Source organism: Lampetra fluviatilis, chromosome 13 (genome assembly GCF_964198595.1).
Source record: "Lampetra fluviatilis chromosome 13, kcLamFluv1.1, whole genome shotgun sequence".
Taxonomy (NCBI): Eukaryota; Metazoa; Chordata; class Hyperoartia; order Petromyzontiformes; family Petromyzontidae; genus Lampetra; species Lampetra fluviatilis.
Window position 1 is genome coordinate 14,550,006 of NC_136287.1, and position 120,467 is coordinate 14,670,472.

The 120,467-nt window shown below is 53.8% G+C and overlaps 6 protein-coding genes across 7 annotated transcripts; 4 read left to right on the forward strand and 2 right to left on the reverse strand.

Moving 5' to 3' along the window:
* Window positions 1–2,962: 2,962 nt before the first annotated feature.
* Window positions 2,963–16,017, reverse strand: STOML2 (stomatin like 2). The gene is made up of 10 exons (XM_078862376.1): window positions 15,944–16,017; window positions 14,767–14,940; window positions 13,820–13,919; window positions 12,730–12,788; window positions 11,803–11,904; window positions 9,573–9,707; window positions 7,550–7,694; window positions 6,276–6,355; window positions 5,997–6,125; window positions 2,963–4,433 (listed from the first exon to the last, which is right to left on the reverse strand). Exons 1-10 carry the CDS (start codon window positions 15,977–15,979, stop codon window positions 4,293–4,295), a joined length of 1,101 nt encoding a protein of 366 aa, XP_078718502.1. The 5' UTR covers window positions 15,980–16,017; the 3' UTR covers window positions 2,963–4,292.
* A 1,549-nt stretch (window positions 16,018–17,566) lies between these two features.
* On the reverse strand, window positions 17,567–27,720 carry LOC144935618 (betaine--homocysteine S-methyltransferase 1-like). Its single transcript, XM_078862442.1, has 10 exons — window positions 27,679–27,720; window positions 27,531–27,633; window positions 26,873–26,990; window positions 26,143–26,339; window positions 23,841–23,959; window positions 23,265–23,456; window positions 22,567–22,714; window positions 21,739–21,921; window positions 20,570–20,798; window positions 17,567–17,759 (listed from the first exon to the last, which is right to left on the reverse strand). The coding sequence occupies exons 1-10, from the start codon at window positions 27,718–27,720 to the stop codon at window positions 17,567–17,569; spliced, it is 1,524 nt and encodes a 507-aa protein (XP_078718568.1).
* A 7,420-nt stretch (window positions 27,721–35,140) lies between these two features.
* On the forward strand, window positions 35,141–53,298 carry DMGDH (dimethylglycine dehydrogenase). The gene is given in 18 exon segments (XM_078861907.1): window positions 35,141–35,206; window positions 35,208–35,272; window positions 35,479–35,562; window positions 39,573–39,747; window positions 40,275–40,373; window positions 41,572–41,736; window positions 42,513–42,717; window positions 43,207–43,455; window positions 43,999–44,197; window positions 44,386–44,555; window positions 45,361–45,517; window positions 46,145–46,310; window positions 46,417–46,547; window positions 47,584–47,801; window positions 48,526–48,683; window positions 50,112–50,171; window positions 52,175–52,309; window positions 52,983–53,298. Coding segments are annotated over 18 exon segments (2,712 nt in total). The 3' UTR covers window positions 53,193–53,298.
* Window positions 53,299–56,107: 2,809 nt separating this feature from the next.
* Window positions 56,108–70,819, forward strand: SLC7A4 (solute carrier family 7 member 4). 2 transcript variants are annotated; one of them, XM_078862377.1, is made up of 7 exons: window positions 56,108–56,252; window positions 59,293–60,366; window positions 62,961–63,241; window positions 63,954–64,096; window positions 64,575–64,815; window positions 65,000–65,108; window positions 65,610–70,819. In XM_078862377.1, exons 2-7 carry the CDS (start codon window positions 59,385–59,387, stop codon window positions 65,822–65,824), a joined length of 1,971 nt encoding a protein of 656 aa, XP_078718503.1. In that variant the 5' UTR covers window positions 56,108–56,252; window positions 59,293–59,384; the 3' UTR covers window positions 65,825–70,819. The 2 variants fall into 2 exon arrangements, with proteins under 2 accessions (XP_078718503.1, XP_078718504.1); XM_078862378.1 differs by having other exon boundaries at window positions 56,108–56,234.
* An 8,167-nt stretch (window positions 70,820–78,986) lies between these two features.
* On the forward strand, window positions 78,987–101,387 carry LOC144935348 (sodium/hydrogen exchanger 2-like). Its single transcript, XM_078861908.1, has 13 exons — window positions 78,987–79,284; window positions 83,270–83,571; window positions 85,712–85,885; window positions 86,880–87,130; window positions 92,503–92,723; window positions 93,880–94,082; window positions 95,541–95,630; window positions 96,164–96,234; window positions 96,333–96,488; window positions 96,974–97,109; window positions 97,929–98,009; window positions 100,451–100,529; window positions 101,158–101,387. The coding sequence occupies exons 1-13, from the start codon at window positions 78,987–78,989 to the stop codon at window positions 101,385–101,387; spliced, it is 2,292 nt and encodes a 763-aa protein (XP_078718034.1).
* A 5,506-nt stretch (window positions 101,388–106,893) lies between these two features.
* LOC144935578 (RNA-binding protein, mRNA-processing factor 2a-like) lies at window positions 106,894–115,699 on the forward strand. Its single transcript, XM_078862382.1, has 7 exons — window positions 106,894–107,004; window positions 108,330–108,407; window positions 109,633–109,671; window positions 110,051–110,113; window positions 113,901–114,051; window positions 114,462–114,589; window positions 115,007–115,699. The coding sequence occupies exons 1-7, from the start codon at window positions 106,894–106,896 to the stop codon at window positions 115,028–115,030; spliced, it is 594 nt and encodes a 197-aa protein (XP_078718508.1). The 3' UTR covers window positions 115,031–115,699.
* The last annotated feature ends 4,768 nt before the right edge of the window (window positions 115,700–120,467 follow it).

Consider the following 120,467-nt stretch of genomic DNA (forward strand, 5'->3'; position numbering starts at 1 on the left):
GCGCTTCCCGGGATGAAGGGCACCGTCGTTCCTGCCAACCTGGCACCGCACGCCGGTTGTGGCACGTGGGTCACGCGGGGGCAGAATGAGCCCGACGGTCCGCGCGCCGACCGATCTCAGTTCTTTTGTTGTTCATATGTCAATCGGTCAAAGACATCGTCACGCCCCCAGCCCATTGTCGCCATAGCCTCGCGCGGGGCTCAGCGCCGCCGCAGTGAAGCAATCGGCTCGGATGTGGACCCAGAGCGTGACCCCCGACTACGCTGACATCGCCGCACACCGCCGTCGCCACGTGTGTGGGTGGGTGGGTGTGTGTGTGGGTATGTGGGTGTGTAGGTGTGGGTGTGTATGTGTGTGGGTGTGTGTGTGGATGTGTGTGTGTGTGGGTGTGTGTGTGGATGTGTGTGGGTGTGTGTGTGGGTGTGGGGGTGTGTGGGTGTGTGCATGCCTAAACAGTCTATGTTTACACATACTCCACCTTTAAAAACCTGCACTGAATCGAGTAAATATGGTTAAACTCCCACAACCCACGTGGCATGGGCAGGCCCTCATCCAGCAGTGGATTGAACAAGGGCTGTACGTGTGCAATGTACACAGTGGTTTGTGTACGAAATTTGAACTTTATCCAGAAACAGGATTTTATTCAAAACAGGACATCATAGGCATCCAACGGCCCACACGCTGGGTGTGTGAACACACCCAGTTCCTGGTCAAATGACATGCTGCAAATGTGGTTCAGAGAGTTCTTTTAGAGCCGGAGATCACAACACCCTCGAGATTGGAGCCCAGAGGTCCCTGGCCGGTCTCATATGCTGCCAGACACACATCCATTGGTTGAAGCGACAACCTTTGAGGAAATTCCATGAGGTTCCTAGAAATCCAAATATACAGCAGCAGCAGGCGTCAGGGTCGGGATCAAACCCACGCCCTCCTGCACACGAGGCACCGCGGCCGTTTGTAGAGAGAGAGAGAGACGGCATTGAGCGTCTCTCTCTCTCTGCATTGACCGTCTCTCTCTCTCTGCACTGACCGTCTCTCTCTCTCTGCACTGACCGTCTGGTCTGCATGTCAGGGGACACCTCCTGCACGGGATGCCCAATCTGTGCGGTGACTTGACGTCGTGGACGCGGTGGCCAAGCGGCTGGACGAGGCCCGTCCTGTCCGTCACGAGCGGCGGCAATCTCTCACGGGGACATGCCCAAGGTGGTGCTCGCCAGATTGGTTTCCCACAACTTGGGCGAACACTTCGCATCAGACTGTGCCCCGCTGACCAAATCCGTTATATGCTCGGTGCAGAGGGCGGCGATTTTGAATTGCAGGATTTTGCAATTGAAAGAAACGGTGGCTGCGTGTAGAGACGGAAATAAATCCGCAATCCAGTCGGCGAGCGTCGTCATCCATCACCAAGGTACCCGAAGCTGCTTTGCCGAGAACACAGCCAAGTGCCTTGTTCCCTGCAGCGAATTCTCCCGTGGCATATCACGTTCCCACCGGTCAATGAGCACTTGGCACTATAAAACACCTCCTTCAACAAAAACTTACAACCAACGGAAACCGCCACTAATGCTCAATGACTCACCCATCAGTCCACACAACACACACACTCGCACAGGCTGGTAATGCAACGTGTACCTTGCATGATTATGAAAGGGGCGTTTAATCAAATCAGACCACAGTTGAGCTAAGTTACAAATTAAGCAGACAACACACATTGCCGCATCTGTCCATCCGCGTAATAAGGAATTTTTTTTTTCTTAAACACAAAGCGTCAGCCACATCTTTCTGAGTAGATTTTTTTTCAGCAGCACTGATTCAATACAAGCAAGCTGTGGACCGGCTTTGAGCAGTGTCTCATCAGCAGTCAGGCTTGCATTAACGAATGCTGTGTAACGACCAGATGTTTATAGGCAAAGGCCCACTGACATATGGGCCCTAGTTTGACGTAAAACGAATTCATTCAGATAAAATATTTAGAATAATAATGGCCTACTCCATCCGATGAATTTAGCAATCTGTGCCATCAGGTTTCATGATCTTGTGCTCGGGTTGTGGGCAGTCGCTCTAGATCAACAATAAAGATTGTGCAGAGCACTGGAGTTACCAAGACAGCAACTGGCGATTTCCAGTAACCCAGAGATCAAATACTAACGAGCAAATATTTTCAGCCGTTGCGATTTACACCACGACCAACAGCCCCATAATTGTATTGTTTTAAATAACAGCCAGCGTCTGCAGGAGAACATCTGCGTGATGCAGTGCTCACCACCACTGTTAGCCATGAGTCAGTGCTGGGGAATGCCTCACTCCCACCAAGGCACTTTCCCCACAGCGACTCATCCCACCCACTTGTCCCACAGCGATTCATCCCACCCACTTGTCCCACAGCCACTCATCCCACCCACTTGTCCCACAGCCACTTATCCCACCCACTTGTCCCACAGAGACTCATCCCACCCACTTGTCCCACAGAGACTCATCCCACCCACTTGTCCCACAGCCACTCATTTGTCCCACAGCGACTCATCCCACCCACTTGTCCCACAGAGACTCATCCCACCCACTTGTCCCACAGAGACTCATCCCACCCACTTATACCACAGCAACTCATCCCACCCACTTGTACCACAGCGACTCATCTCACCCACTCGTCCCACAGCGACTCATCCCACCCACTTCAGAGGGATGCCGATGGCTCAAGTCGACCCCGAGGCTCGTGTCGAGCATTCTGCCCCAGCGCCATCTGCCCAGGGATCGTATTTACAGAGTCCGGTGATATTTGTGTTTTATCTTTCTTTTGGATATTTTAAAAAATGTGCATTACACTGCAGAATTGTATCAATGCGTGCATCTGCAAGATAGGGTGGTATCACTTTGGTCTTCCTATGTAGCGAGATGTACTGGCACTGCCTCGTGCAGTCTGTCATTCGTGTTCTTCAATGAAAATAAAATATTGCAAAAGTCATTCGTCCGTAACACAGTTTACTGCACCAACATACGCATAAACCTTACGTTTTGCAAGGCCAATACAAATACGAAAACATCTGGAAACATAAAATCGGAGAACAAAACAAAACACATTGGAAGAGTTAACAAAATAATCGACGTCACCACACCGGGTCCCTCTAGCACTTTCATTTCGACGCGGTGCAGAGCCATTCGGGAGTACAACTCGGCTCTCTAACTGGTGACATCCCAACAGCCATGCACCACTGTGCCCCCCCATAGCGCGCAACCCTCACCGGGAGATGTCTGGGTGGGAGAACAGTGGTCAGAAACGTGTAAAAACATTTATACTAAATCTAAGGGCGATTAGACACGCGTAGACTGTGATGTTTCACTTATAAATCTATATTATGATTATTCTGTGTTGTGTTTACATGCTTCAGTGTCTGTGCCAGATGAAAAAATTACGTTGAACCTTTGTCGCACCGTACGAAGCCAACCGTGCTAATCGGAGGCGCTAAATCACGTCCATTTATTTACGAAGTCAGCCCAGGTGCGTGTGGCCCATCCCACGTCCTATTTTCCCAACACGCTTGTGATGCCATGGAAACGCACAGGACTAAGTACCGCTCGAGCACAGCTCACAGCTGACATCAGTCTTGGCCCACTTAAGACTGGTCGTGAAAACAAGTCAAAAGACGTTCAATGCAGCGTTAACATTTGAACAGCAATGACAATGACTTGATTAGTATCAGAATACACCGATCCTTTATGTCTGTATGGAAACCATTTGGAATTAAGAGCCTACGCTTGCTTGTAGAGGACAAGACACGCAAGCTACCACTGGGAAAGGCACTTTCAAGGGCTGAATTGGTTTCAGGGCTGAATTGGTCCGTACCGCACTGTTAAGGACTCTTAAACACAAATGCAGATTAAGCAAGAACGTAGCTTTATTTAGTTAGAAATATTGAAACAATTACTCTTCAAGGGAATTACATTTTTTTAAATGAATCTATTCGGCTATTATCGTGTTCGACAGGGCCCACAGCGAGCCAGAAGGGTGATGGTCTCATTGTGAAGGAAGCAGTGGTAGCACACCAAGCGCTGCATGGTGGTTGCACAGATGTCTCTCGTTGCTCTAATTGACGCCTCTCAGAACAGGATTGGAGTGCTGCCACAAACAGTACGGGTCGGGTGACGCGTACGAAGCCTGCGCCGCTTCAGCATCACGATGAGCCGGTCCCGGTGTGCGGAGGTGGAGCGCCAGTCGGGTGCGTGGAGGCGCAGGGTGGAGGGGCGTTCGCACGCGCCGAGCGGAGGAAGGTGTGGATGCTGCCTTCCGGCAGGCTCTAGCTGCTGCCGCCGCCGCCGCTTCCGCTGCTGCCACCAGAGAAGGAATCCGACACGTCCGGTCGGCGCTCGCTCTTTTGCTTCCTGGGGTTCGTCTGGACCAGGCTGGAAGAGCCCAGGCTCTGATAGATCCCCATCGCCTGCACGCCGCACGGACATCGCTCGTCACGCAAAGCCGGGAAAATCTGCCACCGCCCGAGACTCAGGAGGCGCGCCCCCACCTCCCCCTCCCGCCCCGCAGCACGCGAGGCACCCGGTTCAACTGAACGAGACGATGCGTTTAGTTCGCCACCTATTATCAAAACCCTTTCACAAATTGCAGCTGTATGGATGCCACAAAGTACATGCAGATTGAATACCTGCAAAGTTTGAGTCATATAAAACTGCACTATTGATAACATGACGTGCATGACCGACTCTCCAATCTTGTAGACTTTGACGATTGTTAAAAAGAAAGAACACTCTACGAGGTCTGGAAAATGCATCTAATTCTACCAAATGGAGCAATGTTTAATCGACAAGTCCATAAATTGTTATGCCCCTAGCATCATAAACTGGTAGCGACTTATCAGTCAAGCTTTATTCCTGGATGATTGTAATATATTACCTGAAATTAAATGAGCAATCGGGTCATACTCATCTGATCCAGTGGTGGAAATTCCCTGTTCTCATGATGGAGGCCAGTCCCTCTAGGATATGCCCTTTTTTTACTTTCAAAAAGTCGAACTCATTTTGCTGACCGCACAGGGAGGGACCCGCTGCACAGGTCAACCGTCACAAACACTGGTGGCACGAAAACGCTTTCACACACGGACAATGTTTCTAGAATTAGTTTCGACCACTAAACCTGTTTCTAAATATTGTAACAAATGGCCTTCCCCCCCCACCACCCTAAATAAAACAAAAGCTAAGCAGAGACCTGGAATGCCATTCTGCGAGAGACAGAATGGGTGTGCGCGCTCCCACTGCCGCTGCTGCTGCTGGCACGGGCAGTGCGGCTGCAGGGCTGCGGCCCCACCGCACCTCCCATTCAGCTGCACGGCCTCTGTGCCCCCAGAGGCCCCGTGACCTCGGCCACAAACACATTGTGCCGATGTCCAGGGCAGCAGGGGAGGGGGCCGCTCCTCCTCCTCCGCTGCTGCCCTGATTACAATGAGAAAGGCCGGGCGGAGAGAGCCGCGGATGGGACGGGCCACGTGCTTTGTGTGCACAGCTTGCCAAGCAAAAGGCAGAAGCCCCCTTTGACGTAGGGAAGAAATAAAGCTCTCACTCCACAACTGTGAGGATTAAAGTCCCCTGCATATCTGCAGGCTTCGAGGATTTGGTTTATTTAATTTGCCTCTTGCAAATTACTGTGATTATCGAACATTATTTTATTTTAAGTAAACTATGTATGCACAATTACATGATTGTACCTGTGAACAGTTTGTTGGGTGTTGGAGGGCCTTAACGACACATTTATGCAGACCAATACTTGGCCAAACCCAACACAGCCGCTATGAATGTTGGCCGTGAGGACCTACATCATACGTTTATAAATCAGCAATTTGGCTGCCTCTCTGTAGGCATACGAATCGAACCCCACGTGTTTCGCATGCAGGGTCTTGCAATGAACGAAGGTGGAGTGTGAGACACGACGATGCACGTCGCACGGCAGACGCGCGTGCCGGCACGCAGCCCGAGCGCCAGCCCGGCGCGGCTACCTGCGCCACCATGCTGCTGACGTCCCCCGTGTTGGCTGGCAGCATGATGGTGTTGCTGTCCTTGGCCAGGTTGGAGAACGCCGCCACGTACTGCTCCGCCACGCTCAGCGACGCGGCCATGTTGCCGTTCTGCGGGAGAGAGAGGGAGGGGCTGAGCGAGCGAGCGACGGCAGCACGACGCGCGTGGCGGTCGTCACCGTGCGGCCCCCTCCTCCCGCCCGCCCGCCCGTGCGCCCCCCGGTGTAACACGAATCGCGAGCGACGGCGTTGGTGAGGTACCTGCTCCGTGAGGGCCTCGGCCAGCCGCGTGATGGCCTCCGCCTTTGCGATGGCTTTCTTCACCATTGCGGACGCTTGACCTGCGACACGATCATCCACCCACACGCACAACAATCATCTCCACGCGGAGAGCTGCCGGCTGACATCAATGTAAGCACGCGTCACTACGCGCGTCTTCTCTTGGCAAACGGCCACCATAGAAGAGAAAAAGTGGAAGATATTTTTAAATGCTTTGACTTTCACAGTATTATAAATATAAATCTTGCTTAATCCTTATCTCCCTATGAATTGGCACAATCTTTTTGTCCAGCCAAAGCTGGATAAAAAAGGATTGCTTGGTATTCAGGGTACTAATAAAGCTCCATAATTAATGCACATCCTCTCGCGAGATCTCCGAGCATGTGGCACACAAGCACAGATAAAAATAAAATTTCGACAATGCACAAGGTGAGAAGCGTTCATGCTGTTCGATATCATGATTACATTTTCACAGCGCCGCTGACAACTCGCCTCAATGGGCTTCACGCGAGCCCGCAGAGGTGCCGGCATCGTAGAGCTGACGCTTTCCTTACAAGCACCGTAAAGCCTGCAGTGCTGCCACTACTCCTTGCTTTTCACAGGCGAGAGCTATCTGTGCGTATGTATGTTGAACGTCTTTCGTGCTGTACGGAGCCAACCGTGCTTATCGGAGGTGTGGGGGAAGGACAAAATAAACTAAACACAAAAAGCAGTTCTAACGAAATGAGTTTTCAATCTAGATTTAAAAGTCCATAGCTCCAGTGGCTTCTTATCTGTGGGCTACACCCATTCAGCCCAACTTGTGATTTTCATTTCAATACCACTAAGAGCAACTGTGCTGACCTGAATATAAAACTCCCCCGTCTCCTTGACTGACGCAAACGCTTTGTGTGAACCCTTGCCACACTTGGTAATTCAGTTCCCCCACGCTCAGATGAGCATGGCGTGATGCTCACACGTACTGGTTGCCCAAGGCCAGTGGTGGAAATTCCACATTCACATGGCAGGAGCCATTCTGTTGTCGATAACACAACTGAAGACTTCTCATGAAGTGGTTCCCATTTGATTGACACCAAAGGAATGATGCCACTGGTAGGCAGTATGTTATCAGTTGTTTGACACTAGCCATTAACTTAAGAATTATAATTGCATAGGGTGGCAGCGTGTGGAACACAAACAGGTCCGGGATGGTGAGAGAGAATAGTTGTAAAGAAGCCAAGGGAAGTGGGCGGGGGGGTTGGGGCCTCCAAGCCGACCTTCTGCCTGGTTGATCTGCTCCGCCTTCTCCGCCTCCGAGGCGAGGATGCGGGAGCGCTTCTTGCCCTCGGCCACGTTGATGTCGGACTCGCGAACGCCCTCCGACTCCAGCACCACGGCTCGCTTGCGTCGCTCAGCCTCCACCTGCGATGCATGTCTGTTAAACTTCTTTCGCACCGTACGTAGCCAACCGTGCTAATGGCCTGGCTCCGTGACATTGAATCAGCCAATCAATGCACGCCGACGCATGGGAGGGGTTGAGAGCGGCGCTTAAAATCGTGCCGTCCAAAACCACAGCAGCCTCCTCTGACTCACAATCCAAGCACACAAGTTCTCCTCTCTTCTCACTCTACTCCCCTCCACACACTCTCTGCCCCAGTACCAAGGAATTTATCCAACGTTGAATCAGTGGCAAGTCACTCATTCTCTGCTGCCCCCGTAGTCTGGAACCCCATTCTCCCAGCCATCAAAGCTGTCGACCCCCTGCCCGTGTTCAAGTCAAGGCTCGTGGCCTTTTTCTCTTCTCTGCCTTTGACTTCCTGCTTCTCTCTATAAAATATACAGACTTTCCCTGTACAGCATCCTGAGATGTGGTCACATCTAAATGCAATATACATCCACATATTATTGTTTGAATGCAGCAGTATCATTATCAACAGCAATATCACCAGTAGCACCATCAGCTGCATAATTCGCAACAGCATAATTATTTAATTGCATTGTAAAGTGGATATCTGCATGCACTCATGTAACCCGAGCACTGCATTAGACTTTTAGAGCACGTGACTCACAATCAGAAGGTAAAGAGTTAAACTCAATGCAGGTAAGTTGTCCAGGGTGAATAAAACCAGTACCACTGTGAATAAGGCAACCGTTCCAACATGCAGGATGGGACAAATTGTGTACTATATGATCGGAATAGTGGCGAGAAATGTTTAGTCTCACAGCCCCTCTCGATCCTGCAGATAATAGGAATTGAGGGTAATAAGATCACAGGAAAGGGGAGTTTCTCATATGGGCAGGAAGACCCTTTTACTGGGTTATTTAGTGATCAATTTAGGGTTATAAAAATGTATTATTTATTGAGGGTTATAAAACAGACCCCAAGCACACAACAAACCCATTCTACGCCACGCGCGTGTTGATAATTGACACTCATAAACACAATAGTTATGAGCAACTGCGTCAAACCGTAACCATTCTCACCACAGAGTGCTGCTTGTCATGCGGGCCACGGTAACCGTATCCTGCCCTGCCCTCTGACTCTTTGTCCACTAATACGCAGCTACGTAATAACTTACAATACCCCAGAGCCATTCAGCCTTAACATTACCAGAGCTAATGGGGGCCATTTGCCGTGACCCTTCATGTCAAGTGATTGCAAGATCTCATTTTTTTCCACCACTGACTTATGATCCGTAAAACGTGCCATATTTTCACAGGAACGCATGCGGCATCATCCAAATGGAAGCGATGTCAAAATGCCTCTCTGCTTTGTCCTTGAGGTCCGGGTGACATTGCGTACAGAAAATGTCACGTGCGGTGTCCACGTGCCCGAGTCAAGATTGGACCTCGAGTAAGTCATCAAGGTGAAAGTGTCTTCCTGCCCCAACAGAGATGAATCAGCGTTCACCTCCGTTAGGAAACTGAACGCGTGGTCGAAATTCCACATTGCCACAGCATCTTACACTTCCTAGTCTTCATAAGCACATCTTGAATTACCCACAATAGATAACCTTAAGCGATATCCCACCGTGTGCCCCTTAATTAGCGAGTGAACAGTATCCCGGTTGGAGATTTACAAATGAATTTTTTATCACATTTTATTTTGGTAGCCTCTCCGGCTTGCCTCATATACCGGCAAACTCAAATCCAGCATCCAGGGGCCTACCTTGAAAACAATTTGTGTCCCTAAACATAATTATTGTAATATATGTGCTTGTTGCCAAATGCAATACTGCCCTTACTGTGTGCAAGGCGAGTTGTGTATAAGCTGGAGCGTGCGTATTTGCTGTAACATGCCTGCATCTGCATGGCTTCTTTAACGCGCGTTGGCAGCTCCATGTCCTTGATCTCGTAGCGGAGGCAACGGATGCCCCATACCTCGGCCGCCCCATTAATCACCTCCACAATGTTGGCGTTCAGAGACTCCCTCTCCTGTGCACGACACACGGCATCGCGATGTCATCCACATCGCAAAGCGCTGACGCATCAACATTCATAACACGTTCATCTGCAACCGTGCCCCTGGAGGTGGGGCATTGAGACCTGGTTTGTGAATCATGCATCATTAACAAAGACAATGGTTATGAAGAGCTTCACTACATTTTATATATATTGTATACAGTATTGTCCTAAACTCATCATGCACCAGGACTGTGGGAAAAAAATAAATGGAAAAAAATGTATCTTCTGAAATCTAATAATATAAGCAAGGGAACGGTCACGTGGGTAAGTGTGGAACGCAATGAAAGGCAGCACTGCCCTCTCATGGCAACAAGCGAGCACTGGGCGACGTGCAGCCGCTGACTCGTCTTGCCAGTAACCCGTAAGGTCCACGAGGGAGGCGTCGCCGCACAAACGACACGGGGAATTACTCGCTTGGATACGTCGTCATCACAAGCGCTGGGGCCACTCCTCTGGACGAGGTCTGTCCAAGCTACTCTAAACGTAATTTGTCCAAGCCAAACTTTATTCCAAGAAATGGATTTCATTTTGACGTGAATATTTGTTCACCGTTTTCGTTTCTTCTGCAACGCTGTTGTACTTGCTCCGACTGCTAATTGGTCGTCTCTGCTGTGATTTATATTCGCTTCATTATTGTACTTTTAATTTACTGCTTTTGTAATTTTGGTCACCAAGGTCAATGTTGCAAACGAGACCATCCGGTCCTCGCGACTTCTCACCTGGCTAAACAAAGCTAGGAACTAAGCACTCCAAATGATGTGGCTCACATGCATCAATAATATCGTCTTAGCCTGTGGGCACAGACCACATATCCCCTAGGTGGAAAAACTGTTGTAGAAAAAGTTTATATGGCCCATAAAAGTGATGTTGGTATCCTTTTCAGATGAGTGCTAAAAGAGCACTCAGCTATTTTTTTTCATTTGTTATAAATATTGCAAGCAAACATAAACTTGCATGTTGTTTTAAGCAGATACACACCATTAATTCATTTAATACAAGACATCACATTTTATATACAATTTAAGCCAAGGGCGTTTTTGTTCCACCTTAACTTGTCCCAGAGGTGACAGCCCAAAGAGGTCACTCAAGCCCGGCAGGGGAATTCCAGGCGAGTATTTGCAGGCATCTCTATGAAATCGAGATGGATTTGTATTTGCATGCATAGCTTTAGTTGAGATTACAATTTACAAATGTGTAGTGACGCACTCAGAGACACTAGGAGTAGGAGGCACTATTTATAAACAGCCTTCACAGTCCACACGAAGCAACTACAGCTCCCAGTCAGGACAGCTGCCAGACTGCCTGACTGACGACGCCGAGAAGGTGAAGACGCAGACGAAGACTCCAGCAGCACGACAAGGGCACCCCACTCCAGGCAACAGCCCCGAAACGTCGCTCGGGCTCCCCTTTTATCCTCCCGGCGTGGCCTCGCTCCGCCCCGGCCACGCCCCCTTTCTAGAACCTACTAGCGGGTTCCCAGGCTTACCTCACATGCCCCCTCTATCACCTTTCCCCTACATCCCTCTCTCTGGCTGATCACGTGACCTGCTGACAGGGCTGCTGCCACTGCAGATCCCCTTCTCTGCCAGCAACCCGCGCGATGCTACGTAGTGACCCATTTCATGTCACTAGAAATGTTTGACGATTCAACGGAACAAATGACTTCCACAAAAAGCTGACCACCCACCCGCCTCGCTCCATCACTCCATGGCCTTGTGACGGACCCAAAGGGGGCGCTTGTACTGGGTATGAATCTAGGTGAGGTCAGGGAGCCATGGGTATGAAGCAGGCAATAAGCTTTGTAGAATATAATCTCATGTATTTCATAAACACTTCACGTAAAGAAAGGTCACATAACAATGCAAAAATAAAAAATATACACATTTGTAAATTTGTCGTGGTTTGGTATTTCAGTCAACCTCTTTGAAGTGAGACGTCTGGGTTCAGCTTGGTCTACTGTGAACGCCACGGGCCCACTTTTAAAGCCACGGGGACACTCAGGTGCAGGTACAGCCCAAGCAGTTGCGGTGATGCTCGTCTCTATGGGCTCATGTTGTGCGAGTACCTTAAACACGCTGTCCAGCGCGATCTTGCCCAGCTCAGAGCGCATGGTGGTCTGTGCCAGCTGGGTCACGGCGTACTCGGGGTCCTCGACGCCGTAGCTCGCCTACCAAGTGACACGCACCACACACAGCCGCAGCTCGTCAACCGGCATCTCTGGACATTAACTCCGCAACCAATTCAAGCACATCGCACCGTGGAAAGGTGGGTCACGCATTGTGGAATACCTTAGCGCAGAGCGTGCACTCAAATCGAATTAATGTTATTTCAAATCCCAGTCAGGTTGTCGACTTTGCCACTTATCCATCTGGGGTCTATACAAATGAGCACCACTTTGTGGGTCAACAGTGGTTGACCCAAGGGAAAAAAGTGCCCTTGCCATATGAATGTGGAATTTCCATAGCTGGCTTCGGGTAGTAATGGAGATGTGCATGGCACCATACTTGCTTGAGCATAAACCAATAAAACTAAGTTTAGCGCATTAGAATTGTAATGCAGTTCTATAGAACATCACAGGGCATTGCAACACATGTTGAATACTGTTCAAATATCAGAAAACCAGTAAAATACTGTGACCAAAGTAACAGTACCAACAATATTTGAATGGATTTGTGCTGTGCAATAGTGATTAAATGTGCTGGGTCAGATGGTCTCAAACAACATAGGACCCAGGCATCCAATCGTGTGGAATTTCAATGACTATTATTGAGAGAACAATGTACAACAATATTCTCGGGATTATAAGACGCACATCATATTTTGGATGTTTGGCCCATTCCTTATTATTGCATTCGGCAATAACAACCCTGCCACCAGTAAACATTTTTTTAAACAACTATTTAAAAAATTCACTACTAAATATGATTTGGAATGACCTAATCAACACCCACAGTGGCGTACACAAACCCTGGATCTCGACTGAAGGGATTACCTTGAACGGGTCCATAATGCGGAGGTACAACACGCCATCCAGCTGTAGTGTGACATTATCTGCAAATAATACACATTTGGAACATTTAGATTCTTGCTTTTTAGTACAGGCAGCATGACTCCAAATGACCACACAACTCTAAGGGACTTCCTCTCACTGCTGGCACAACACAGACACACGCTCACCTCACTATTCTTTGGGTCTTTTGGTAAAGCCACGTAGATAGATCAAATAAAAAAAGAACAATATCACGACGTTTCGATTGCAACACAAGCAATCGTCATGAGGTGAGAAATATCGCCTCACTCTTTAGGCTATTGTCTTGGTAACTCTACAGTTTACCATGCACAACATTCATTGGTCACCACGAGAGTCCACAAGTAAATGTACAATTCTAGAGTGTATGGATTCCCTTGTGCACATGCATATACTTGCTTGTAAACAGTTTCCAATTCTGAAAATTCTAAAAAAGGAGCACGTTCCAAATTTGTTCTTCAAGAAGATCGAAATTGTCTTCATTTTTTAAAAAGGAAACAGAGGCAGCATTATTGTGGCAGGGCAAATTGAAAAACCTCACCAAGCCTCAATAATTTTCATTATGATCCTCCAAAAATACATTTGACCGATTAGTTTTTTCAACAATTTTTTAACGAGAATTTGATTTCATGGGAGAGGAATAAAAGTGTAGGCGTGAGCATTGAACCCGAACACATTCTACAGATGCACGAGGCTCCCAATTAAGGAAGGACAGCGAGTCGGAACGTAGCATTGCAGGCTTCGAGCACATTACAGGCTTCACAGCCACTTTGTCCTAACACGGGCACGCTTCAAAGAAATCGAGTGTAAGGAGCATTCAACCAGTAGATTGCAGCTGACAGCGACGCTTGCAGAAAGCCTGCCTGGACACATTTAAGTATGTCCCTAACTTTTCCTTGCAAAATGTCCTTAATCTTGTTTCTTGAAATGCAAGTTTGATTGTAAATTGTACTGTATTGATAGTGGGGCCACTGGGGGAGGGGCATTTCATCTGAGTTTCTTTTTGGAACACATCTTAGACAACGCAAACAGCACCTGAAATGTGAACACGCACCTAGGGTGATGGCAGACTGCTCAGGAATGTCGATGACTATTTCTTTCAAGCTCTGCACGTACTTTATTTTGTCGATTATTGGGATCAGAAGATTCAAACCCTGCAAAAGAGGAGACCCACCAAGGGCAACAGACACGGTTAGAATGTTAGTTTAACACGTAGTAGAGGCTTACGCGACCAATATCATCCGCAATATTTTTTTGGGTTAGATCGCGTAAATATATGTGTCATTAAACCCGCCACCACCCGACACAGCCAACTAGTAGTTTAATTACTGGCGAAACGTCGTACTCAGATTGTAAATGTTGTGGTTTGGCTCTCCAACACGCAGGCGTGCTGTACTAGTGACGAATTGGCCACGTTATGTTTACGTGACAACCCTTACTAGTTAGCTGTGTCGGGTGGTGGCGGGTTTCTCGACACATTTATATATTTACACAATCTGCTCATGTCAGTGTTACCGTTTGCGATAATGCTGAAATACATTCAGCATCGCAAGGACCTACCAGTATTTACCAAATCGATTGGACTACCTCAACCAATGAGAGGCTACCACAAATTGCTGGATTGTTCCGTTATGGATACATTCAAATGGAGTAATTTTTAGTACAGACGACACGCAACTTTAACCACGTATTCATAACTTCCCACATTATTTGCAATTTAAAATACTGCCTCATACAGCGATCTCGTTGTCTCAGTTATAATTTGTACAGCTAATCATTCCTTTTACGTCAGTGTTACTGGCATCACATTTTAATGGTACCGTGGTGGGGACGGGAGTAGGAAATTAGTAATTTTGTAATTACATAATAAACCACAACAACTATAACACGAGGGACATTCGACTGAATGTTCCTGATAAGCCACGCGGGGTGGGGGGGTGGGGGGGTGGGGGGGTGGGGGGGTGGGGGGGTGGGCAGAGAGGGTGATGAGCGCCAGCGCACCGGCCGGAGAATGCGGTTGAAGCGTCCCATGCGCTCGATGACCCACGCCTCCTGCTCGGGCACGAACAGCACGGCCGTGTTCATGGGCAGCGACGAGGCCCAACGCGGGGAGCCCGGCCCGGGGCCTGCGCCACACAGCAGCGGCCGTGGAGCCAGCGCCCCACGCACTGCATGCTGCACGCACACACACACAAACACACACACGCACACACACGCACACACACAAACACACACACACACACGTGGAGAGTGCAGAGGGGGCAAGCCTCATGAGTCGTGCGACCTATCATGACAAGTACTCTCATGTGCAGAGTGGGTGGGTCAGGGATTCCTCCCCCTCTTCATGTGCAGCAGACCAGAGGTCACGTGAAGGATGTCAAAAGGGTTGCGAAGCTCCACTGGAGATGGCTTCATGTGGAAGCATGACACCGATTGCGCAATCGAGAAGAAATGGGGGTAAAGACAAATACTGTATACATTCTTAAAGTGCATTTGACACGTCGTGAAGAATTGGTCCAACGATTCAAAGCTGGCAGTCGTGATGCATACATTGCTTGAACTCTGATGTGCCGAGCAGTGTGACTGTGAGGTGAGCGCTGTAGGCGTGAGGGGTGATTTCCGCGACTTGCATCAGCCGCGCCACGCAACCCTGCGGCTCCCGGGGACAGGCACCGCTCAGCCTCTGCATCGCGACCGCCAAACCCCCTCGTCGCCTCAGCCCCATACCGTCTCTCCCCTCATCCCTTTCTCACGACTCCTCTCGTATTCTCCCCCCCCCCCCCCCATTCAACCCTCTCCACGTCTCTCTCCGTCTTCATCGCTCCCTTCCTGTCCGCTCTCCCCCGTCCTTTCTCCCCTTCACCGACCCGGCTTCTCGTCTCCGCTCGTCGCCCCCAGACGTTGTGATATCGCAGCGCGGTCGGCACGAGCCCGGGCCCACGCGGCCTCCCGTTGGTCGCGGCGCGGGGCACGGGGTAGTCAAGAGGCGCCCGCTCGCTGTGGGTGTCTACACCAGAGGCGCGCGCGGCTCCATGCCGGCCCAAGGCGAGCGGGAGCGGGGGTCGGGGACTGGATTGGGGGATCCGGCCGAGAAGAATGCGGTGCCCATCACTCGGGAACGCTCGGACGCGCCCGCCACTACCCCACGCCTGCCCCACGTCGCCCCACGTCGTCTCACCTGCAGCGCCAGCAGTCGTGGTAACCTCAGCATCATCGTCGTCTTCACGGCTCGTGTCGCTGTGACAGGAACCACGTGGGACAGAACGGGAAGCCACGTGGGCGCCGGGTGGGAAGCAAAGCGCACGCCGCAACACGCGTCACACCAGGTGGAGGTGGAGGGCGGCCATCTTACCTAGGGTGGAGGGCGGCCATCTTACCTAGGGTGGAGGGCGGCCATCTTACCTAGGGTGAAGAGCGGCCATCTTACCTAGGGGGTCAACCCCGATCCGCAGCGTCGATGAGAATTCGGTATAGCAAACTGCTCTAATAATAACAAGCTAAAAAACGAGACGTAACAAAAATACACATTTAGCTACACAGCCCTCTGGGAGTGCATAGTTCCATGAGCACTATTTCGACATTCCGTCTCTGTGTGTTAGTGATCTCCCTCCTGACCCTTCCCCCCTCTCCATATGAACATTCATGTAAACTCCCTCGCACGCGGTTCCCACCTGGCCCGGGACGCCCACTCGGGCTGCTGCTGCTGCTGCTGTGCGTGGAGTTTCCCCTTCTGTGAGCCGCGCTTTGTACCGGGCTCGCGTTGAGTTGTAATACAAACTTTTTTAATTTTTAACATTGCTCCTACAGGACAGTATTCCGTTCATGTCAGATCGTCGGTGCTGTCGTTTGCGTTCAGGAACTTGGCCACCCCTCTCACCACCCCGCCCCTCACCACCACGCTTCGCTTTGCCCCGGTTACTTTGTCAAAATGAATAAAGTGTCATTCTAATTTAGATTTGAACTTTTTGTGACTGCAGGGATCCATACTCTTTGGTTCTTTCGGTAAAAGCACGTAGGTAGAAAATAAAATAAATTATTTTACACCTATGTGACTTTACCAAAAGAACCAAAGAGTAAAGTGTCATTCTTCATCATCATCATCACCATGGGTAAATAGCCCGTAGGTTTCCACTGCACGTGCCGTGATTTCTTTCCACTTTCCTCCGTCTTGTGAAAAATGTGCTCAAGTAGTTCGCGCATCTTTCTGGCACCATTCTCTAATGTCCTCGTCAAGCCAATCAATCCACACGGCGCAGAGAGATACTGATGCACGTCACGTCTACTTCAAGTGGACTCTTGCTGCAAAAGGGAGAACGTGCAGCTCGTTGGGTCTATGCCATTCTACAACGCGAGAGCAGACAGCACGCGGCGTGGTGCCATGCGTCCACGTGCCCGGTGCTCGACTCGGGTGTCGTGGCGGGCAACCCTCGCGGGGAGGACGCGGGGGGCGAGGGAACGAAATCGAACACTCACCACACCACGCGACAAGACAGCGCCATTATTGTCAGCGTCACATTCAGTTGCACTTCTTTAATGGATGCTAATTTACACGCGCTTTCTCACAGCGGCATCACGAGTCAACAAGTGCCGGTATTGTGAAGTGTTGTGCGAGATTTCGATTTAAAGCTTTCGTGACTGCAGGAATTAATCTTCTTGGTTCTTTCGGTAAAGTCACGTAGAAGGGAAATGTTATGTTTTATTTGTATTATTTTATTATTTCCCTTCTGCGTGACTTTACCGAAAGAACCAAGAAGATGTTGTGCGAGAATTGACGGTGGAGGGGCCGTGCCCCCTGCAGGCACTAGACGGCCTTGCTGCCCTTGCCCTCCTGCGAGGTGAACAGCGCCTTGAGCTGGCTCTCCGTGGTCGCGTCTGTCTGCTGCACCAGGTCCGCGTGGCCCTTGGTGATGCCCCAGCTGTCGGGGTGAGAGCAGGCGCAGGAGAAGGGACGACCCGTGGATGGCTCCAGCTTCTCCCAGTAGTCCTTGCGGGCCCTGCGATACGAAACAGCCGCGGGTCGTGAGTGAGCGGCAGCCCGGCTCGGTTCGACGAGAATCCGGCTGAGATCAACGTTTGGGGAACTCGGTCAGCTTTTGCTGGGGTTTAAAGGGTACTGGATATTTAATTGAACACACACACACATGCTTGTCTGTACATATAAAGCAATTGAAACACGAAATAACCACCAGTGTATGAATGTCCAATAATGGGAAACTGAAAAGTAACTTTCTAAGTACTCTTTGGTTCTTTCGGTAAAGTCACGTAGGTATAAAATAAAATAAATTAAATCACGACGTTTCGGGCGCAACACAAGCGTCCGTCATCAGGTGGGACAACCACAGCAAGAAACAATTGCTGAAGTGGGCCCTCAACCAAAGAGTATGGATCCCTGCAGTCACAAAAACTTCAACTCTAGATTTAACTTTCTAAGTACTTAATAAAACACAATAATCCGCCTGAAGCTGCAACAACCTAATCAGCCCAACCTCTCTTCTGGCCTGGCCTAAAAAGCGGTGCGAGACACTGCCAAGTGGATTCAGAGGCCCATGCGGTGATGTGCCACGTGGGGGAGGTGCTACACACACACGTGTGCCACGGCAGAATGCGCGGGACTTGAAGACTCGCGGGCACCGAGCAGCAACTAACAAAGGCCACCGTCTGAATGCACAGGCACCTCTCGGCAAAGAACACGGCATCAAAGCCATGTCGGTGTGGTCAATAACCAGATGTTGTGGCGGGTGAGAAGCGCCTGTGAGCTTCGTGTGTTGAGTTCGTTGTCCTTCACCCGCACCTCCGATTAGCACGGTTGGCTACGTACGGTGCGAATGAAGTTCAACACGTTAAGCCAATCTTAATTTTAGAACTTTCGTGACTGCAGGAATTATTATTTGTTTCTTTCGGTTAAGTCACGTCTAAAGATAAAATAATAAATTAAATTAAATAATAGAATACGACGTTTCGATTGCAACACAAGCAATCATCATCAGGTATAATGAAATAGCGACATAAAATCTAACCAGAAAACTATAGACAGACATATTAGCAGACAGATATCACCAAGATACATAGCGAGAGCAACACAGGTAACAGAGAGGGGTGATCGTCTCTGTGTGGTGGCCTTAAATAGACAGAGGGGGGGCGGAGGCAGAGAGAGGGAGGAGGGTTAGAGAAAAAATTAGCATATCAATGAGTGGTCAACAGACGTGGTGCTGCGAATGCGATGGCACGGCAAGCAAGCCTGATAATCAGGAGAAGGACACACTAAAATTAAATAACCTAGTAAAATATCGAAATGTAATGTAATACAACACAGAGGGTCGGTCAACACACAATTAACGCATAGCCTGGTTGATTACGTATTTCAAAGATTGCTAAGTTAGAATTTAAGTGTGAACAATCTAAAGAGAGGACACAGGCAGAGAAAACAAGTCGCCAGAGAGAGAGAAAAAAGATAAGCTTAAAAACTTCCCCGTAGAAGTGGTTCAATCTTAATTTTAGAACTTTCGTGACTGCAGGAATTATTATTTGTTTCTTTCGGTTAAGTCACGTCTAAAGATAAAATAATAAATTAAATTAAATACATTGTGTGTTGACCGACCCTCTGTGTTGTATTACATTACATTTCGATATTTTACTAGGTTATTTAATTTTAGTGTGTCCTTCTCCTGATTATCAGGCTTGCTTGCCGTGCCATCGCATTCGCAGCACCACGTCTGTTGACCACTCATTGATATGCTAATTTTTTCTCTAACCCTCCTCCCTCTCTCTGCCTCCGCCCCCCCTCTGTCTATTTAAGGCCACCACACAGAGACGATCACCCCTCTCTGTTACCTGTGTTGCTCTCGCTATGTATCTTGGTGATATCTGTCTGCTAATATGTCTGTCTATAGTTTTCTGGTTAGATTTTATGTCGCTATTTCATTATACCTGATGATGATTGCTTGTGTTGCAATCGAAACGTCGTATTCTATTATTTAATTTAATTTATTATTTTATCTTTAGACGTGACTTAACCGAAAGAAACAAATACTAATTCCTGCAGTCACGAAAGTTCTAAAATTAAGATTGAACCACTTCTACGGGGAAGTTTTAAGCTTATCTTTTTTCTCTCTCTCTGGCGACTTGTTTTCTCTGCCTGTGTCCTCTCTTTAGATTGTTCACACTTAAATTCTAACTTAGCAATCTTTGAAATACGTAATCAACCAGGCTATGCGTTAATTGTGTGTTGACCGACCCTCTGTGTTGTATTACATTACATTTCGATATTTTACTAGGTTATTTAATTTTAGTGTGTCCTCCTGATTATCAGGCTTGCTTGCCGTGCCATCGCATTCGCAGCACCACGTCTGTTGACCACTCATTGATATGCTAATTTTTTCTCTAACCCTCCTCCCTCTCTCTGCCTCCGCCCCCCCCCTCTGTCTATTTAAGGCCACGTTAAGCCACTTCGTTGAGCTATCGTTTGTGATAGGTCGCTTCTGAAAAAGAAGCCAATAGCATAGTGGGCCTTACCTGGTAAGATAAAAAAAAAATGAAAGTTTTATCTATACAAATATTTTGTAAGTGATTTGTTTATATTTCATTTACTCTGTACTCCTATCGTGTTTTGTATTGGTGATGTAATCTGACTACGTATTGATACTGGAGGAATCCGATGAGCTACAAAGCTCTTTTTTCACCGATGTCCAGCAGACGTTCTGACCCCGTGCCCCTCAACGGACGTCTGTGAAACAGGAGCTTCACAGCGCATCGGGATTCCTCCACGACAACCACGACAACATCGCGATCCAAGCGAGTCGCCTACCTAGCGCGGACCCAGGGCTTGGTGTGCATGCCGAGCCCGGCGCCCCAGCTGTCGTGCTTCTCAGACGCAGCGGGCAGCCTGCCACGCTCCACAGCCAGCTCCTCGGCTATGGCGCGCACGTGGTATGCTTCGAAGCCGCAGCAGCCCCCGATGTAGCGCACGCCCAGCGCGTACGCCTCGCGCGCGTACCTGTGCATCTCCCAGCGCGTGCATATCCGCGGCTCCAGCGCTGGAGGTTCAGGGGGGGGGGGGGCGACACGGCACGAGCGTCGAGAAATGCGCGTGTAGTGCCTTCTTAATAGGTGCCGCTCGCTAACAGCACTTGCCCCAACAGTTCTGTTCAGGCGACACGGGGGATGTTTGTCCATGCTCATGGTGATAAAACGCAGAAAGTTGGCACAGTTGGTGCGTTTGTCAGTCATCTCAGTCAGTCAACCCATGAGTCTGCTATGTGACCTCCTGCCAGCGGGCCTTCGACACTTCACGTGGCCTTAAAGTGCATTTAGCTTGGCACAAACACTGCTGTGACGCCAATGCCACTTAGCGGTGAACGGCGGTTGTTGTTGTTGTGGTGCTGAGTTGGGTTCGTGACCCTGTGCCCCCAGTCCAATGAACATCTGAAAAGCCCTTCACCTAAATGTGATGATTGCTGACTTTCATGTTTATCAGGAATGTGGAATTTCCACGTTTGGTTCAGGGCGCTCCCGATGGAGACATACCCTGCTGAGTGCTCACTTCAGCATGTGAAGAGACAAAGTAATCATTATAATATTGTGATATTATCAGCCTCCCTGACTCTCAAATGTTTGCACGTGGAAGGAAACCAGTTTACCTGGAGGAAACCCACACATACGAAGGGATAACTCTTAAAAGGCCGTGCAAGATGGATTCAAGAATCCATTTACCATACTGACATCTCGCGGCTAACAAATTCAGAAGGTTTTCAATTTGCACAAATATCCGTGCTTAACCGACCCTTTCCTGCAAATTTCAACAAGTTATTTGGCGATGCTGCGACTGCAGCGGCGCATAGGCGCAAATAACAACAACAACTCAACACATTCGTCAACTCGCGCTGAGTGTGCCGAGCAGCTGGTGGTGTTGTTGTGCGAGCGAGAGAGACAGAGAGAGTTTGCTGATGGCGGGCGCCCCACGAGTGTGTGGCACACCAAAGGGGAACTCGGGCAGGTCAATGAAGCCCTGCTTGTTGCAGTCGGGCGTTTGGAAGCCCAGCGGCTGCGTCATGAGGTGCGCCTTGAGCCCTGCCGCCTGCAGCGCCTCCTTCATCAGCTTCACGGTGCGCAGGGAGGTGCTGGGGTCGAAGTGGCAGTTCACGCCCACGATGTCGGCCCCTGCGGGGGGGGGGAGACGCGAGCGTGCGCCCGGTTTGTTAGTGGCGTCGCGTTCACACGCGTGGGGGGGGGGTTGAGGCAGGGGGTAATGCCTGTGTGTTTTTTTGTGTTGGTTACGTACGGTGCGAAAGAAGTTCTACATACTTATATATCTACGTGTTGCCGCGTGGCTCAGACGGCTCGCAACAACGAGCAGAGCGCTGGCGGATACATTGGCACCTGGGACCTGGGTGTGTCCCGTTCCCGTTAGCTTCGCCAGTGGGCCCTCCACACTTCTAGCGATGGTCTCAAAGTGGACCCGGGGACTGACGGTTGTTGTTGTCGTCTGACAGCAGGAATCTTCACCAAGCAACTACAATGAGGCTCATGGCCTTTCGAGCTTTTCACGATAATCATGCAACGTTGGACGAACGTCGCATGTTGACTGAGATGTGGTTTCAGATGATGCTGGGATTTCATCGCAGGCATGGTTTATCGTTGGTAATTATTGCTAAGCAACTAGAAAATTCAGAAAAGAATATGGTAGGATAGCCATGGAGATGTGACCATGCAGTGGAGGTTTTCATGGGTGAGAAATATATGCGCGTGAGCACGCACGCACGCACACACGCACGCACGCACACACGCACGCACACACGCACGCACCAGCCTTGACGAGCTGCACCGCGCACTGGCCAGCGGACACGCCGTGCAGGTCGCCCTCGGGCCCGATGCACATGGTGGCGGCCACGGGCATCCCCGTCTCCTTGAGCGTCTGCACGGCCCACACCGCCTCCTCCACGTGCTCAAAGTACTGCGCACTCGCACGGCGCGCGCGCGTGAGCACCGCCCGCGGCGGCTCCCCCCGGAGAGGCCGTGCCCAGCCCGCCGTTCGTGCCCAGCACGCCGCGGACTCAGCCAGGCCGCAGGAGGTGGCCATGCGGAACCGTTGCGGGTGTCGCTGTGTTCAGTTGTTGTCGTTCTGATAACGCGGTTTTCTTTTGGGTGCGTGGTATTTCACGGATGTAGAGCGGTCTGCAAATCCATAATAAATGTTGGGAGCCACTACTGTGGTGGGGACGATCATCTTCAGTGGCACAAGAAGATGACCGTCTTGTTCTGTGAGAATCGTGGCGCGAACCTCATTACACATCAGATTGATGTGCGGAGCAATGTTCATTTATAGTTCAATCTTTGACAGAAATGAGCCAATGTCACCTCACAAAAAAATCTACCAAATTGCTAATGAGAAATATTTGAATCATTTTGGCATGTCACACCACACAAAAAATTACTGTCGTGAATAGTAGTGAATAGTTTGTCCTTCCCATGCGAAGTCGTCAGAGACGCGTCGCATCGCCCACCTCGGCGATGAGGAAGTCGACCTGCTTGCGGACGAAGACTTCGAGCTGCTGCCGGAAGATGGCCTTGACGTGAGTCTCGCTCTTGTTGCTCAGGTAGGACGGCGTCTGGCTCACCCCGCCGGCCACCAGGGCCGCCGTGCCCGAGACGGCCTCCAGGGCGAGTTCGCACGCCGCCTCGTTCACCTTCGCGCTCTGAGAGGCCGACAGCGACAACTATCGCTCACTCGCTCGCGACGCTCATCTCCAGTGCCGTTGAGCCTCCGTGCTATTGAGGCTCAACCACCAGGGCCTATGGCCGATTTGTGAGCATTAAATCGCAAACAGCAGCTGAAACAAACTCAATGTCTGAGTGCACACTGCATGTTACACACGCTAAACCCCATGCAGATGCAACGTGTCAGTTATTTGACTGGACTCTGCTTACATTTAAAATTGCTGTGGTTGGGGAAAATAAACCTTGACAACGTTCGGCTCGTGTTTTTGTAACGTGTACGTTTAGACGGCATTGGAAGCGTACATGGTGACCTCAAAGGGTTTAAGGGCAAAGGGAGCAGAACCCGGCCACCCCGTACGCACGGAGATCTTCTTGGTCACGTAGTTGCCACGGTTCTCCAGCTTGTCCTCGCTGGCGTAGAACGTGAAGGTCTGCATCACGTCGGCGCCCGCTCGCAGGAACTCGTTGTGCAGCTGCCTCACTGCAACAGGCGAAGTGCAGCGTGTCATGGATGAGACGATCGTGGTCAGAGCAGAACTGCCTCTCCAGCTCCCTCTGCGAACCCTGAGACGCCCGAGTGAAGAGCCGCTGTGGCAACCGCGAAGGGTCTGCTCTGGATTTGACCGGCGTGTGAACCCGCCCGCCATATGAGTTTCATCCGAATTCTCTGGAGGCGACTTTGGGCCACGCAGCTGCAGCTGGGAAGTTCGTGGGATTTATTGGGATACGCAGGTCGCAGAATGATCGCGATCGCAATCGCAGATAATAATGACCATTTATTTTAGTTCTCAGAGCTGGAACATGTTGCCTGTGTAACAGACGAAATGTAGTGTAATGCTCTCTTGTGCACTCAATGGTGACCATCTACTCGCTCCACGTGAGAACCCCGTTACATCACATGCAGTGGCTGACACTTCAACCCAGGATCTAGGCGCTATTGGCTCTGTGCCAATTCCCCCCCCCCGTCCACCCCCCGCAGATGTCTCAGTCAGCGTAGAGACCAACTTCTATCATTAAAACTGTGCGGTCGACTGCAATACTGTCCAACACAATTATGATAGCGGCTCTCAATTAAAATCAATTCCTGCCTCCCGAACACAGACGCCAATTCCCGGGCTGACCCAGTTAAATATAGAGGGGTGGCGACCTTCATCGTGCGCTGACATTTCCACGATGAGACCCGAGTGCCACCAGGCCACCTGGAGGTGTCACCAGTGTTGGCCTGTGGAGGTATTTCGCAGCACAGCGACTCCACGGGAGTGAATAGGGTTGCCACCTGCACAGGTTTGGACAGGGACGTGTGCCCGAGGATTGACACTCGCTGTTCCGGATTAATTCAGCAAAACTGCGCACTTCTGATCGACCTCGGCTGGCCGAGGAATACGTGCGGGCTTTGGTCTACGTTGGAAAAGGTGGCGACCCCGACACGGAATCGATCGCCCGTGCGTCGTCACCTGCACTCTCGGCAGGCGCCTGTCAGCGGTGAACAGCTGAGGGCTGCGCGAGGGAGGGCGAGGGGGAGGGAGGGCGAGGGAGGGGGCGAGGGGGAGGGCGAGGAAGGGTGAGGGAAGTCGAGGGAGGGGAGGGCGAGGGAGGGGAGGGTGAGGAGGGGGAGGGCAAGGGAGGGGGCGAGGGGGAGGGCGAGGAAGGGTGAGGGAAGGCGAGGGAGGGGAGGGCGAGGGAGGGGAGGGTGAGGAGGGGGAGGGCGAGGGAGGGGGCGAGGGGGAGGGCGAGGAAGGGTGAGGGAAGGCGAGGGAGGGGAGGGCGAGGGAGGGGAGGGTGAGGAGGGGGAGGGCGAGGGAGGGGGCGAGGGGGAGGGCGAGGAAGGGTGAGGGAAGGCGAGGGAGGGGAGGGCGAGGGAGGGGAGGGTGAGGAGGGGGAGGGCGAGGGAGGGGGCGAGGGGGAGGGCGAGGAAGGGTGAGGGAAGGCGAGGGAGGGGAGGGCGAGGGAGGGGAGGGTGAGGAGGGGGAGGGCGAGGGAGGGGGCGAGGGGGAGGGCGAGGAAGGGTGAGGGAAGGCGAGGGAGGGCGAGGGAGGGGAGGGTGAGGAGGGGGAGGGCGAGGGAGGGGGCGAGGGGGAGGGCGAGGAAGGGTGAGGGAAGGCGAGGGAGGGGAGGGCGAGGGAGGGGAGGGTGAGGAGGGGGAGGGCGAGGGAGGGGGCGAGGGGGAGGGCGAGGAAGGGTGAGGGAAGGCGAGGGAGGGGAGGGCGAGGGAGGGGAGGGTGAGGAGGGGGAGGGCGAGGGAGGGGGCGAGGGGGAGGGCGAGGAAGGGTGAGGGAAGGCGAGGGAGGGGAGGGCGAGGGAGGTGAGGAGGGGGAGGGCGAGGGAGGGGGCGAGGGGGAGGGCGAGGAAGGGTGAGGGAAGGCGAGGGAGGGGAGGGCGAGGGAGGGGAGGGTGAGGAGGGGGAGGGCGAGGGAGGGGGCGAGGGGGAGGGCGAGGGAGGGGGCGAGGGGGAGGGCGAGGAAGGGTGAGGGAAGGCGAGGGAGGGGAGGGCGAGGGAGGGGAGGGCGAGGAGGAGGGCGAGGGAGGGGAGGGGGAGGGCGAGGGAGGGGAGGGCGAGGGAGGGGAGGGCGAGGCGGGTGAGAGACGGCGAGGGAGGGCGAGGGGGAGGGCTAGGGAGGGGAGGGGAGGGAGGGCGAGGGAGGGGGCGAGGAGGAGGGCGCGCACCGGCCTCGGGGTACTCGACGGTCGCCTCCGGCGTCCAGGGCCCGGCCTTCACGTAGCCCCTCTTCTCCAGCGCGAACACGAAGCCCCCATCACCGATCAGCACCTCCCCGGCATTCAGCCGCTCCAGGATGCCCTGTGGGGCGGCGGAGGGGAGGCCGGAGGCAGTGGAGTGGATGTGGATTTTGTGTAAATGCAAACTGCACAAGTTAAAGATGTTCACAATGTGCTGGCACCCGTGTCATTCATTGTTTGCCGCGTAGGTGTCGATGAACACACCCCGGGCAATGATAACAAACGAGATGGTTCCATCTCAAGGGATATTCCGAGTGAAATATGTAAAATAGAAACGCTAATGAATGCACGTGCACTGATTGTTGCGCTCACGATGCACGCATCGATTCATTTATTACAACGGCTGCTGTCATGCACGCAGGGTTCATTCACAAATGAGTCTCGTGAGGACAAGACAAGCGGGGAAGGACAACAAATTAAACGCAGAGAGCAAACCCGTGCAGTGTTTGCATCAAGGCTGTGTCAGTGTGTCTCTGATCACACTGCAAGCAACGGGGTGTTCACACATCTCTGTTGGCCACCCTGGAAATTCTACCTTCCCATGGCAGGATTATTGATGAGAACGGTTGACGCTCCACTCCAATATATATTATCTGACATGTCTATATAATGCGTTTATATATATACCGCACTGCAGCTGGCATATCAAATGCGATGCCTCTCATTCAATCGACCGCGCGAGAGCGCCGTGAGATGCGCGCCGTGAGAAGTGCTCTCCAGTGCAACGGGAGACCCCGAGAGCCCACGGGGCAATGGGCAGCTGCTCATGTTCGGCGCTGAGCCCGGTGCGCGCACGGAGGGAGGTCACGCGCGGCGCTTCAGAACGGCCCCACTGACCCCGTGGTGGTCAGCACTGGTGGCTACGTACGGTGCGACACGTGCTTCCATGCAACTCCCTCTTTTTAAAACGGTTAACTTCTGCTTCGAATTTGCCGGAAGCCAAATTGAAACCCCCTCAATCGCGCGCCAGAAATGTGTGGAACATCGATTGCGGCTGAAGGGCGATTGAATGAACGAATGAAGGAATTAATGAAGGAAGGAATGAAGGGCCGTCACGCCGCGGTGTGGCCGCCACAGCGTCGGTCGCTAGTCACCTGTCGCAAATTCATTCGCGAATTTAAAATGAAATGCATCGCGAGGTTAATTCCACGTGGGAAGAAACACCTACACGTGGTCTCCATCCGCTCGTGATTGTGATTGTCTGGCACGAGGCCGGACTCACATTCGCGAGGAAGTTCAAATCCCAGCCAAGGTGGGCTCAGCAGCCCATGGTCTGTCTGGGGTCGATACATTAAGAAACCTCAGTGCAGCAGCACCCGGATGCTCGTTCTTCTGCCTTGGAGTTTGGCCCTTGCCATCGGAATTGGCTTCGTCTTTCTCGAAGGTAAGGCTGCCCCCCTCGCACGCGCGTGGCACGCTCTGAGCATTCGGTCAACACTCGGGTGGACATTCACACAGCCCTACCTTCTTGGCGGGGGGTTTCGTCTTCCTCGACGAGGTGGACATGGCGCCTCTCCGCTGGATTCAGGGGGCAGCACGGGGGTCAGCACGCAGGCGGCGAGCAGGGGCTGCTGTGGGAAGGTGAACTCCTCGGCTTCGTCAACGCGGACTTAAATACGGAGCGCCGCCGTGGAAGGGGAGCAGCCTGCCCGAGAGGCGGAGCGGCGCGGTATCGTCGCCGGTGTTTGCCAGCAGGAGAACAAACAAACAGACACACACATAGCCAGACACACACACACACACAGACACACAGACACACACACAGACACACACACACAGACACACACACAGACACACACACACACACAGACACACACACAGACACACACACAGACACACACATAGCCAGACACACAGACACAGACACACACACAGACACAGACACACACACAGACACACACACAGACACACACACAGACAGAGACACACACACACACACAGACACACACACAGACACACACACACACAGACACACACACAGACACACACACAGACACACACACAGACACACACACACACAGACACACACACAGACACACACACAGACACACAAAGCAAAGTTTCGTTCTTCCGCGCGACCTTGAGATGAGCGGGTTGGTGGGAGCGGGTGGTGGTGGTGCAGGTGGTGCAGGTGGTGCAGGTGGTGCAGGTGGTGGTGGTGGTGCAGGTGGTGCAGGTGGTGCAGGTGGTGGTTGCTGCGCTGTCGGTCCCGAGCTGCGGGTGGTTGGTGTCGCCGTGATTGGAGATTCGCGGGGAGCGGCAGTGTCGCGGTTAGCGCGCTGAACTTCGGAATCGGAGTCGATATTTATCCTGGAGGAATCCGATGAGCTAGGAAGCTTTTTTTTCACAGATGTCCAGTAGGGGCGGGTCAGAAAGTTACAACAACAAACAATACAACAACAATACAACAACAACAACAATACAACAACAAACAATACAACAATACAACAACAACACGATAGGCGTGCAAAGTGTTTTTTTTTATTCCACAACCCATTGAGAGTGCATCATTCCAGCGGCATTGAGCCACCTCTGGACCGATTTCGACATCCAGTGTCACGTTTGTCTGAATCAATGCTGGTAAACTGCCAGATGCAATGAACAAGGTTCCCTCTCTGGAGGACGATGGGTCCCAGCTCGACGCAGACTTGTCCAGCGCACAAGCGATGAGCGCAGCGTAAGGAATCGAGGGGGGCACGCAACCCGCCCTGACCCCACCACACAGAGGACACTTTGTGTGCAAGGGTTGGTGGATCACGCAGAGATGAACACCACCCTTCATTTTCCATAATATGCTAAATTCCTCTGTTGATATGTAAATCCCTTTGTCAAGGCGCTCTCCTCCTCTAACCCAGCTTAAATATACGCTGCCAAGCTTGGTGGTGTTCATTCGGACGCTGTCTTTCCGACAGCCCTGTTCTTCACCTGAGGGCGGCTGCTTGCGTTGTGGCCGAAACGTCGTGAGAATTGTATTTTATTATGTTTTATTTTTATTATTTTATTATTTCCCTTCTACGTGACTTTACCGAAAGAACCAAGAAGATTAATCCCTGCAGTCACGAAAGCTTTAAATCGAAATGTGTGATTATGTGTGTCTGTTCAAATTGTTTAGCATGCAACGAACTTGAAATTTGCCATGTGGGTACTTTCCAGACTGTACACCATGCAAACATTATTAAAATACACTTTTGTTGGGGGGGGGGGGGAGCTCAATAATGCATTTATTTTGCACGGCAAGTGAGCTGTGACGTCAAATCTGTCACGTGACCCGCGCACGTGGAAGCGTAACGCATTGTCGTGTAGCGGGTAGCGCGCCGCGCTATGAATCCGGCGACCCGAGTTCCATTCCCGCTCACAGCCACCACCGGTGACGATTATTTTAACCGGTCCTGGGCTTCCCCTAGGTCGACTCAGCCTCAAACGAGTAACTGGTGTGGTGTGTGAACATCGCCATTGGGGAGACAAAGGCGGCCGGGCGTGGTGAATCTAAGTCCCGGGCGAAGCCGGGTAGTAAGGCTAGTTATTATATATGTACACCTTTAGATGATTGTCACATCGCCACCATCATTCTCACATCATAACCATCGCTTTCATTCTGTCATCATCATTCTCAAAGCATTTCATACGGCATTACAAACATGGTCGTAACATTATGAAATCATCATCATCAAGCATCACCTTTATCATCCCTAAACATCGTCGCCACGATTTCTTTCCGCCATCTCAGAACAACAACTTCATCATCACCCTCATCATTCAACTCGCGGCTGCTGCGGTGTTAAACAGCAATGTGTGTACGTTGAACTTCTTTCGCACCGTACGTAGCCAACCGTGCTAATGGGAAGTACGGTGGGAGGTCAACAACATTACCGGTGATGTTTTGTTTTATGTCACCATGAGTCGTCTGATTTTATTGTATTGCCACGTGTATTCCTGTGTTTGTGTGTACAACATAGACCCCCCCCCCCACCCTCGCAAGTCGATCAATGAATTTCAGCCTCGTCAGGAGCTTTCCGAGGGAGAGCGGCAGGGAGAGGAGGAGGGGGGGGAAGAGGGGGGGGGAAGAGGGGGGAGGAGGGGGGGAGACGAAGAGGGGGGAGGGGGGTGTGCCCCGCGCGCGTCGCGTCTGATTGGCGGCGCGCGCGCGGGGGTTGGAGCCCGAGACCGCTCAGAGGCATCCGCAGCGTCGTCGTCACCCTCGCCGCCACCACCACGACGACTTTACCGAACGACCCAAAGAATATAAATTCCTGCAGTCACGAGAGCTTAAAGTCAATGTTCACTCTGGACCAGTTTTGGCATTCAGCGTCTCATCATCAGCCGACTCAAGCTTGCTGGTGAACTGCAAGATGTTTATAGCCAAAACCTCATCATACACAACACATCGTAAGCGTCGTTGTGGAGACGATAAGCAACACAGCATTGAAGCAGATCATTCATCGATGTCTTCTGCATCGTCTTGCCATCGCTTTGCACGTGTGTGTGTGCGCACGTGTGTGTGCGCACGTGTGTGTGCACGTGTGTGTGCACACACAGGGGAGCGATAGTGTAGTGGTCAGAGCACTGCGCTATAAACCCGGTGACCCGAGTTCGATTCCCGCTCACGGCCTCCCCGGTTCAGATAATCGTCAACACCAGTGACGATTATCTGAACCGGTCCCGGGCCTCCCCTAGGTCGACTCAGCCTCAAATGAGTACCTGGTGCGGTGTGTAAACATTGCCACTAGAGAGACAAAGGCGGTCGGGCGTGGTGCTGGCCACCCACCCCCTCGTGTACCGTTCTGGCCTTTATAGGTGCTCGCTAACAGCACTTGCCCCTACAGTCTATTAAGGCTATACGGGGGATCTTTGTCTTTGTGTGTGCACGGGTGTGCGCGCACGTGTGTGTGCGCGCGCGTGTGTGTGTGTGCACGCGTATGTGTGTATGCACGTGTGTGTGTGCACGTGTGTGTGCACGTGTGTGTGTGTGTGCGAATTAAACATAAACCTGTAATTAATAAGCTTGTGCCGGAGGCCCCGGGGGGTCAGGCTTTTATGACGTCTCCTGGCCAAACCCCATTTGGCGGAGCCAGGAGATTGAATTTTCACTCTCGGGGCTCCTCCAGAAACAACGAAAACCCATTGCGGATGGCCACGTGGAATGTTCGAACGCTCACTGCGGAGGAGAGGCTGCCACTCCTCTGTCGGGAGCTGGACCGGTACCGCCTGGATCTCTGTGGCATTCAGGAGGTCCGGTGGACCGGTTCTGGCTCCTGCCACCATGAGGGGTGGACAGTCCTCTACTCGGGGCAGGAGACTGCCAAACAACAGGGTGTGGCTCTTCTTCTGAACAAAAGAATGAGGGGGGCGTGGGAGCGTGGCGGTGAGGTGTGGGAAGCTGTAAGCCCCAGGATACTTTGGGCTCGCCTTCCCATCAACCAGAGGCGAGGAGTGGTGGTCGTGGTTACTTATGCCCCCACCGAAGACGAACATCCGTGGAGGGATGCAGGCAAAGCCGATGAGTCAGACGCTTTCTATGACCTCCTGTCACAGGTGCTGGCTAAAGTGGCCACTCGGGACAGAGTCATCTTGTTGGGTGACTTCAATGCCCGAGTTGGTCATGATGCTGGCACCTGGTCTGGAGTGATTGGAAGGCATGGGCCAGATCAGCTCAATAACAACGGTAGGAGGCTGCTAGATTTTTGTGCAGCCCATGGGCTTGTAATTACCAACACGCTCTTCCGGCATCGGCGCATCCACACAACATCATGGATGCATGCCGGGTCCAAGCAAGAACATCTGCTGGACTACATAGTGACGGACCAGCGGATGCGAGCCCATGTCCTTGACACCAGGACCTACCGTGGAGCTGATCTGCCCTCTGACCATCGACTAGTCATCTGTAAGATGCGCCTGCCATTTTTTCCACTCCGGTGGTGGGTGTACACCCAGGACCCCATTCCAACCAAAAGTGGCCTGGTCTCAGCTAGCTGATGAAAGTTGCAAGCGAGAATTTCATCATTGCTTGCAGCTGGGGTTGGCATCGTCCCCCACTCCACCTGATGTCGAGGGTAAATGGGCGAGGTTTAAGACTGTGACTCATGCAGCTGCAATGGCTGCTTTGGGTACGCGGTCCAGACCTCCCCAGAAACCCTGGCTGACGGAGGAGGTGTTCAGGTTAATTGAGAAAAAGCGACAGGCCCACTCTCATCGCCTACAGCATCCCACGTCAGAGAATGAGGATGTTTACCGCAGCCTTCGCTCGGAGGTTCGGAGAGCCGTAAGGCGCTGTAAGGATGGGTGGTGGTCGCGGGTTGCTGAGGAGATGGAGTCTGCCTCAGTGGCCCGCGATCACAAACAACTATTTAACTCCATCAAAAAGTAACCTGCAGCGCCACACCTATTACCATCATTAGAGGAAAAAACGGTGATCCAATCTCCGACCCCCAGGAACAGGTTTGCAGATTTGCTGAGCATTTCTGTGAGGTCCTGGGGGAGGGAAAATCTCTCAGCCAGGAAAACATCATGGCACAAAGTGGGGATAAACCTGCCGAGGCTGCGGTGCCTCAAATATTGGAAGAGGTCACCCCCTGTGAGTGGTTGGCTGAGGTGCCAGCTGTTGAGGAAGTACTGAGGGCGATCCGGAGTCTGAGACCAGGGAAGGCACCGGGCAGAGATGATCTCCCAAGCGAAATGCTGAGGGAGGGTGGCGTTTGTGCACAGACTGCCCTATATGACATCATAACAACAGTCTGGACCACTGGACGGGTTCCGCAGGACTGGAAGGATGCCCTGGTGGTCCCCCTCTTTAAGAAGGGGGACCGTACCGACTGTAACAACTACAGGGGCATCTCACTCCTCAGTGTGCCGGGTAAGGTCCTGGCAAGGATTATTCAACATCGCCTTGCTAGGCACGCTGAGGAGAGGCTTGCGGAGCCCCAATGCGGTTTCAGGAAAGGGCGGTCCTGCACAGATGCCATATTTTCTGTCCGTCTGCTACAGCAGAGGTGTAGGGAATTCCAAAAAGACCTACATCTCTGCTTTATTGACCTGGTCAAGGCCTATGATACCATCAGTAGGACTGGGCTCTGGGTTGTTCTTCGTGCTTTCGGAGTCCCTGACCCTCTGCTCACGATCATTAAGGACCTTCATGATGGTGAGCGGGCCCGGGTAAAACTACGTGGCCGGGAGTCGGAGCCTTTCCCTGTACACCTTGGGGTGCGACAGGGATGTCCTCTGGCTCCCACATTATTTAACATCTATTTCGACTGCGTAGTTCGTGAAGCCTTCAATAGCTGTACCGGGGGAATTACCATTTGGTACAGATATAATGGGAGGCTGATCGACGCCCGGGTGCGATCAAGGGATGGCTCCCTATTGGTCAACCACGTTATGTATGCCGATGATTTGGTAATAGCTGCTCATTCAGAAGAGGAGTTGGAGACGCTGCTGCTGAGACTGGAGTGTGCCACTAAGAGGTGGGGCCTTACCATCAGCCCCACCAAAACTAAGCACCTGCCTGGGTATTTTGTACCATCGGGCACTCCACCCCCACAACTCCCAATCGGTGATGGGGCAGTTGTGGAGAGAGTGGAGAGTTTCCCATACCTGGGCAGTGTGCTTATGACCGGCTCCAGTTTATCAGCAGAGGTCTCACTCCGAATCAGTCGAGCGGCAATATCTTTTCATCGGTTGCGTAACGCTGTGTGGAAGCTACCTGGTCTGTCGCTCCGCACGAAGCTTCAGGTCTTCTCGGCCACGGTCATTCCCTCCCTTCTCTACGCTTGCGAAACGTGGACCCCCCTAGTGGAGCATCTTCGCCGGTTGGAAACATTTAGGCTGGCCTGCCTACGATCCATCCTGGGTTTAACCAGGCTGGATTGTGTGAGGAGCTCACAAGTCCTTGAAAGATCTGGGCAAAGTCCCATCAGTGAGCTCCTCCGGCAGGCAAGGCTGCGTTGGCTGGGTCATGTAGCCCGCATGCCCAGCCACCGCATGCCTAAACAGCTTTTGTTCGGCCGGATCGAGGGGGCTAAACGGGCGCGGCACGGGCTAGAGAAGAGATGGAGTGATGTGGTACAGGAGGATGTGGAGCTGAGTGGACTTGCCGATGACTGGTACCAGCGGTGTCAAGATCGGCCTCAGTGGAGGAGGCTCGTGAAGGACGCTACTGGGCAGTTGGAGGCAGTCGCCCTCCAACAACAACGGAGGGCGGAGGAGCGACGCTCACAACAACGAGCGGAGCGCCGGGTGGCTAAAGCACAGCAAGTTGGCACAGTAGGGGGCACAGGTGGTGCATCAGCCAGTCATCTCGGTCATCTCGGTCAGTCGACCCGTGGCACCTGGGTCTGCCCCGTGACCTCCTGCCAGCGGGCGTTCGACACTTCACGTGGCCTCAGGGTGCACATGGCCTGGCACAAGCGTCGTGGTGACGTCACCGCCACTTAGTGGCGAATGGCGGTTGTTGTTGTTGTTGTGTGTGCGCGCGTGTGTGTGTGTGCACGTGACACTGACGGTGTTTGATGCTTCGCGCTTCACGCGGGACGTGTTTAACAATCATCGGGCGCGCGCAGCGTAACACGACTTCATTGGAATGGTGAGTAAATTGGTAAACGCGGAAAGGCGTGGGTCGCGTGGTGGGTCGCGAGTGCTGAAGTTTGGGCAACCCCGCAGTCGCGTCTAAATCCCGGGATTCTCGAGGACAGGGGTTCGTCTTCGTCGGTGGCTTTCGGCGGAGCGTCTGTGTGGAGGTGTTCATTGCAATATAGCGCAACGATTTGTTTTAAACCGACACCATTGTCACAACGCCCGCCAGTATCATCGTCGTCGTCGTCATCCTCGCAAGCTAAAACGTACGCAAGCATGTTTAGATAGTTAGGACTCAACCACTGTCACTGGTTAATCATTGTCCCTCGCTCTCAACGTTTGCGATGCCACCGCGCTTGTGATGCGAGCAGGCGAGAGACGACAGCCACGCAACACGCGACGATCGTTGCCTCCACAGGCGACTCGGTGACTCGTCAACTTCACCTCCTCAGTCGACCCTCCTCCTCGCCCCCGTGGCCTCCTCTCTCCCAAGGTCATCCTCCTCCTCATCTGGCGTCTCTCCTCTCCTCTGGTGTCTCCTCGCCGTCTCCCCATCTCCGTGTCTCCCCCTGCCGTTCTCGGCTCTTCCAGGAACTCGCTGCTCTCGGTGGGGCCTCTTCTCCCCGGGTATCTTCTCCACCCGGGTCGACCGCACTCGCGTGAACTTCGAGCCGCCCCGCGCGCCTTTGTCTTCCTCAGAATGCTGCGGCGGCTGCTGCTGGGCGCGTCGGGGTCCGCACGGGTCCTTGGCTTGGCTCCAGTGCGGCAGACGCAGAGTTCCAGGTGCGTGCGTGTGTGTGTCACGCGCAGAGTTCCAGGTGCGTGCGTGTGCGTGTCACGCGCAGAGTTCCAGGTGCGTGCGTGTGTGTGTCACGCGCAGAGTTCCAGGTGCGTGCGTGTGCGTGTCACGCGCAGAGTTCCAGGTGCGTGCGTGTGTGTCACGCGCAGAGTTCCAGGTGCGTGCGTGTGCGTGTCACGCGCAGAGTTCCAGGTGCGTGCGTGTGTGTGTCACGCGCAGAGTTCCAGGTGCGTGCGTGTGCGTGTCACGCGCAGAGCTCCAGGTGCGTGCGTGTGCGTGTCACGCGCAGAGCTCCAGGTGCGTGCGTGTGCGTGTCACGCGCAGAGCTCCAGGTGCGTGCGTGTGTGTGTCACGCGCAGAGTTCCAGGTGCGTGCGTGTGCGTGTCACGCGCAGAGTTCCAGGTGCGTACGTGTGTGTGTCACGCGCAGAGTTCCAGGTGCGTGCGTGTGCGTGTCACGCGCAGAGCTCCAGGTGCGTGCGTGTGCGTGTCACGCGCAGAGTTCCAGGTGCGTGCGTGTGCGTGTCACGCGCAGAGTTCCAGGTGCGTGCGTGTGTGTGTCACGCGCAGAGCTCCAGGTGCGTGCGTGTGTGTGTCACGCGCAGAGTTCCAGGTGCGTGCGTGTGCGTGTCACGCGCAGAGTTCCAGGTGCGTGCGTGTGTGTGTCACGCGCAGAGCTCCAGGTGCGTGCGTGTGTGTGTCACGCGCAGAGTTCCAGGTGCGTGCGTGTGCGTGTCACGCGCAGAGTTCCAGGTGCGTGCGTGTGTGTGTCACGCGCAGAGTTCCAGGTGCGTGCGTGTGTGTGTCACGCGCAGAGTTCCAGGTGCGTGCGTGTGCGTGTCACGCGCAGAGTTCCAGGTGCGTGCGTGTGTGTGTCACGCGCAGAGTTCCAGGTGCGTGCGTGTGCGTGTCACGCGCAGAGTTCCAGGTGCGTGCGTGTGTGTGTCACGCGCAGAGTTCCAGGTGCGTGCGTGTGCGTGTCACGCGCAAAGTTCCAGGTGCGTGCGTGTGTGTGTCACGCGCAGAGTTCCAGGTGCGTGCGTGTGCGTGTCACGCGCAGAGCTCCAGGTGCGTGCGTGTGCGTGTCACGCGCAGAGCTCCAGGTGCGTGCGTGTGCGTGTCACGCGCAGAGCTCCAGGTGCGTGCGTGTGTGTGTCACGCGCAGAGTTCCAGGTGCGTGCGTGTGCGTGTCACGCGCAGAGTTCCAGGTGCGTACGTGTGTGTGTCACGCGCAGAGTTCCAGGTGCGTGCGTGTCACGCGCAGAGCTCCAGGTGCGTGCGTGTGCGTGTCACGCGCAGAGTTCCAGGTGCGTGCGTGTGCGTGTCACGCGCAGAGTTCCAGGTGCGTGCGTGTGTGTGTCACGCGCAGAGCTCCAGGTGCGTGCGTGTGTGTGTCACGCGCAGAGTTCCAGGTGCGTGCGTGTGCGTGTCACGCGCAGAGTTCCAGGTGCGTGCGTGTGTGTGTCACGCGCAGAGCTCCAGGTGCGTGCGTGTGTGTGTCACGCGCAGAGTTCCAGGTGCGTGCGTGTGCGTGTCACGCGCAGAGTTCCAGGTGCGTGCGTGTGTGTGTCACGCGCAGAGTTCCAGGTGCGTGCGTGTGTGTGTCACGCGCAGAGTTCCAGGTGCGTGCGTGTGCGTGTCACGCGCAGAGTTCCAGGTGCGTGCGTGTGCGTGTCACGTGCAGAGTTCCAGGTGCGTGCGTGTCACGCGCAGAGTTCCAGGTGCGTGCGTGTGCGTGTCACGTGCAGAGTTCCAGGTGCGTGCGTGTCACGCGCAGAGTTCCAGGTGCGTGCGTGTGTCACGTGCAGAGTTCCAGGTGCGTGCGTGTCACGTGCAGAGTTCCAGGTGCGTGCGTGTGCGTGTCACGCGCAGAGTTCCAGGTGCGTGCGTGTGCGTGTCACGTGCAGAGTTCCAGATGTGTGTGTGCGTAGGCAGCGGTTAGCGCACTGCGCTACGGATCCAGCAAATCCCCGAGTTCGATTACCACTCGCGGCCCAACATCGGTGACGCCGTTGGTCGTCTCGGCCTTAAACGAGGACCCGGTGCGGTGCGTAATCATCAGCGGTGGGGAGACAAAGGCGGCCGCCCGTGGTGCTGTCCACCCACCCACTCGCGCGCTGTGACGACCTGGCTAGGCGCTACTCTCTCACACCACTTGCCCCGGCAGTCCGGTAACGTGTGGCTCTTGTGAGAGGCGCCAGTCCCACCGTGGGAGCTCTGTGGGATGTCTCTGCAGTGTCAAACTCGCGCGCTCCATACAACTTCACGGGAGATTTTGCGCTCACCAATGTCACACCCTGAACTGCTTCTGCCCATGCCCGTAATCCACCACTGCGTTAATTTTAGCCCCTGTAGAAAAATATATAAATATTCCTATGGGACGGTGGTGACACGGCCCAGCGGGGTTCGGCCCTTGTTATTGCATAGGTTCGTGGTTCGAATCCAGCAGGCCACCCTGGTTAGTACTGCGGTGATATTAACCGTAAAATAGCACGCGCCGTCTGCTTCACTCGCACAGTGGACGTTAAATATCCCGTGACGTCATTAAAAAAGAGGAGGCCATTGTGTTGACAGCAACATTTGGAAATAACCTTCGAATTACTTAATCGGAATTACACAAGCAACACGATAGCCGTGCGCTGTAAGAACGATACGAATATCAAATGAACTACATTCGTACGAATGTATTCTCTTTAAAATGCATTCGTCATGGACGTTAATAAAGAAAATGGAAAAAGGTTGAAAGTATAAATAAATGAAAGCGTTCTAAGAAGCGTACGGAAGTGACACTAAAAACTGCGTTGACAAAACAGAGGAACAGGTGTATTTGGAGAGCAAACACAAGTGAGAGTCGTGGTTTTATAGAGGTTTGTAATTGGCGTTACTCGTAGAGACAGGGCATCAACGGCTCTGACTGCTGTCCACAGAGCCCCGCAGATTCAGAAAGACACAAAAGGCGCACGCTCTGTACACGTCTGCATTGAGGTCGCAGCACCGACACCCAATGGCAAAGGCCCCGCGGTGTTTATTTCTGGTGAATTTCACTTTGCCGTTGCGCCCGTGACGCTCCGCTGTTCTCTTCTACCCTGTTTGTTTTGTTGACACAAGTAAGGCCGCATTGTAAACTTTAAAGATAGCATCGTTAATCAGTAAACACTTAGCCAAATAAAAATATGGCTCTCGGTGACCCGTCACGGTGCAATGGCCTTGTGAGGACATCTCATGCGACTCATGTGCAGCCCGCGGCAGCAACAACACCGGCCGCAGTCCGCGTGCGTGTGAGGTCTCCGGTCTGATCCGGTCCCAACCACCGCACGGCAGTCTGGCCTGAAGCCACTGCAGCAATAACAATGTCCTGGTAGGACATTGCGCTCCGCAGACTGAAAATGACCACCGAGTTGAATTCGATGCCAACATTGGAACCGTTCCAGCGAAGCGGACGCACCGGGCCGGCAGCGACGCCGGGATTGCTCGGGCGAGGGGGGAACTCGCAAGCCTCTGCGGGACATTCACCCAATGGACATCGAGGCGTTGGAGAATATGCAACGTCTTGTTGTTCCACCTGTGACGTTGCAATCTAGCCGGCAGGGAGATTACAATGACGTGCTCTGCGTAAAGAGCCCTGTGTGAATATCAATTGTTTTTGCGCAATTGTCCCGAGCTGGTTGAAACTTTTCTGCTGCACCATCACTGTGTCGTTTGGCTCGGCCATCGAACAAAGACGGTCACTGCGTCGCGCGCTTTCAGATGCGCTTCTGCGGCCGTCTGGAACGCTCTTCCTTCTGATATATGGACGCCGCTGGAGCTACGCACTTTTATATCTTTATTGAAAACTAATTTCTTTAGAACTGCTTTTTATGTTTAGTTTGTTGTCCTTCCCACGCACCTCCGATGAGCACGGTTGGCTACGTACGGTGCGAAAGACGTTCAACACACGTCCAGCACCATCTCACACTCGTGCTGCCTGTCCTCTCACTCGTCCCGCCCGACCCCAGCGCGGCCTCCACTCCGCTGAGCAGCAGCAGCAGCGTGCAGGACAGCGCCGAGACGGTGGTGATCGGAGGCGGCTGCGTGGGAGTCAGCGTGGCCTACCACCTGGCGCGTGCCGGGGCCAGCGGCGTCGTTCTGCTGGAGAAGTCGGAGCTCACGGCCGGCTCCACGTGGCACGCGGTCGGTCAGGGCAGGCAGAGCCCCTTGCCTCGGCTACTCATCCCGAAGCCGGGAGTCGCCGCCTGTTTGGGATTGATCCCTTGTGCTAAGCTCCGAGTGGAGTGGTTAGTGCACTGTGCTACGAACCCGGCGCCCGAGTTCTATAACCTATAAACTAATCTTAGTTTTCATTTTACCAGGTACGGCCCACTTAGCAATGTAGCTCATTTTCAGAAGGGGCCTGACCACAAATGATAGCTCAACAAAGGGGCTTATCACGTAGAAATGTATAACAGCCGAATACTCTAGACGCATGTTTCTAAATGTGGAGGAAAACATCAGAGACGAATATCTGAACCGGTCATGAGCCTCCGCTAGGTCGACCTGGTGCAGTGTGTAAACATCGCCAAAGGCGGCCGGTCGTGGTGCTGGTCACCCCACCCTCTCGTGTGCTGTGCCAGCCATCATAGGTGCTCGCGAACAGCACTTGCCCCAACAGCCTGTTAAAGGCTAGCTTTGTCTGTTTTACGTGCCGATCTGTTATGTAGGCAGGACTGACGACGTACTTCCACCCTGGCATCAACCTGAAGAAGATCCACCACGACAGCATCAAGCTGTACGAGCAGCTCGAGAGGGACACGGGACAGGTGTGCACCCCCCCCCCCCCGAACCACACGGCCACGAGCGCGCATCGCACACGGTGCGACATCGTGCGGGGCAAAGCGGCGTGAGCCCCCTCTGTGCACGAGGCACGCGACGCCGAATCGATGCGGCGACGTGGAACTCGCCCTGACGCTCGGGATACGTGCATCGGAATTGAATCGGAATTGGAATCTTTATTTACCCTGGAGAAATCCGATGAGCTATGAAGCTCTTTGATTCACATTTGTCCAGAAGGGGTGGTTCAGAAATGTACAACAATAAAAAAACGATAGCAATGGAAAGTATAGGAAAGGGAAGCAAATCACTATAAATAAATAAACTAACGAAAACTAAACTATTTTTTACGACCCACTTAGCTATAAGTAAATTTTCAGAAGCGACCTGGCCACAAATGATAGCTCCACGAAGTGGCTTATCACGTGTAAGTTTATAGCCGCCGATAATTATTATTTAAGATTCGCATTTTTCGTGTAATTGTTTCACGTGACCACTGCAGCCACCAGAGGCGCTGCAGTCGGCGGAATGTTGAAACGGCGACTTGCGTCTTGGGTGGACCCGTGGCCCAGGTGGTGACGGTTGGTCGGCCTGCCGAGAGGGCTCGCCGCACACCGCCACCCTGGCCGTTAATACCACAACGCATTAGGACTACACACTTTAGTCTGTAAAATGTGTTTGTTGAGATCCAAAACACATATCTTTATGAAACTCAAACTAATCATGAGCGTCGTTGTGGAGAATATAAGTGACAAAATAAATAAGCAGACAATACGCCTCACTTACAAATCTGTCTCTCTACATAACAACACATCCCATCAGCCACACGGCCTTCTGGGAGGAATTTTTTTCCAGCAGCATTGCTTCAGTTCGAGCAAAACTCTGCACCAATCTCGACATCCAGTGCCTCATCAGCAGAGTGCCTCACCAGCAGAATTCTTCACCAGCATTGTCAGGCTCGCTTAAATCAATGCTGGTAAACTGCGCCGACGTTTATAGGCAAGGGCCTGCTCTGTTAGACACGGGTCTTCGTGCGACACATTCCTCTATAATGCGCAACGTCAAATAATTGTGGGCAGGTGACGGGTACGGCACACACGGCTGCCTGTCGCTGATCGGTGGCGATGCTCCTAGCGCAGAGCTCGTCTGTGACGGTGGCCTCAACCGCACCCCCGTCCGTGTCGGCAGGCGGTGGGGTTCCACCAGCCCGGCAGCATCCGCCTGGCCACCACTCCAGAACGGGTCGACGAGTTCCACTACCAGATGACGCGCGCGCGCTGGAACGTGACGCCACAGAGCCTCATCGGGCCCGACAAGATCCAGGAGCTCTTTCCCCTCCTCAACATGGACCAGGTGCTGCGCGCGGGGTGCCCCCGTCACGCGGTACCGTCACGTGGCACAAGGTGCCCACGTCACGTGGCACCGTCCCGTGGTCCTCTTCCTTGCGTGGCCCCCGGGCTCCACCGGGCGAACGGGTTCATTCTTCATCCGCAATGTCTCAGGCGAGGGGATTGACAATTTCACACGCCATTGGGTCCTGCGGTGTAACGTGCACTTTGTAAATGATAAAAAAAACTCAACACACTCGTCAATAACACTGCCTTAAGGGCAATATATATATAAAATCAGCGACGTTATGTGCAATTGCCCTTCTTTATAGCACACGTCATGCACGATAATGATGGTTGCAATGTTGAGGTTAGTAATGATATTTTGTCTGTGAAGCCTGGAATCGCCCAGGCATTAATCTGCCCGACTTATTTTCCTGTTGTTGTTGTTTAGAAGTTGCCAAATGAAACTGAACAATCGTTGTTGTGCACAATCTATTTTCCTATTGCTGGCATCGGCCCTCTCATGTGGGGCCTCTACCCTGCGAGTCCTCTTTCTCCACTCATTCCTGCCCTGGGCCATCATCTCCCCTAGGTTGACTCAGCCTCAAATGAGTACCTGGTGGGGTGTGTAAACACCACCACTAGGGAGACAAAGGCGGCCGGGCGTGGTACTGGCCACCCATCCCCTCGTGTGTTGTGCCGGCCTTCATAGGTGCTACTCACCAACAGCACTTTCCCCAACAGTCTGTTAAGGCTTTACGGGGGATCTTTGGGTTGTCTGTGTGCGTGTCGCCCCAGGTCCTGGCGGGGATCTACAACCCAGGCGACGGACACATTGACCCCTACTCCCTCACCATGGCGCTGGCTGCCGGCGCGAGGCAGCGCGGCGTCCGGATCTACCAGCCGGCGCCCGTCACCGGCCTCACGCCCACACCACAAGGCCACTGGGACGTGCACACGCCACACGGCACCATACGGGCTCGAAGGGTCATCAACTGCACAGGTGCCCACCGCCAACGCCGCCGCTGCTGCTGCTGACAGCTCGTAGGTACAGGAAGGCTGGCGCTGGCCTCTCAAGTAGAGGGCCCTGCAGCGTCGCTCATCAGTGGACCAACGCAGAAGAATGGACGAACTTGTCACGCGATTCATCCTATCTGGGAAAATCTGGACGTCTTTACGATGATTTTGAAGCTTGCGGCGATCACTTCTGGGTTGCACCTCTTACCCGTGAATGAATTCGGATAACAGGATAAATTTGTCATCAGCAAAAGCGAACGGCTGATCGGAGTTTTCCCAGATAAATTAAAGGTCATGGCTAGAAGGGAGGGTAAATGATTTTTGGATAAAAGGAGTTTCACTGTATTCATATTCTTAGGGGTTTTTTCGGTAAAGTCACATAGGTAAAATTCCGTGAGTCTCTCAGTCCCCTACGAACGCGCGTTTGTTTACTGAGCGATGTCGCGGTGAAGCGGAGCGGTTGTTGTCTTCTCAGGTTTCTGGGCCCGGGAGGTGGGGCGGCTGGTGGGCCTGGAGCACCCGCTGGTGCCGATCCACCACCAGTACGTGGTGACGGCGACCATCCCCGAGGTGGCCGCCCTCCCGCGGGAGCTGCCCGTCATCCGTGACCTCGAGGGCTCCTACTACCTGCGGCAGGAGCGCCAGGGGCTGCTCTTCGGCCCCTACGAGAGCGCCGAGCGCATGAAGATCCAGGAGGAGTGGCTCGAGAGTGGCGTGCCCAAAGGTGACCGATCGTGGCGAGTCGCGCGCGCCGACATTTACATCTCCGTGTCCGCACGGCGGCAAAAAAAAAACCTCACGAAGCAAAGGAGATCAAGCGGACTTTGACATTTTGTGAAAAAATAAATAAAACCTATTTTTATTTCACCAAGTAAAGGCCCACTGAGCTATATAGCTATTTTCAGAAGGGATCCATATTCTCTTTAACGCATGTTGATTGTAAATGTGGAGGTAAAAACCGGAGGACCCAGAGAAAAGTTTACACAACCACATGGAGAACATGCAAACTCCAAATGTACAGAGTCAGAATCGAACCCACGATCTCTCGCGGTTAACATCTCGGCACCGCGGCGCCATGAAGTAGCGGAAGAAGTAGCGGGTCGCGTACAGGCCCACGTGCCGTAGGCTTGCGCGTACAATATGGGCCTCCGTGCCAGGACGCGCCCCGTCTCGCCGCGGGCCACCTCCGGCACGCCACGTCGCGGCCGGAGTCACCCCGGCGAGTGCCGAATTCACGACCCCTCGCCCGGTCGTGCGCGCCCGGCAGACTTCGGCAAGGAGCTGTTCGAGTCGGACCTGGAGCGCATCATGCCGCACGTGGAGGCGGCCATGCAGCGGGTGCCCGTGCTGCAGAAGGCGGAGATCGTGAGCGTGGTGGCCGGGCCCATCACTTACACCCCCGACCTGCTGCCCATGCTGGGGCCCCACGTGGGCCTCGCCAACTACTGGGTCGCCGTGGGCTTCGGGTGAGCGGCTCGGCTTTGTCTCGGTTTGCGCGACAGAGCGCGTCTGTGTGTCTGTGCGTGCAAGGTCGTACTCGTGCACAACCTGGGAGAAATGCTGTTTGACGAACGTGCTCTCAATAGAAATGAATGACTGCTGCAGTGATCTGCGTTGCAGCTATGGGATCAACTACCGCGTCTGTGCGTTGCAGCTATGGGATCATCCACGCGGGAGGCGTTGGCAAGTACCTGAGCGACTGGATCATGAAGGGGCAGCCCCCCTTCGACCTCATCGAGCTGGACCCCAACCGCTTCGGGAAGTGGACCACGCCGGAGTACGCGCTCGCCAAGGCCAGGGAGTCGTACGGCGCCAATAACATCGGTGAGCGACGCTCGCGGCGTATCTCTCCAAAAATGTCACTGCCAAACTATTTTTCTTTACTTACCAGGCAAGGCCCACTGAGCTATTTCACTCTTTTCAGAAACGCACTGGCCACAAATGATAGGTCAATGAAGTGGCTTATCACGTGGAAATGTATAGCAGCCAAATACTCTAAATGGCATTTGGAATCTAAATGTGCTCGGAGAAAAATCCACGCCACCACGAGGAGAGAGAAAGAGACACGCAAACTCCAAATATAAAGCAGATGTCAGGGTTGGGATCGAACCCACGACCTCCTGTATACCAGGTGAGGTAGTTAACATCTCCTGGCCACCGCGGCGCCTGTGGCCCTCTGGTCGGCAGCGGTCATCCCCCGGACGACCCCTTTGGGGAGCTGAAGGAGCACACTGGTCGGACGGTGATTTGGCCTCCAGGTGTCCACACGTGGAGTGGTTTCACGTCGAAACAATACAAATCGAGCCTCTGCAGCACCCTCACGAGGTCATCCCAAGCTGCTTTGCCACCTGACACACAAATAATCTACGCGAGTAAAATAAGATCAATATTTGCTTGTCAACTACAAATTGATTTAAAGAAACCCACAATTCATAGGCTAGAGGCGGCTCTCTTGAGCTCCCTCTAGTGGCGGCACTTTCACTGGCAATGGCGCGAGCCAGCAACCTGTTTGTCTTTAAAGTAAAACATTTTTGTAAGAACGAGGAGAATGCGCAGGCTCGGGAGGCCGGAGTTGTCTCCTCCACACGTCAGCGATCGCCCCCCCCCCCCCGCCCCCCCCCGTGCTCAGTGGGCTACCCGAAGGAGGAGCGAGTCGCCGGGCGGCCCACCCAGCGGGTGAGCGGCGTCTACCACGCGCTGCTCCACAAGGGCGCCTCCATGGGCTTCCACGCCGGCTGGGAGCAGCCGCACTGGTTCGCGCCGCCCGGCCAGCGGGCCGAGTACAGGTAAGTTCAGACGGCGCAGGTGTGTGCTGCGAGTAGTCGTACAGGCGAGTCCTGTCAGGTGTATGTACGTTGAACTTCTTTCGCGCCGTACGTAGCTAACCGTACTAATGGGAGGTGCGGGAGGCCTTCATCCAGGAGAGGATCGATCTCTGCTTGGTAATTATGACAATTGCAATGGTGTGAGAGTGGTGAGTGCAACAGCTTCCTGGGTTCTATTCCCACCCTTTTTTGGATTGAAAACTCATTTCTTTAGAACTGCTTTTCGTGCGTTAGCTTGTTGTCCTTCCCCCACCCTTACGATGAGCACGGTTGGCTATATACGGTACGAAAGAAGTTCAACATACATACGTACATACATCTACCCTTGAACGTAGGTGGCGCATTGTATCCGAGGCACACTGAATTAAGGGAGACTGAGTCTTTGCATCACCACTCAGGGCCGCAAGCAGAAGCAGAGGCGAGCGTGGTTGGTGTTGGCCCTGGTGCAGTTGCACCGCCTGCACACTCAGTAGGTGCACGGCTGGGAGCCCGGCGCGATGCTCGTGCGAGTAGGCGACTTGCTCGGGTGGAGGCAGCGCACGGCGCAGGCGAGGTGACGCATTACCCCCCCCCCCCGTGGCTCCGCAGGCCGAGCTTCCGTCGCACAAACTGGTTCGAGGCGGTGGGCCGCGAATGTCGCCTCGTGATGGAGGCGGTGGGGGTCATCGACCTGACCCCGTTCGGGAAGTTCCTCCTCTCGGGGAAGGACGCCACTCGCCTCGCCGACCGACTCTTCGCCAACGCCTTGCCCAAAGTGAGCAGCAGCAGCAGCGTGGACACTGATGCGTGTGTCTGTGCGTGTGAGCGCTGCTGCGTGTGCGTGCGCGAGCACCGCTGAAAGTGCGTGTTGTTGGCACCAGGAGGGCCACACGAACATCAGTCACCTGGTGACTCCGGACGGCCGCGTGTACGGGGAGCTCACCCTCAACCACGTGGGCCCCCAGCAGATGCTGCTCGTCACAGGCTCCGGCTCCGAGCTGCACGACCTCCGGTAGCCGTGGGCCCTCGCGGACCCTCGCGGGCCCTCGCGGCCCTCGCGGCACCGCTGTCCCCGTGGCAGTGGTGCATCCTTTGAGCAGGGAGACGGCTGACTTCATTGTTTCGCCTTGAATGACGTATTGGAGTGGGGGGAACCTTCACCCGTTGCCTGTTTATCGAATTCCACTCAACGAGTTCACGTAATTAATGTATAATGTCCATAACAGCACAGCCATGCATTCTTAGGCCACGAGCAGGGTCTGCGTACGTGTGATTGGCTCTGCTGAATCGTGCGACTGCACGCACACAAATTTGTGGCGGGTGGTGAGAATGATCCAACGTAAGTCTGTCACCAAAGCCCAATGTATTTGTCTCGTCTCTTCGAGTTGATAATCAGGTCAGGCCACAGACTTGTTGACGGGCTCACGTAGTAGCGTGCGAGCACAGGTGGAGATCGGCCCGAATGACCCGGAGCACCGTGGCGGAGTGAGCTGTGAGCCCGACGGCGTTGGTCAGAAGGAGCCACATTACGTGAGGGGGCGGCCTTCCTGGGAAGTGCTACTTCAATCGAAATTACTTCAAGTGAACTCTAATTTCCCCGAGGCATTTCTGGAAAAAAATCCGTAAATAATTGTCACGGAGTGTACAAAAATGCAGCTGATTATGTATAAAACTTACCATAAACGGTTTAAGATCTTTGCTTATCGAGGCCTCCAGAGGTGAGCAGTGGTGGAGTTAGGCAGCTGAAAGGGCAAGACAAAATCTAAATCGACCCGTCCAGGGGTCGGCAACCTGCGGTGACTCTTTGAGGACTGCTGCATCGCGACGTCGTTTATTCAGGACCACCGTTTCGTATTGACATACATCGGGGCTCTTGATGAATATCGATTTTTTTTTTTTACCAAATTCGAAACGTCTCTTCTTGTTATTTTGGTCACCGACCCCTGGACTGGTCAATTCTCAGCTCAGCCGCCCTCATCACGCTCAAGCTGAGTCGGTACGGTCCAGATCGAGCGAGTGCGCGCCCTTCGTGTGCGTGCGCGCCGCAGCTGGATAGAGGAGCACGCGGCTGCGGGGGGCTTCGAGGTGAGCGTGCGGAACGCGACGGACGACATGGGCGTGCTGGGCGTGGCGGGGCCGCTGTCGCGCCGCGTGCTCGCGCGCCTCACCGACGCCGCCCTCGACGACGACGCCTTCCGCTTCTTGCGCTGCCGCGCCGTGCGCGTGGCGGGCCGCGCCGTCACCGCCGTGCGCATCTCCTACACCGGTGGGGCTTGCGCCCTCGCCCCACGCTCGCCCCACGCTCGACCCACGCACGCACGCGGGATTGTGTGGCCAATTTCACGTCCGCGTCGTCCGAGTACTTTGGAGATTCCAAACTAAAATTATTATCTTTTTATTTTACCAGGTGAAGCCTACTGAGCTGTGTCGGTCTTTTTGGAAATCGATAGCTCAACGAAGTGGCTTATTGCATGGAAATGTATTTCAGGCAAATACTTTCAATGCATGTTGATTCTAAATGTAGAGGGAAAACCCAGAGGACCCGGAGAAAAATCCACGCAACCACGGGGGGAGAGAGACACGTAAACTCCAATATACAGGCATAAAAGTTGGGATTGAACCCACGACCTCCTGTATACCTGGCGAGGTAGTTAACATCTCGCCACCGTGGCGCCAGGTCATCCACGTCTTCCCAAGACGCTGCACATCCCAATCGGGCAAGGTTGTGTATGCCTGTGATTCAGAACCTTCGAGGCAACGGTTGGTGGATCACATAAAGATTTGTAAAACTCCCAAATCTGCTGGGCTGCGAAATGGCCAGGAAATAGCTACTCTATGAATCTGGTAACCCGGGACCACAGCTAACATCTGTTAGGAGCGAGAGTTAAACCAGAGCACATCGATAGCTTCACGTGTGACATCGGCGTGCGTTGCGTTGTAAGTGAAGCGCTCCTGGTCGTGAACCGTGGCCTGTGCACGGCCACGCGCAGGCGAGCTCGGCTGGGAGCTGTACCACCAGCGCGAGGACACGGGCGCCCTCTACTCTGCGCTCATGGAGGCCGGCCGGGAGTTTGGCATCGGGGATTTCGGGGCGTACGCCATGAACTCTCTGCGCATGGAGAAAGCGTTCCGCGCCTGGGGAGCCGAGGTACCGCGAGCGCACACGGCACGCACGGCCACCTCTGACGCGCACGCCGTGCTCCGCGGCAGTGCCCCCCTTGGCAAGCCCCGCGGGCCACTGGTGACCCCCGTTGGCCTTTCGTGCGGCCCCTGAGATGCGGCCCCTGACAATACACAAATGTGAAAACAGCCCCATCGTGCTGCTGTCAAACCCCAGTGGTTTAAAATGTGTGGTCGATTAGACCGTGAATGAACTATCCCAGAAATGTTCCCCTGGAATTCTGTTGGACACATGTCGTCACGTGCCACCCACCCGGGGTTACCGATGTTGGGTTTATGATCTTGTATTGTGGGGCGGCACTGAGGGGGGGTCAAAGCACAGAGGAGAAACGTTAGCGTTTACTTTTCTAACGAACCTTGTAGGTGTCATCTGCACGGGTTCACTGCGTTGTCACAGTCGCTTCTGCCCCACAGAATAGTCTGGCAATCATTGCCTCTGTCCCACAGAAGCAATGATTGCTAGACTATCCTGGTCAAACCAGCACACGTGGTGACCCCACCCCCGCTGTGAACCCGTAGCAGTGACGTTTGAAGAAATTACTTTTTTTTACTCTGAGTTCATGAACAGTGGCAGAACTGTTTCTGTATTGTTCACCAAAAAACAGAAATCTTGCATTATTCCGCAGTAATGGGGTTGGAAGATATATAACAATGCACAAAGGTGTGCAGCATTGCGCGTTCAAAAGCTCTCACTATTATAGAGACCACCATCTCAAAAGAAGTGAACGCATGACCGTGTTGTTGTTTAGACCGCCAACTCTTGGAGTTGAGAAAATGTGGCCATGCCAACAGGCAGCGGTGGAACAAGAAGACAAATGTAGACGGGTTATGATCTCATTAGGCCTCATCCGTACAGTCTCTGGTCACATGCCTCTGGGAGCCTTTGATATGGACAGCAGCTAACTTTAGGTACTCTCTCTAAGATTTGAATAGTCCGAAATGGAAATGCAGGTTTATTGGTATTCCCCTCTGCACAATTTAATTCGATTGTGCTTTCTGTATTATGCCACGAGATGAAGAACAGATGAGGACATCTTAGAGCAACATGCCCCCCCCCCCAGTGTCAGAGGACCGCTGGAAGAAGACGTTTTGAAAATATTGCACCTGAAAAATCCTTCAAGTGTCATTTTTATTCTTGGTTCTTTCGGTAAAGTCACGTCATTATTATTGTTTAAAAATCAGAGGGCACACTTTCTCTCGCACTCTGACATAAGATCGTTCTTCGCATGACAGAAAAAACAATCATCATCAGAACTGGAATTTAGCCCAATTAAGTGCAGAAACTAAATTAATATGGTGGATTTTTTTGATTTGCAAGGGCTCTCTCGTGCTTGAAGTACTTAGTTTTTCACATGTCTTAACTATGCATTGCTACGTGTCTAATGTTGTCTTTCAGATGAACTGCGATACAAACCCATTTGAAGCAGGCCTTCAGCCCTTCATTAAAGTGAACAAGGTACAGCGAGAGGCGCCCAGTAATGATCGACCATTGCTATTTAAAACATTAGTCTAAGAATAGGTTTTACATAAGTATGTGTGGTTAATGCAGACTTGATGCCCTGCAAAAGGTCTCTATTTGGTGTTAGAACATCTTATCACCTGTTTAATTGCTGGAAAGAGTAAAACCTTGACTTAAAGCTTTCGTGACTGCAGGAATACATATTCTAAGGGTCTTTCGGTAAAGCCATGAAGATAGAAAAATAATTTTTCAATCACGACGTTTCGATCGCAACACAAGCAAAGCAATCGTCTTCAGGTGAGAAGAAGACGATTGCTTGTGTTGCGATCGAAACGTCGTGATATTTTTATTATTTTTCTATCTACGTGGCTTTACCGAAAGACCCATAGAATAGAATAAAACCCATTGTGATTTTCATCATTTTGGATATTGGCAAAAAGGTGGCAGAGATATCATGAGTCTAATTTTACGTTGAGCTCATATTCCAGGAGAATATTAGCCCTGTTGGAGTGTATGATGACTCACAGGAACTCGAGCTGCCCGGATATCGTGTCTTCCTGCTCGATGCGTGTTAATGGTATATCGGATGTTTGTTAATGTTAATGGTATTTAAATAGGCAAATCCATGCCAGTTTCTCGTTTTGTCGTTGTCCAGTCGTGTTGTTGATGCTTTGGTTTCCCTGTTTGTTATTTAAATCAAACTTGTGATTTAACCCAGGATACACCCTTGCGAATGAGACCATATTTGCACTGTCTTAACGGGTCGTGTCCATTTATTAGTGCAATAGGTTGCGACTACAGTACTCATGAACAGATGGCATTGGGTCAAAGGTGGAAACTCCGCATTTCCATGGCAAGCGCCAAGTCCTTCATTCAACCACCGTTGACCTTCCATGTCATAATCTTTGGTTCTTTCAGTAAAGTCACGTAGGTATACAATAAAATAAATCACTACCGAAAGAACCAAAGAGTATGGATTCCTGCAGTCACGAAAGCTTAAAATCTAGATTAAACTTCCATGTGATAGTAAACATCGTATCAGCCCTGGAGCGATGATGGACTATGTCGACCCCGGCGATGGATTTGAAGTTATAACTTTGCAATTGCGAGTCAAGTGCATTAGGCAGTGCCCTGCGCAGGCTGCGTGGAGAGCGGTGGCTGAGCTCCAGTGCCTGTGCTTTTGATCCTGTGAAGTGTGCCATGTGGGGGTAGTGGTGTCTGTCAAGGTGAACTATTGTGTTCTAGGAAATAAAATATATACATCAAGATTATGTCTCAGACAAATGTCAACCACACGATGCTTTGCTTTCTACTTTGTATCCAGATTTAATATACTGCTTTGCCCTAAGTATATTACATGCACATGTCAGTTTTTTGAAAATATATAAATGCATCCAAAAAATGTTTATACTGCCGTATGCCTTGCTGTTTACAAATTGTCATAATGCCCTATCACAACACTAGCCTTAAAATACTCTACCAAATACGATGTGTGTTCCCAATTAGGTCCAGTGGAATGCAAAGTTAGCACAGTACTATAATTATGAATTAAACATGATGCCATCTTAAAGCTTCCATATTTCTAGGATGCTCAATGCGGACACGTGGTGAGCTGGCAGCAGCTCCTTCAGTCAACCCGCCCACTTGCCATGGCCACTCCCACCCAAGGACTAGCGCCGCCCACACAGGCAGAGTCCTCCTGCCTGGCTCGACCTGACGGTCGCCCCATCAGCTGCTCTTAGGCCCTGCCTACTCCACTGCCAACTCCGCCCACTACTCAGTAGTCTCACCCTTTGCTCATATCAATAGTCAAGCACGAAGTGAGAAGAATTTAAACTGGGACAAAATCCACATGATTGCAAATGCTTCGGGACAACAGAACAGACTCTCTGAAAACGGTTCTGTCCCAGCTAAGCTCGTACACTTGGTGGCGTTATGCTATCAACTTTGATGAGTAATGTTTTCGTTATGCCTTCCTCTGTTGGCCATGTCCACCACAGGATGCGGATTTCATCGGCAAGGAAGCCCTGCAGAGGATCAAGAGGGAAGGGCTGACACGGCATCTGGTGTATCTCACCCTGGACACCGATGACGTCGATCCGGAGGGGAATGAGAGTGTGTGGTGCAATGGCAAGGTACATTTGGTGCACATCTCTTCACCAATCCACTGTTGAATGAAGGCCTCCCCACGCCTCTTGTTCATGAGGGTTGTTTGACCATACTTCACCACATAGATCAGCGTGGGTCGGTGAATGGTGTGAGCAAGAATAGTTCAGATTTCACCCACCACTGGTGTTAGTTGTAAACGGGAATCAAACTCAGTTTGCCGGGTTCGTGTTACAATGCGTAAAGCCGTAAACCACTGCGCCACCACTCCATCTCATTGTTGAGCTGTGTCCAGCAATTCATCCCAGTAGAATGCACTTGGGATTGCTGATCTCTTATCGTGATTCAAACCACTTCCCCACTGGCAAGGGGATTATTTTTGTTTTATCTCAAACTGATTTTACATTTATTTTCATTTCAGCCAATTTACAATTAAACGAGCCATTCCATGTGTGCCCACAGAATGTTCTCTTATCTGATGTGATAAGTCAGATGGTGAAGCCTTAAATAAATAACTAATAGATAAATAATTTAACACGTAAGTTGTGAGTACATCACTACATACATTTTTTATGTGAAACCCTCATTTGCGTGCGCACCACTCGGCGCTCGAGAAACGTTATTAATTCATGACGCACCAGCGCCTACGCGGACAGCAAACGCGGACAACGATGCGTTGGCGTTTCCTCTCGTCCCACGCAGGTCGTGGGCAACACAACGTCCGGGGCCTACAGCTACACGGCGGGGCACAGCGTGGCGTTTGCATACGTCCCTGTGGAGCTGAGCTTGGTGGGGCAGCACGTGGAGGTGGAGCTCCTGGGCAAGAACTATCCGGCCACGGTGGTCAAGGAGCCCCTGGTGCTCACCCAGCCCACTCGCCAGCGCATGCAGCCGCCTGCCAACGCAGCCTGACAGTGCCGCCCACGCCCGGGCAAAGACGTTTCCATCTGAAACTATTAGTGTCGAGAAATGTCTTCTCTTACAAATAACTTCTGTGAGCCTCTCAATCCATACTTGGTTACACATCAAGTATTTGATGTCAATATATTTTTGTATTATCTGAGCTGGAATAAGCTGATTGAATTAAGTAACAAAAAATACGGCTGATTTTGTCCTCGTTTTGTGCAGCACAGCTAAGTAATACCACAACTAGGCAGACTAGAGAACCTAAGTGAGTCATTGGTGGCTGAAAGCTGGGTTTGAATCCAAAATTTCAGCAATGCCAACTCAGTGCTGTGACCCAGGAGCCAAACGACCACACCTCTCACGTACCCCTGGGAACGCGATACGGACCGATTACTCGGCTAATATAACACGAAGACAACGTGAAAGTCATTGAGAACGAGAGATATGCCCTTGATGAGAAACACGTCAAAAAACTGCCACGAAGGTGCCTGTTGGGATGACTAACTGATGTCACAAAGATCCTCTCTGAGCCTGCTTCAACTCAAGCACACTCAGAGAGGGTCTTTGTCATATAATTTCTAGGTGAATTTGCAGTGCAGTTGAAACGACAGCTAAAATATTTAACCGATTTGGTGACGCTGCATCGGCAGTGTACTGCACAAGCACGATAAACAACGCGACACCTTCACCAATGACTCTGTGACCTTCAAAGGAAAACTATTAAATAGACGACATTTAACACACGGATGTATAAGAGACATATCAAGAAACTTGCGGATGTTTACGGAATGTTAACGTTTGCCATAACAAACCAAATGAAAGAGCATGTTTTGGAAGCTCAAATAAAATGTGAATCTTCAATAATGCATCACACATCCACACTGCTCCTCCTGTCCTGGCATTGCCACTGCGCGGGTTGGGGAGCATTTACATTTAAGACGTTTTATACCCCGGCTTACGTCGGGGATGCGTTCCTGCAAGGTGTGGCAACGAATATCGAAACGTCAATCAAAGCGACGTACAGGGGTGGTGGAGGTGGTGTTGGTGGAGGTGGTGGTGGTAGAGGTAGTGGTGGAGGCGACGCTGAAAGGCGACGGATAATGAGGAGCTGAGCAGTGTATTTTACGTCCGTACTTTCATCCAGTGCTAGTGAATATACTTCAAAGGAATCAGACTTTTTGTTTAATTGACTGGCTATATTTTTATCAATCAGTTCCACACGGCGAGTCACAGTCCTGCGTGATAAACTGACTTTTTCAAATTTGCTTTTGATCTCCGGACACAAGATGTCTGCTGTCTGTACCATGTATTCTTTTACAAACTTGCCTTCGGAGAAAGTGGTAATGAGTGGTAATGTTGGTGAGAAGAAGTTTTTAAAGAAAATTTAAATCGAAGTGAAGAAGGAAATTGAAAAGTTTGTATAATTAATGATTTTTCAAACTTTTATTGTTTTCTGTGCTTAAAACTCTTTTAAAAACTGTGGGGTCTAGAACGGACTCGTGAAATTCGGAGAGAACTCGGAGTTAGGTTTTGTTTGTTTTGTTGAATTACACAAAGTGCGCCATCTAATGGGGAAATGGGGGCATTACAGGAGGAAGGTAACATTTAATTTAATAATAATATTTGGACAAGTTCGGCGGGCCGGATTAAAAAGCCCAACGGGCCGTACTTAGCCCATGTCTGATGTAGAGACACACGCCAGGTAGATGTAGACACACACAGCGTGTAGTTTTAGAGACAGACACACACAGCGTGTGGACGGCGTGTGCGCTGTCCACCGCAGTTGCCGCTGCTGGGCAGCAGTCGGCGCTGTGTCACTACACAACCATCAAGACACTGGCATTGCGCAATGTGGATCTGGGTATAATAACACGGACAGCACAAGCAGTGTCAACCCTGCGGTGTGCAGCCGGAGAGGACCCTGTCGCGTCTGATTAAACACGTTCCTGCTGCGGAGGGAGCTGGTAGGAACGTTGGGTTGCTCGGTCAATGGCCAGGGTCAACGGCGGCGTGGTGTATTCCGCAAATATGCCCGACTGTGAGGGCGGGCACAAGCCGGCGTGAGTAGGTTAAACGTTGAGTTTTATAAGGGCACCACGGGGTGACCAGCCCCTCCCCACCCAGCCCCACCCAGCCTCACCCCTCCCACCCCCACCCAGTCCCTCCCTGCACGACGAACGGACGGACACAATAATCCCCTGTGGGCTGGTGGAGCAGTGGGTTTCAACCAGTACAAGTGGAACAGAAAGAGCGGCAGGGTGGCGTCGTGGTGACACTCGGCTCCCCCGAGAGAAGGGTTCCATTGTGCGGTTCTGTCCCTCTGGGCTCCCCGTCTCCTCCCTCCCGCCAGCTCCCTCGGCCTTGCCCAGAGACGTCCCAACGCTGAGATCTTGCGCGCGAGTTGTCGCCGCTGTGGATCGCACACAGACGAAGCGCCCCCTGCTGGAGGCACCGTGCAGCGTGCCTCTTGAGGCGTCCTCGCCCGTCTCGCACCGCCATTTGCTCGGCCACTCTCACTGCAGCGGTGCACGTGGCAGAGGCCGAGTCCTGCACCGGCCCGTTACGTCACAACACACATCTAAACACGCTCTGCATGACGTCACGTGTACGTTCGAACATGCACGTCGCACTGTGAATATCATCGGCATGACGTCACGTGTACGTTTGAACATGCACGACATCGCACTGAATATCATCGGCATGACGTCACGTGTGCGTTTGAACATATACGACGTCGCACTGTGAATATCATCGGCATGACGTCACGTATACGTTTGAACATGCACGACGTCGCACCGTGAATATCATCAGCATGACGTCGCGCACGTCCAGCGAAGACAACCCGCGTGACGTCACGCACCACAAGTGCAACACATTCTGTATGACGTCACGACATCAGTTTGAACACTTGGTGAGCTGGCTCGTCGGATGAGCGGTGACGTGCGGGGACGGTGGCCGCCCGTGCCGCGCCGCGTCGTTGTGAACGCGTTTTTAAAATCACGTGGCGAGGCGCGGGCAGTGAGGCGAGGATCTCCCGGTCCCTCCCTGGTGAACCCTGCGACAGCGGTGGGCAGTGTCCGTGTGTCACTGTGTGTGTCACTGTGTGTGTCAGTGTGTGTGTGTCACTGTGTGTGTCACTGTGTGTGTCACTGTGTGTGTCAGTGTGTCACTCTGTGTGTGTCAGTGTGTGTGTGTCACTGTGTGTGTCAGTGTGTGTGTCAGTGTGTCACTGTGTGTGTCACTCTGTGTGTGTCAGTGTGTGTGTGTCACTGTGTGTGTCACTGTGTGTGTCATTGCGTGTCAGTGTGTCACTGTGTGTGTCACTGTGTGTGTCACTGTGTGTGTCACTGTGTGTGTGTCAGTGTGTCACTGTGTGTGTCAGTGTGTCACTGTGTGTGTGTCACTGTGTGTGTCACTGTGTGTGTCACTGTGTGTGTGTCAGTGTGTCACTGTGTGTGTCACTGTGTGTGTAACTGTGTGTGTCACTGTGTCACTGTGTCACTGTGTGTGCCACAGTGTGTGTGTGTCAGTGTGTGTCAGTGTGACGATTATCTGAACCGGTCCCGGGCCTCCCCTAGGTCGACTGAGCCTCAAATGAGTACCTGGTGCGATGTGTAAACATCGCCACTAGGGAGACGAAGGCGGGCGTGGTGTTGGCCACCCACCCCCTCGTGTACCGTGCCGGCCTTCATAGGTGCTCGTTAACAGCACTTGCCACTAGTCTGCTAAGGCTATACGGGGGGTCTTTATCTTTGTCACAGTGTGTCACTGTGTGTGTCAGTGTGTCACTGTGTGTGTCAGTGTGTCACTGTGTCACTGTGTGTGTCACTGTGTGTGTCACTGTGTCACTGTGTGTGTCAGTGTGTCACTGTGTGTGTCAGTGTGTCACTGTGTGTGTCAGTGTGTCACTGTGTGTGTCAGTGTGTTTGCGGCGCTGTCGGTGTGTCAGTCTATGCGTGTGTCGATCTCAGTGTGTTTGACTTGTCAGAGTGTTTGTGTGTAACTCAGCGTGTCGCTGTCAGCGTGTCAGTCTGTGTGTGTGTCACTGTGTCACTGTGTGTGTCACTGTGTGTCAGTCTGTGTGTGTCACTGTGTGTCACTGTGTGTCACTGTGTCACTGTGTGTGTCACTGTGTGTCAGTATGTGTGTGTCACTGTGTGTCACTGTGTCACTGTGTGTGTCACTGTGTCACTGTGTGTGTCACTGTGTGTCACTGTGTGTGTCACTGTGTTTGTCACTGTGTCACTGTGTGTGTCACTGTGTGTCAGTCTGTGTGTGTCACTGTGTGTGTCACTGTGTGTCAGTCTGTGTGTGTCACTGTGTCACTGTGTGTGTCACTGTGTCAGTCTGTGTGTGTCACTGTGTGTGTCATTGTGTCACTGTGTGTGTCACTGTGTCACTGTGTGTGTCACTGTGTCGTTGGCTGTGTGCCACGACAATGTGTTGCTACATATCGCACGGTGTGCATGTTCCACTGAGTTTGCGTGTGTCTACTACCATCGTGTGTACGTGTCACTTTGTGCTCTGTGCCTAACCGTGGCTGTAACTCCTGGACTGTCATTGTAAATTCATCATCACGTGGTTGTGGTTTTAGTGCACCGATTATCTTGCGATCACATCATCAGTTTTGGGCATTGTGGTTGCACGTGCGGGTGTTGTGGTTGTGATTCTGATCATTGCGGTGCTCGTGTCTCTCAGGTGGTACAATAGTTGTTGGTTGTTGTTGTTGATATCCGCCTGCGGTGCTTGCTGATCGAGGCCATCGGCGGTGCACAGGAGGACGAAATCAAACTCTCGCCTCGCCTCGCCCCGGTGGGGCCACACGGCGAGGAGGCATTGGCTCTGGGTGGTCGGCACGAACTCCGTCTCGCTCACATCACAGGGGGGCACGGCAACACACGAGGCAGCAGCGCAGCGTGCAGTGGCCTAGACCGATATCACATTCGTGTGGGTGTGTCCAGCAGACATGCTGGAGCCGGGAGGGTCGTCATTTGTTTCTTCTGTCAGACGTTACAGACGTGGACACTGCAGCAAGAGAGAAAAACACGTCAGCGTGGAGGAGCGATGATGCAGATGGGAGCAGAGATGATGTTAAGAGAGATGGTAACGTGGACTAAACAGGGGGGCAGATGGGAGCAGGGATGATGTTAAGAGAGATGGTAACGTGGACTAAACGGGGGGACAGATGGGAGCAGGGATGAGAAGAGATCGTGCAGGGAGCCAGGGAGGGATGCAGGGAAGCGGGCTGGGGGGGAGAAGACCCGCCACGGCTCGCGCTCCTCCTCGTCCGCCTGCTGCTGCGATCGCGGCTCTTTAATGTTTAATGCGGCGGCAGTGATCGGTGATGCGGCGCGCAGAGACCCAGAGGCACACGCGCGCACACACGTGGGTCGTGGATGTGTGTGTGCGCGTTCTCGATTGGCCCGGTGCATGTGCCGTGTACAGTGTTTGTGAATAATCAGGCAAGGGGTCTGTTCATCCAGACTAATAATCAGAGCAATGTGCCTTCTGGACCATTTTGTGTAAACGTGCTGTACATTTATTGGTGGTAGCATTGCAAAGAAGGACTTGGATGTGAGTCTACGCTGAGAGTGTTATTGGCGTTTGTGTAAATTAGTGAAAGCTTGCACACGTCCTACTATACCAGTGTGTCGCGAATCAATACCAGTATACCAATCTGTCGCAAATCTAGATCCCGGTATACCGATGCTTTTAAAGGCAAATGTTCCCAACAGGGAGTCTGTGGCAGTCATCGAGGGAGTTGTAAAATGCCAATGGGTTTGTAGAAGTGAGCATTAGGGGTCCATAGCAAAGGGCAGTGCAGTCCTTTTGTTGAATAATCCCCCGCCCATCGAAGACGACACAAAAACAACACTATCCAATTGGAAGAGCCCTTATCAGGGAAGTTCAGAGGAGGCTGACATAATCAGTGTTTAGAACGCCTGGGCAAGGCATTTCACAGCTGCCTGTTGTCAACAGTGGCTGTCTAATGTATTGATCCCTACCACAGCAATCAAATCCCCCACTAGTTCAGGGCTGAAAGCGGTCGATGAGCACTTCCCCGTGCTCATTTGACCGGGAAATCATCTCGTGTTGTGTTCCCTAGGAATGCCTCTCGCTGGTGCCGCTGCGCTGCTGTAGGCGGTGAGATCTGTGAGCTGCCGTCCGTCGCGGTGCCGGGAGGAGCCGGAAGGAGCCATGAGCTCGCGATGGGCCCCGTGGGAGGGAGTGGTGCGCACGTGCCAGCGCATGGCGCGGACCAAGACCCTCGACGCCGACCTCATGGAGACGTCGCTCACGCGCTGCCTTTCCACGCTCGACCTCACGCTGCTCGGCCTCGGAGGCATGGTGGGCTCGGGCCTCTACGTGCTCACGGGCACCGTGGCCAAGTCGATGGCGGGCCCGGCGGTCATCATCTCGTTCCTGTTGGCCGGCCTGGCCTCCATGCTGGCGGCGCTGTGCTACGCGGAGTTCGGAGCGCGGGCGCCGCGGGCCGGTTCGGCGTACCTCTACACGTACATGACCATGGGCGAGGTGTGGGCCTTCATGATCGGCTGGAACGTCGTGCTTGAGTACATGATCGGCGGCGCCGCCGTGGCGCGCGCCTGGAGCGGCTACTTCGACGCCATCTTCGAGCACAAGATCCAGAACTTCACCCTCACCCACGTCGCCTCCTGGGACGTGCCGTTCCTCGCCCACTACCCCGACTTCCTCGCCTGCGGGATTTTGTTTATCGCGACAATTTTGGTTTCCTTTGGCACCAAAGTATCCTCTTGGATCAACCACCTGTTCGCCGTCATCAGCATGGGGGCCATCCTTTTCATCCTCGTGTTCGGCTTCACACTGGCCGATCCGCAGAACTACAGCAAAAAGGAGGGCGGCTTCGCTCCGTTCGGATTCTCGGGCATCATGACGGGGACGGCCACGTGCTTCTTTGCCTTTGTCGGCTTCGACGTGATCGCGTCATCGAGCGAGGAGGCTCGGGACCCATCTCGCTCCGTTCCGGTGGCCACGGCGCTGTCGCTGGTCCTCGCCACGCTGGCCTACACCCTGGTGGCCACGGTGCTCACGCTCATGGTGCCCTGGCACTCGCTGGTGCCCGAGTCGGCGCTGTCAGATGCCTTCTCCCGCCGGGGGCACCCGTGGGCCGGCTTCATTGTCTCCACCGGCTCCATATGCGGTGAGGCTGCTGGCAGCGCCCCTTCAGCACTGCATACCGAGCACGGCAAATCCTCAACCGCCAGAGCAGACGTTGGGATTGTAGCTAAGCCCGAGCAGCTGACCACTGTTGTTCCGTTGTTCATGGGGTAAAATGTCTTGACAGGCTTCAAATTACAGTGACAGGTCAACCCAGCGTATCATCCCTCTCGTGTTGATAAAATGAGTTTGTATTGGTGCAAAGTCATCAGTCATCCTACAGAGAACCTGGTCCCCATCATGAACGAGGTGGAATTTTAACCTTCGGTTCAGGGCTGCTAACAGAGATGAAACCTGCACCATTACCTGTTTAGGAGGAAGCATCTAACTTTACGTCGGCAGCTTGTAATGCTGTGGTGGGCTGTGTTGCTTCGCTTTAGATTCTCCCGGAGGGAATGAATGACTGGGCAGTCAGACGCGCAACAACACAGTACAGAAGAGAATGGTTTACCCTTTCTGGCAATAATGCGGGTGTTAAGATGTCCAAACACCAAATAGGCAGCCATTACCAGGCAGCCATTACCAAACAGCCATTACCAGGCAGCCATTACCAGGCAGCGTGCACACGGGGGAGGGAGAGAGCCCCGGGTGACAGGGGCAGCGAAGAAGGAGTGACCTCCCGTCCAGAGACGACCCATGGTGTCTTACTCGAGGCCTCCATTAGGTGCCATCCATTTAGTACGTACGCATGGAGCGGGGAGGTGGGGCGTTAACCCAAACGCGTTCGCTTGCGTATGGGGGGTCTACTGACAATGTACGTACGGATAGGAAACGGGGGGGGGGTGAAGCCTCGATAACAATTTGTCTACATCGGCCTTCAAATGAGCCACAGTTCAGTGTCTTCAGCTGTCAGACAACACGTCCTGCCGGGAGTGGTGGGACTGTGGGAGAGGCGTCACTCGTGTGCCACCGTGCCCCTGACTGCTGCTCTCACGCAGCTCAGCAACATCAGTGGCCAAGGCACGCAACTTAATTATTTAATGCAGCCGGCGGTGGACTGTCTGTTTGCTTAAACACGTTAATATTATTAATCCTTGATCGTTTCTGCGTGGATTAAATATCGGCCGTTCTTTAGGATTCGGGGTGGGGGGTGCGTCAAGCGAACGTACACAGGTGGGGCGGGGGGGTGTAAAAGGTACGCGTCCATACAGGGAGGGGGGGAGGGGTCAAATTTTGACATATTTTTGCGTACGTACTAAATGGATGGCCTCTTAATGCTCTAATCTCAAAGCAAACGAATGCAGCGCTTGCCCTTTAACACTGTTGTTGCCATTGCTACTCAGATCAACAATGGACTGTGTCGCTCATTTATTGGACAACTTGCAGCTGATTAAGGATAGCTAAAAAAAACTGACCTTCTCAACAAGGATTCAACAATGTCGTGATTGGAACTTGCCGACTAAAATAAGAAATTCAATCTTTAGCCAACCTTCCCGTGAGACCCCGGTGATGCCGCGTGTATATGTGTTAGCGGTGGTGGAGCAGTCAGCGCTGCACTGCGCTACTGCTGCGCTACGAACCCAGAGACCCGAGTTCGATTCCCGCTCACGGCCAACACCAGTGACGATTATCTGAACTGGTCCTGGGCCTCCCCTCGCCTCAAATGAGTACCTGATGAGGTGTGTAAACATCGCCACTCGGGAGACAAAGGCGGTCGGGCGTGGTGCTGGCCACCCACCTCCTCGTGTGCCGTGCAGACCTTCATAGGTGCTTGCTAACAGCACTTGCCCCAATAGTCTGTTACAGGCTATACGGGGGATCTTTGTCTTTATATATGCGATCGCGTCTGTTTGAACGTCCTAACGGGGCTGTGTTCCAGGATGCACGTGGACACGTGGTGTGTACAGTTACAAATCAGTTTGCATTCATAAAGCATCTATATGCAACCACATCTCGCATTTAATTATTCGGTGTGCCCGCTTGTTTAGAAGAATTTATGCAGGAATTTTCTGCAGGAAATGCCGTACACTTGCATTTTTGCATGTAAGCCATTTAACTGTGTCAGCTTGGTGGATTGGTTTCGAGTGCCCTCCTCCCTGCACTAAACGAAAGCTCCCTGCCTGGTCGGCTGGAAAATGTTCATTTGAAGCCTAATTTGCAGTTGTAATACAATGAATTTAACTTCATGTAGCATCATCATACAATCGTATCTCAAAACCCTTGCATTATATGCCGCATTTACATCACAAGGTGGGGGGCAAATGTACGTCCGTAGAACGTCTTTCGTGCCGTAAGTGGGGGGGAAGGACAGCAGGAAGAAGAAAGATACCTATCTCGTGAAGGACATTGGTTCCCAGTGTAAAATATACACTCTGCCCAACTCCCAGCTCTCTCCCCGGCCAGGAGTATCAACCCCGTGTCACCGTTTCATAGGAATGTGACATTTCTAGCACTTCCTTGGGGCCTCCAGCAGAGAAGGCCCGCCGCTCCCTTGCCCGTTTTAACAGGGCCGCTGTGACACCTTGACACCTCCGGTCGTTTGTTCAGTACGATACTCCATGGGCGTGAGGGCAACCTGTCCGCCTAACGTCCGTGATGGTCCGTGTCTCCCCCCCCCCCCCCCCCCCCCCCCCCCAGCGATGAACACCGTGCTGCTGAGCAGCCTCTTCTCGTTGCCGCGCATCATCTACGCGATGGCCGACGACGGGCTCTTCTTCTCCGTCTTCTCTCACCTGCACGCCGTCACCAAGGTTCCCGTCAACGCCATCGTGGTGTTCGGCACACTGACGGCCGTGCTGGCCACACTGTTCGACCTGGAGGCGCTCGTGCAGTTCCTGTCCATCGGCACGCTGCTGGCGTACACCTTTGTAGCGGCGAGCATCATCGTGCTGCGCTACCAGCCCGACCGCACCTTGCAGGTGTGTGCCGCCAGCGCCCGGCGCACGCCATGGGGGGCGGGGGCGGGGGAGCGGTGCTACCCCATGCACAAGCGATATCCTATTTCACTCTTGTTCTGCGCTATTATTCGGTACTTAGCGCCTGTGCGTCATTGGGAAAATGAGAGAGAAGTTATTGGGGCAGTTGGAGGGAATAATGGAAATGAGGTACAGCTGGGGCACAAGATAATTATTCCCAGATCAATTTCAAAATCACCCCACCGTCTTCAGGTGGTCTCACCCTCGTGTCTACGTCTTCATCTCACTTCACTCCCCTCTGCATGCTCTCTGTCTGTTACAGAGAACCACTTCCGTCTCCCAATCCCCTCCGTCGTACTCCGCTCAGAGGTTGCGCCTTTGCCCCCTGGTCTTTTGCACTGTCAATCCCATATCCTTGTTCAAGTCCAGGCTTCCTCTTCATGCTACATTTACACGTCTCAATTCTTTATTCCAAGGCACTGGATAAGAGCTGTGAGTAAGCAGCTGTGCAATGTGATGAAGACAGCTACTCACAGGCATAGGAGAGTGATGAGAGGTTGTGAGTTCAAATCCTTGTCAGAGGTCAATTCGACCCATCATCACCGCAGAGCCAGTGAACTGAGCACCGCTGTATGGGAAGTCAACGGTGGATGAGCTGCCCTGGGATAGAGAGCAGAGCAGGCAGTGACCGCACCCCACCTTGCCGCACCCGCAGAGCGAGTTCCTGGACATCTCGCCGGACAAGGAAGGCGAGCGGCGCGACACGGCCGGCTACGAGTCGTTCTCGGACAAGCTGCGTCTCGTGGGGAAGCAGCGGGGAGAAACAGACGCGCGGCAGGCCGGCTGCCTCAAGGCCAGGTACTCCGACGCCGCCGAACGACCACACTGCCCGCAACTGCACCTCCGCTGCATTGTTCTTTGTCATGGATTTTTGGGTTTAGCCACGTAATGATCTGGCAAGATTTGGTCGTAAGACCCTCTACCACCCAACACAGCCGAACAAATTGTCACGTGTAGAAGAAGCATTTATCACACCAATCGTAACTTCAGCTCACCAGTAAGTTGAAGAACGATTCTCACAACCAAATTTATCCATCAGATACGACGTTTTGTCGAACGACGCCGAGCATCTTCAGAACTAGATCGAGGGAGTCGGAATAAAATCTAGGAAGTCTAAATGATTCTAAATAGTTATTTAGGAATGTGTAAAATCCACCACTGGCTCAGGGCTATAAGCGGGAGATGACCACTGCCTCTCGATGCTCGCTCCAGCTGGAAATGACATTGGCTTTGACTGCGGTGATGCTGTAGTGACGGATGTATTCGCTGGCGCTAGGTTTGAGTGTCTTCTGCGGGTGCTGGCGCCGTGCGGCCCGGGCGAGGCGGTGGTGGTGTGCGTGGTGGCGCTGCTCGTGTGCGCCACCTCGCTCGCCTCCATGCTCGTGTTTGGCTCCTCGCACCTGCACCTGCCGACGTGGGCCTTCGCGCTCTTCCTCTCCATCTTCGGCCTGGGCTTCCTCGTCAGCGTGATGCTCATTGCCGCTCACGAGCAGAATCGCGGTCCCACTACCTTCTTGGTGGGTGCCTATCATGCGTGATTTCACGGCAGCAGAGCTCTCACTCCACTCGTGAACAAGCATGTTGTATATTCAGAGCGCTACGTCACAGGCACACGCCATCAACTGTCTTGTGGAGAACGACTCAGGCCCAGAGTCTTCCCCGCGTGATCTTATTGAGGCTCAACACCGTGTGGGACTGCAGGTTCCGTGTGTGCCATTCTTGCCGGCCCTGAGCATGCTCATCAACATCACCCTGATGCTGAAGCTCAACTACATGACGTGGGTGCGCTTCATGGTGTGGATCGTTGTCGGTGAGTTCCAGTGCCAGCCACCAGTGACGTTTGACATTTGAAATCTTGTGCCTTCGTGATGGCCTTGTGCTATAAGAATGGCGCGAATACCCAATGAACTAAAATATTTAATTATTATTAAATGCTTCATTTATTCCAGGCGATTATTGTCAGAATGTATTTATTGTTTGAATAATAATCAATTACCCTTATTCAAAGTTTATGCAAATGTTTCAATTAACTTAACAACTGGAAAAATGTTTAAAGCACAAACCAGAGAGCAAGTACAGCCAAGGTAGGACACTTGAGAATCTAAGCACAGGGGAATTCAGATGAGACGATACAAATGAGACCACAGAAATGAAACTCACAGTACAAGAGTGACAGACTGTACAAACGAGATCCAACAGACAGCATGAATGAGAGAGCCACATGACCCCCTTGTGTGTCGTGCCGACCTTCGTGGCTGCATGCTAACAGCATTTCCCCCTACATGTGGAATCTTCGTGTGTGTGTGTTCAGGTATGTTCATCTACCTGTCGTACGGGATGTGGCACAGCAAGGAGCGGCTGCGGGAGCCGGCTCCGCGCACGGTGACCGCGCGCTACGTCGTCATCCCCAGTGGCCGTCTCTCCGAGAGCCTGCAGCCCGTGCAGCCCCCGGGGGACAGACCCTGCAGCCTCAGCGACAGCGACAGCGACGCCGAGTTGGACGGCGTCTCCAACCGCCAGAGATAGGTGCCTGCAGGCCTCGGGGGCCAGGGCCTCCTGTAGGCCTCAGGGTCTGACTGGGACTCGGGGTCTCACTGGTCCTCGGGGACTTACTGGGACTCAGGGTCTCACTGGGACTCGAGGTCTAACTGGGCCTCGAGGTCTCACTGGGCCTCAGGGTCTCACTGGGACTCAGGGTCTCCCTGGGCCTCAGGGTCTCACTGGGACTCATTGTCTCACTGGGCCTCGGGGTCTTCCTGGGCCTCGGGGGGCCTCAAGATCTGGCTGGGCTCCACGCGAAGTGAAGTTGCCCCTGCTAAGGGCGCAGGGCTGCTTTGTGGAGAACGCTCGCTCGTTGCAGGCGACGTCTGGCTGCACTGAGCACGTGGACGCGTTCAGCGTTTGTCGGAATCCTTAACGAGAGGCGGGCGCCACACAGCATCGAAAGACACCCTCCGCAGTTAATTTAAAGGAAGACGCAATGCAAAAACCCCACATTGGTTGACATTTTATGATGTGAACAAAACATCCATTTATGGCAATGTCCAGTTTAAACGGAGTGAAGGGGTGGGGGGCATGGCTTGGGAAGGCCTTCATCTAGTAGTGAACAGCTACCGGATGACGATGGCGGGATAGTGCTACCTTTTCAGGTTTTAAATTCCCCTCCGTGCTGGGCCTCATAGGCTGGAGCTGCTCCCACCGCACAGCCCCGTGGCATGCCTGGGCTGGTGGCGCTCTCCTCTCCTCGTGTGTAACGATGACCACCCTAGAGGGCGCTGTGGCCCTCTGTCTGACGGTCACATGGCCCTGACTCGCAATTAAGCTCTCTTAAAATTGGAAGCTCCAGACGCCCTTAACGCCCATTAAGGCAGCCGAGGTTTGCACCTGCAAGGTAAAATATTTCCGTTTTGTTTTGCGTCTTTCTTTAAACGTGTAATGTGCAATCCCATGTTGAACTAAGTGCAGAGCAGTTTGGGTTCTCGTTCACCGTTGTTTGCGCCAAAGTCACTCAAGCTCAGAGGTATTCCAATGTTTAATTGAAAATTGTAAAATTGTTCCTTGGTGTACACAGAACACATATAACTTCTACTTCGCACAGTTGCCATGACAATTGCAAACCATTTTACTTTAAAATATATATTTATTTAAAGCCTTGTCAATCAAAGGTCAAAAGATTTGATGTTTTAAAATGAATGCGTTGGCTGTCGTTGCATGAGAATGGCTATTCCCTGAGACCAGCCAACCAAAACATCAACAGCCTTACCCCGCAAAGAGAAAATACTTCGTCTTGTTTATTATTATTTAGTCAACCTCTGTGGTCCTGAGTAGAGAAGCATTCATCTAATTTAACTGCTCAGTCCTTGTATACCTTGAACATTCCGCTCTCTAGGCTCTCTTACCATTCCTGCTGTGCGTGCTGGGCGTATACAAAGACAAAGCTCCCCTGTGTATCCCCTAACAGACCTGAGGAGCAAGTGCTGTTAGTGAGTAGCAGCACCGATGAAGACCAGCACAGCACACGCGGGGAGGGAGTGGGTGGCCAGCACCACGCCCAGAGACGCCTTCATCTCTCCAGTGGCGATGTTTACACACCGCACCAGATACTCACGCGAGCCCCAGGACCGGTTCGGATAATCGTCACCAGTGTTGGTGGCCCTGAGCAGGCATGGAACTGGGTTCACCACCGCTCGGACGTACACACACACACACACAGCCAGGTCCAGTTGTTGAGCTTAGCCACAGGTCTTACTGCACATTCGCCTTGGCCACTGCCTACAACCCATGAGTCGTGAGTTGTAGCCCTGGCCACCCTCTGCCCACAGGTGGTTGGATTGCTAAGCACAGTATGTGTGCATGTACAGCCCTTTTGTCATTCCACTGCTGGATGAGGACCTCCCACCGCCAAGTGGGTTGTGAGGATCATTTGACCATACTTCACCATATTTGTCAGCGCGTATTTGTGACGGACGGGGACCGTAGACGTGTGAGTATAGAAGTACAATACAGTAAAATATAACAAGTGATTTTCTGCACTGACCTCTGCTGGTCACATAACTAAGTCAATAAAAAACCTGTCACTACAACGTTGGAACCCATCCAAGAAGTAACCAGGCTCAACCAAGCTTAGCTTCTGAGATCTGATGAGATATTTGGCAATTGAAAAACTACACTTGCATAACACATTCCAGTGAACACACATTTTTCTCAAAGCGATTGTGTTGGTGTTAGCTTAGTTACATCAGTGCAGGTTTCAGGTTCACAAGCCCGTGGCAACTTCTAAACCGCAGCACGCTCGGAGGAGCAGCAGCTGGGAATGCAGAGCCCCCAGTGCCACCCTCAGTGACGGGGAAACACGGAGACCGTGGAGAGAACTTCGACTCTTCCTCCTGGCTGTGGCCAGAGGTCACTGCATTTCGCTGGACACTGGAGGTGACTGCGCACAGCTTGTTGTGTTTAGTTTGTCGTCCTTCCCCCCGCACCTCCAATCAGCACGGTTGGCTACGTACGGTGCGAAAGACGTCCGACATATACGTACATTCATCGAACTTAATCATTCGCTTTCTCGCAAACCGTGAGCCGACTGTGACATGTTGTGCCATCACGGTACGGACACGTCACTCAGCGTCCGTTGAGTTGTAAGGTGTTGGGGTTGCACCGACAAAGCGCGTTGTGGGAGGCGCTACTTTGTTGTGTAGGTTCCATTCACTTTTTGCACAGCGCCGCGCCCGCTCGGGATGCATCGGCCCTTCTCGGCACAATTCCATAAGTAGCCGTGCGCATTATATCTTTTGATACTATTGACGCACTGCACGTTCTGGTGTGTGACCAGTATGTTACAGCTGCTATCCAGGTAAAAATGCCCTTCATGATGCTCGGTTTTTTTAGCGGAATGCAATCCCATTTCCTCTTTGGGATTACGTACAGCAGTCATCGCATCCTCCTGGCAGACTCGTGTCTCTTTGCAGACCAGGTGTCAAGCCCCCTTGTGCCGCACAAAGATACCTGCTACTGGGGGTGCCCTTTCAAATGTGTTCAGATGCGATGCGAAGCACTCATGAGATGGACCGGTATGCAGGAGGGCGCGATATCATTATTACTTACTGCGCGTTGTGACTTTTATTTGTCGTAAGTTCTAGTTTTGTTGTTTTGCACGTACAGGTTACGAGATATAAGAGTATCTCAGCAGGAGTAGCTTGTGTTTAGTGGGAAATTGTGCAATGTTCTGTTTCCTCGTTTGTACATCATTATTATGCAGTCCACCACACTCAAACCTTTTATTTTCCCCCGGGCGTATTTAAGATGAGAAGCTCTCATGTCGATGGAAATCCATATAACTTGGTGGCAATGCATGCAGGCCGAGGCAAACTACTATAAAACACCTGTTGATTGGGACAGCAGAGCTGCTGACCATGGCACGAAGCCTCAGTACCACACAAACCCAGTAGAGGGTAGACACGCAGCATTGACACCACGACTCGCGCGATGGCGAATGCAACTGCATTGTTGAACACACCACAGAGTAGCAGCAGCAGCAGCAGCCCTTACTACAAACATCTCTGTGAATAATCACAGCAGTGAGATTGTAGTGTTAACGTGTGCTGATGATCCTTACCCAGTGTAAAGTAGTATAAAATAACCTGCCTTGAAACGTTATAAAGGCCACGTTTTCAGCAATGTGACAGGCTTGGTTTAGCCACGCCCTGCACACACAGGCCCCACGCTGGGCTTCCATGGCTTCGCGGTTGTCCCGCGATGCTGCGTGACATGAACCCTGCAGATCGATTATTAAAAACGCATTCCCGTGACTCGCTGCAATCGCTAAACCGCGTTGCTGTTGCCCTGCACAAGCACCCACTGTGATTGGCTTCATTTGTATTGACGCGTTCACAGGTTGCATTCCTACTTGTTCTCAAATGTACAGAATTCCATATTTGCAGCGGGAACGTGGATTGTGTCGGACAACGCTCCCCTCCGTGGGCGGTGCACCCACCACGGGCCTTAACGTGACCGAGAGATCCATCGGGATGCGATGGCTTATTGCGCCACGCGAGGCCGTGCCTGGTTGACGGCTGTGTAAGCCACGTGCTCTTCAAGTCCGCAACCACATTGCGACCAAAACCTCTCCCGTGATCGAACCGCAACCAAAGGCCCACGGAGGCGTGCGTCGCGTGCCGCACTGTGCTGATGACACGTGTGGGAGTAGCTTCATTGTGTCCAGTGACGTCTGTGCTTGGTGTTGACAGTGGAGAGTAGACGTTGTGTTTCACCCTCACTTCGGAATCCGCCTGCCCCAGTGACCGTGCCCCTCGCACCTCCTTCACGATGAGCGAACGTGGCATCTGGTGATGAGTTACTAACGTGGACCGCCTGTCGCGGGACGTGCCTGTTGACTGATGTGAACCGTGGCGGTGTGGACAGCGACGACTGGATGACGGGGACTGTGACGCCGAGGCGTGAATTGTGCGCTGCGGGGGAACGAGTGTGAAGAGTGCGCGCGTTGTGAGGCTACTGGTGGTGGTTGTGTCGGTCGACACGATGCCGACCGAGCTGGAGGAGGAAGGCTCTGCCACTGTCTGCGTCTGGATCAGTGGCGGATCGAAGGGGGGGAGGAGGCGATTGGGGTGATAGCCCCCCCCCACCCCAAAATCTAAAAAGAAATTGGTATTGCAGGTACACTGATATATTCCATAGAAATTACGTTCAATGGTTTGTGTTGTTATTATCATTGACGTGTGGCCATATTTTAAAAGCTTGACATTTCGGAACCGCGCCCCTACCATGGGAAGTTGCTCACTCCGCCTCTGGTCTACACGTGGCTGGTGAGTGCAGTGGGCCGGGAGAGTGACTGGTGCTTACTTTTATGTTATTTAATGGTTGTCGGTGGTGTTGTGTTACATTAACTTATTTCAAAGTGATTTGAAATCTTGTATATTTTTTTAAAAACTGGAGTAATTTACATTTTACAAAGGTTATGAATTATTATTGTCCTTGTAAAGTATGTAATAAATGTGTACCGAAGCATCTCTGATTCTTCCTGCTACTACTCACACTCTTTTTGAAATGTGATTCACTTGTGAATGTTTGCACGTGTGTGTGTGTGAGTATAAAGTCACACGTGCCATGACCTGTCCAGTCGGACACCAGCACGCAGCACTGAGACACCACGGTTCGGATAGCAGCTCTGCCGGGAAGGGTACAAGGCGACATTTCAACTAAACCTTTTTTTGTATTTTACCATGTACGGCCCACTGAGCTATGTAGCTCTTTTTCAGAAGCAACCTGGCCACATGATAGCCCAACGAAGTGGCTTATCGTGTGGAAATGTATAGCAGCCAAATACTCTAAATGCGTGATGTTGATTCTAAATGTGGAGGGAAACACCGGGAGACCCAGAAAACAAAAAACCTTTGGTCAATGTGACTGGTTTCCTCTCGGGCAGTTTCCTAACAGCAATACGACTTTAAACTATAGATTAGTTCATATTGGGGCATCTTCACAAATAGTTATGATGCCCCACTCACCCTCTGTCACAGACGTAATGAGATACGGACTGAGCTACTACATTCACCCATTCAGCTTTCGTTGGAACGCGTCAATAACAAACCCAGCTCGTGAAGAGAGAACCCCAATAAGAGCGGCCTCTTTAAGTGGCTGTCATTAAATCTGCCCCGTAATGTGTGGGGCTACCTCTGTCACAATGGCTTCTAAATGATGGTTTGCAGTGATAAGCCTGTTTAGCAGTGCCTTTTAAAGGGCCGTGTGTTTGTGCTGTTTGGTTAGGCCTTGTCTGATGGCCTTCTTTGTGTCAATGTCCTCTTCCTCGTTCCCTGCAGGCTTGGGCTTGCCAACAGTGGACACAAGCACTCCCTGTGCCACGGAGCCGCATGGACATCCACTCGCACATGAATACAAACACAAAGCCACATGCATAGAGCAGCTACTCAGTGTACTCAGTGTACACACGGTTGGCTATGTACGGTGCTAAAGATATTCAACGTACATGGTGTGAACATTTGCATGTGTGGTTACTTTAGAATTTGTTGAAACCTCTACCTAAATGAATGACACTGGGTCACATCTAGTTTTGTTTTCTATTGTTAATACCATCATTTAACATAACTAGTATAACTTAACGTGTATAAATTAACATTCACTGTTAACTGTTACACTGAACCGATGTTAGTAATTATCACAGCTGTCTACGAAATGGCAAGCTGGGTAAGTCATCCAATGAAGGGAGCCTTCCCGATGTCCAGGAGAGATGCCGCTGTGCCGGCTTGCTGTTGTGATAGAGAGGTGCCACCTGTCTGGGATTGACCTGGCAGTAGTGGTCGCTCGGTGGTAGGAATGTATTTGTACTGAGATCTGTTAGCACTGTCTTGGAACTGAATTGCAATACGCTGCACAGTTTTTAAAGAGCTGGGCTGACTGAGAAGTATGTCCGGGCTTGGAGTGTGGCAAGAGCCCATTCAGGCAAAATGTATCTTTGTCGAGGTTTAACTGGGTCAGACAAGTACAGACTAACAAGAGTACAGAGTTCAAACAAAATATGACATATACCTCAGTTATGGAAAATATGACAGCTGCACAAATATTGGCGCTGGCAACATTTTAAAAAGAGGTACAGCTTAGCATCAAGGAGGGAGTCACAGAGATGAGTCTGAGAGGTTTGGCCAGAAAGGCCGCGGGGTTTGTCCAGGGCCTACCCCAGAGGACTTTGAGCCATGGCCTGTTCTGAATTTATTCTTAAAATAACGAGAGTATTAATGTTTGATTCTGCGATTTTAGTTTTGCTTTTAGTGAAGAGGCGATACAATCTAATGAGAGAGTTGTGTGTGTGTCGGGGGGGGGGGATAAGATTTGAGTCTTAGTTACGTAACAAAGTAAAGTTGTGTTATTGACAACGAACTATACCGTCCGGGTTGGTGCACACAACGACAATGAGCGGCATTCTGCAGCCTCTGCTCACATTCTTGAGCTCTGTTGTCCCAGAGCTCCCATCTGTCCGGGTATGACACTGACAGTCCAGGAATTGGCAGCTGTGTTCGGGTATTGTGTTGAAGTTTATCACAGTTGACCTCAGTTTTGAAAGGCCTAGGCTGACTTGAGAACTCGGTCTCTATATGAATGTACAGTATGTTGAACGTCTTTCGCACCGTACGTAGCCAACCATTCGGAGATTTGGGTTTGGTCTGTAGAAAAGGTAGCCAGCCAAGCCTTCCCATACCTCTCATCGCCTCTCCCCCTCAAACCACAGCTGAACCACCTCATAAAGCTCCATTAGAAGAGGAGTGAACAGAAACAATGATGCGTTGAAAATATGATGAGGCGTGTGGTCGAGAAAGAGAGAAAGAAAATCGCTCTCAGTGGAGAAGATGGAACGCCTCATTTGAAGCAAAGGGTTCAAAACTCTGCGGCATCCACAGGGCGACCTCCCTCCAGATGTTACGCAGTGGAAGTCTCAAGCTGCTGGAGTTTCTAAAACATTCGACCAACAGCTTCGCCCAGCTGGCCTGTCCAACATCCCCCAGCAGCAGCAGCCTCGTGAACCAAGTGGCTGCGTGGCTGGTTGTGTTTGTGTGTTTGGTTTTGGATGCGCTCGCTCGGCCCTCTGGCGACGCTCGCTTGCCGAGTGTCGCTGACTGGGTGCCCACGTGACCGCACGCACACCTTGTGGGCAGGTAAACAGACCGCATTGCAGCCTTAGGAAGCAATTAAACAACAGATTATACACTCTGCTACCATTCTAAGCAAGCAATATTTGATATCCCATTTGACATGTTTTTTTTTTTATCGGGGCGATCTCCTCTGTGCCCTCAAGACCCCCGATAATCGAGATCGCCTGGGCATTCCTTGCCAGGGTCAACTCAGCCCAGCATCCCTTCTGCGGTCGGTGACATCAGCGACGCCATCCGAGGCTTCGTCGCCGAGTGGGAAATCGCCAGAGGTTGTTCCACGGATAGACTGGTTCCTGCCAGGGTAACATGGAATTTCCACCGCTGACTCAGGCCCATTAATGAAGGCGGGCACCAGCAAGCCCTCTGTTGAGCTTGACCCTTTTCGACAACCACCAGTTGCCACGTGTCTGGAGTGGCTTCAGTCATGATCCATGTCAACATTTGCTCTGCCATCATTTGTAGATGTTGCATGGGAAGTGTCGTGACTCCACGGCCCGTCTTCATACCCCAAGAGCTGGGTCACGGCACGCGCATGTAGCGGTGTGTTTGGCTGACAGCCGACTTCCGTGTGTGACTCATACAGGCGCTGTGGCCGTGGTGTTTTCACCGCATGAGGACGATGCGACGTGCATAGATTTTGCCGAGCAGCGTGCCCGGGTTGTGCCAGATGGTCTCGGTATCGGGTTCTTCGTGACTTGGGCTCACGCGGATTGGGTTGTAAGACCCCAATGTGAATCGCGTAGCGTTTGAACTTCTCTGCAAAAAAAGCTAGAGGAACCCGAGATTGCGTCACCGTCTCCTGTGAGGCCGCTGGGATTTACTTTGGCACGGTAGCAGCGTCGGGCACAACCTCGTGCACAAATGCCAGGCACCGCCCATCAATCAGCGCATTAATTCAGATGATGCACTCCGTGGTCCCACCGCACAACACAAACCCTACTCCCGCACAGCTACTCGGCAGTCGCGAGGTGCTGACGCTGCGGCGCTCCGGGCTCTCGTGGCGGTAGCGCATTCGCCGCTTGCTGTAGATGTTCACGGTTCGAGTCCAGCGGCCGACCCGGTTAATACTGCGGTGGGTGCAATCATTGTAATAATACTACGTGGCTGTTCGCTGCACAGTGGACGTTAAATACCCCCTGAGGAGGCCATTTTGTGCTGGCGTCGTATTGCGTAACCTTTCAAAGTTGCCACGTTAAAAAATTTCCTGCAAATGACTCAATTGAAACTATACATAGCAATCACCACCCACGACTGACAGATTGATGCCCCAGGTCACGCTTGCAAATGATACTCGCCCTGGTCTCTTGAGTTCTCAACTGGTGAAACAATAAACTCAACACGCTATCTGCACCCCCATGACTCCCATCACCCACCTACACCTATACCCGCCATTCGCCACTAAGTGACAGTGACGTCACCACGGCCCCTGTGCCAGGCCAGGTGCACTTTGAGGCCACGTGAAGTGTCGAAGGTTCGCTGCTGGCAGTTGGTCTCGGGACAAACCCAGCAGGTGCCATTGGCTGGTTGATTGAGATGACCGGTAGATGCACACCAGCTGTACCCCCTACTGTGCCAGGCTAGGTGCATGAAGTCACGGGACAGACCCAGCAGGTGCCATAGGTCGGCTGACTGAGATGACCGGTAGATGTACCACCAGCTGTACCCCTACCGTGCCAGGCTAGGTGCATGAGGTCACGGGACAGACCCAGCAGGTGCCATGGGTCGGCTGACTGAGATGACCCGTAGATGCACCACCACCTGTACCCCCTACCGTGCCAGGCTAGGTGCATGAGGTCACGGGACAGACCCAGCAGGTGCCATGGGTCGGCTGACTGAGATGACCGGTAAATGCACCACCAGCTGTACCCCTACCGTGCCAGGCTAGGTGCATGAGGTCACCGGACAGACCCAGCAGGTGCCATGGGTCGTCTGACTGAGATGACCGGTAGATGCACCACCAGCTGTACCCCGACCGTGCCAGGCTAGGTGCATGAGGTCACGGGACAGACCCAGCAGGTGCCATGGGTCGGCTGACTGAGATGACCGGTAGATGCACCACCAGCTGTACCCCGACCGTGCCAGGCTAGGTGCATGAGGTCACGGGACAGACCCAGCAGGTGCCATGGGTCGGCTGACTGAGATGACCGGTAGATGCACCACCAGCTGTACCCCTACCGTGCCAGGCTAGGTGCATGAGGTCACGGGACAGACCCAGCAGGTGCCATGGGTCGGCTGACTGAGATGACCGGAAGATGCACCACCAGCTGTACCCCGACCGTGCCAGGCTAGGTGCATGAGGTCACGGGACAGACCCAGCAGGTGCCATGGGTCGGCTGACTGAGATGACCGGTAGATGCATCACCAGCTGTACCCCTACCGTGCCAGGCTAGGTGCATGAGGTCACGGGACAGACCCAGCAGGTGCCATGGGTCGGCTGACTGAGATGACCGGTAGATGCACCACCAGCTGTACCCCGACCGTGCCAGGCTAGGTGCATGAGGTCACGGGACAGACCCAGCAGGTGCCATGGGTCGGCTGACTGAGATGACCGGTAGATGCACCACCAGCTGTACCCCGACCGTGCCAGGCTAGGTGCATGAGGTCACGGGACAGACCCAGCAGGTGCCATGGGTCGGCTGACTGAGATGACCGGTAGATGCACCACCAGCTGTACCCCTACCGTGCCAGGCTAGGTGCATGAGGTCACGGGACAGACCCAGCAGGTGCCATGGGTCGGCTGACTGAGATGACCGGAAGATGCACCACCAGCTGTACCCCGACCGTGCCAGGCTAGGTGCATGAGGTCACGGGACAGACCCAGCAGGTGCCATGGGTCGGCTGACTGAGATGACCGGTAGATGCACCACCAGCTGTACCCCTACCGTGCCAGGCTAGGTGCATGAGGTCACGGGACAGACCCAGCAGGTGCCATGGGTCGGCTGACTGAGATGACCGGTAGATGCACCACCAGCTGTACCCCGACCGTGCCAGGCTAGGTGCATGAGGTCACGGGACAGACCCAGCAGGTGCCATGGGTCGGCTGACTGAGATGACCGGAAGATGCACCACCAGCTGTACCCCGACCGTGCCAGGCTAGGTGCATGAGGTCACGGGACAGACCCAGCAGGTGCCATGGGTCGGCTGACTGAGATGACCGGTAGATGCACCACCAGCTGTACCCCTACCGTGCCAGGCTAGGTGCATGAGGTCACGGGACAGACCCAGCAGGTGCCATGGGTCGGCTGACTGAGATGACCGGTAGATGCACCACCAGCTGTACCCCGACCGTGCCAACTTGCTGCACTTTAGCCGCCCGGTGCTCCGCTCACACACACATTCGCACCACCCTCCCGAGTCATCGTCCCGTGCCCGTCTGCTCGTCACCGAGGCGGTGGTGCTGCTGTGCCAGCCGCTGATGGGGGAGCGAGAGACTCTTGGGGCTCCGTGGATGTGGGGCTCGCTGTGTCCCCCCCCACCGCACGGGGGTCACCCGATCGCAGGCGCCCTTTTGTTGGCGTCCGACTCCCCGAGCGCACGATCCGGTTACCGCTGCGGGTTCTCTTTGTGCTGCGAAAATCTCCGCTCGGTTTTTAAATTCCCCACCCACGGCTCTTCGACCCAAGCGAGTGCCGCATTCCGCCGTGTGCGCACAATGCTTGGGTCGGTATTTACAAAAACACTGTAAGTCGCGGGTCTCTTGCATAACGAGTTGGTTGTGACACGTGGGTGTACTTCGCGTGAGTGGTGACTTGTGAGCGAGACGCTCTCACGAGGACTGCATCGGCCCCGATTCATGCCCTCGCCGGCATTCGGATGAACGACGCCGCTCACAGCTCCTTCGGAAATGTCAAATTATAAAGATCCGCGGCCGTGCAACCCACGGGCCGTAGAGTAACCCCGCAGAGACGCGCGTATACTCATAGAGACGCGTACAGACGCACAGAGACCCCAGTAAGATACATAGAAGCCCATCGAGATGAGTTAAAGACAAGCCGCAGTCCTGCAGTGCGATGCGTGTGTGTTGAACTTCTTTCGCACCGTACGTAGCCAACCGCAGCGAATCGGAGGTGCGATTGTGGACCCTACAGTCAACCACTGTAGCCTTCGTTCCATCTACGGGGGGGGGGGGGGAGCGACACGGCACCAACTCTGCCTGCTGGAGCCGTCGCAGGCCGGGGCACTGAGCGCCTGAGCGTGCCACTGGCCATCGTAGGCAGGGACAGAATGTCACCCTCACGCGTCCCTCGCCTCCTACCTATCGCGCCCTCCACTACTGAGGCGTGACTCGATGCGTGCGAGCCCGTGCCACCGCGAGGCCCTTTTTATGTGTGTGTGAGAGAGAGAGGAGCGGTGGCACAGTGGTTAGCGCACTGCGCTACGAACCCGGCCATCCGAGTTCAATTCTCGCTCACGATTAAATTCAGTGGCGAATATCCGAAGCGGTCCTGGGCCACCCCTAGGTTGACTCGGCATTATATGAGCAGGTGCCTTGCGCGGTGTTTAAACATCAGCACCGGGGAGACAAAGGAGGCTGACCCGTGTTGTGTGGCCACCACCTATAGGCGCTCGCGAACAGCACTTGCCCCAGCACCTTGCGCAAGCTATACTGGAGATCTTTGCCTTCGTACTGTTGTGTTTCTGCGTTTGTGCGCGAGTGTGTGTGTGTGCGGGTGTGTGTGTGCGAGTGTGTGTGTGTGCGAGTGTGTGTGCGTGTGCGGGTGTGTGTGTGCGAGTGTGTGTGTGTGTGTGCGAGTGTGTGTGTGCGCGAGTGTGTGTGTGTGTGCGGGTGTGTGTGTGCGAGTGTGCGGATGTGTGCGGGTGTGTGTGTGTGCGAGTGTGTGTGTGTAATCCTGACTGACTGTACGTGTGTGAGTGTCGCCACCCAGTGCGTCTGTGTGACTGCCTGTGAAAATGCGTGAGTGAAAGTGTGTGTCTCACTCAGTGTGTGTGTGTGAAACGGCCTGACTGTGACACTGTGTGTCTGTGTGAGTGTGTGACACTGTGTGAGTGTGTGACACTGTGTGATACTGTGTGAGTGTGTGACGCCGTGTGTCTGTGTGAGTGTGTGACACTGTGTGAGTGTGTGTGTGACACTGCGTGGCTGTGTGAGTGTGTGTTGCTGGTGTTCAGCTACGTGAGCTATTTGTTTTTATCAGATGCCCCCTTCCCCCCCCTCCCTTCCCCCCCTCCCTTTCAGGTGAGCGGCGGGCAACACGCCGGGGCCGCGTGCCCCGGCGCAGTTTCGCCACCGCGACCACAACCTCCCCAACCAGTTCTGGGCCGGCGGGGCAACATCCCAACACGACAAACCTCCTCGTCCTGCTGCTGCCGCTGCTGCTGCTTACATAACGAGCGCCACTCTTATGCATCAGGCGCCACCCAGCACGCTCGTCGGCCCCGCGAGGTGGCGGAGGAAGCCGTCCCAGTGACAGGGAACTCCTCGCCCCCCGCCCACCCACGGGCGCACGGAGTCGCGAGTCGGAGCAGTGCTCGCCAGGCTCCCCGTCGCCATGGCTCCCGGTCGCCTTGGACCCCCCGTGCTCCTGGTCCTCCTCCTCGTGCCGCTGCTGTTCTCGTCTCGCGCCGATGGGGCCCCCGCTGCCGCCGCGGTCCCCGGCGCCCCGGGCCCCCCGCGGCAGGCCAACGACTCGGGCTGGTCCGTGGAGTCGGGGCACGGCTCCCTGCCGGGCCACACCAAGGTGCCCAAGGGCGACTGGCGCCTCAGCGTCCTCTCCATCGACTACAGCGCCGTGCAGTACCCGCTCGAGGTCACGCTCTGGATCATGCTCGCCTCCATCGCCAAGATCGGTGCGTGCGTGCGCCCCACCGCGTCATCGCCTCCTCCCTGCTGCCAGGTCTTCGCCTCCCTCCCTCTACCAGATCACCACCTCCTTCCTTCTACCAGATCACCAACTCCCTCCCTCTACCAGATCACCACCTCCTTCCTTCTACCAGATCACCAACTCCCTCCCTCTACCAGATCACCACCTCCTTGCTTCTACCAGATCACCAACTCCCTCCCTCTACCAGATCACGATCACCTCCTTTCCTCTACCAGATCACCAACTCCCTCCCTCTACCAGATCACCACCTCCTTCCTTCTACCAGATCACCAACTCCCTCCCTCTACCAGATCACCACCTCCTTGCTTCTACCAGATCACCAACTCCCTCCCTCTACCAGATCACCACCTCCTTGCTTCTACCAGATCACCAACTCCCTCCCTCTACCAGATCACGATCACCTCCTTTCCTCTACCAGATCACCAACTCCCTCCCTCTACCAGATCACCATCACATCCTTCCTTCTACCAGATCACCAACTCCCTCCCTCTACCAGATCACCACCTCCTTGCTTGTACCAGACCATCACCTCCTTGCTTCTGCCAGATAATCACCTCCTCCCTTCAGATAGATAATTCCCTTCTCTATTTGACAGAGCTCGCAGCAGTTTTACAGCCAACACCTGACCTCCAGAGACCCACGACCAATCCGGTTGATGCCATCTCTTCCTTCCTTCTGCCAATTTCACAGCGTTAGCTGATCTTTCCACCACGCTCGCGTTATCCTCGACCAAGATGGCTTATATCGTTTGAGCGGAGTAGATTCTTCTAATTCGATTTGGAAATCAAACAGTGGATGATCTCTCCTCCTTGTAATGGGGGGGGGGGGCTCTGTTCCTTGTTGCTGCACTGCACTCGGCCGGACCCGCGGTGTTCGTAGTCGTGAGCTCTTCCCCTGAGCATCGGGCGATGAGACGGAAGGCTGCTAGCGATGTGGTTGTTATTCGTTGTTGCCCCATTGCCTTCGTGAGGCGCGCTCCGCTTACTCGTGTGGTGACGAGCCATGCTCTTCACTTTTGCCATCGCGAGTGTGAGCGCGCCTGTGTGTGTTAGCGCGCCTGTGTGTGTTAGCGCGCCTGTGTGTGTTAGCGCGCCTGTGTGTGTGTGTGCGCCTGTGTGTGCGTGCTGTGTGGTAGTGTAGCGCTTAGCGCGCTGTGCTACGATCCTGGTGACCGGCAAATATCAGTGACGATTATCTGAACCGGTAATGGGCCTCCCCTAGGTCGACTCGGCCTCACACGAGTACCTGGTGCGGTGTGTGTAGACATCGCCTCGGGGGGGACCTCAGGCGGCCAGGCGTGGTGCTGGCCACCAACACTCCCCTCGTGTGCCGTGGCAGCCTTCATAGGTGCTCGTTAACAGCACTTGCCCCAAATGTCAGTTACAGTCTATACGGGGGATCTTTGTCTTTGTTGAGTGCCCACCACAATAGGCAGGCGGAGAGTTGTAAGCCGCGAAGGGATCGCCGTGTGGATCGGGTGCAGGCAGCCTGCAACGCGCCTTGATGCGCGCTGCAGATCGTGAAGTCACGCGGTGAACAGATCTCAGGGGCAGGCTCATGTGAGGTCAACTCGAGTTGAAGAAGAAGATTTTAAAATGTGAAAGACCATCACATGTGGACGGCACGTCGTGAATTATAATACGGTACGAAACCGCGGCCACCCAAATAAAAACAAAACAAGTAAGACAATGTTTCGATTTAAAGCTTTCGTAACTGCAGGGATTCATCTTCTCGGTTCTTTCGGTAAAGTCACGGAGAAGGGAAATAATAAAATAATACAAATAAAACATAATAAAATAATTCTCACGACGTTTCGGCCACAACGCAAGCAGCCGTCCTCAGGTGAAGACCAGGTCTGTCGGGGAGACAGCGTCTGACAGCGTCTGATTCAGACCTGGTCTTCACCTGAGGACGGCTGCTTGCGTTGTGGCCGAAACGTCGTGAGAATTATTTTATTATGTTTTATATTTATTATTTTATTATTTCCCTTCTACGTGACTTTACCGAAAGAACCAAGAAGAAGTAAGACAATCACCGTCCCGTTTTTGACTCATCTCATCAGCCCCGTGGCCTTCTGGCAATGAATGCTTGCAGCTGCATTTGTTCGACGCAAGAAAAACTGGCGACTGGTTTCGACACACACAGTGCGGGAGAACTGCCATGAGGTCATTGGCAAGGACCCCCCCCCCCCCCCCCCTCTGTTAGATGAGGGTCCTCGTTGGACAGGACCCTCTATGGCGCACGGCTGGGGACTCCCGGCTGTGCGGTGTGCCCCGGTACCCCCGGAGAGACTCCCACCCGCTAGAAACAATGTCGACACTCCATCAGGGCAGCCTGCCCAGTGCTGCCCTCTCCGTGTGCTCCACTCTCACCGACTGGGGGTGGGGGGGTACCTGCAGCAGCACGGCGCAGCCTCCCGTTTGCTTAGCGGCGTCTGTCGCCATGGCGCCCATTGCGCTCCACGCTTCGCGCTGGAAGCCGCGCGCGTTGAGGCCACGTGTGGCTGCCAGTGTCACGTGGTGCTGGGGGAGAGAGGCATTGTCGTGGCACGTGACGCGTCGACGGTAAACAATGAGCGGCGCACGCGGCACGCTCGCGCCTGCAGTGGTCACGCTCCAAGTTCAATGAATGGGGGGGGGGGGGGGTCACTGCCTGTCGGACGACACGGAAGTCGTCACGAAAGGGACTGACGATTTGGTTCCAGCGTCTCCCTCGAACCGCTGCTGGGCCGCTTGAGGGGTCACCCCACGGCGTGACGAGGTCCTCAGAGTCACCCCCCGTGTCACCCCCCCCCCCACCGTGTTACGATCCCTGAGGTATTTTTACATCTTCCTGGGTTTCACTCCACACGCCGCGTACATAAACTACAACCGGCAGATGTGTTCATGAAAAACGGTTTTGCGCTGGGTGGGATCGCATGCGCAGGACGGGGGAGGAGGGCCGATTTGTGGGGCAACCGTGGAGCGCTCTGCACTAGTCGGGCCACCCGCGGGGAGGCCCACGAGGTGCCCCGTGGGATACCGCGAGGGGCGATCTGGGAGATGGTTCGTGTGTCCGCTGTGCAGCAGCTGTGAGATCGTGGCACTGGGTAGATCGCGCTGGCGGGGTGCGGTGGTGGTGCCGCGGTGGCTAGGAGATGTTAACTGCCTCGCCTGGCTTGCAGGAGGTCGTGGGTTCGATCACGACCCTGACGATGCCTGCTGTTGCATATTTGGAGTTTGCTTTTAGAACATGCGTTCAGAATATTTGGCTGCTATAAATTTCCACGTGATAAGCCACTTCGTTAAGCTATCATTTTTGTCCAGGTGGCTTCTGAAAAAAGCAACTAAAAAGCTCAGTGGGCCTAACCTGGCAAAATAAAACATAATTTAGTTGTAGACATCTTGATCCTTTGTCAGTACACTGCTGTGTGAAGGCCTCCTCATGCTGTATCGGCGAAGAGAGTTGCTTGACTCTACTTCAGCTTGCCGCTCAGTGCTGGTTGTTGACGTGGGGGAGAGGCCCAGTCCCGGTGCTGATATCACTCGGCAGTCCAACTCAGGTGGCCGGGTTCATAACGCAGCGCGCCAACCACTGCAGATCCACCCTTTCCACGCGAAAATCGCTCTTTTAAACAACTGGGGGGGGGGGGGTGAAGCCTCGATAACAATGTCTACATTGGCCTTCAAATGAGTCAGATAGTCCGACGGTGGACTATCTGTTTGCTTAAACACGTGAATATTATTCATCCTTGATCGTTTCTGCGTGGATTAAATATCGGCCGTTCTATAGGATTCGGGGGGGGGGGGGGGTGGTGCGTCAGTCGTATGTACGCAGGTGGGGGGGGGGGGTGTAAAAAGTCCGCGTGCGTACAGGGAGGGTGGCAGGGGTGAAGTGTTGACAGATTGTCGCGTTTCCTACTCAATGGATGGCCCCTAACGGCGGCGAGGGCTGTGCGCGGTCTGGTGCAGGCTTCCACCTGGCGCGGCCCATCTCCACCTTCGTGCCCGAGAGCTGCCTGCTCGTCATCATGGGCCTGCTGGTGGGGGCCGTCATCCGCGTGGCCCACCCGCCGCAGCTGCCCTCGCCCGACCTCGTGTTCGGGGTGGACGCCTTCTTCCTCTACCTGCTGCCCCCCCTCATGCTCGACTCGGGGTACTTCCTCCCCACTCGCCAGTTCATGGATAACATCGGGACCATCATCAGCTACTCGGTGTTTGGCACCCTGTGGAACGCGCTCAGCATCAGCCTCTTCCTCTTCGGCATCTGCCAGGCGAGTCCTCGAGTTCACGTTTGTTTTGTCTAACCACGCGGAGATTCCAGGAGGGTCGAGAAGAGTCCAGGAGAGTGTCGTTTGCGAGAATCGCCGCACTAAGAACATCTGAGATGGAACTGAGAGGTGATGCCGTGTTCCACGCTCAAACTGTAATTGTCTAAACGCCAGAAATATATTTTGAAACATAAAACGCCAATGATGAGGATTTAAATCATCACAGTTTGGCATTGCTTTACTGTCTAGTTTGTTGTCCTTACCGCGCACCTCGAAGTTCAAGATACATTGCTGGTATCTACAGTGAACTCGAACTACCACCGTTTCCACCATGCAAACGTGACCCAACCTCGGCCCAGGTCTATGAACACACCGTGCAGTCTCCTGCAAACAAAATCGATTCCCGCCACCCGAACACAGATTGCCCAGACCCTGCCCGGGTCGAACCCAGCCAGGTGCGACCCGCACGGGTGCCGACCGGACAGCGAGGGCGGCGTGTGCAGCACCCGGCCATGGCCGCGGTGACCGCGTGGCGGGGTCCGTCGAGCGAGGACGTCGTGACGCCTCCCACGTGACTGGGCTTGGCGTCCACATCGACTCGGCTCGCTGCGGGAGGCGCGACAGCGGAGAGGCGGGTGCCCTGATCGGGTCTCGCGTTACCGGATTGAGATGTCGTTGTGTGCCCATATCCTCGTCGTTGGATGAACGCACGTCACGCTACCCACAGAACCACACCGCCGCTTGCTCCGCACTGCCGGCGGGCCGTACGAGTGACGCCGCTCCGTTTAAACCCACTCACAGTACATTCTCACAGACGCACGTTACACAATCGATCTTTACACAAAGATAACACAACAATACTAAACACCCAGACGAGGAAAAATGGGAAAAACCGTGACAAAATCACAGTAACTTTAATATGTGGTACCCGAGTGACATAGCGTGTCCTGACTAAACGAGGTGGAGTGACGCGTCACGAGGTGCCCCCCCCCCCCACGCGGTAATTGCGTCCCTCGTGGTGCCGCAATCCGTGACAGCGAAACGCCGTGGGGAGGTGGGGGGGGAGGGTGGGGGGGAGGGTGGGGGGGGTGGGGAGAGTGGAGGGGTGGGGAGAGTGGGGGGGAAGGATGGGGGGTGGGGAGGGTGGAGGGGAGGGTGGGGAGAGTGGGGGGGGATGGGGGTGGGGAGGGTGGGGGAAGAGTGGGGGGGAAGGTGGAGGGGGAGAGTGAGGGGAGGGTGGGGGTGGGGAGAGTGGGGGTGAGAGTGGGGGGACTGGTGGGGGGAGGGTGGGGAGGGTGGAGGGGGAGGGTGGGGGAAGAATAGGGGGTGGGGGTGGGGGGTGGGGAGGAGGGTGGGGGGGAGGGGCTCTTGTGTCATGGTGGAAATTTTATACTGCGTGGAGGTGTTGGGAAACGTCACAATTCTGACTAATGGCCTGATGAAGCTGGTTGCTGTAACCACCAGCGAAAGGCCATAGCCGAATTGTGAATGTTGTGGGTTTACTCTCCAACACACAAGCGGTGTGCTGCACTCGAAACTAATTGGCACGTTTTCTTTATGTGACAAACCTTACTAATTGATCAGACCCCCAAAAAAAACCTTTCTTGTGGATAATATCGGTCGCGACAGCCTACCACTACTGACAGCATGTTAAATTCTCCACCACTGACGGAATCGCGAGAGGCGCTTGTTTGGAGGCGCGGTTTTTTGTTCGCTGCTCGCCCCGAGGGCCGCCCGGCCGTGGCCGTTTCCGCCAGATCCGCACGCGGTTGTTGGGCCACCCTGCCATCGATTTGCAGCGCCAAGTCTGCCCAAAGAGCGTGAGGTCAGGAGTATGGCGATGATATGTGTTGCTACGTTTGAATCTCTATATGCACCTTCTCCGTGAGTCCAAATACTTTGTTGAACCAAAATAAAAAATCAACGAGTGTTTGACATTTAGAGAGAAACCAGATTGCTCGGAGCGAACCTTCACAGCTCCGCAGACGATTACAGATGCAACTCGGAGCGTCTTAAAACGAGTGAGTGTCAACGTGCGTCCTCCCACGCAAGGATCGTGGGCGTAAGAGACGATTTTAATCGACGATTCGTCGCGACTGCGACGCTTTGCTGATCCTCGCCCCTAACGCGGCTCCGCGTGCAGATCTCCGTGTTCAACCTGGACGACATCCCCATGCTGCAGCTGTGCATGTTCGGGAGCGTCATCTCCGCCGTCGATCCGATCTCCGTCATCGCCGTCTTCGAGCAGATCCAAGTGAACGATCAGCTGCAGACGCTCGTGTTCGGGGAGTCGCTGCTGAACGACGCCGTCACCGTGGTGAGCGCCCGCGCCTCCTCGCGCCGCACCCAGACAACCGCGCTCATCGGAGGTGCGGGGGGACGAACAAGCAGCTCTAGAGACACATTACTTTGCAATCTCGTGCGTACACAATGCAGGTAGTGGGGGGGGGGGTCCTTAAAAGACCCGCACATAAACGTAGTGTAACATAAAATATGCAATTTATAAAGAGTCTGAACGCAACTCAAAATCGTCGCTCGGCCGAGAGTCGCAAGACTCTGCGGTCGGTCCGCTCGTGCGGCTTGGCCGTGGCATGTTCCGTAAGTCCGGGGACCAAGGAGAAGAACGAGGAGTAGACGGTGGTGGTGGCGGTGGTGGCGGTGGTGGCGGTGGTGGCGGTGGCGGTGGCGGTGGTGGCGGTGGTGGCGGTGGCGGTGGTGGTGGTGGCGGTGGTGGCGGTGGTGGTGGTGGTGGCGGTGGTGGCGGTGGTGGTGGCGGTGGTGGCGGTGGCAGTGGTGGTGGTGACGGGGGTGGTGGTGGTGGCGGTGGTGGCGGTGGGAGGTTGTCAGCGCGGCTCTTGGAAGCCGCTGCCTGCAGACCGCGCAGCAGCCGCGGGATCTGGCGGAGGGTGGAGAGCGTTGTCGCGGTGCTGTGGTGGCATCGGCAGCGTCGGCTATGAGGACATCTCGACGTCGATGAGCGTGTCGGCTGCCTTGCGTGGAGTGTCGCGGACGGCGTGGCACGGCGGGGTGGGGGCGAGCGCAGCACGCGGCGCTCGAAGTGAGAGCGCCGCGTGCTGCGCTCCCGCGATGCCCGACGGGAGACTATCCTCTTTGGTTTTGTCGGTAAAGTCACGGAGGTAAAACATTATTTATTTATTTTACCTACGTGACTTTACCAAAAAAACTAAGAGTCTGAATCCTTGCAGTCACGAAAACTTCAAATCTAGAATCAACGGGAGACTCTGCGGGGCCCGTGCACCTCGACCGTTGACTTCTCCGTCTCCCCCCCCCCCCCCCCCGCTGCCGTGCAGGCGCTGTACCAGCTCTTCCTGGAGATGTGCGACATGCAGAAGGTGCTGGGCATCGACGTGGCGGTGGCGATCCTGAGGGTGGTGCTGTGCGGCTTGGGCGGCATCGTAGTGGGGCTCTTCTACGGCTTCCTGGCGGCGTTCGCGTCGCGCTTCACGCACCGCGTGAGCGTCCTGGAGCCGCTCTTCGTCTTCCTCTTCGCCTACCTGGCCTACCTCACCGCCGAGATGTCCAAGCTCTCCGGGATCATGGCGTGAGTACGAGTCGCGCGGCGTAGCGGCGCGGGAGATGACCGTGGCGAGCGCGCGATGAGTCTCCGTGGTGCGGAGTTGACGTGGGAGCTGGGAGCCAGGGGTCGGTCACCTCCGTGCGTCCCTCCATTCTGTTCGCCGTTCGCGCGCAGGGGCCGAATTGTGGGCGGCGGTTTGAGTCACCGGCGAGAAAGTCGACGCGAGGTCGTCACTGTGTTCCATAGAACGTCAGTCGTAGCGAGAGAACGTGAGGTTTGGCAGGATACCTCGATAAGCGGGATGATGGAGCAAAGTAAAATCTGCGTGCAACGTCAAATGAAAGACGTACAATGGAACCGCAACAAGGTGTGGGGTTTTTAGAATGATTTATACGGGAGAGTAAATACAAATCGACCATTTCCTGCTGGCGTTATGAATGCTCCATCGTCAGTAATCCGTCCAGTTACTTCGGGCCAGGGCGTCACAAGGAGAGAGGCGAATGTGTCGCGGAACTGCAGTTTGATGGCAGGTGGAAGCAACCGATTACAAGGGGCGTAACGTCGCCAGATCCTTGCACGCAATAAAACCCAGGCAGGCTTCTCAGTCAGCCGAAGTCGAGAAAAACTGCACAGTGTCCTGCGGCGACGTTGAACGCAACACCCGGCACGGGGTCTCGATACAAATCAGCTCCTGCCGCCGGACACGGGCTCACTGCCACGCGAGCAAATGAGCTCGCCCGGAAGGTCGCGTTCACCACATTGCGCCGGTTGACGCGGCCCGGTCGGAGCGCGCTCGCCACTTGTTGCGTGGGTTCGCGGTCTGAAGCTGACAGGCCACCCTGGTTAATAATAGCGCGAGTGAGAATGTTAACCATGAAGTGCTATGCACCATCAATTTCGCATCTTCATCAAAGATCCCTGTGATGTCGTTCAAAGAAGAGAAGGCCATTGTGTGCGCACGAAGTTGCGCCGCGTGCGGACGCGACGGGGAACGGCGCGGGGCGGAGTGGCCGCTCGGTGCTCACGTGGCAGTGGCCCTGCCCACGTGACCCACGCCGCGCAGGTGGCAATTTGTGGCGGTCCCTCCACACAGGCAGCCTCTTTATCCTCTGCCAACGACCCCATCCCAAGTGCCTGTTATTTGATTTGAACCCGCACAGCTCGCTGGCGTCGCAGTGCCCAGTGCGTGGGTAATTACATTTTGATTTGTATTCTTTGTGTCTTTCGGTAAAATCACGGACATAGGTTCAAAGAAAATAACAAAAAAGAACAAGTACAAAAGTAAACAACGGTAGTTTTTTGTTCTTTTTGTTTGTTATTTTCTTTGAACCTATCTACGTGACTTTACAGAAAGACCCAAAGAATATGAATTTAACTACATTTTGATTTTAAAAAATTGTCCCTTTTTCCAATTCATTGCAATTGTTTCGCAACTGCGATCTTGCCGTGATATGAAGAATAAATTTGTAAATCTCACAGAGAGGAACAGATGTTGTTGCATTGCGGCCGCATTGTTTGAAAGCGTTTTCAGTGCAGGGGTCGCACTGCCCACGCGCCATGCGATGAGATCATTTCACGAAAGTCAAACCCCGATATCGTCAACGCTCAGAGCTGGAGTTTAGACAAACAAAGTGCAAACGCACATTTGACATGGTGGCTTTTTGGCAAGCTATTGGTGGCTGGATGGAGACCGCCAACGGACTGCACTGGAGCACTGCGTGACATCGTGGAAGTCTGCCTGGGCTCACCACACCCAGGGCCAACAGCGGCGTGTGCTGGCTGTGACTTGCCGAGGCAAGCCGGCAGCCTCGCAGGCGGTGTCTGTGCGAGAGACGCTGCGGTGGTCCGGCTCGAGGCTCGCCAGGAGGTGTGTGGTGGAAGATGCCTTCCTCGTTGGTGCTTTTGGGATTTCCCATCTTGGCGACTGAAGCCTCCTCCCCTCGCACCCTTGCCAGTTGCGTTCGCTCACAGCGGCTCAATATAATCCAAGTTTACACTCAGTAATCACGCGCGTCGTTGTGGGGAAGGTAATTCTCGAAGCGATGATAGCAGACAAAGCGCACTTTCACGTCCTCCGCACGCGCAAGTTAGGAGGACGATCCACAGACCGCGTGGTGCATATTCCAGACGGACACCCTCCCTCTGTGTGACTCTCCCACAGGAAGCAAACAGCAACTCTGTTTTCTTTGTTACTTGATTAGTTTGTGACTCTACGAGTTTGCTTTGTTGTGCCGGAGCTGTGACGTGTTTGTTCAGACGTTTGTGAATGCTGCTGCCCGTAACGTCAGGGCCCACGTTGGTGACTGATCAGCAGCCACTCCTTGCTGAAGATATTAAACTTGTATTCGTGCCAAGTCTTTCTCTCTAAGACAAACAATACTGGGAAACTCTGATCTAAAAGGCATACAGACTAAAACTGATTAATTGTTTATTTTTTCACTGGACTGTATGCACAATCCCTCATCTCGAACTGAGTATTGCTAATTCGACTCATCGACGCAGCGACCCTTTAAGGATGTCCGGTTCACGTTGTGGTAGCAGTGCTCAGAGCAGTCGTGATGTTTGCTGCAATCTCTTTGCCAAACACAGTCTTCTCGTGCAGGGCTTGGTGAATTGGGGCGTCACGGTGGCGAGGAGATGTTAACCACCTCGCCAGGTATACAGGAGATCGTGGGTTCGATCTCGACCCTGACGCCTGCTGCTGTCTATTTGGAGTTTGCATGTCTCTCTCCCTGTGGTGGTGTGGATTTTTCTCCCGAGTCGTCCGGCTTTTCACTCCACATGTATAAACACGCGCGTTTAGACTATTGGGCTACCGCTATAAATGTCCACGTGACAAGCCACTTCGTTGAGCTCTCATTTGTGATCGCCAGGTGGCTTCTGAAAAAAGAGCTCGACAGCTCAGTGGGCCTTACCTGGTTGAAATAGAATGGCAACCTTCGCGATCTCCTCTCGGCCACTCACGTGACCCGACCGCTGGGCCACTCACGTGACCCCTCCGCTTGGCCTCTCACGTGACCAGACCGACCGCAATCGTCGCGATGGCACCGCGCGGGTCGTAAACCGGTGACGCCAAGCGGACGACGACGGCGGTGGCTGCAAGCGCCGTGCTCCTGTGACGATCCCTGTTTTCTCATTCACCTTTGAACATCTCCGCGTACACGAGTCGCCTGCGTCCGAGGCGGGTAATTGAGAAAGCAACGTAAGAGAACAATGGCCGTGTTTGTTTCTACCCGCGCAGCTCGAGGGTCTTTTTGTTTCGGCCCGATGCCATCGCTCGATATCGCGCCAATTGCGTGGAAAGTTCCGTCTCGTTGACGTAAGTGTACAGTAGTCGTGCCCATTGTGAGCCTTGGCTTCGAGCCAACGGGACCCAACAGACGAGAATAAAACTGCGCACGCACCGGGAGATGCCCGGGCCTCGGTGTGGGACCTGCGCACGAACCCCGAGTGTCCGCCCTCATAGCGCCCCCCGACATCTGCCATGGGGCCACATTCTCTACGACTTTACGGGACCAACAATGTCCCGGTGGCACAGACAAACGGCTGCTTGTTCTGAGACGAGGGAACGAGCGGCTCTGTCATCCGAGGCGCGTCAGCATGATGACGACATGATGACGACACAATGGCGATGCGTCTATAATCGCCACCACCACCACCGCCAGAGGACTAGAACAACAACAACCACAACCACAACAACCACAAGGCTCCGTGTGCTGCACACAGTTCACCTTTGCATGGCAATCACGCGAACTCTGTCACTCCTCAGAGTTGGAATCTCCTGACACAATCCGCGATGTCGCGAGTGCGGAAGTCACAGACGATCGATCTGTCAGGGATGATCTTGTGGGTCGCTGAGCGGTGGTGGTGAGGTGTGGTGGTGGTGGTCAGGTGTGGTGGTGGTGGTGGTCAGGTGTGGTGGTGGTGGTGGTGGTGAGGTGTGGTGGTGGTGGTGGTCAGGTGTGGTGGTGGTGGTGGTCAGGTGTGGTGGTGGTGGTGGTCAGGTGTGGTGGTGGTGGTGGTGGTCAGGTGTGGTGGTGGTGGTGGTCAGGTGTGGTGGTGGTGGTGAGGTGTGGTGGTGGTGGTGGTCAGGTGTGGTGGTGGTGGTGGTCAGGTGTGGTGGTGGTGGTGGTCAGGTGTGGTGGTGGTGGTGGTCAGGTGTGGTGGTGGTGGTGAGGTGTGGTGGTGGTGGTGGTCAGGTGTGGTGGTGGTGGTGGTGGTCAGGTGTGGTGGTGGTGGTGGTCAGGTGTGGTGGTGGTGGTGGTCAGGTGTGGTGGTGGTGGTGGTCAGGTGTGGTGGTGGTGGTGGTGAGGTGTGGTGGTGGTGGTCAGGTGTGGTGGTGGTGGTGAGGTGTGGTGAGGTGTGGTGGTGGTGGTGGTGAGGTGTGGTGTGGTGGTGGTGATGAGGTGTGGTGAGGTGTGGTGGTGGTGGTGAGGTGTGGTGGTGGTGGTGGTCAGGTGTGGTGGTGGTGGTGGTGAGGTGTGGTGAGGTGTGGTGGTGGTGAGGTGTGGTGAGGTGTGGTGGTGGTGAGGTGTGGTGAGGTGTGGTGTGGTGGTGGTGAGGTGTGGTGGTGAGGTGTGGTGGTGGTGAGGTGTGGTGGTGGTGTTGGTGGTCAGGTGTGGTGGTGGTGAGGTGTGGTTGTGGTGGTGAGGTGTGGTGGTGGTGGTGGTCAGGTGTGGTGGTGGTGGTGGTGAGGTGTGGTGGTGGTGGTGGTCAGGTGTGGTGGTGGTGGTGGTGAGGTGTGGTGAGGTGTGGTGGTGGTGGTGGTGTGGTGGTGGTGGTGAGGTGTGGTGAGGTGTGGTGGTGGTGGTGAGGTGTGGTGGTGGTGGTGGTGAGGTGTGGTGGTGGTGAGGTGTGGTGAGGTGTGGTGGTGGTGAGGTGTGGTGAGGTGTGGTGGTGGTGGTGGTGAGGTGTGGTGGTGAGGTGTGGTGGTGGTGGTGAGGTGTGGTGGTGGTGTTGGTGGTCAGGTGTGGTGGTGGTGGTGAGGTGTGGTTGTGGTGGTGAGGTGTGGTGGTGGTGGTGGTGGTCAGGTGTGGTGGTGGTGGTGGTGAGGTGTGGTGAGGTGTGGTGAGGTGTGGTGGTGGTGGTGAGGTGTGATGAGGTGTGGTGGTGGTGGTGAGGTGTGGTGGTGGTGAGGTGTGGTGGTGGTGAGATGTGGTGAGGGGTGGTCTGTCTGTGCTGGAGTCTGCCTGCCTGCTGTGCGTTTGCTGGCGTCCTGCACAGGTGCAGCTGCTCAAGGGGCCAGGAGCTGTTGTTGGTGGGGCCGGTTCTCCGCTGTGTGACATCAATACGGCTCCCAACTTCGAGGGCCCGCTCGCAGAAGAATCATCTTCTCGGTGTTAATGCGAAGCCGCGGGTCTGAGTCGTGTTTGACGTCGGTCTCTCCCTGCCGCCAGCATCGTGTCGAGTGCGGTCCTCATGCGGCCGTACGTGGAGGCCAACATCAGCTACAAGTCCCGCACCACGATCCGCTACGCCGTGAAGACGCTGAGCAGCGTGAGCGAGACGCTCATCTTCATGTTCCTGGGCGTCTCCACGGTGTCGGCGCGAGGCCACGAGTGGAACGGGGCCTTCATCTGCTTCACGCTCATCGCCTGCCTCAGCTGCCGCATCGTCGGTAATCCTCCTCCTCCACTCCTCCTCCCTCCTCCTCCTCGTCCTGCCGAGCGCCAGCTTCGCCGCAGCCACCGACGCAGCATTGCCGGGTGCCACCGGGTGCCACCGGGTGCCACCGGGTGCCACCGGGTGCCACCGGGTGCCACCGGGTGCCACCGGGTGCCACCGGGTGCCACCGGGTGCCACTGCCTCTATCGTTTTGTTGGCGGCCGTGGCCGGCCGGCTGAGCGTTAGAGCGAGCGGCTCGCGATCGGGAAGGTTGCGAGTTCACACCCCACGGTTGAGGGTTGACTCGGCCCATCATCCCTCTAGGGTCTATACAATTGATACTACTTTGTGGGGAAGTTACTCAGCAGTGGTTGTCCAGCGCTACCATAGGAATATGGAATTTCTACGACTGGTTCTGCAGGGGATGAGAAGCGCATCGATGCTCAATTGAGTGTGAGTCACTTTGTCCTTTAATTCTAGATTTGAAGCTTTCGTGACTGCAAGGATTCATACTCTTTGGTCACGTAGGTAAAACATAAAATTAATGAAACAACTCAATTAAATCACGACGTTTCGGGCGCAACACAAGCGTCCTTCTTCAGGTGGGGACAACGTAGCGAAAGCACAACCGCTGAAGTGTGTCCTTTCTCTACCGACTGCTGAATCGTAGAACTCCCCGTGAATGTAAGTGAATGTAAGTGAATGTAAGAGAATGTGTTTTAATGTACGTGAATGTATGTAAATGTACGTGATTTGTAGGTGAATGTGAGTGAATGTAAGTGAATGTATGTTAATTTAAGTGAATGTATGTGAATGTAGGTGAATGTAAGTGAATGCATGTTCATTTAAGTGAATGTTTTCGCGTCAGCTTCTCCATGTGACAGTGACCCCTGTGAGCTTGTACAGCTTCATCAGCTCAGCTCACGCCACATTCCTGAATGGGCGTTCTGATCGTGGGAGTGAAGTGGAGTGCCCGGAGAAACCCCCCCCCCCCCCCCCCCCCCCACGTGTGAAGAGTTACCACAGCGTGGTGGGCAGCTCGCTTGCCCCGCCGCCAAGCCAGGAGCATCGCTCGCGACGAAATCGCTCAAACGGCACGCACCGACGAACGCGCGTAACGAGTGACGCGCGCCCGACGGAGCCGTGTCTCCCCCGCGCGCGGTGTGCAGGAGTGCTCGTCATCACGTACATCACCAACAAGATGCGACTCGTGCCGCTGGGCATCAAGGAGCAGTTCGTCATCGCCTACGGCGGCCTGCGCGGCGCCGTCTGCTTCTCCCTCGTCTTCCTGCTTCCCACCGACCCCTTCGTCCGCAAGTCGGTCTTCCTCACCGCCAGCATCGCCGTCATCTTCTTCACCGTCTTCGTGCAGGTGCTCGCCCACGACGCGGCAAGAGCGCGGCGGACTTCCCCGTCCGGCCTGTCGCGTGTGTCGAGGTCCACGTGGCCGCACGACGACCGTGGCTGACCGGGCCACTTCTCGAGTGCCCCCCCCCCCCCGCAGGCTGTGAGATTTCACGTCCACTGGACGCTCCCTCTGCTGAGCCCCCACCCACCCCCTCGTTTTATTCAAATCGCGCGTTAAGGCGCAACTGATTTTTTTGAATGGTGGTTTCAAATTTCTTGAATCCTTTGTATTGGCGTTTGGATGTTCTTGGTGTGAGCCTGTACGTGTGTGTGTTTTGTACGGCGCCTTGTGATCTCCGGGTGAAAGGCGCTTTAGAAGTGTAAATAATAATAATTGTTGTTATCGCGCTAAGTCTGCGTGTCCTGTGTTGGCTGATGGTGACGCGCACAGCGGTCCGAGCGCTCTGCTCATTCTGCTTCTCTCCCTTGGCACTGCCCCGCTTTGGAACTCCCTCCCATCGCTTCTCTCTCCCCAAGCTCTTCATGCATTAGTAGTGCTCCAGTCAGCAACAGTCTGAATAACAACATCACCACTTTGATGGTGCTGTTTGTTACTGGCCGCTTGGTATTTGTGGCCTGTGGGCCCTGTGGGTCGGGTCTTGTCCACAATACGCACCCGTGTTGCCCCTTTCGTCAAAGTTTCAAGTTGATTTTGTCTCACCGGCGGTGAACTCCAGAGACCAGGGTAGAGTATCACGTGCAAGTGACTTGGGTCAAGAAGATCAAGTATTGTACAGCAATTAAATACATAACAATCACAGCCAAAGCAACGAGACGGAACGCCGAATTTGAGCTTCCCTTGCTGGGTGAGGGCCTGCCCACACCGTGCGGGTCGTAGGGGCTATTTGGTCATACTTCACCACCCTGGTCGTGTCGAGTTGATGAATACAGGAAGCACGGATTTGAGCGCATAGAAGTACAGTACAATGATAACGACAGAATTTTGTGAATGCCTTAATCGTAATGGTAGTCAAGTTGAACATTTGTTAAAATGAATTAAAACACCCGGTGTTGTCCTGACTCTTAGGCCACCCAGTACGTGTACATACCCAGGGGATGGACGAGTAGCGCTCGACCGCTCACCCACTCGCCCGCCCACTCACCCGCTCACCCACTCACCCACTCGCCTACTCACCCACTCGCCCACTCACCCACTCGCCCACTCACCCACTCGCTCACTCGCTCACCCACTCATTCACTCGCTCACCCACTCGCCCACTCGCCCATTCGCCCACTCGCCCACTCGCCCATTCGCCCACTCGCCCACTTCCTCACCCACTCGCCCACTCACCCACTCACCCACTCGCACACTCACCCACTCACCTGCTCACTCATTCGCTCACCCACCCGCTCGCCCACTCACCCACCCACTCGCCCGCTCGCCCACTCACCCACCCGCCCGCCCACCCTCCTCTGCGCACAGGGCACCACTATCCGCCCGCTACTGCAGATGCTGGACGTGGAGCGGCGGTCGGGGCACGTGGCCACCATGGCGGAGGAGATCGCCATCCGGGTAACGGCGCGAGCACTCCGATGGTGGCCCCGGCCGCACCTCCCCCGCCTCGCGCTGTCTCGCCGGGGCCCGCGGCGCTCCGTTGTAAATGGAGGTGACGGATGCGTATCGCGTGGCAGGGTGTTAGACAACGCCGCCCCCGATTAACATAATTGGCTATGTACGTTCAACATACATAGATAATCTGAACAGATAATAACTAATTGATTGAACACAATTTGATGCAAGTATTGCCAGCATTGATGTTAACATCGTTATTATCCCCTCATGCGTGTGGGTTTTCTCCGGGCACGCCAGTATTTCCACGCTGAACACTTCTTAAAAAGGGAGTGGCGACACACCCTAGTGCAGGACCCTCCTGGAAAAAGTTGCCTCGATTAATGAGCGACATCATCACCCACGTTGCCGTCGGCCCTCTGCGGCGCAAAGTTGCATGGCATCGTCCAAGCTTCGCGTGCCGGCAGCTTTTAGAATCGATGGCCGCGTCGGATCCTCACGGCGCGCGTTGCCGCTGCCGCCCACCCCGACCCCAGAGTCTGGACCACCTGGTGATCGGCATGGAGGACATCTGCGGCCACTACTCCCACAACAACGTCAGAGAGAGGTGAGCCCCGCACGGCGGTTTCCTTGCGAGTGCCACCCGCGCCGCCAGCGCCGGCGTCTCTCGTCCGGCCGCCACCGACGTGCGCCGTCTGTGCTCAGGTTCGAGAAGTTCAACCGGAGGTTCCTGTGGCCCCTGCTGGTGCGCGAGGACGCGCACGAGGACTCGCACATCCTGGGCATGTACCGCAAGCTGGAGATGAAGCAGGCGATGCAGCGCATCGACATGTTCCGAGTGCCGTCCACAGCCTCCGTCCTGTGAGCATCGGAGCCGTGGCCCACGCTGGCCCCCACCCTGCCGAACCCCCACACTGCCCCCCCCCCCACACACACTGGCCCCCACCCCACACTGGCCCCCACCCCGCACTAGCCCCCACTCCACACTAGCCCCCACACTGGCCCCCACCCCGCACTAGCCCCCACTCCACACTAGCCCCCACTCCACACTAGCCCCCACCCCCCACACACTAGCCCCCACCCTGCCGAACCCCCACCCCACACTGCCCCCCCCCCCACACACTAGCCCCCCCCCCCGCACTAGCCCCCACCCCCACACACTGGCCCCCACCCCGCACTAGCCCCCACCCCACAATGGCCCCCACCCCACGTTCGTGTTGTGGATCAGAGGGGGGCGGCAATAATGCAGAGTAACATTCATTGTGAAACGTCGTTGTGTTTTGCTTCAATTGCGAATGCTTCGCTCTGCTCTTGACGTCTGCTGTGCCCGTGTTTGTTGGTGACAGGTGCCTGGAAGAGAGGTCGTCCGTTGTGTCTGGGCAGAGTGTGGATGAGCGGCCCAAGGACGTGTTTGGTAAAGACGATCGCATGAAGGACATCCGACGTCTCTTGAACAGGAGTCTCTACCGGCCCCGAAAGAGGGTAACGTGGCCTGGCCCCGCTGAGCACTCCCCTCCACGGCGAGACCTCCTCGCACCACACACTGACACAACAACATTCCCTTCATAGATTCTCAATTATAAAATAAATGTGGAGGGTTTTGAAACACCGGCACAGCAATTTCATTTCTTATTTACCCAAGGAACCCTCACCGAGTCTCAAGACTCTCAGGAGGACGATCCTGCATTGGGTTGTTTGGCCAATTGTAGGTAGGAAAAACCCGAAGTGCAATTGGGGGGCTAACACTCAGAGATCCACACGGATGGGTTCCTGAACACCCTTGTTGTATTGCCATCTCTGAGCCACGTCCCGCGATCTCCCAATCATTTATCCCAAAGTGCCGGGTCACACACGAGTGCCCACATGCGCGAGCTCTGTTTGGGTTAAGTGTTTGCTTTTGAGATGTTGGGCCCAGTCAGCTCAACTCACATGAATCAACCTGGGATGAGATGAGATCCAATGATAAAGTTAAGACGAAATAACTTTACTTCAGCATATGCAAGCAAATTTGTTGATCAACATCACTTACAAAAAAGGTTTCAGAATTTGTCCTGGTTAAGAATCTCTTTAAGAATCTCGATAAACACGGTTGGCTACGTATGGTGCGAAAGAAGTTAAACATATATACATACATACAATTTCGCAATCCAAACATGACCAACTCTCGTTTTGTCTGTAGAGAAGCTGGCTTAACGGGGCGCACCACTCACCCACGACACGCTGGCACAATTATAACTTCCTACAGCGAGCTCGTAGTTGCATCTCAAGTTTGCCACCGACCTCCCAATGTTTCCCCCACAGATATCGTCCTACAGCCGTCACTACCTGCCCACGGAGAGCCAGGAGACGGAGGTCTTCCTGCAGAACTCGAACCCTGAGCAGGTGGGTCACGTCCACGGGAGGAGACGCAGGCGCGCGGCCGGCGCGGTTGGCTGGCGTCGCTTTCTACCGCGGGGGGGGGGGGGCGGTGGTAAAACAAAAAAACTAAAATCTATTTTGGTCTTGCGTTGGAGGTAACCGAGTGAAGTGAAAAAAAGAATCGGTCAAAGAAATCCAGTTTTCGGATTGCCGCGCGTACGAAAATATCTCGCGGCAAACTTCAAAATCAGTTTAACACGGCTTTCGCGACCGACATAATCCATGATAGAGTTTTTTGAGTTCGATCGCGTAAATATAAATGTGTTATCGTTAAAGCCGCCACCATAAATGGGTTTACTCTCCAACACACCGGTGTGCTGTACTAGTGACGAATTGGCCACGCTCTGTTTACGTGACAACCCTTACTAGTTGGCTGTGTCGGGTGGTGGCGGGTTTAACGACACATTTATATATTTCTGTGATCTAACAGAGAAAACCTCGATTATGGAAACCTCACAGTCCTACCTTTGTTTAACAGGGAAACTCTGGCAGCGGCCGTGGCGAGATGCTGAGCACACGGCAGTTGCAAGCTGCTGACATTTTTATTGAAAAACGAGGGCACCCAGTGGGCAAAAGGTCACCGCTTCCTGACTTTCAGAACCGGCAGTCATCCCGAAAGTGGTTACCGGTTTAGCGGTCGTCGTTTACAACTCTGCTATGTACGAGAGAAAATTACTCACACAAGCAAATCTATACGCAGTGCGGAGAGGCACGGGGCAGCTACGGATATTGCTCTACAATCACATTCCGACCACTGTGTATATATAAATACCAAGACAAAGATCCCCCATGTAGCCTTAACAGACCGTAATGGCAAGTGCTGTGAGAGAACACCTATGAAGACCGGTGCGGCACCCGCCTTTGTCTCCCCAGTGGCGATGTTTACCTGGGGAGACCCAGGACCAGTTCAGATGTTCGTCACTGGCGTTGGCCGTGAGCAGGACTCGTACTCGGGTCGCCGGGTTGGTAGCGCAGCGTGCTAACCGCTATGCTACCGCTCCGCACACATACACACGAAGACAATATATTACATACACACTCATACACACTCATAGTCGCGCACCAGCTATGTGAGAGTTGACCTGCACGGGTGCCGATAACAAGGAATGCTTTTGGAATGTCGAACTGCCGTGTTTGAGGTCCACTGTGGGGAAACCCACGGCACGAAACGGAGTTCAGCCACAGGAAGTGTGATGCGATCTCCATCGGCCTGAAAAACCTGGTTCTGTCTGCCCGCCCGCCCGCCCGCCGACGTCAGCGGAGTCACGCGCGGCCACGAGTCGCGCAGGGGCAGGCGGCCCTCGCAGGCGGCCGTGAAAAGAGACGGGTGATACTCTTAGGTTGTTTCGGTAAAGCCACGTGGGTAAAAAATAATACAATTATTTGTATTATTACTTTTATTAATTTTAATTTGATTATTTTTCACCTACGTGACTTTACCGAAAAAACCTAAGAGTATGAATCCTTGCAGTCACGAAAGCTTCAAATCTAGAAGAGACGGGGTGGCGGTGCTTGTAGAAGGCGGGGGGGGGCACAGCCTCACTTTGTCAGCTGGAGGCGTCCCGCGAGTTACCGCTTCACCGGCTTGGCGGTCGCCAGTGTCTGGCACGCGGCTCTCTCTCGCCTCTGTCCCGCACTCTCTCGCGCTATTCGACGCGGGTGCTTGCGAGTGTGCGCCACGCGTTTGCGCGGAATTTTCAGCGAGTATAAACTGCGCTGAACTGAACCACGGCGCTATTATTGGCGAGCACTGAGCCGGCTGCTTTTGTGCCACTGTGCGGTTGAGAGTTTCTGTAAAAAGCAAAATCATCGAATGAAAAATAATAATAGGTTCTACACTTTCTGGTAATAAAACAAATAGAAACCTTTTGTAAGGAATCAAGTCTGCATTAACCACTCGTACCTGTGGTGAACATGCAAACTCATCATTTATGTCAACTTGCTGAAGCGGAAAAACCGCAACCACATTTTTCACGAGAGTTTATCGGCCGTATCCAGCCGCGTTGTGGAAGTGGGGGCACCGTGGCTGCTGCACCACTGGTGTGAGGCCATTGATCGTTATAACTGAGAGAGGTCCCAGGTTAGTCGCTCTCGCTCATGAGATGTACCAGCAAAGCGTTCATCTCCAGCTGCAGGTGAATGTCGTGAATCTCACAACCACTCCTTGTGCCACCACCCACAACCCCCACCCCTACCCACAACCACCACCCCCACCCCTACCCACAACCACCACCCCCACCCACAACCCCCACCCCTACTCACAACCACCACCCCCACCCACAACCCCCACCCCTATCCACAACCACCACCCCCACCCCTACCCACAACCACCACCCCCACCCACAACCCCCACCCCTACCACCCCTACCCACAACCACCATCCCCCCCCCCCCACCCCCGTGCAGCTGGAGCGGAGGCTGCGCCGCCACGGGACTCTGCCCGCGCGCTCCACGCGGGAGCCGCCCCACGTGCGGCCTCGCGCCGGTGAGCAGCAGCAGCAGCACCGCCACACACAGAGACAAAGATCCCCCGTGTAGCCTGCACAGACCGTTGCGACAAGCGCTGTGAGCGGCGAGAAGCAGCTAGCAAGGCCGGCACGGCACAGGAGACGGTGGTTGTAGTCACCACCACGCCCGGCCGCCTTCGTCTTCCAAGTTGCGATGCTTTCACACCGTTGAGACTGAGTCGAAACGAGGGGAGGCACAGCACCGGTTCAGATTATTGTCACTGGTGGTGGTGGTGGTGGCCGTGAACGAGAATCGAACTCCGGTGACCGCAGCGTAGCGCTAACCACCACTCCCCACCACCACCACTCCCCACCACTACTCCCCACCACCACAGCCACACAGCACTCACTGTGCGCTTTGCAACAATCACCTCTTCCACTGCAGACCAAGCACATACTATTTCTCAGTCGGCCTAGGTCCATCAACGCTTTGCAGTTTACTGCAATAAAGTTCAACACAATACGGGTGCCAATCTCGGTACAAATCATTTCCTGCCACCCGAACGCAAACGCCGGGCAACCCGGGCAGGTGGCAACCCTCGGCGATGGCCTCGAATGCAGCCGCCGCCACCGCCGTGTCTGTCACGACACTTTTTGTGTTTGCAGTTCACACCCTCGAGAGGTCAAAGGTCCTCCGGCCACGGAACGGACGAGACGAGTTGGACGGCGGAGGAGAAACGCAGAGCCTGGCGGGCCCGGCCACCTTCAGGATCGGCTCCTCCAACGCGAGCTCCGATGACGAAGCGGCCAATTCTGGGAACGAGGCGAGGGGCAGCAATGGGGCACATCGGCTCGCTGGGCGATCGAGCTCGCTGCTGCACAGGCCCCACACATAACGCACCCCGCGCATAGCGCACCACGCATAACGCACCACACATAACGCACCACGCGCATAGCGTACCCCGCGCATAGCGTACCCCGCGCATAGCGCACCCCGCGCATAGCGCACCCCACACAGGGCGCGTTCAGCTCACAGGAGGTCGCCTGCATCGAGACAGACGGCCCACTTCGTGCACATGGAATAGCAACATGCTTCTCGAGAAGCCCGGGTGAAATTGTGTTTTTTAATGTTTAGCTCCCAATATTTTGTAAGGACTAACTCGTGTCATTGTTTTATCTCAAAAAGCTGTTTATGTAGAACTGCTTTTTGTGTTTAGTGTGTTGTCCTCCCTCCACACCTTCAATTAGCACGGTTGGCTACGTGCGGTGCGAAAGAAATTCAACATTCATACAAGCGATATTAATGGTGGGGTTTTCTCTTATTATTTGGGTCTTAGATAGGTTCAAATTAATAACAAATAAAATGTTATTTTTTTATTTAATGTTTATTTTAATTTGATTAAGTTTAACCTATCTACGTGACTTTACCAAAAGACCCAAAGACGATGAATTCCTGCAGTCACGAAAGCTTCAAGTCGTCAAGGGTTTTCTCTTGCCAGTAACCAGACAAAACTCCCACGTGGGTGCTGAACAGCTGCTGAACTTTGGGTAAATTCGCGCGATGGTCCACCGGGTGACACAGGAGGCCACGGCGGTGATGGTGGAGTCGAAGGACGTCTCTCTATTTACCACTGTGACTGAAGTGGAAAACGGGTTTCCTTCTAAACACTCGAACTCCGGTAGAAGCCGATCCCAAATCCCGTAGAGAAGCAGGACCGATGCTGCCACCAACGGTGACGAACGCGACTGGTAACCCCAAGCAACGCGACTGGTAACCCCAAGCAACGCGGCTGGTAACCCCAAGCAACGCAGCTGGTAACCCCAAGCAACGCGGCTGGTAACCCCAAGCAACATAGCTGGTAACCCCAAACAACGCGGCTGGTAACCCCAAGCAACGCGGCTGGTAACCCCAAGCAACGCGGCTGGTAACCCCAAGCAACGCGGCTGGTAACCCCAAGCAACGCGGCTGGTAACCCCAAGCAACGCGGCTGGTAACCCCAAGCAACGCGCTGGTAACCCCAAGCAACGCGGCTGGTAACCCCAAACAACGCGGCTGGTAACCCCAAGCAACGCTACTGGTAACCCCAAGCAACGCGGCTGGTAACCCCAAGCAACGCGACTGGTAACCCCAAGCAACGCGGCGCAGGTGATCATTCTGCGGTGGCAGCCCCGTCGCGCGTGCACCGTGGCAATGGAACTTCCCTTCGAAGCCGGAGCGAGTCGCGGGAATCGGTTTCATTTGCTTTGAGACGCAGCAGCCTCTTGATGTCATCGCAGGCTCTTTGTTTAAGGGGCAGCTTCGTGGCGTTGCCCGTTCAGGACCACCGTCTCGTGTCCACGTGCATTGCTTCTCTTCAATGAGGGAGCTGTGTTGCTTTTTTACCGAATTCAAAACACTATAATGAGCCAATAATGTCTATGTAACGCGCGTGACGTCACTCCACATGCCCCCCCCGCCGCCGTCGTTAATATTCATGAGCGGGTGGATTTTTGCACTCAAACAGAAGGTCGAGCGGAAATATTTTTTTTCGCATATTCGCTTTAAGTTTCACGTTTCTTTATTGAAAGTGAATCTAATAAATATTGCTACGCAGCAACAAAGTGGATGTGGTGTCTTTATTTACGTCTGCTTCTACATTATGGTAAAATAGATATTTATCGGCGATTTTCCAGTTATTGTATCGAATTCCTATTTATTTCAACCTCAGCGACTGAAAGCAGAAGAGAATAAAGTATCAGAGCAGTGAATTTGAACAAATTGAAGGTCAGTTATATACAGTGCTAGTGATGTGAAGTGAGGTGTTTTATGACTTCGTTTTGTGCAAGATTCACTGCCATTAAATTTACACAAGATACAATAATTATGCTCTGCTCAATTTTTTCGTAAATATTACAGCTTCCGTCCTCGGACGGGCAAACAAGCTAGTTCTAAATAATTGTCTCTCTTCTAGTTATATTGGTTTGCCGACCCCTGCCCTAGACTAACACCACATTCACTCTGCGTGTCGTTTACTCTCTGTAATGTGTTGTGTGTTGGCCGTGAGCCGGTCCCCTGGGTTCGCGGCACGATTCGTCACTTGGTTTGACCCAAGCGACTTCGCGAGCTTCCCGTCACCTGCACACTCGATGACAATTGGTCACCACCGTGGATGATCTCGACTGATAATAAAACAAACGTAATCCCTCGCGAGTCTCGCGCCCTGGGCAGCAGCCCCCACATCCACCACCACCACCACCTCCACCTCGTCTCAACCTCGACCGGCTGCCTCCAAGACGTCGAGGAGCCCTCAACCAAGTGGCACGCCTCGTGGTGTGGGGGGGGCCTTCGTGTGGTGTGGGGGGGGCCCTCGTGTGGGCCCCCCCCCCCCCCCCCGTGTGGTATTCAGCAGATGAGCTCCGGTCACCGCGCCCAGCGTGCGGGCGAAGGATGTTTGTGGTGCAGCAGCGCCTGGCTAGAGGCCCCCCTCCCCGCACGACCCCAGCACCAGGGTGCCATGCTGTGGAGTTGATGTGTTGATGAGTTGATATGTTGATGTGTTGATGTGTTGATGTGCCGTTGTTAACTTGGGCACTGGTGACTACGCTGCACGTGGCAGCCCGGAGTCCAGCACTGTGGAGGCAGCAGCGAGGGTTGGTGGGTCACACGCAGATCTTGTGGATCTCCCTTCCCACGAGCGGCTGCCGTACCTGGGCTCGCCAGGAGACTGCGGCGCATTCAACGTGGACCCCAACGTTCCCATCTGTCAGGGAGAGGCTGTTGGGCACTCGCACGCGTGGGTTTCTCCGGATGGGCAGGTTTCCTCTCGTGTATAAACACTCGGTAATTAACCGATAACAACTGAATACATAAAGGACCGCATAGCTTGGGAGTGGGGGGGGATTTGGAGCCGGCTCACCGCGTGGCTGCGGCGAGACCACGACGTTTGTAAGTCGACAGCAGTGCCAACTTGAGGCTGCTTTTGCAGATTTGGGTTGATGCAGACCTCGGTTCCAGGAGACCAGGTTTCAGGCAACTTTTAAGTGTCATCGTGAATTCGCAGATGTCATGTGTGAGATTCAAGCCACATCAGCCACCGAGAGGCCTCTCGTGACTCGGTCCCTCGTGACTCGATGAACTTCCACCACGAGATTGGGTCGCGGTGCGAGCGGAAGGGGTCGTGTGAAACCGTGACGCGGTTCGTGGCGTTGTTTTCATTGTAAGCGACGGGCATCATCCAACAGATGCATATTTTGACACCGTGCCGCTGACGTGTCCCAGGGTTACGTGCCCGTTACGTCGAAGGCAGATACAGTAACAACATTGTGACTGCGGGCATTGCACCTTTGTACAGTTTTAATAAAACGCCAAATAAAATTAAGTGGTCAAATATATACTGCATTCTATTGTCATCATTGAACAGAATAACATCTTCCAATTCCTCTACACAGAAAATAACCTTCTTGTTGTCGACGACTCCACGTCAAAATCTCTCTTTTGTGCAATCCTGAGACCACCTTTAAAGCTGTGCATTGTGAAGACCTCCTGGGCAATCAACGCTAGGAAACTGGCGCATGGGTTGGCAGGAACTAGGTGGTCTCACCACTGGACGTCAAAGCGTCCAGGGATGAGAAACCCACGATCAGATCTTGACCGGTGAACGAATCGCACGGCTGTGGAACGAAACATGTCGGTGTTGATGTTTCTCGCGAGTTCCCCTCAACGCATCAGAGCTCTTGAATATATCACGTGTTCATTAAAGGCGATCTCTGTCATCTCATGTCTACAGGCCTGCAGAGGCGCCGGTGGAAATTCCTCATACTTATGGCGGGGGCGAGTCCATCCATAGGACAACCGCTGTTGAATTACCAACAAAGTGGTACTTGTTTTATTCAACCCCCCGGAGGGATGATGATGATGATGGGCTGAGTCAACCCCCAGCCACGATTTGAACTCAACCTTCCAATTCCGAGCCGCGACCAGTGGTGATCCCATGCAGAGACTGGCTCCCATCATAGGAATATGGAATTTCCACCACGGGCCCTGAAGGGCTGTAACCAAGATACGACCACCAACCGCCTCGATGCTTGATTCAGTAGTAAACCACTTTTTTATGTTATACAAACTCTGCGCCAAATTCGACCAAACATGCGCGCTGTGATGCTGCTGCTGCTGGTGATGTTGTTGTTGATGTTGTTGATGTGACACCACCAGCAGAGTTCCTGTGCGGGTCCACACGGGGGCGCCCCCCCCCCCTCGCGCGCTCCCACGGAGGTGGGGCAGGGCACGCGAGTGCCACGTGCGGCTCGTCACGGGGAATAGCAGCGATCACGTGGTCGTCTTGATTGGCAACACGTGGCTCGTTCTTCGCACTCAAAACACACACAAAGACAAAGATCCCACTTATAGCCTTAACCAGACTGTTGGGACAAGTGCTGTTAGCGAGCACCACAAAGACACAAAGACAAAGATCCCCCGTATAGCCTTAACCAGACTGTTGGGGCAAGTGCTGTGAGCCAGCACCTCGTACACACACGGGCCTCATCAGGACCCCTGGGTGGCTAATTGGCTGCGAGGTCGTTACCCGCGCGCGCGCCGCACCTGTGCAGGGGGAGGGAGACGCGGCCATTGGCTCCACTAATCACATCGGTGGGGGGGGGGGTCACCACTCCACACAATGGGGAATGGTGCGGGGGGGGCAGCGAAAGAGGGGGGCAAGAGCACAGAGCCCCCCACTTTTGCACACCCCCCCCCCCACCGCCAACATCAATCGATGCGTCGTCTGTCTCCGATTGTCTTGGTGTCTCGCTCTGCTGCGCCTCGGCGTGACTGTTGCCTCCGTCTCTCGGCGACTGTCCCTGCCCTGTGCCCCCCCCCCGTGGTGTCTCCCACTTCCCCGTGAGAGCTGCCCATCTACTGAGGGACCTGCGGTGGGGGGGGGGTGATGGGGGGCACGGCTGCTCCTCTCCGAGGTAATGACGGACTGGGGGGCGCTCTCGTGCCAGCAGCGAGGAGGAGGAGGCGATGCGCGTGGCTACGTCACCGCCTCGTTATCGCCGCACAGCTGACGGTGATTGCGGAACAAAAGGGCACGAGGGAGGAGGAGGGGGAGGAGGAGTCCTCATTAGCCCCGAGCCGCGCCTCCAGCAGTCCCAGCGCCCGCTTGAGTCGGCCCGGCGTAGGAGGCGAACTCGTGGGGCGCTGCCCGCCGGAGAAGGGACCAGAGACATCGGCCGCAGCAGCAGCAGCAGCGCTCCGCTGTTCGCGAGCGACGCCTACGTGAAGAGGACGCGAGAAGGGAGACGCAGGAGAGAGTTCCACCACCCCGAACTCTTCTGCGCGGTGGGGACGCGCGGAGGAGCGTGGTGGGGACGCGGGGCTCGAGGAGACGGCGAGAGGGAGGAGGGAGGAGGAGGAGGGGTCCGATGCCGCTGCTGCGAGACGTCGAGAGCTGCTCGTCCGCGCCCGCGACGAGCTCGACTCGCCTGGAGGTGGACGAGGGCGACCTCGGCACGAGCGCTCATCGCGAGGAGGAGGTGAGCGGCGACTCGCGAGAGAGGAGCGGCTCGCCGAGTGGTGCTCGCTGGGACCTCGTGCGCTCTCGCCGTCTCTGGGAATCTCTTTTTTTTTTTTGCTCCACCTGGGCCGTGATTTTGGCCAGGTGATGGCAGTAGAGAAAGTGGGTTCGCCAACTTATCCGTAACTGAGAACGTTACGGATAAATGACGGGTGGCGGTGTTGAGAAGACGACCTTCCCCGTCAGGGCGGCTCGTGACGCTGCTGGCTGCAAGTCGCTTGCGCGACGCTCATTTCGACCGCCGCCGTCTCCGCGGCTTAAACTCCATCCCCTCTGCGGGGCCGCACGGTCCGTGCGCTCTGCCCATTCGCATCGAACCCCATCGCGGACCTCCCAGCTGTTGGCTCGCACTCACCCTCGTTTCAATTCTAATCGCCCTCAATCCTCCTAGAAGGCGTCAACCCTTCTGTGGTGTTGTGGGGAGCGGTGGCGCAGCGGTTAGCGCGCTACGCTGACGAACCCGGCCACCTGAATTCGATTCCCGCTCCTGGCCAACCATCGGGTGACGATTATCTGAACCGGTCATGGGCCTCTCCTCGATCGACTCTGCCTCGCATGAGTAACGTAATGCCACGTGTCAAACATCGCTACCTAGGGAGACAAATGCGGCCGGGGCGTGTGATGGCCACCGCCCGCCTGCCCGCCCACCGCGCGTGTGCCGTGCCGACCTTGATCGGTCCTCGTTAGCGGCACTTCCCCCACCGGTCGAGGGCTCCACGAAGTGGCGTCGCCTGCACGTCGCCCAGTTCGGTGGCGGAGCGAGCGGCTCTCAATCCGAAGGTTGGCGAGTTCAATTCCTGGTTGGGGAGTTTGGCTCAGCCACTCGTGCCCCCCCCTCCCTTTAGTCAATAAACGGGGGGGGGGTACCACTTCGTGGGCAAGACGACGGTGGCTGACCTATGAATAGCTTCGCCCCGTAACGTGACTGTGAAATAGCCACCACTGGCTCTCAGTGCTCGCCACTTGGGCAAGACGTCATCTTTTGACCTTTGGCCGTGGCGTCGGATCATCCAGCAGTAGATGGAGCACTGCAGCGTGCTCGCACTGGGCTTGAGAGGGGACGGACTGCAACTAATGACGAGGGGGGGGGCTACCCAGAGACTCCCATTTCCCCCACTGCAGCCCACGATGCTCCGTTGTGTCCATCGCGTCCTCGCGACGAGGGCTCTGCGCTCCGTCATTCGTTGTCGATCGGCCCCTTTGAGAGCGCAGCAGGAGGAGTGCGCTGGTTGGGTTGTGAGGCTCTGGAGGAATTTGCTGTGGCTGGGCTTGTGTGGTGGACAGGTGCGGACCCTGTTTGTGAGTGGGCTGCCCGTGGACATCAAGCCCCGTGAGCTCTACTTGCTCTTCAGACCGTTCAAGGTGAGCGGCGGACGCGATGAGGAACCCATTTTAGGATGGAGGAACCAACGTGCAGTAGAGAAGCTGCGTTATTTTTTGTTGCTGGTGTTCTCCACAACAATGCTATAGATTATTGCGTTGTGCAATTATAAATACGTGTCCAACTCTGACAGTCTTTGCGGATAAATATCAACAAACTACGTGAACAAGATTTTTTTTTATGAGCCAAGCAGGTAAGGCCCACTGAGCTATAAAGCTCCATTCCAGAAGCGACCTCGCCACAAATGACGGCTCTACCCAGTGCCTTGTGGAACCTTATGGCAGCCAAACGCTCCAAAAGCCGCGTGGTGGTGTTGGTTCTAAATGTGGAGGGGAAAATCCGGAGGGCCCGGAGAAAAATTGATGCGACCACGGGGAGGGACGCGCAAATTCCACTTGTACAGAAGGGGTCGGGATCGAACCTACAACGTCGTGCATACCAGGCGAGGTGGTTAACATCTCGCCCGCCCCTTCACCTACCCCTCCACCCACGCACTTTCGAGTACTCCAAGGCGTCCCGTTGTGTTCACGGCTGTGGTCTCAATGCCGTGCATGGGAAGGTCCAAATTGGTCAATCGGATCCGGGTTGAGTATTCAAATGGACCGTGTATCGATTTGCGCGCTTGTTCATCAGCCCTCCTCACAATGGGCACGGCTATATATCGATTTTATATACAATATATTGATTAGAGTACCTGCGAGACTTGTTAGCCTGGTGCTGTCACACTCACACTGTAACGAAATCTAATCGTTCGCGTCGTTCTGGGGACAATTAAAACTGCTTTTTGTGTCGACTTGTCCTTCCCTGCTCCGCACCTCCAATTGGCATGGTGGGCTACGTACGGTGTGAAAGAAGTTCTACGTGCACTATGTAACCATAAATTAGCAGACTGAAATCACGCTGTCCCTCAAAGTGTTTGCATCCCCATCAGCGACGCAGCCTTTTAGGTGTTTTATGGATTTGGGATGAATTGTCAATGTTCACACCGTGATTGAAGGCTTGTTCTATGTACACTGCGTGTGCGTGTTTATTGCATGTTCAATGTACCCAAGTGTGGTGCATGTGCTGTGCAGTGGTTTTGGTGGATGGCTGTGTGACTGGTGGCGATGGGAGGGGGGGGGGTGCATGGTTTGCCATCGGTGAAACTTTATGCACGGCTGGGTCTTCTCCGTTTGAATGATTCTACTTCATGTTGTTGTCCTGCAGGGATACGAGGGCTCTCTGATCTTGATGACCTCTAAGCAGGTAAGCAATAATTGAGCCGTTCCCTCGTTCTCTCGCTTATCAAACACGGGTTCTGGCATCGGTCAGCCCTGAAGCGGTTAAATCCGAACAGACGTTTTGTGTGTAAAGTGGCCAGTGTTGGTCTATGTTACGAATATTGGCCATGTTCTCTGGCTCTGTATAGTAATTATGTTCATAGGCTGCATGGCCATCAGCGGATTAACAAACTCCAAGTACTACTACTTAATCTACAGCGTCCGTTGCACTGCTGATAACAGCGCAAGCTGGGCATGTACAGCATCTTAAGCCTCCAGTGACGAAGTGACTTGGCAAATTCAAACACTAACGTGGTGTGAAGTAAGATCTATAGATGTTTACTCTTTTGAAATGTCTCTTCCAGCCCGTGGGATTTGTAACCTTTTACAGCCGAGCACAAGCAGAAGATGCCAAAGTCTCTCTGAACGTGAGTTCTTTCATCGCGCGTGTGCACGTTGTAATGGGAATTGCCGTTCTCCGCTCGCTGCTGGTCGAGGCACCACCTCACGCTGATAGAACGGATTGTGGCATTTCGCGCAGCAGATGCTAGAGCGCTAAAGTGGGAACGATAGTAACCTAGACTTGTGTCTAGACCTATTTCATACCAGAGGCACACCCTTGGTTATACCCTGTAACATGTTTATTGCATGGTTAACCAACATTTTTAATTGAGGGCTTTGGCGAAATGGAGTAAAGTTAGGGAGCCAAATGCAATATTTTAGTTGTTGTGCATTGGTGACTATTTTAGTTGTTGTGTATTGGTGACCCAGGTGCAGGCTCTCAACTCGCCCACGTGGTTACCTGGGCTCAAACCCAGGTTTTTAGCAGAGGCGGCTGTGTTCTCTCATCCGCATCTTGTCCACGTGAGCGTCGTCTGCCTGACTTCTGTCCAATCCATGAGAGATGCAAGGGCATTGTATTGCCAGTGCCGACCTCTGAAATCACCATTGACCCTTTAAACGTGATGTGAGCATCTTCACTCAGATTTATGAGTCCTTGAGCAAATCACTCGTGTAAGATGTGCATTATTATATGAAACGTTCATAAAACATGCTTCTCCAAATAGTTTATTATAATAACACGAATATTTTTATTCAAAAATGTTAATAGTAACCCTTGGCATGGGTAAAAGACATTTTTATTTTGTCCAAATTTGTTCACGTTAACTACCAGCATGTTATAAAACCAATCTGCAAAGTAAACTTGGTAGGATGTTGAAAATGCACCTGTGGAATAAATACATATAAAATAGGAATAAAAAAATTAGGCCCAAATAAGGTCCTCCTGTGTTTATGCTCCAGGATGGCGTCGCGCGCGTGCGGTTATTCTGGCCGCAGAGATGGCAGGACGTTGAGGGTGGCTGGGTCTCCATCTCGCTCGGCTCCTGACGGACACGTTGGCGGCTTGCCTGTGTGCCGTCCAACGCGAGCCACTTGGTGTCACTGATGGCAAACATCTGCGTCTGCTCCACCCCAGGAGTATCACGAGCAATGCGCTTAAAGCCAAGTGGAAGGTTATTTTGTGTGTACAGTGTAAGCGACATCGCAGTCTGTGGCCCTTTCTTTTGAGACGACCCTTGTCTACGAGTGGCTTCTCTTTTTATAGCCCTGCGTGCCAACCGCGACCCGAGCGATATTTCCCCCACAGACGACTCTGACCGTCCGGCTGCTCGGATGGCGGCATGGTTTTTGAGATGTGAAAGAATGAGCTGCGGTTTGTGCACTGCCGAGCCGACTGTCTGTGTAGGGACCGCGAGGTTCGCAACGTCTGCTTCCAGCGCCGGTCCCTCGTGCCTTTCCTACGGTAGACAGCTCCGATCGATGCCTCCCTCTGTAGATGCTGCCCCCTTTCGTAGCAGCGTCTGCTTCATGTTTGAGAGATTCCAGAGGGAAATCTCAATTTACCCTCGAGCACCAATCCACGGTTTGCTTGTGTGTTTGTCTGTGGAGCGGTGGTGACGCAGTTGGCACGCTGCGCTACAAACCCTGCTGCAACCCAGAGCTCGATTTCTGCTCTCGGCCTGCACCAGTCCAGTGACCATTATCTGAACTGGCCATGGATCTCCCCCAAGTTGACTTCCAATGAGTACCTGGTGTGGTGTGTAAACATTGCCACTGGGGAGACAAAGGCGGTCGGGCACGTGCTGCCCACCTTGTATGCCGGCCTTCGTAGGTGCTCTAACAGCACTTGCCCCAACAGTCCGTAAGGCTAGAGGGGTGGGGGGGGTGAGGCTTGGTGATATTGGTTATGTAGCCATTTGCTGCCATATTAAGCATCACATTTGGTTATACGCTAAATTTAACGTCACACTTCAAATGTCCTAGAAACTAAATCTAAATTTGAGATTTTGTTTTTGCTTCGGTTAACAAGAGATGGCTCGTGGCATTTCTAAGCCTTCCACTGGAAAGCATGAATGTATGCATCACTTGCTATTAAAGTAAAGGTTTGGCTTGAGAGAGCTGAACATAAATATATCACATGGGGGGGGGGCAATGCCGCGACTGACTTCACCGTGGTGCCCTGAATGTGCCAAGGGGTCCATTGATCACTCTACGTGGATTTTTATTCTTCAATTGTTTGCAGGTCCACGGCCAACCTTGGAACATATACAAAGGGGGAGGGGAATTTCCCCATTCTCTGGGACCTTTTTGATGAACTCTGATGCCCATAATGACTGGGCCAGATCCCAGATAATCCAGAAGTGTCTCTCGTAAGGGGAATACACATTCCCATCAGCTCTTGTCTTTGAGCATAGATTCAATTGCTCGGTTTTATTCCAGTCTTATAGCAAATCCACGCTGCCTTGGTCTTGCTTGTTTTGATAAATCTACCCCATCAAATCTCTAATAACCCTCGCATTGAAATTCCCGTGTTGTCAATTGTAGTGTGGGCTCGTGATGCAGTGTTGTGTAGTGTCGGAGCAGACTGATCTCTTCTTGCTCCGTACATGGTCGCGACAGGGAAAGGGGTTCTGTGTAAATGAATGTGGGAACAGGAGTGCAGAATCTCGTAGAAAAATGGCTCTACACAAGGAGTGATGTGGGTGGTGGTATCGCGTGCGGGAGGAACGTTTTCTGGGAGCGGCTTCTGTTGCACCAGGGGTGGATGAGGTCTCGTACTCCTACAAGTGGAAAGACACGAGGACTTCATCTCATGGGGGAGATTTTTTTTTAGGATCAGCCGAGGGGGGGCGGGGGTGGGGGCGTGTTGGAGCATGTCGGAGGCAGGCCATGAAGTTTGACATTTATGTGAACAATATCTCAATCGGTGCCTCCCCGGAGTGGCTTTTATTCTCTAACTTTTTATTTTTCTGGTACCGAATCTTGAATAATAATGGGTTGTCCTTTATCCTGACGCTCTGTCGGGTGGCGAAGGCTTCCCTGCAACTTGACGGTGCAAGGCCCGTGAACAATGATGGCCGATTGCACACGTGTTGTGCAATGGCCTCATTGTGCAGTCTGGGGAGAAACCAAACGGCTGCCCCATCCACAGCTCTGATCTGGCATCCTCCTCGTATGTCTGTTTGCTGTCTTTTTTTTATAGGATCGCGTGTGGAAATATTAACAATTTTGACAAGACACTGCTGGGGGGGGGGGGATATAGGAAGGTATTTAATGAAGACTATCCTCACAAATAGTGGCTGTGAGCCGGCAGTGTTTTTCATAATGCATGTTGCGCGACTGGGCACTCTATCTTCTTCCCCTCCTGCCTGCAACTGAAATGCTGTCTCCCTCTGTCCTGGTAGCCCTCCTACCCATGAACACTCTCCACGAGTGCCCTCGTGTGTTCCCTGCCTTGATGTAGCCACACCAGACTCTCTCAATCGAAATGGTGATGTGCAGGCAATGTGTTAGATCTTGACGCTCTCGGACCCCAAGCCGGGGGGTGTGGGGGGGGTGAGTCCGGTTTGCGCTCTCATCGGTGGCCATCGCACAGGCAGCAGGCTGCCCGCAGCCCGAGCCACGTGGTGAGCAGTGCAGCAAAACAAATACATTGTTGTACTCGACCTCCCTATGCGTCCACGTTCGTGCTCTCTGCTTTCACCGACCCGCTCTGACCAGCGTGGTGAAGTACGGTCGAATAACCCCTCTAACTGTGCGGGTCGTGGGGGCTGGGTAGAGTCGTCGCGCCACGCGGGCTGCGCTTGCGGCCGAGGGGTGGCGACGCCATCGACTGACCTGCACGCCGCCACCGCCATCTGTGTGCGTGTATAGGGCGTGAGGTTCGACCCCGAGAGCCCTCAGACCCTACGCCTGGAGTTCGCTCGCGCCAACACCAAGACGGCGAGGAACCGACTGCTGGCGACGCCCAACCCAGTGATGCCGCACCCGGCGCTGGGAGCCCACCTGGTGCTGCGGGACCCGTGTGAGTGCCGGGCACGGGGGGGGGGGGGGGGGCACAGCTGCCGCATCTCCACCCTCCTCACTGGCCAAACTCGGCCCTCTCGTTTAGAATAATTTTTTACATTTATCGTGCAACGCATGGGCGGTGACGCGGCCCGGCGGTAGTGCGTTGGCCGCGGTCGGAGATCGGTGGTGCCCCCCGGCTAATACTGCCAGTGTACAAAACCAGAAACTTGCCGTGGCACCGTCTGCTTGGGAGTGGACGTTAAAGATCCTGCGGCGTCATTTCAGTTGGCACGGTTGGCTACGCACGGTGTGCCAGAGGTGTTCTACATTCGTATGAATTGAGGCCGCTGCGACGAGTGCGTTTTTGGGAGCCGGTGGAGTTTGCCGCCCAGCGTGCCGAGCCGCGCTCGTGTGCGGTCTGCGCAGTTGATCTGTCGGGCCCCCCGATGCTCTCCCCCGCTGACACCTGGGCCGCCCCCTACCCGCTGTTCGACCTGGGGCCCATGCTGCCCTGCGCGTCCTTCGCCTACCCCGCCTCAGCGCTGCCGTCACAGGTACGGTGCGAGGTTTGACGGCGATGAACCCATTTCGCCGGATACACCGACATGAAGCGCTCTGCTTGGCGTTTTCACACACACCCCCCCCCCCCCCCCCGGTGGTGGCAATCCGAGGCTCTGTTTTGGAATTTGAGTTTTCGCCCATTGTGCCAAGTCTGTGGCAAGTCTTCATTCCTCGGGCACTTCAAACGTGCGTTTTACCAACTCGCAATGACCAGTGAAGTGTGTGGTTATGTAACCCCCCTCATTGACCCATACAGGGTGAGGAGGCCCTCAACAGTGGACTGACAAAGGACTGTCCCATTGTTGGTGACCATGCGCACACTTTGTCCTAAGCATGTGAAAGGGCGCTAACCTAATGGTGGAACTGCTGCAACACGGCGTGTTGGTGTGTGCGTGCTGTGTGCCTGCTAGATGCACTGGATATCCCCCTCCTAGGATGAGCCACTGGGTGGGGGAGCGGCGAAGCGCCTCCTCGGCCCTGGCGAGGGACAAGGGGGGGAGAGAAACGTGGCGCGTGTCGGAGCGTTCGCTCGGCACTCTGGGCGTGGTGGTGGCTCGTGGACCCGGTCCTTTCTCCTCGGTGGCCCTGTGCAGCATGGTTCGTAAGCGCTATGAAATTGTCCCTGTCGTTGCCTTGTTGTTGTGGGGCGACACTAATGCGCCACGCACGGCTTGTTTACAAGCAGATCGCGTACTCTAGGAGGTAATACGGCATATCCCGCGGATAGCCCTGCCTGGTCGTGTTGAACGTGTTTTTTAGTCCTTGTTTCTGGTTTGAGTTGAGTAAGAGCAGACTGCATCCGCTGTGGCACGGCTGGTTCTCTAAGGACTGCTGTGCGGGTGTGAGGTTTGCTTGACGAGGAGAATGAACGTGTGCCATCCCTCGACAGTCGGATACACCCGGAGATGTTTTGATTGCCATCGTTGGTGAAGTCTGACCCCCCCCCCCCCCCCCCGGGTGAGCACTGGATGCCCGAGCTGATGCGTTTGTCCAGTTTGGGGTGGAGATTGGGATTCCTCCTAAATTGCAGATGAGGCATTCCGATTTTTTTCTTTTCCAGTAAATAAAAATGCCTTAAATATGTTCTAAATCTCCAGTCCTTGAAGGCATCGCTGGATTATGGATGGGTGTTCCCCCATGACTTTATTTTAGTCTTGCTATTTGAGAAAGAAAAATGTTTAAAAAATAAAACGTGGGTTAATCTTGATGGCACAATGTATAGCTTTAACTGACTGCATCAGATTGTATATTTGAGTGGTGGAAAGGTGACGCCGTGGGTTGTGCTTGTTCTGTTGCGTGCGACCAACTTTTACACGGTCGGTCGTCTCCAAGGCGCTCTTTAATTTCCACTGGTCGCGAATTTCTCTTCAAAGGTGGATGGGGGGGGGGGCAGGCGAGCGGGTGGTTTCTATGTGGTCATTTTGAGTCCTCCGTTTTCTAAAAACACGACTGCATAAAAGGAATAAAGTATTTATGTTATTTATCCGAGAAAAACGGTTGAAAGGTTTTGTATAATTTTGGCATCTTAAGAGCTACCACCTGCAAAACCTGTGGTGCATAACCACGGTTACGGACTGCTTTAGTTTTCCTGGTAAGGCAGAAGGACTTAACCCTGGCCTGCTCTTGTCAATTAAAATACTCCAACGGGCGTGTGCGGCGATGGGTTTAAAGCTCTTGGAAATTATTTGAAAATAAAGTATTTTCCTGCATACCGCTGCATATCGTCGTTTGTGCAATTACTTTGCGTCCATTCGCAAGGCGAGCGGTTTGAGATGGACGGCCTGCGCCGCGCCACGTTTCCCGCGGATTGCCGCTCGGGCGGTGCCACTGATGTGCAGGCGAATGTCTCAAATGAGCGCCGCCTCGCCGCACACGGCAATGTTTCCAAGAGTGCAAACGTGCCATACTTTGCATGAAACCCACTTAATGTTTACAGTGTGCAGTTCCTGTGCAATGTAACTTCTTATTTGGCTCTGGGAGCCTCAACCCCTTGCTGAATTACTGGGACGGAGTGTATATACACTTGAACTCTGGGTGTTCGCGAGTGAATTACTGGGACAGTGTATATACACTCGAACTCTGGGCGTTCGCGAGTGATGGAGTGGGTGAGAACTGGTGCCATGACATTGCAGACATCCTTAGGCTGTGGCGAGGATGTTCCATCACAGCCGTTAACTCAACATCCCATTACATGCCTGGTATGTAAGCTCACGTGTGTGTGTGTGTATGTAAGCACTCCATCATATGGGTGGGGGGGGGGGTGATCATTGGGTTTTTGTGTACGCCTACCTACAAAGTTATTAGATATTGGGACAGGGGGGCATGAATGTTTTTTTTATATGGTGAGCATTGAGGAATTCTTATCCAAGCGTATTGGACGGCCTCTCCCACTAGCTCCGTTAATTTGCATTGCCAGCTGAGGCTGCTGGCTCAAAGCCTCGTTGCAGTGTGAGCCGCCAACTCCTGTCTCGCGTGGCTTCGTGCGTGCGTTTGTGCGGTGACGATGTCCCCACATCGGGGCGTACTTTTATGAGGAGCGCGACTTTGGTAATGGGTTTTGTTGTGGCTAAACTATTGCATGTGTCTGACCGTTTGCGCCTTATGTAGCCAACCGTGCTCATCAGAGGTGCCTCCCCCGGGGAAGATTCTGTTTTGATGCTTTATTATCCAGCCTCACTTTGGTGCCCTAAAGAGGCGGCTGTTGTATGATCTGCCATATTTGAGGCAGATGTCTAGGGAATGGGCGGTGTGGCTGCACCAATGGTAACTGGTCAGGGACATCTTCCACCCCATCGCGTATCATCTAGAGGCCTCTTGCTGCGTGACCGAGGTGCGCTCTGCTTGCGGGTGCAGTCTGTTGCGTCCGTGGTTCGCGGAACGACTAATCGTGGACATTGCCCGGGCAAGCGCTGTTGACATGTTGCAGATGTTGCAACCACCAGAGATGGGATGGATCGACTGCGCACGCGTCACTGGCTTCATCATCGTCACCACACTGCATCGTGAAGCACCGAAGGGGCCTGTATCCTTGTGTCGAGCTGGGATGCTGTCCAATGTCATTTATTTTAATTGGCTGAACATTGTTATCGGTCACGGTTTTTATTGTGCTCTTTTATTCTCGGTACCCTTTTTTAAGGCAGCCACCCGCACACCCTGCCTGGTGAAGGTGGGACCCCCCCCCCCCCCCATCCACAATCCACCCCCAGTGAGGTTGTTAAAGGCGTCACCATTCAGCATGTCTGTGTGGGTTTTGAAGGTTGGGCTTTGTAGAATGAGGTACAACAATGGATTTACCAGTTAATGTCGTTTTCTTAACCTGCCACCAGTGCAGCATCCATTGGGCACTGCCAACGTGGCTAGGGGTGGCAAGGGCAGAAGGCAGTCGGTCACCAATGTGCGCAGACCTGCACCTGCCCGTGTTCGCACGAAAGTGGCGAGTGAAACGCGGATAAGAATAGACGCGATGTCGCAAGCGGGGGGACTGCGGAGAGCGAACGCTGGCTTCAGATAATAAACACAGCCCCTGGCGCTGCTGCTGCTCTCACCGTCTTGTGCCGTGCCACAGAGGCACGGGGACCATCCCTCTCCATTGCAGATGCCGCACAAAGCGCACCGGTGTTGTGCGCCCGCTACGCGAGGTGGAGATTTTTTGGTGCCGTCGATTATCAACACGCCGCCCTCTGTTATTGAGCAAGTTCTTTTGAAAGGAAGACCCCTGGTTTACGAAATGAGTGGCACAAAATACATGCAGCGTCGTACACTCGCAAGAATGCTGCTGCGTTCCTCTACACAAACTGACGGCCGTTTTGCGTGCAGTGTTTACACCCCCACTCGCCTCCTTTGTTATACTCGATTCTCAAAGTGGAGGGAACTGAATACGGACATTTGGGGGGGGGGGGGGGTGGCGACCGACCAGGCCGGACTCTGCCACGGTACGCCCTGGTCACGGTCACTCGGGCCACGGTGCCAGGGACTGCGGAAACTCCCGAATGAATTCACGACTCTATGTTCGCAACCACGGGGAGGTGTCCCGACAGTGCCGACTGTCTTCGCTCCTGGGGCACCCGGAGCAGAAAGCGCCGCCTCGGCTCCCCCCCCCCACCACCGCCTTCCCACTGCAATGTCGTGCTCGCTCTCGCGATCACATCAACACGCTCCAGTCGCGAAGAATGCTGGGGACACGCCACTCAAGCGCGTGTTGTTTATCAAACACGATCTGAATAAACACCTTTCCGACGTTTTAATCACCAGGCTCGTGCCTGCTTGACTTGCAATATTGGGCATTCCGAGTGACTTGGTCGAAGGCATGTTAGTTCCTTTTCAACGTCCTCTTATTCGTGATGGCTTCAGAGATGTCTTGGGTCGTAACCTAAACTCTCGTTTCTGATGGGAGTTGTGGTCTCCGGTGTCTGATTCGATCCCAGGTGGTTTCCAGTTCTGTCCTGATTACAAATGGCCTGCAAGCCATTTGTTACACTGCCAATATCACGATGGTCGTCTGGTCGTGGCAGAAGGGAAAATGACCGGAGTCGGAGCCTGCAGGCAATGTTGAGTAAAATATTTAGGGGTTTTAACACCATTCCAAAACTGCTTAAGGGCAATGGATGCATTTCACAGGGGGCACAAGTGCTTTTCTATTGGTCCAGTGTGCTTACAAGCAGTGAAAAATGCTGTTCATGTCCAATCGCAGCACGGCGCACAACATTAGTAGGGGTATTAAATCTGCTTTTCAGATGTTTTGTCACTTGAATGTCACGAGGTCCTCCGTCACCTTGTCAGCGAGAGACAAAACCCACAGACAACACCTCTTTCGTGCTGACGGGGGACAGGAGGCAGGGCACACGGGGGCTATAAATGACTGGCCAATGATGCAGGATCAGTAGAAACACCCGATTGCTTTAAATACCGCGTGATTGCAGCGCTCAAACGATGAGAGGGCCACGCGGGAGGGGCATCGGGGGAGTAGCCGAGCTTTGTGTACGTATAGTGACTGCTGGACTCGCTACATACGCATGCATTGTTCTACACGCTTGACATGGCACTCTCCCAACCGTGGCATGCCCTCTGAGGCAACCCTCGTGTGGATATTAGAACAACCCCGATATCGCCGCCATGACCCCCCCCAACACCCTGGCAAAAAAAACGGCTGCTTGTCGATGTCGCATTTGGTGAGTGCAGCCGATGCTGCTGCTGTTGCTGTTGTTGCTGAATGGCGACATTCTATTTGTGTGCGCGGGGCTGGATGCTGCTGCTGCCCGCGCGTTCTCTGCCTGTCGAGCTCCGCCACTTTGCCCGCCGGTGCCCGGAATGCTTTTAGCGCGCTCCGTGCGTGTCCAGGGGCTGCTCCCCGCCACCTGTTTGATCCCAAAGTTTTAAAAAAAGTTCAGATATCAATGCCCACAATGTCCACAATTTTAAAACAAACCGTGCATTTGCTTACATCAGTTTCCAAAACAATGTACAATAAATATAAAGATTGGCCACGAAGTTTTGAGTTTACATTTTTTACTAACATTTAAATCGTATGAAGATGTAATCGTATTCCATGTGTATATAACATTCATAAAGCGTTCAAATGTGTTATGTGCATCTCAAGACTTTAGACAGAGGGAGCCATGGTGGCAAGGGAAGGGAGGGAGAGAGACAGCAGAGGGAAGTGGGAGAGAACGGGAAGTTAACGCTGCCGTGTTCACCAGCAAGGTATGTGTGGGTACGACGAGAAGACGAACCCACGACAGAATCCAAATATGGGGAAATTAAACGTTAAGCCTGGACGACAACAGTTGGCAGACGTACGAGGGGGAGTTTCCAGACAGGGCAGCAGATAACGCTTTGCACAGTCGACTGGGATGATGGTGTTGAGATGGACGT

Coding starts and splice junctions, on each gene's coding strand:
- LOC144935348 (XM_078861908.1), top strand. CDS start 78,987: ATGGCTCCCGGTCGCCTTGGACCCCCCGTGCTCCTGGTCCTCCTCCTC. Junction 79,285..83,269: donor CGCCTCCATCGCCAAGATCG/GTGCGTGCGTGC, acceptor GGTCTGGTGCAG/GCTTCCACCTGGCGCGGCCC. Junction 96,489..96,973: donor CCGTCCACAGCCTCCGTCCT/GTGAGCATCGGA, acceptor TGTTGGTGACAG/GTGCCTGGAAGAGAGGTCGT.
- LOC144935618 (XM_078862442.1), bottom strand. CDS start 27,720: ATGTCCACCTCGTCGAGGAAGACGAAACCCCCCGCCAAGAAG. Junction 26,340..26,872: donor CGCGGTCGATTGAATGAGAG/GCATCGCATTTG, acceptor TAACTTGTGCAG/TTTGCATTTACACAAAATCC. Junction 22,715..23,264: donor TCGACTTCCTCATCGCCGAG/GTGGGCGATGCG, acceptor GCGAGTGCGCAG/TACTTTGAGCACGTGGAGGA.
- LOC144935578 (XM_078862382.1), top strand. CDS start 106,894: ATGCCGCTGCTGCGAGACGTCGAGAGCTGCTCGTCCGCGCCCGCGACG. Junction 107,005..108,329: donor GCGCTCATCGCGAGGAGGAG/GTGAGCGGCGAC, acceptor TGTGGTGGACAG/GTGCGGACCCTGTTTGTGAG. Junction 110,114..113,900: donor ATGCCAAAGTCTCTCTGAAC/GTGAGTTCTTTC, acceptor GTGCGTGTATAG/GGCGTGAGGTTCGACCCCGA.
- SLC7A4 (XM_078862377.1), top strand. CDS start 59,385: ATGAGCTCGCGATGGGCCCCGTGGGAGGGAGTGGTGCGCACGTGCCAG. Junction 60,367..62,960: donor CTCCACCGGCTCCATATGCG/GTGAGGCTGCTG, acceptor CCCCCCCCCCAG/CGATGAACACCGTGCTGCTG. Junction 65,109..65,609: donor CATGGTGTGGATCGTTGTCG/GTGAGTTCCAGT, acceptor GTGTGTGTTCAG/GTATGTTCATCTACCTGTCG.
- STOML2 (XM_078862376.1), bottom strand. CDS start 15,979: ATGATGCTGAGGTTACCACGACTGCTGGCGCTGCAG. Junction 9,708..11,802: donor CGCTGGACAGCGTGTTTAAG/GTACTCGCACAA, acceptor TGTCGTGCACAG/GAGAGGGAGTCTCTGAACGC. Junction 6,126..6,275: donor CCGAGGCCCTCACGGAGCAG/GTACCTCACCAA, acceptor TCTCTCCCGCAG/AACGGCAACATGGCCGCGTC.